The 109,247-nt window shown below is 46.9% G+C and overlaps 2 protein-coding genes across 2 annotated transcripts; both read right to left on the bottom strand.

The window, feature by feature from the left end:
• Positions 1–35,198: 35,198 nt before the first annotated feature.
• On the bottom strand, positions 35,199–45,574 carry LOC149348830 (uncharacterized). Its single transcript, XM_089585919.1, has 2 exons — positions 45,196–45,574; positions 35,199–35,847 (listed from the first exon to the last, which is right to left on the bottom strand). Exons 1-2 carry the CDS (start codon positions 45,526–45,528, stop codon positions 35,620–35,622), a joined length of 561 nt encoding a protein of 186 aa, XP_089442045.1. The 5' UTR covers positions 45,529–45,574; the 3' UTR covers positions 35,199–35,619.
• Positions 45,575–45,660: 86 nt separating this feature from the next.
• Positions 45,661–99,370, bottom strand: LOC149348831 (uncharacterized). The gene is made up of 15 exons (XM_089541856.1): positions 99,337–99,370; positions 99,239–99,262; positions 96,824–96,853; positions 96,639–96,668; positions 91,120–91,152; positions 88,061–88,093; positions 85,485–85,538; positions 83,453–83,506; positions 79,835–79,918; positions 77,280–77,312; positions 54,798–55,036; positions 51,481–51,681; positions 50,382–50,491; positions 46,817–46,952; positions 45,661–45,720 (listed from the first exon to the last, which is right to left on the bottom strand). Exons 1-15 carry the CDS (start codon positions 99,356–99,358, stop codon positions 45,661–45,663), a joined length of 1,143 nt encoding a protein of 380 aa, XP_089397982.1. The 5' UTR covers positions 99,359–99,370.
• Positions 99,371–109,247: the final 9,877 nt, after the last annotated feature.

The following is a 109,247-nucleotide window of genomic DNA, read 5'->3' on the forward strand; positions in this document are numbered from 1 at the left end:
TTGCTCCTACCCTAGCATTTCTTTTCTGTTGTTCAGGACAAAAAATGCTGAATAAAGTTGATTGAAAGTTGATAGTATTTTGCAGAGGTTATCTTCGATACCTCATCTATGCAGTGGGCTTGTTTTTCAAAAATGTCCGGACCCTGGGCAGTGGCCCTTTAAGTGGAACCCTCTTTGTTAGCCTCCACGTTTCTGTCTTATAGGTGAGTACCGGTAAGATACAGCTGTTGTATAGTTTTTCTCTTGAGGGATATTGGTAAACTGCCATTCAGGATCTGAGAGAACCTGCCATATGCGCTCCAACCCATTCTTATTCTTCTAGTTATTTCCTTATCTCGATCCGGATCAGCGGTCACTACCTGCCCTAAGTAGACATATTCTTTTACTACTTCCAGGTTATCCATGTTATTCGTGTGAGTGCAATTGGATGGACAAGTTGGACACGAGATCGAAGTAACTGACTCAAAAGGAACCCCATCAGCACATGTAATCGGCCCAATATCATCATCATCATAATTTATTTGACCCTTATAGGCCCCTGGGGGGGGGGGTATTAGATAAGGAGGGGGGCCTAGTACATTCAACATGACTCACATTGGTGGGGGAAAAAAGAATTAAAAAAAGAACAAACAAAAAACACATAGACATCAAAAGCATAAAGAGAAATAAAGTCACGAAAGGGAAATGAAACAATTTATACAGCAAGATAACACATAAGACGTTCTTTAAACCTTACTGAATCGCATTCAATGACAACAGTTTCTGGAAGCCGAATCCAGTCTTAAATAGCGGCTGGCAAAAAAGATTTGTTAAAGGCGTTAGTTCATCCGCGTAAACGTTGGATGCTCATGGAGTTCAATAAACGGGATGACCTGCGCACAGGAGGGACTAGAAGATACTCGCGTAGGTTAGGAAAATTGGCAAATAGGAAAATTGGAAATATATTGGCAAAGGCTGGTCCTACATAGCACCAGTGTGAAGCCAGCCATTTCCAATACTGGGCCAGTTACCTGCGCTGTTTTGGAAGAGCTTCGGCACACTCGCACCATACATGTCCACGAATGTTGAGGTTATCCAGGTTATTCGGGTAGGTGCAGCTGGATGGGCAAGTTGGACGCGAGATTGAAGTAATTGACGCAAAAGGAACCCCATCAGCACATGTAATCGCCCCAATATTGGAAGTATATTGGCAAAGGCTGGTCCTACATAGGACCAGTGTGAAGTCAGCCATTTCCAATACTGGGCCAATTACCTGTCCTGCTTTGGAAGTGCTTCGGCACACTCGCACCATACATGTCCACGAATGTTGAGGTTATCCAGGTTATTCGGGTAGGTGCAGCTGGATGGGCAAGTTGGACGCGAGATTGAAGTAATTGACGCAAAAGGAACCCCATCAGCACATGTGATCGCCCCAATATTGGAAATATATTGGCAAAGGCTGGTCCTACATAGGACCAGTGTGAAGTCAGCCATTTCCAATACTGGGCCAATTACCTGTCCTGCTTTGGAAGTGCTTCGGCACACTCGCACCATACATGTCCACGAATGTTGAGGTTATCCAGGTTATTCGGGTAGGTGCAGTTGGATGGACAAGTTGGACGCGAGATTGAAGTAATTGACTCAGATGAGACCCCATCAGCACATGTAATCGGCCCAATATTGGAAATATATTGGCAAAGGCTGGTCCTACATAGGACCAGTGTGAAGCCAGCCGTTTCCAATACTGGGCCAATTACCTGCGCTGCTTTGGAAGAGCTTCGGCACACTCGCACCATACATGTCCACGAATTTTATTTATTTTATTTATTATACCTCAAATGCCCCAGTTGGGGTATTACATGAGGGGTGGGCTTATTACAGGCATTATGTTATTCTTTCGATTAATGACTTGAAGCGGTCTGGATGAATGTGGCGAACAGCTTCGGCAGGAAGGTGATTCCAGTCCTTTGCTGTCTGAACGAAAAAAGCGTTCAAATGCGCAGTGGTATGTGCTGATGGCGGGTAGACTGCTTTGCCGGGGTTAAAGCGGTGAGAGGCTCGATGTGCAGGGGCGATGACACAGCTTCCAAGTGATGAGTGGTAAAACTTGTGAAAAAGGCCTAGTCTGGCTATTTTACGTCGCGAATCGAGGGATGGAAGATTAGATTGCAACTTCATATTAGTGACACTTGAATGATAGGAGTAGTTCGAATGAATGAATCTTGCTGCACGATTTTGAATGGATTCGAGGGCGAGAGAAAGATTTGACTGATGAGGGTCCCAAACTACACATGCGTACTCCAATTTGGGACGGACGAGTGTTGTGTAGGTAAGCTGTTTTATAGAAGGAGGTGCTAGACGCAGGTTACGACGTAAAAAACCGAGCACGCGGTTGGCGTCTTTAGTAATGTTAGAATGTGGGACGCCCAGTTCAGGGAATTAGAAATGGTGACACCAAGGTATTTACAAGATTCAACAGCGGAAATTACGGAGCCAGAGATATAGTAATTTGGTGAAACAAAGGACTGCCTGCGATGAAATGTAATTAACGATGTTTTATTAGTGTTTAAAGACATGAGCCATTTGCTGCACCAAGATTCGATGTAGTCCAGGTCTGCTTGCAATATTTTGGGATCGCTGCTGTTAGTGATAGGCCGGTAGATTACGCAGTCATCGGCAAACAATCGCATGTTAGAAGTGATACCAGTAGGCAAGTCATTAATGTAGATTAAGAAAAGCAAAGGGCCGAGTACTGTGCCTTGTGGCACACCAGAAACAACGGGGTGCATGGGGGAGGAGTGTCCATTAGCATGTACGAACTGTTGACGGTTAGTGAGGAAGCTTCGTATCCAATCAAGAATGAGAGGGTTAAGGTTCAGTCGTGAAAGTTTAAGAAAAAGCCGTCTGTGGGGAACTTTGTCGAAAGCTTTCTCAAAATCCAAACATAATGCATCCACTGGTATGTTAAGGTCTAGGTTAGTACTAACGTCATTAATGAAGAGAGCTAGTTGAGTGTCACATGACATACCTTTTCGGAAACCGTGCTGACACGGATGAAAGAAATTTACTGATATAAGGAAATTGACGATGTGAGAGTAAATTACATGTTCCATTAACTTTGAACAAATGCTTGTGAGGGATATGGGACGATAGCTCTTGCATGAAGATGGCAAACCTTTTTTTGGTACTGGAATCACCTTGCCTACCTTCCAGTCCTGTGGCACCACTCCAGATGATAATGATTGCTGAAATATGTACGAGAGTATTAGGCTTGTAATATTTTTTGTGTTCTTGAGTAGTTTGGAGTTGATCCCGTCGACACCGGCTGAGGATGAGACCTTAAGGTTGTCTATTAATTTCTCGATGCCAATAGCGTCAAAGGTAACGGCAGGCAAGACTGGGTGATTGTATTGCGGGAAATCTGAGAGGTTATCATCAGGCTCATTAGTAAATACGGATGAAAATACGGAATTTAGAGCTTGAGGCACTGCCAGATCAGGAATAAGATTGTTGTGTTCGTCGAGAAGAGATAAGGGATTGGATTGGGTTGGGTTAATAATTTTCCAGAATTGTCTAGGATTTGTGAGTAGCATATTAGGCAATGTATTTGAATAGAAGGCGCGCTTAGTTCTAGTGATCAGTGACTGAAGTGTTTTGTCAGTGGTGTAGTATTATTCCCAAGAGGAAGGGGTGTTTAAGCGTTTAGCTGTTCGATATTGTCTTTTCTTTTTGTTGCTTAGGCGCTTTAATGTAGTGTTGAACCAGGGGGACATTGATCTTTCGGTTAGGGTTATAGTGGGAACATGTGCATCGATGAGTTCGTGCATTTTGTGCTTGAAAAGCGACCAGTTGGTTTCAATGGAACGAGTGGTGAAATCTGCTAGATACGACGTGCTAAACTCAGATAACTTATCATTTAATTTTGCGTAATCCCCTTTATGATAAAGTGTTAGTTTCTTCTTAGCTTTTTTGGTATGAGGTAGCTGGCAGTAGATCGAGGCTTGTATTATTTTGTGATCACTAATGCCACGTAGATACGTAAGGGAAGATATGTTGTAGGGGTGGGAAGTGAGCACTAAGTCTAGTATGTTCGCGGAATGGTTATCTTCTCTAGTAGGGATGGAAACAAGCTGGGATAACCCGAATGTAAGGCATGCATTGACGAAATCGCTTTCGGCGTTATTTTTAGCTGTTGTTAATGTGACGTCAGACCATGTGATGGCAGGAAAGTTAAAATCACCAAACAGGAAAATGGAGGCTTGGCGGTATGACGATGTTAAAAAGTGAACGGCGTTGTAAAAGTGTTCAGAAAACGAGAGATCTGCATCTGGGGCTCGATAGAAGGTTCCGATAATAATGGTTAAGGTTATCCAGGTTATTAATGTTAAGGTTATTCAGGTTATTCGGGTGGGTGCAGTTGGATGGACAAGTTGGACGCGAGATTGAAGTAACTGACTCAGAAGGAACCCCATCAGCACATGTAATCGGGCCAATATTGGAAATATATTGGCAACGGCTGGTCCTACGTAGGACCAGTGTGAAGCCAGCTGTTTCCAATACTGGGCCAATTACCTGCGCTGCTTTGGAAGAGCTTCGGCACACTCGCATCATACATGTCTACGAATGTTAAGGTTATCCAGGTTATTCGGGTGTGTGCAGTTGGATGGACAAGTTGGACGCGAGATTGAAGTAATTGACTCAGAAGGAACCCCATCAGCACATGTAATCGGCCCAATAATGGAAATATATTGGCAACGGCTGGTCCTACCTAGGACCAGTGTGAAGCCAGCCGTTTCCAATACTGGGCCAATTACCTGCGCTGCTTTGGAAGAGCTTCGGCACACTCGCACCATACATGTCCACGAATGTTAAGGTTATCCAGGTTATTCGGGTGGGTGTAGTTGGATGGAAAAGTTGGACGCGAGATTGAAGTAATTGACTCAGAAGGAACCCCATCAGCACATGTAATCGGCCCAATATTGGAAATATATTGGCAAAGGCTGGTCCTACGTAGGACCAGTGTGAAGCCAGCCGTTTCCAATACTGGGCCAATTACCTGCGCTGCTTTGGAAGAGCTTCGGCACACTCGCACCATATATGTCCACGAATGTTAAGGTTATCCAGGTTATTCGGGTGGGTGTAGTTGGATGGACAAGTTGGACGCGAGATTGAAGTAATTGACTCAGAAGGAACCCCATCAGCACATGTAATCGGCCCAATATTGGAAATATATTGGCAAAGGCTGGTCCTACATAGGACCAGTGTGAAGCCAGCCGTTTCCAATACTGGGCCAATTACCTGCGCTGCTTTGGAAGAGCTTCGGCACACTCGCACCATACACGTCCACGAATGTTAAGGTTATCCAGGTTATTCGGGTGGGTGTAGTTGGATGGACAAGTTGGACGCGAGATTGAAGTAATTGACTCAGAAGGAACGCCATCAGCACATGTAATCGGCCCAATATTGGAAATATATTGGCAAAGGCTGGTCCTACGTAGGACCAGTGTGAAGCCAGCCGTTTCCAATACTGGGCCAATTACCTGCGCTGCTTTGGAAGAGCTTCGGCACACTCGCACCATACATGTCCACGAATGTTAAGGTTATCCAGGTTATTCGGGTGGGTGCAGTTGGATGGACAAGTTGGACGCGAGATTGAAGTAATTGACTCAGAAGGAACCCCATCAGCACATGTAATCGGCCCAATATTGGAAATATATTGGCAACGGCTGGTCCTACATAGGACCAGTGTGAAGCCAGCCGTTTCCAATACTGGGCCAATTACCTGCGCTGCTTTGGAAGAGCTTCGGCACACTCGCACCATACATGTCCACGAATGTTAAGGTTATCCAGGTTATTCGGGTGGGTGCAGTTGGATGGTCAAGTTGAACACGAGATAGAAGTAATTGACGCAGAAGACACGTCCTCGGTTCGACTCAAAGACCATCTCGCACAATCGCGGAGAATTGAATTATATATTTATTTTCCAGAATGTGCCTGGAGGGTCTTCATGGCTAAAAGCCGCTTATGCAGCTTGACTAAGGCCAAGAAGACCGCTACATAGCAGTATCAGTAACGTCATAATATTTTAAAACAGACATGTTACCTCTAATTTGCAGCAATAATTAAAGATTTTATACAAGATCATTAGCACTGAAATCATAACAGGTAAACAACATAAGTTAAACAACGTGTCAGAAAACACATTTCAAGAACGTGGCAACAGCATTGTACAATGAATTAATAGAAATAAAGTACAAGAACAGAAAAAGAAAAAGGAAACATAATAACGTGTAACAAAACAAAAGTATTACCGCAACATGGCAATTACAAAAAACAGATCTCAAACCTCTTCTACTCAATCCCTACCGCGGTGGCTCAGTGGTTACAGCACACGGCTGCTGATCGGAAAGACGCGGGTTCGATCCCGGCCGCGGCTGCTGAATTTCGATGAAGGCAAAATTCTAGAGGCCCGTGTGATGTGCGATGTCAGTGCGCGTTAAAGAACCCCAGGTGGTCGAAATTTCCGGAGCCCTTCACTACGGCGTCCCTCATGGCCTGAGTTGCTTTGGGAAAACAAATATCTTCTACTCAATCCTAGAGTGTGTGTATTTTTGTTTAGTATAAATGGGAGATTATGTGACAGGGCTTGATATTTATAAAATGCTCGGAACCTTGGCATTGCCCACAAATCTCTTTGTTGTGGGTACGTTAGTGTCACAGCTCTGCAGATATGCTAATGACATTAGTCTCAATGACATAATGACATTTTATGTCTCAATTTCTCCAGTTCAATCGTTAGAGACCCAGCCTGCCAGTGCCGAACCCGTAGTAGAAGTGACAGAAAAACCGCCGCCGAAGCCAATCCTCCTGTGCACCGTGAGCCAGACCCTGGATGACGCCGAGTACCTGGGGGACCTGGCGCAGGACCTGCCCTGTGCATACCTAATCTACACGGAGGTGCTGGTGATCGCGGATAAATTCACGCCACTCTACGGCAACGTCAGCTACGCTGCGTTCTTCCAGGTGAACAGAACCGCCTTCTTTGACTCGGGGGGGGGGGGGGGGTTCGCAATTGGACGCTCAGGTTGAGCCGGCCGGTTTCGGCACTGCGATGAATGAAGCTTTGTCCACATGTGATACAAAGAGTTACTACGCCTATTTACTCACTGGTGGCCATCGACCAAAGAACCATTGGCCACTGGCCATTTCTTCAGCCCCATCTGGCCGGTGACCACTGCGGACCTTGATGCGCACTCATAACGATTCATGCAAAGCCGTCTTTACGTGACTGTCACATGAAGTCGTATACTAAATATTCTGGATCTTGAAGACTGTAAGCTTAACCGTTTGTTCATCATTTTTATAATGAAAAAATGAAGGTAGTAGCTAATCGGTGATAATCAATACCATCATTGTCAGATATCGCTGTTCTTCGCCGCACACTCAAAGGACGGAGGAAACGGGGCAGCCGTGCGCAGGCTTGTATAGTGTGCTGGACTGCTGTTATGCGAAACTCATAGTGCAAAATTTTATTGCTAGCGCTCTACTGGTAGGACGATGCCCATCGTCTTAGCGGAGCAGATTTGTGAGCTTTAATGAAAAGAAAATTTTAAAAAAATGATTATTCTTTGTTCATAGCAAGGCGCAATCAACACCTTAGGCAAGGCCATCATGACCTACATTGCGGGAAGATAATAGAACACATCAACAGCAGAGTGAAAAAATACCATCTGAAGCAGATGCTAAGGTACAAAGTCGCAACACACCAAGTATTTCTCAAAAACAACGAAAGCAGATGCAAGCCTAACGGCAAAAGAGCAGACTTCTAACTGTAACACAGCGAGTAGACACCGTTGCCCCCTCTAATGTCTTAGTACTCCTGTTATGTGTAACGTTTACTCTTTCCACTCTTGCTAACCCTAACAGCAATACGGGAGAATCTAATCATTAGCTTCCAACAAACACAGCCATCGGGATAGAAAAGGAAGATAAACAGCTTTCACAGACACTTCATTTTTGAAAATTTGTTCGGTACCGGGATTCGAACTCTGGACCACCACCCATCCACTGCAGCCACTCTACCACGTGAGCTAACCACCAAGGCTAGCAGATATCAGGGCGCTAGGCAAAAGATCGACCCATAGTCGAATATTGTTGGTCCTTACTTGAGGGGAATACCCCAAGACAGTGTGCCCACAAGCATTAGGCTTAGCCCTAACCGCTGCCTTCGTAAAAGCGGGGCTCCAAGAACAAGCTTTGAACTGCTAAGAAATTTCCGCCCTTTACCATAATGTACGGCTGCTCCTTCAGAATACATAACTGATGATGCCGTTAACGACCTCTATTGTTTTCGCGACTAAGCAGGATTCTGTATTTTTCTTGTCATTTCTTCTGTTCTCTATTTTAGATCTCCTTGTTATCCAGAGATGGCCTAACAACCCACACCGCTTCAGTACAATGGTCGGCTAGATCTTAGTTGCTCTCTATGCTGTTCTTTATAATAGCGACCAATCGATTTGGTCCGCCGCGCTGGGGCAGTGGTCATGGCAGTGGGCTGCTGAAATGACAACGAAGACCCTGAGTGCAATCTCGGCTACGGCGCCTGAATTTAGATTTAGGTGAAATGCGTGAATGCCCCTCAGCTGTGCGATGTCAGTCCACGTTACGGAACTTCAGAGGGTGCAAGTCAATTCGGAGTCCTCCACTGGGGCTCCTTTGTCCCTCAGCTTCCCCTCTCTACTTACTTTCCATCACGCAGTGGTTCAGTTGTTCGCCGAGAGTGCGCTTGTTGTTCTGCCCTTGCTCTGCTCATAAATGGTTGCTATTCTAATTTTATAAATTTTTCTTATGTTCTTAGGTGCCAAGAAGGAGGACATGTTTTAAAGAAAATGAAACTTATTGAAATGTTGCAGTAAGATTGCACGGTCGAAATTTGAAGCCCTGTGTCGTGAGAGTGACTACTACAGCTGCTGATGAGCTAACTGAAACACATGGAACAGAGCACATCACAACACCCTTTAAGCTGTAAATATACTCCTTTCGAGGCTAGTGCTCAGCCTTGCGAACGATGATAGGTATACAAGAAAAAAACCGGTACGGTCAAGAAAAAAACCGGTACGGTCATCATCATCATCATCAGCCTGACAGCGTCCACTGCAGGGCAAAGGCCTCTCCCATGTATCTCCAATTCACCCTGTCCTGTGCCAGTTTCAGCCACCGTATTCCCCTCAAACTTCTTAATCGCATCTGCCCACCTAACTTTCTGCCGTCCCCTGCTACGTTTGCCTTCTCTTCGAATCCACTCCATTACCCTTAAGCACCAGCGGTTTTCTTGCCTTCGCATTACATGCCCTGCCCAATCTCATTTCTCCCTCTTGATTTTGACTAGTATATAATTAATCCGCGTTTGTTCCCTCACCCACTCAGCCCGCTTCCGATCTCTTAACTTTACACCTCTCCTTTTTAATTCATAGCTCGCTGCGTTGTCCTTAACTTAAGGAGAACCCTCTTCGTTAGCGTCCAAGTTTCTAACCTATCTAGGGGCGTTTTGTCCCCAAGCTGAACATGCGTTATGAGAGAATCCATAGCCGACGACTCCAGATTAATTCCTACCATCTGTTGGTCTTTAGCGTGCATTTGCATCGAACAGGCGTATTTTCATTCTAATACCCCTGTCACACGGGCACTGTAAAGGTACTCTGAACTAAAGCGTCATTACTCCAAGGGAGAACGCCGAACGCGCGCTGCCACACGGACGCGCCTAAGGACACCTAGTGCAAAGGAACTTCGAATCAAGGCAGCTCGAGTTTGTCCCTTGAGACTGCAAGGAAGTGCTCTCTCTCCCAGCAAGTTAACAGCAAAAATAAATGGGGATAAGAAACGATCGATATTCTTTTCTTAAATTTGCTTCGTAAAATAATTGGTCTTTTAAAATATAAGATTATTTGTTTTGTGGTGGTTTCACCACGCCATACTCTCGTCCCGGATTTACAAGCGCCACGGTAACTACGACGCCATGTCGGCCATGTTGTTTGTTGTTTTCAGCAAGTACGGACAGTGGCGGACAGCAGCTAGTGACACATCTTGACGGAGATCACCGAACACAAAGCACAGAGAAAAACGTGAACAGAATCGCAACGATCGCAATGCCAAAGAAAACAGAGGAAAAGAAGCAAAGGGAAGAGCTTAAGAACCAAGCCGAGCCAGTTGAGCTCAGTGTGGCGAACGCTGTGATGTTATGCTCTGTGCTTGGCAGATCATGTCATTATTGCAGTTGAAATTGCGTTGATTGAGCATAATATTGATATAAAACAAGTTATTTTATGAAAATATATTACACTGCTATATTCTTATGTGCACTGAAGACTGCAATTTTAATCCAGTTTTTTACTGATGACTGCGCTAAAATCGTTTTCCAAAGGTCGTTCCGCGACCGTGTAGCACGGGCGAACTCCCTTGAAGTAATGCTCCTTTGGTAGCGTAATGGAGCTTTAGTTCAAAGTACCTTTACAGTGCCCGTGTGACAGGGGTATAACAAGGCCGGCGTAGATTGAATTCGATCAAGCGTCATTGCATCCAGCAGCCGAACAGTATCGCCACTGAGCCGCCGCAGCTGACATCGAAGAACCGAATGCGTGGACTACGCAATGCAGACTCTGAGGCTGGCATGCGTTTTTTGCAGCTGTTGAAGAAGTCCCCGAAGCTTCTCGGTGGACTGAGCTTCTCCCTGGTCCAAGGAACCAATCTAGGCGGACTACTGGACCGACTGCCGTCCCTGCAGGAGAGTGTCACGGAGCTCATCGCCTCGAGTGTGGTGGCTTTCGGCACTACCGATTACGAGTTCCGCCATCTCGTTGGCGCAGATTTTCTCAAGTTTTACGAGGTTGGACACTGCGAGCGTTCTGCTCGGCTTCGCTTCAGAGCTGTTTAATTACAGCAGTTGGCAAACTTGTTTACACAGCGTAATTAGTCTCAGTGGACACGTTGCAGTGGCGTACAGATGAGGCTCCATCTGGAAGGGGCCAATAAATGCGTTCTTCTATAGTCTTCTTTACCTTGAGAATGGCTGATATAGCTAGACATTTTAGCCCATTTACCACGGGGGTCGCGATAATTCGGTTGCTTCTAAGCTTTTCCCCCCTCAGAACATCGCAATAAAAGATGCACCCTGCTGAAAGTTTCCAATTTTGTTAGCAGATCTATAAGAGTGGTGCTTCAGGCTGGTGCAGTTCTGTGCTGCCACCATTTAGTGGTGCTCTCATTATGGTGCAACTGTGCAGGCCTGGGGAGGTGCTCTTGACCGGTCTCACTAGTGTGGTGCTGCACTGCCGCATTCCCGGCGCCACTACTGCTTGTCAAAATGAACTAAAGCAGTTCAGCACTGCAGTCTTAGGATAGTCTTTCTACCTCAACACTGCTGTCATGCACTATTTTCGAACTCTACTGGTGAGCCCTGCCAATACCGGCGGTAAACCGTGCGTTAAGGCCATCAGCCGAACAGACTGTTAAAATTACATGCATTTTACCTGTCTTGGTCATGGCGCATCTTAATCTGCACGCAACGTCTTGAGTCTCCCAATGTCGAGACGTAACTGTTCCCCTACAGCGTCGGAGTGGATCCCGAGTGGAATATAGTGTAGCTGGGGACGGCAGAGGTTCAGGTGAGCTGGAGAGATTAGAAAGCCTGCGGGCATGAGGCGGCCGCACCAGGCGCCGGCAAGAGCTGATAAGAGGTCAGTAGGGGAGGAATTTGTCCTGTACTTGACGCAGTCTGGGTAATAATTGTGGTGATAGTGCATTGGAAGACTGAACTAGTTTCTTGTCTGGTTCATATATTTGACCGCTTCTGCGCCTCTCTGACCTCGCAGATTCTGAACGGGATGACTGAAAAAGTGGAAGACTCGATGCTTTTCCTGGGCGTGGTCATTACCTCCGAAGTCATGGCCGACGCATTCCTCAACATTACCGAGAATATTAAGTAAGAATTGCGTTGCTAAGTTGTGATTGTTCCGCAAAGCTTGCCCAGAGCTCTGCGGGCACTCATAGTTGCTACGGTCTCAAAACTAAACATAATATGGTCGCGAGTTTGTAAGGCGAATGACCCAGCGTTACCTAGCTTGCGATCTCGAAGTGAGAGCGACTGGATGTCCTCGCCGCAACGCCGCTGAAGCGCTGGTCTCGCGCTCAGAGCATATGCCTCGTGTGAGTAAGGCGTTGGAAGGTGCGAGAGGTTCTGGGTTCGTAGGTGGGAAGTTTATTTCTACCGGTCGGTGCACAGCAGTGGGCTTGCATCTGCCGACAACGGTGGATGATTGAGAAAATGGCCAAGAACAGAAAAAATCGTGAAAAGAAAACGAAAGACAGAGTTTGAGAAAATCGCACTTTTCGGTCTCTGATGAAGGCATCCCCTTCCATGCGGAACTCCTCCCTATCTGGAGAGCTTCACAAAGAGGGGGGGGGGGGGGGGGGGGGCAATGAAGGTCAAATTGACCGAAACATTAACCACGGGACCGCACTACATCACGCACCAAAGCTGGGCGCATAGCGCCTCAATTAATACCTCTACTTTCGATCAGCTATATATATTCCCCGTATAGCTCGTAAAGCGGCCATCGGAACACCATTTGCATAAAATTTGCGGGCCACCCGCTTGACGCAGAATTTTCGAAGTAGTGTCAAATGACGAATATATGACGATAATACGAATAAGCGGCTTTGGAGTGGTGGGGGAATTAAGAAACCATAAAAGATGTGCCATAGATAAACCAAGTTTAATCATGCATATGCTGCTTTCGTAAGTATAAAACCAGCGAAAAGGACGCGTTCAGAAGGAGGAGAAGTACGCAGGACAACGCTGGAAACACAACTGAAAATTCTTTACTTGATGAATCGCTAACATCAGGACCGGGCACACATGCGCGAGAGTAATCACAAACGTTAACAAAAGCAACAAACACGAAATTGATTATGTGATCGAAGAAAGCGCATGGCAACCTGTGTCCCATTTATGAAACTATACTCTTTTGCCGTGAACCTAACAGAGCTGTCGCTGACGCATTCAGTTTCTGACTGCTTGATTTTGAAGGCTTCTAGGATTTCTCGTTCTATCTGCGTTTTGCCGCGGCCAATGATTCTGACATTATGGAACAAAGGTGTGCAGTCTTTGCCGTGGTGTCAATGACGTGGCAGATTTGCCGTGTTGCCTGGCTGCAGCGAAGTACGGTGCTGCCTCATACGCTCGTTGACGCATTGACACAGCAGATCTGCCACGACATTGCAACCACTGCAAAGACTGCACCCCTTTGTTCCATAATGTCAATCATTCGCCGCGGCAAAACGCAGATAGAACGAGAAATCTTAAAAGCCTTCAAAATCAAGCAGTTAGGAACTGAATGCGTCAGCGACAGCTCTGTTAGGTTCACGGCAAAAGAGTACAGTTTCATGAATGGGACATAGGTTGTCATACGCTTTCTTCGATCGCTTAATCTATTTCGTGTTTGTTGTTTTTGTTAACGTTTGTGGTTGCTCTCGCGCATGTGCGCCCTGTTCTGATGTTGGCGATTCATCAAGTAAAGAATTTTAGGTTGTGTTTCCCGCGTTGTCCTGCGTACTTCTCCTCCTTGTGAACGCGTCCTTTTCGCTGGTTTCCCACCTACCATGCACCAACTGGCCCAAGAAGCTACGCTTCTTCAATGCTGCTTTCGCTACGCGAAGCTCGGTTCGGCAGAGCTGAACCGTTACCTGACTTTCTTCATTTCGCCCCCATTGAAATGCGGCCGCCGTGGTTGGGATTCGACCTCGTGACCTGGGGCCGCGTAGCCCAGGACCAAATCCACCGAGCCACAGCGGCGCGTGAAAGGCAACGGAATCGCTCACGTGGCACCTAAACGACGCCACACAACGCCCCGAACGATGAACTAAAGCGTGCCCTTCTGTGACGTAATGCTTCCATGCGTTGGTCTTTGTTGAGCGCGAAGAGTTGGGGGGGCTTGTGTTTCTGTTTTTTGCAGGGGTCTAAAGATCATCATCTACCAGACGCACATTATTCAAATTGACGAACCTTATAGCAGAGGCCCACTGTGCTACGCGTACCCCATCAGTGCGGGGGGTGCCAAGAACCTCGCCAACTCCTCCCGCCCCCTACTGGTGAGAGCGCAGCAGTGGTGGTCTGGATTAGCCGCGACTATGCAATGCATTTTGGCTGACAGCTAGGATTTTTGGGCAGTTTGAACTGGTCTTTATAAATATAAGTTAAGTCTGGCGTTTAAACGGGAGGTGAAAGAAAATCTCAAGTTTATTCATGAATTATCACATCTCGATAAAAACACACAATCCTACACCGCCCGTTACACAGAACCGTGGAAGGTGCTCACTGCGCGGGCAAATTATTCTAGGCAAAAACTGTCATACACACTGCCAACCCTTTTAAATTCAATCCACAAATGAGGTATAGATTTACATACAATTTCTGTACGAACCCTACGCAAACATTTCATCAACAATCCTTGCTTACGATAACATTTAAGAGTGTTATCTTGCCTTTTGTTATGTTCACCTCTTGTGACCACCAAGTGTGTGTGCATTAATTTTGAATATTGTCCTTGCTTACGATAACATTTAAGAGTGTTATCTTGCCTTTTGTTATGTTCACCTCTTGTGACCACCAAGTGTGTGTGCATTAATTTTGAATATTGTCCTTGCTTACGATAACATTTAAGAGTGTTATCTTGCCTTTTGTTATGTTCACCTCTTGTGACCACCAAGTGTGTGTGCATTAATTTTGAATAATGTCCTTGCTTACGATAACATTTAAGAGTGTTATCTTGCCTTTTGTTATGTTCACCTCTTGTGACCACCAAGTGTGTGTGCATTAATTTTGAATATTGTGCTTTCTGCAAGTTTTTTTGTTATTGTTGTTGTTCTATGGCTGCCTGCTTTGTCGGGAGGCTTCGGGCTTCAATCAAGTCGCTTGTTGTCAAGCGGCTTTTATCCGCAGTCTCCCCCATCACTGATGGCAATAAACACGTTATTATTATTATTATTATTATTATTATTATTATTATTATTATTATTATTATTATTATTATTATTATTATTATTATTATTATTATTATTATCAACGTGCTCTGAAACTGGTCGGGGCCTAACAGGTGACGTCATTAACGGGCTAGGATATGACGTCCCAAACAATATGCGTAAAACTATCGCGCATGCTTAATCAAACAACTGGCGACCAGTTAGGTAAAATGTGCTTCTTCAGACGTCATAAATGACTAAAAATGAGATGCGCGTTCAGCCAGTGCGGAGAGAGTATTGATGGGCTGGTGGCTCCTGACGGCGCTACGGGCAGCGCTAAGCGCTGAGGTCTCTAAGACAGCGCGGAAAGCGTAGATCGAGTTCCAGCGGTAAAAACACGATTTCGCATTTCTCTTCAGTGCACCTTTAAGCTGAGCCTTCGCAACGCCCTCGGCCACTCGACCACGGGGGGAAGCTATAGAGTGAAGAGCGAGGTCCCGCTTGAGGTTGAAGTTTACGATAGCTTGTCGTCCTGGACGACGGCGCGAAGACTAACGCAACGAATCTAGCCGTGCATTCCTGCAGTGGAGCAATCCAGGCGTAGCACCGATTAGATCGCAAATTTCCTCACACTTGGCGGTCCGGCGTATCGCGCGTTCCCGCAGCCGGTGGCCGAGTACGCCGCGAACAAGACGCGAGCTTTGGGGGCGGACAAGTACACGGTCCTGTTCTCCTCCACTCTGGGCGTCATGTTGTACGCCGCCAACAAGAGCAAGCCGATCACGAAATTCCGGGATCGCTGCGACGGCGCGCACATGGGCGACATGGACCTCACCTGCGACGAGAAGCTCGTCAAGAACTACGAGGTGAGCGACATGTGCAACTACATCATCACGGAGGACGGCGTGCACATGCTGGTCTACGATGGCATGCAATCCCTCAAGGCAAAGGTGAGCTGCGCTATCCTTCATGACACCAACACTTGTCACTAACACAGCTGTGTGCAATGCCTCTCTAAACTCCCAATTAACCTTGCCCTGCGCGCCAACTCCAGAGCCTTATACACGCAACTTTTCAAATGTGATCCATTCTCATGACTCATGCCTTTCACTACGGCGTCCGTCATAGCCTGGGTTGCTTCGAGACGTTAAAACCCCAATAAACCAAACCATTCTCCTGACTCTCTATGCGGTTCCCGTATGCGTTTACCTTCGCTTACATATCACTCTATTACCCTTCAAGGGGCACTGGTGGACACCTTGTTCAGTTTTCGTTCTTGTAATAAATCTATTCTAACGCTCTTCCTGCGTTTATCATCGAAAGACGGATTTATTAATGAAAAAATCCCAGTGAAAAATCTTCCCGCGTCCTGACTCAAACTAGTGACATGCAGAGCGTGAAGGGATCTGTGATCGACATTTTGACGTTAATGGCGATGGAGGGAATCGGCCGGCGGCATAGGCACTTGGGTTTCGTTTGCCAGCATTTTGTCACTTTATAAAACCTCAGTTTTCGATGGAAGCGGTCTCTTTGTGCACAATTAAAACGCGGTAGTCATTTGACGAAGCAGTTCAGTATTTCTTCAGCGCTTCTTAAGGACCCAAGCACCACAATTAATCGGCCCAATACTGGAAATGTATTGGCAAAGGCCGCTCCTAATATTGACCAGAGTGAAACCATCCACTTCCAATGCTGAGCTCATTACGTGTGCTGTTTGGGGAATCACAGGCTTTCCGTCTGCCAACAGTGCGTACTGTTCCCACGTTCGTACCCACCCAGAATAAAATCCCCCGAGCCATTTCATATCTAAATATCCGGTATTTGCACATATACGCCTTCCCCCTACCCTTTTTTCTACCGCTCCTCCCTTTATGTCTCTCTCCCTGTCCTCTCCCTGTCGTTTTATTGCCGCTAGGCGCAGCTCAGGTGCTTCAAGTTTCGGTGGCAGACGGCGCGGCTAGCAACATCTTTTCCTTCCATTTTTTTTTATTAATAATAAATAGCCACTAATAACAGCGACATCACTTCACACTCTTGCAGTCACTTAGCCGTCATCTCTGGCACTTTAATTTTTGTAGCTTACTACTTTAATCACAGTAACTTCAAACTCCTTAAGGAGAAACAACTTAGTTTGAGACCAGTTAGAGCACCCTTGCTTACGGCAGGTAGTGACCGCTGACCCGGATCATGAGACGGAAATAACTAGACGAATAAGAATGGGGTGCAGTGCATATGGCAGCTTCTCTCAGATCATCAATGACAGTTTACCGATATCCCTCATGAGGAAAGTATACAACATCAATAAAACGGAGAGTTGAGCAAGTTGGTACATACTGCTGGGAAATAAAACAGCGCTGAGACGAGGACAACAGGACCGGCGCTGGCTATCAACTGAAAGTTTATTAGAAACAACACGCAATATATACTCCATCGACAACCAAAAGCGCATGTCAACACCAAAAGCTATACTGATACATCAATCACCTGGATCAAGATTCTTCAATTCACAGTCATGTACTGTTACAGAGGGGGTGCTCACGGACGAGTCACTGTTTTTGTGGATATGAAACGCTTCACTGATTTCCCTTGTTAGCTTATCTTCATACTTGTACAGGATCCTAGTTCCATTAAAAAGGGGGGTACATGATTTTTCAGAAGAATCAGGTTGGTTATTTCGGGGACAGTTCCTGTAATGCAAGGCCAAGTTTGACGATGGAGCCTTTTTCAAAGGAGTGTTGTGGTCTCTTAGGCGGGTGTTCAAGCACCTTCCTGTTTGACCTATATAAGTCTTCCCACACGTTAAGGGCACTTCATACCCAACCCCTTCAGCACAAGGGACAAACCCCAGGTCATACTTGATCTGGCAACCTTCTTTTGTTTTTCTTCCTTTCTTTTCCTCTTCCCTGGCCCTTCTATCTACAATGCGCACAATTTGCCGAGCTAATTTGGTGCAGAAAAAAAAACCTCAATGCCATATCTGGTGCCTACTTGCTTCAAACGGTGTGACATACAACATATGTGTCTTACCGGTACTCACCTAAGGATCAGAAAAATGGAGGCTAACGATGAAGGTTCAGCTTAAGTTAAGGACAACTCAGCGAGCTATAAAAATAAAACATAATAAATGCAATGTTAAGAGATCGGAAGCGGGCGGAGTAGGTAAGGGAACAAACGCGTGTTAATGACATACTAGTCGAAATCAGCAGAAAGAAATGAGCTTGGGGAGGTCATGTAAGGCGAAGGCAAGATAACCGCTGGTCCTTAAGGGTAATGGAGTGGATTCCAAGAGAAGGCAAACGTAGCGTAGAGCGGCAGAAAGTTAGATGGGCGGATGAGATTAAGAAGTTTGCGGGTGTACGGAGGCCGCAACTGGCAAAGAACAGGATTAACTGGAGAGATATGGGAGAGGCCTTCCACCTGCAGTGGGCGTCGTCAGGCTGATGATGATGATGATGAAGCACCCTCTGTTGTGCAGTAAACTGGCGATCCAGGATGATAATAAATTAGGCGGCGACTGAGCGCTTACGCGGCTGTATTCACTTTGTGCTTGCAAGGTGGCGCCAGTTTTTCAGTTTTGCACTCACTGTTTTGTTTTGTTTTTAATTTTTGCCGCGTCGTTTGTGAGTGGTCTTGTTCGCCGAAATCATGCGTTGCGCCGCTACGGGTAATTTTTATTTTGTTCTGAAAACAGTAAGAAATAAAGCTGGCGCCTGTTGCACGGACGCCGTAGACGATTTTAACAAGTATTACCCGGTGACTGGAATCAAAATTTTGTACAGAAAAAAAAATGATTACAAGCAGATCCGCGAAATAATGGGAGAGCTTCACGTGTTTCTAAATCGTTGCATTCTACAAACCTAGAAAGAGTAAAATACCTACCTCACAAGATGATTACGGTACCCGGCAATACGTTTGAGTGCGTAGGATTTACTTGTCGCGGTTAGTGAGTTCAGGGAAGTGTGTGCGGTACTTCTGCGTCGCACAAACAAAGAAAAAATGCCAGGAAAAGAAACACCGTGGGTCGGATTTGAGACGTCGTCGCGGGAAGCGAGTACGGGACCTCATTGCCACGACGGGCGCCGTGTCCTTTGGCGGACAGAAGTGAACACGGTCTGCGCGGCAAGGCAGCAGCAGGGCTGGCAGCGAACAGAAGGTGGATGACGTATACAAACTCCGCCTCCGCTGACGTCATGGAAAGCTAGCGCGCGCTCACCTGTAAAGATTCCGTGCGTCGCCCAGTCGCATCGGCCTCGCGCTAAACATGGACCCGGCAGACTGGACAATGCTTTGGCCTGTCTTAACATCCCCACACCCAAATTTGCACCCAATGATGGGAGCCGTCGCCGTGGCTTAGTGGTTATGGCACTCGGCTACTGGCCCAAAAGACGCGGGTTCGATCCCCGCTTCGGTGGTCGCATTTCGATGGAGGCGAAATGCTAGAGCTTCCTGTACTGTGCGATGTCAGCGTGTGGTAAAGAACCCCGGGCGGTCGAAACTTCCGGAACCCTTAACCACGGCGTGCCTCATAGCCTGAGTCGCTTTGGGATGTTAAACACGCATGAACCATAAAACACCCAGTGATATGCTGGAAACATTACGATGGGGCTAATGGTGGCAGTGGTTCAGCAGTATTTAAGAGCGGTTAACTGAAAGTCCTTCAATAGGCAACAAAAGTTGTTTCGGTGGTTTGAAAAATAGCCAAGCAGTCGTTCGTGCGGTTCTCGGCAGCATAAGAGACTGCATAGGAGGGTTCTCGCACAACTTCCGCCCTCACCGTTCGATCACGTTCCCACGTGACACTCGCAGCAATACAGGACGTACTACTGTGTCCGCCGCTATGCACAAGAGTGGCGCTGGTGAACATTCTCAAGGTTCCATTATGCTACACTTAAATGCCCCCTAAAGCATAAGAGTGGACAGCCGTAGCCGTTGCTCGGTTGGTAGAGCATCGGAGGCGAAATCCGGAAATCGTCGGTTCGGCTCTCACCGGCGGCATGTGGTAGTTTTTTCTCCTGCTTTCTAATCAATTATCTTTAAGTTCGCCACAAATATAAAAATTATAAAACATCCCCTAGGCTCCTTGGTTTCGGTGACTCTCGACTTTCGTCATTTACTCAGACATGTATTCTATTTCATTCACACTTTTCATTAATCGCTCTTTTGTTGCAAAATGACCTTTAATCCTTATATTGCGTGGTTCCCTTCCTCTCCCTTCCGACGAATAAAGTTGTTTTGCTACTAGCAGACGTTAGGCTTAACCGCCATTCACTGCGAAACGGTGACTACCGAGTCGTTTTAGATCTCGACGTCACGAGAATGAATCGGGCTGCGTGAAGAAAAGTGAATTTTTAAATGCAGTATCTCAGTGACAAATAGTCTTTCGGCGCCGAGCAAACATGCACATAGTGGGAAGGAGTCTTAGAATTCATTTTCTCTAACGAGTTAGAATACGATCGAGTCGTCATCAAAGGTCCTTTTAGAAGTGTCAGAAGTGTGCGTAACCCTTGTGAGACAAAAATTGGGCTGTGGCTCAATGCGCCTGAGCATGGTTAGTTGGAGAGAAAGGTCGCTGGAACATCTGTAATTCTCACGCTCATGATTATATTATTCATGAACGCCTCAGTACATAACTAGAAGATACATTTCCGAGATATCTGTGCGTTCACTAGACGCGCGCCATCTGCTGGACCGTCGCCGTACACAGCGTGTTGGGGTTTCAGTTGGTGCCGCATGATGGCGCTACGACTGCTCGCCATGCACGAAGGAAAAACACCGCAGCCGTGCTTCGCTATTCGCTTAATTGGGATATCTGTAATTTACGTGCTCATAATTAAATTATTCATTCACGCCTCTGTACGCATCTGGAAGAAATGTTTCTTAGACATTTGTGCACTCACTAGACGCGCCTTCGTTCATTTCCAAGAGTCTAACAGTCACTGTGGAGATCAAATGGTACCCCATCGTCATTCATCATCAGCCTGACTACGCCCACTGCAGGGCAAAGGCCCCTCCCATGTCTCTCCAACTGACCCTGTCCTTTGCCAGTTGCAGCCACCGTATTCCCGCAAACTTCTTAATCTCATTGGCCCACCTAACATTCTGCCGCCCCCTGCAACGTTTGCCTTCTCTTGGAATCCACTCCGTCACCCTTAAGGACCAGCGGTTATCTTGCCTTCGCGTTACATGCCCCGCCCAAGCCCATTTCTTCCTTGTGATTTCGACTCGAATATGATTAACCCGCGTTTGTTCCGTCACCCACTCCGCCCGCTTCTGATCTCTTAATGTTAAATCTATCGTTTTTCTTTGCATAGCTCGCTGCATTCTCCTTAACTTAAGCTGAACCTTCTTCGTTAGCCTCCATGTGTCTGATCCATAGGTGAGTACAGGTAAAATACAGATGTTGTATACTTTTCTCTTGGGGGATATTGGTCATGATCTTGGGGGATATTGGTCATGAATTCATGATCTGAGAGAACCTGGCATATGCGCTCGACCACATTCTTATTCTTCTTGTCTTGTTATTTCCCTCTCACGATCCGGGTCAGCGGTCACTACCTGCCCTAAGTAGATATTCTCTTATTGTTACCAGCACCTCGCTACCTACTGCGGCCTGCTGTTCTCTTGCAAGGCCGTTGAACATTACTTTGGTTTTCTTCATGTTAATTTTTAGCCCCACCGTTTTGCTCTGCCGGTCTAACTCATTTATCATGCTTTTCAGTTCATGTCCTGAGTGGCTTAGCAAGGCAATGTTATCAGTGAATTGCAAATTATTCAGGTATTCTCTATTAACTCTTATTTCCAACTTTTCCCATTTCAAGCCGCGGAATACCTCCTGTAAGCAGGCGGTGAATAGCATTGGCGAGATCGTGTCTCCCTGCCGAACACCCTTCCTTATTAGAATTTTATTGCTGACTTTATGGAGGACTACAGTAGCTGTGCAATTGTTATAAATATCTTGCAATATTTTCACATAACACTCTTCTAAACATTAATTCCGCAATGCCTGCACGACAGCTGATGTTTCCACTGAGTAAAATGCTTTCTCGTAATCAATGAAGGCTATATATAGGGTTTGGTTATATTCTGGCTTGATGAGATTCACTGGTCACTGACCATGGTCAAACAAAAACAAAAATGACGCTTCGGGAGCGCTACGGCTCCCTTGTTCACAATGAGCAACCGGCTCGTCGTCCCGGGCTTTTTGTAGCGGTTAGTATCGTTTTCAGACATTTAGCGTAGATAGGGTGCAATGTGCCATCATTCTTATTTATTGTGTTAGGCGTAGTCTGGATTATTAGGTTATATTCTGCGCATTTCTCTATCACCTGATTGATAGTGTGAATATGGTCTATTGTCGAGTATCCTTTACGAAAGCCTGCCTGATCATACGGTTGATTGAAGACTAAGGTTGTCGCGACTCTATTAGCGATTACTTAAAAACCTTGTAGGCACCGGACAGTAAGCTGATCGGTCGGTGATTCTTCCAGTCCTTGACGTCTCCTTTCTTATGAATTAAGATAATGTTAGCGTTTTTTCAAGCTTCTGGTACTCTCGAGGTCACAAGGCATTGCGTATACAGGGTGTCTAGTTTATCTTGCACAATCTCTCCTCCGTCCTTCAACAAATCTGCTGTTACCTGATCCTCACCAGCTGCTTTCCCCTTTGCACTGCTCCTAAGGCTTTCTTTAGTTCCTCCTTCGTTACTGGCGGGATTTCCCATTGCTGTGCTCGACTGCCTCTCTCCGTAACTTGATGATTACATTCGGTACTGTACAGATTTGTGTAGAACTCTTCGGCTACTTTAACTATGTTATCCATTTTGTAATGAAATTGCCCTCTTTGTCTCTTAGCGCATACATCTGGTTTTTACCTATGTCCAGTTTTCTCTTCACTGCTTTTAGGCTACCTCCGTTCTTTAGAGCATGCTCGTTTTTCTCCATGTTAAAGTTTCTTTTGTCGGCTACCTTTTACCCTCGATAACTCTGCTAGTTCTATCCTGTCTGTGGAGTTAGGCGTCCTCATCCTTTGGCGTTTCTTAATCACGTCTTTAGTCTCCTGAGATAGCTTGCTGGTATCCTGCCTAACCATCCTACCACCTACTTCTGCTGCGCGCTCTGTAACGATAGCTTGTGAGATTATCATTCATCGTTTCAACACTACGGTCGTCTCCTTCAGTTAAAGCGGAAAATGTGTTCTGCAGCGACATCATTAATTCCTCTACCTTCCCTCTTAACGCTAACTCTAACAGCATTCCGCTTCACTACCTTCCTCCGTTCCCTCTTGAAATCTAACCTAATACGGGGCCTTATCATTCTGTCGTCGCTACAACGGACCTTTCCGAGTACCTTCACATCCTCTACGATGCCTAGGCGAGCGCACAGTACGAAGTCTGTTTCATTTTTAGTCTCACCATTGGGGCTGTGCACTGACATCGCACAGTGCACGTTAAACAACCCCAGGTGGTCGAAATTATTCCGGAGCCCTTCACTACGGCGTCTCTCATAGCCTAAGTCGCTTTGGGACGTTAAACCCCATAAAATCAAACCCATCGCGGAATTCTCGGAAAGTGGTGCAATTGCCCCTTAATGCGAAGAGCTCTGTTTATAGGTGTCCACAACTGCTTCTCTGTCGGTGGACATGAATTTTTGGAGCAAAAGTACCCCTTCTCGCGCACAAAACGTCATGGTCATGTTACGGCAGAGTTTTGACCTTGAATCGGCCTAAAATTACAAAAAAAAAGAAAAAAGTATTCTAAAAGCCGACCTATTGAGGCTGTAGGTAAAGCATGCCAAGTGTTTTTGCGCTAGCTTTTAAAATAGTGACGTAATCCAAAATATAAATTTAGGCTTCTTCTCAAAGCACCGAAAAGGTGCGGGGAAGCTCGGTGTGACGTCATGGAAGGCAAGCTTTCAAATTACCACTGCTAACAACCACACCTTGCACCATGCCTCGTTGGATCTTGCCGAACAACGCTCGGCTGGCTTTGCCTTCGGTGGCTTTTTCCTTCAGTGCAAGTTTTGATGCGTTGGAAATGTGCCGGTACCTTCGATGACGTCATCATATGCGCCCCTCACTTGGCGTTGTGCGCAGCGGAGTAGCTTGGAGATCACCGCGATATTAATCGGCCATTACTTCGCCATTTCAAATGCTAGCCCAAAACCGGCTTCACACGGTTTACCTGCGAGTTCCACCCGTTCGGCCTCTGTAAGCTCGTCGGTCTCTACAACTTAACGCAGTTGCCCTTTAGAGCCCCCTGCAGTGGCCCTGTTCTTCGTACGCCCAGGTGGAGAGGTACGTGCCGACGATATCCCAAGGCTGGTGCTTGTTCGACATCCAAAGGGACGTGTACTGGGCCTGCCAACAAGACGCCCCTCCTCCCTTGTCTCGGGTCGGAGCTGTAGCCCAGCTGATCAAGGAGATCAATGGGCCCGACGAAGACGAAGAAGAGACCGAAGAAGAAGGCAAGAAAAAAGGAGGCAAGAACAAAAAAGGAGGCAAGAACAAAAAAGGAGACAACAAGCCCACATAAGCGCCGGGCGCGCGTGTTTAAATCGACAGTGCTTCTTGTGTGCGTGTGTGAATGTGTGTGTGATTGTTAAGGACACTTTAAAGACAACGTTCAGCGCATCAGGTATGACGTCATTGCACCATCTAAGACGTCGATTCCGGTGGCCGGAGTGTGGAGGATCGGCGAAATTCTAGCGAACAGGAACATCGAAGAGAAAATGAAATAATGTATTTTGTTGAATTCTATTCTATCGTAGTGTATTGTTTATAATTTTCAATGCTTGATGTTGCTGAAAAAGTTGCGCGTTATTCTACCGAGAAGACTTACGGCTGGACTGCGCTTCAAATGCGTGCTATACAAAGCACGGTGTTCCAAGATTCGCTGTTACTTCGCATTTGGGAACCACCGTGTAATAGAACAGAGCATTTGCGATTCGCTACTATAGACGACGGATCCGGAAGTGGTGGCTGAATCAGGGTGCAACTTGCCTTGCTTTGAAACGCTGATTGCCTGCAGTGCGCTTCACTGCATCCTTCCAACGGGGCCCAGTGTTCAGCGTACATTCACATCTTGTTAGCGAATTGGAAGCTGGCTGTAGCTTCTCGTCGGCCATCCGCTGACAACAAACCAGCGTCCTGGACATGACGTCACGGCGTCGGAGTGGCCGCTTTTCATCTGAAGAACGTTGAATGTGTGTGCACGCTCGTGTGTGTTTTGTGTTGTGACGCTTTGAACTTGATTTACTGTGAACCGATATGCCGCCTTCTGATTTAGTGTGTAAATGGCACGACCGTGATCGCCACATGGTCACAGAGCTGGAGCTGGATGTGCACTGAAGCTTCTGAAAGGTCGTCCTCTTTGACAGCCTCCATTATTGCTTTAAGAGACGAAACTTTTTGTGTATTTGAGGGGTGAAAACCTCTTGGCTACGTCAACGCGGGTAGGTTTGGCGCTTGCTTCGATTTGCGTCACGTATGAGTGAAGAACAGATGAGTTCCACTGCATGCATACAGTGATCGATCAGAGAGTTACCATTCAATTCTTTTTTTGTGTGTCTGTGTGTGAGGACTGCAAAGCTTTTGATTACATCGGCTTGAATGATGTCTTTAACGCGATATGTGCTTTAACGCGATATGTGCGCCTTCGCCCAGCCTATTCTTGGTGCTGTAGTGTACGTGTGTTTTATTAAGGGCTTCCCTCGACGATTAAATAGTCCCTTATGACCGCCTCCTATTTTTCTTCGACGCCAATGGGCAGTCGTGGCCGAACAAGTTCTTGGGAGAAATCGTGTGCAGCATTCTTCGACAAACAAGTTTGTATATTGGAGTGTTGTAATGTAGGGTAATGAAAATATTGAAGTTATATATTAATGTCAGTTGCTCGCATCGAGCAATTAAGACCATTAATAGCAAAAACATGCCAGCTTGCCGAGAGGTACCTGCGGTTATATTGATTGTTATATGAATGGCAGTTTGCCAATAGCCCTCAAGAGAAAAGTATACAACTGTATCTTGCCGGTACGCGTATTCGCCAACTGCAGCCTGTACAGCCACAAGGCTTGAAACCACGGTGAATTGATCACGGAGACTGAAGATTGTCACAACGGCTTACCTAAAAGGGATAATAAATCCTCTTAAACGGCGTTATATGCCACTAAGCATCACGATTTGCGACCTAAAAGAGAAAAAATAGAAAAAAAATGAAATTAAAAAACAATAAAATTACAGTATCGAGAGCGGAGTCGAACGGCCGACCTTCCATACGCAACACGTGCCTCTAATCCACTGCGCCATAGCAGCGATGTCAAGCCGTCGTTCTGAATGAATATTTATAACCAGCCTTAATGTGGCTGCTACCTGCCGGTGGGCGGCGCTGTCATCGCTGGCTGTACCGGCTGCATTTGGCGAACACGCTGCCGGTACTCACATACGGTGGCAAACGTGAAGGATAACGAAGACAATGACAACGCAGCGAACTATGGAGAGAAAAATGATTGGTGCAACGTTAACAGACCGGAAGCGGGTAGAGTGGGTGAGGGAACAAACGCGGTTTAATGACATCCTAGTCGAAATCAAGGGGAAGTGGGCTTGGGCAGGGCATGGAATGTGAAGGTGAGATAACCGCTGGTCCTTAAGGGTAACGCAGTGGATTCCAAGGGAAGGCAAGCGCAGCAGGGGGCGGCAGAAAGTTCGGTGGGCGGATGACATTGAGAAGTTTGCTGGGATACGGTGGTCGCAACTGGCAAAGGGCGTGGTTAATTAGAGACATGGGAGAGGCCTTTGCCCTGCAGCGGGAGTAGTTAGGCTGATGATTCCTCAAGGCCTCTTTGAGAAGTTTCATAAGACAACACAGCCTTTGTGAGACAGAAGACGACATCGCCCGAAGGAGCTATGCTTGTCTCCACCCATTAACCGAGTTCTTCGCATTAAGGCACCCTTCAGAGGGGGTGTTCTTCGTACCCCGGGTGCAGAGGTACAGCCTTTGTCAAAAGTTTGGAGCCCAGAGGGTTTTCTTTTGAGCCACACTGTGTCGCTCTTAATGAATCTCTAGCGCTCCAAATTTCCTGAACGTGAGAAGATTTCTGGTACTGCCTCCTGCAATAGGTAGGACTTCCACGAATGCTCCTGGAGTCCCAATATAAAGCTTAGAAGTGAACTCCCTGGGCTCTAAACTTTTGACAAAGACTGTACATTCCCTCATCTCTAACGGCTGGTGCCTGTTCGACAGCCAGCGGGATGTGTATTGCGCCTGCCCCAATGCAACCCCTCCCTTGTGTCGGGTCGGTGCTGTGTCCAAGCTTTTCAAGGACATCAAGCCTGACTGGGCGCTTGCCTCCATGGCGGACGTGTGAACAGGCGCTACTTCCCCTGCGGGGGCATTGATTAGTGGATGTTTGTGTGTGAATCGCTAAGCAGAGTTTGAAGGTGACGTTCAGTGCATCAGGTATGACGTCACTGCACCGCCTATGGTATCCATGCCGGTAGCTAGGAGGTTCAGGGTTTGAGAGGGAGGGGGGGGGGGGGCGGCGGCTCTGGTATGAACAGCAAGATGAAAACTGAAATTTCGTATTGTGTATTGTATCGTATTGTTTTCTACTTTCAAATGCTCGTTGTTGGCTCAAAAGTGCTGGTTCGTCTACGGAGATGATTTGACGCTGGACTGCATCAGTCTTCAACTGCACCGTGGCCAATCGCCGGTCATGGGTATGTGCCATTAAGCCTGAGGACTTCATCATCATCTTCTTCTTCAACTGCGTGCTGCCTCCACCTGGTTCCAGCTCCACCTGGTGTGCCAGGGTCGCCTTCGCCGCGCACTTGGGCGCTGCTGTGTAATGAAGCAGCGTAATGGCGATTCGTTGCTATGTACGGCGAGGAACCGCGCCCAAGCAGCACAGGTAAGCGGCCCAATATTGGAAATGGGTGGTTTCAGTCTGGTCCTTTGTAGGACAGGCATTTGCCAATAAAATTAGGCAGTGGCTTAGCTCTGGTTAAGCCTGGATATACAAGCTAAAAGCTTCAGTTATGCTTGCTTATGCGAAGTTATGCGGAGGAGGAGACGGAAATCGGCGTGGTTAAAACTGCCCGCAGGAATGCGGAGAGGAAGGTTGCTGGATGCGACGCGGGCAACACGCGGCTGCAACGAAAGGTCAAACGGTGGGCGAAAGGTCAAACGGAGTCGGCGTTGGCGACGGCTGCGGCAGCGGCGAGAAGCGACCACCTGCGCGGCGCGTGACGTCACTCTGTTTCGCGCATGCGCATAACTCACCAGCTAGGCTCACGCGAAGCTCGGCTCTGACCCGCGTAGTGAAGCTTTTTGCTTCAAAATTTCCAATATTGGGCCGATTACCTGTGCTGGTGAGGCGGGCGTGGTCACTGTAGTAGGCTGCGGTGACTCTTGCTTTACAACGCACGCGGAAAATTCTCACTCAGTGTCTACAGTAAGCATCACTCCATTTTTCGAGCTACAGTGAGCGTTCCCTGAACTTTCAAATTTTTCTCGCGAATTACAGAGCGGCGAGCCGCAGGCCCATGTCTCCCAACCGATGGCTTCAAACCGGCCTCGTGGACATCGCGTCAGGAAATGTAATTTGGCCCTTTTCATGTGAAGGACGATGAATGTGGGCGCGCGCCAGTGTTGATTTTGTGTCGTTACGCCTTTTCAACTTGATTTTTCGGCGAATAAATGGGCCTTATATCTGCGTCTTCACTATTTGATCACAACGCGAGAGCTTGATGTTCACTGAAACTCCTTAAAAAGGCCATCTTGTTTGGCAGCTTCGTTTTATTCCTTTAAGTGATGAAACTTTTTTATTTGAAGAGTGAGAACCTCTTGACTACGTGATGGCGAGCAGTTTGGATACTCTGCGATTTCCGCCACTTGTGAATATGAATTTCACTGCATGCATCTTCGAGTGGTCGATCGCAAATTTACCATTCGTTTGTTTTTTGTGTGCGTACTGCAACACCTTTGGTAACATTGGCTTGAATGGTGTATTTAACGTGTGTGTGTGTGTGTGTGTGTTGTGCGTTGTTTTGTGTTTTGTATGTTGTGATGCCTAGCTAAACACGTACCTTCCCCGGCACCCACCGCTGTGCTTCCATCTGAAACGGCTCCCCTGCACTAGGGAACAGAGCGGAATGAACTAATACATGATCTCGCTCGCCACACGTCTCCGAGCAACCCTTGTTCGAATGATTGCATCGATGAGGATGAGAGGGCTATGGTGCAGTCTTGCTGCACGTTAACGAATTCATCATCCTAATGCGTGCGGACTAATCCGGTGGGTACCGACATCGAGCAAAATCGACCGGGCCGCCCATGTCATGAAACTGCGTGAAATAATGAACGTATAGTGCAGTGCGGTCGACCTACATACTTACGTGTTCCGAATCCCTCGGTCACTTGTATTTCAGACTCTGTTCGTAGTCTGTTTAGTTGTTTGTTCGCAGTTGGCCCAGCGCGAACACTCCGTCCCGTGGCATTGTCCGCTAATCGTCGCTTTCTACGCAGTTTGGTCAAAAACTTGACATCAGTACGCTCGCAAAGCATCTTACAATATCCTACAGTTGCTGCACAAAAGTGATGTCCAACAGAACGCCAGAGAACATCAGGCACACACACAAGATTTAGTCGCTGCTTAAGTTGCCGGAGACCGGCCTTTCATACACGCCTTAAACGAAAAATACAGCACGTCTCTCAGGAACCACTGATTGTGGCTTAGAAACCATCAGTGTTCAGTCCATTGACTGCAAAGTCCAATGGCCGAAGCTAAATTTGGTTTTGCAAATTGTTTCGTCACTACATGAAGCAGCCGTGGTTAACTATCAGCGTGAACTATTCGGTTGATCACTACGAGTCTGAACAGCAGTAAGAAGGTTATAAGGGTAGCTGTTTGGGAGGTTTGGTGCATTATGATGAAAAGTAACGCTCGATCCGACAGCACCGGATCGCGCATGTGGTATCCTCTTCAATCGTTTTGTCCGGTCTGATCGATCACTGCTCTTCGTCAGCAATAAGAAAAACAATACGCGAAGGCACATGTAGCAAACGTCTACCGAGAGAGTCCCTTGATTGGACTATAGTAGGGGGGGGGGGGGGGTACGACCCCATCTAGTGTCCATTAGCCCTTCACGCTCGGCTACCTCGACGGCTTCTCATTGCCCGAAGTTGTCTCTCCGGGACGGAGCTCAGCAACGTGGCATCCCGTTGTCCCCCCCCCCCCCTTTTTCTCCCTCCATTTTTCTTTTGGTTTTATTTTTTATTTCTGTTTTGAGATCACTGCGGCGACCCGCACAGGAGCAATGTGAAAGCAAAACGTCCAGATACTATATCGACGCCATCGTTGTTCTGACGTCCAAATCAACGTCCACGGCTACTGCGACGTCTAAGTGTGTTTTTGCCGTTTAATTAACAAATTACTCCACATCAATCAAATTTGGAATTTAGCGGCATTTTTTCGCCCACTACCTAATGCAATCAAGCTTTTTCATGTGTCTTTATAGAACATGAACATGCGGACAAAATCTGCGGACACTTTTTGATGGTGCGTACGTAACCATATAATGCTCTCGCATTACTATACGCTATCGCGTCATAAATCCTTAAGACGCACCTTAACAGCCTCCCCCCCCCCCCCCTCTAGTTTCAGTGGGCTAACACGACGGCCCCCACAAGAATTCTCCGACCTTTGTCTGACGCCTGCTTGTCTGTGAAAACAGAGCCTCGACCAGAAAGAGATGTGAAAATCAAAGTGATGGCCGAACCACTCTAAATCGTCAGTCTGTTTCTAGAGCGTAACTCTTGGTTGGTAGGTTGGCCTCATAAAATGGCACATACCCACTACGTGGTAGTGGCCAGGACACAGGCCGTGAACAGCTGGAAAGAGGAACGTTTATAGAGAAGGAAACTCTCGGGACTTTTAGTGCGTAACTCTTCGTTTTCGTTTCATTACCTTCAAGACCCCTTTCGGGTCGTTCGTGGATTCCGCGTCGTAGTCGGCGTTCTCGTTGTAACATTCCACCTGGCAACCATGGCAGAGCGAAAGCAGAGGAATGGACAACCAGAGGGCGGCTAGCAGCATAACACTCCACCTAGCAGCGGTGTCTTGTGTTGGTGTGCAAAAAGTTAGCTCAAATTTGAACATTTTCTAATACTACACTTGTCTATCGTAGTTCTCTTCGTCGTTTTTGGGGCACAGCCCACTCTTCCTTAGGGCAAATCATCCGGCCAAGGGTTGCTCGGAGAGAGAGAGAGAGAAAAAACTTTATTGTACAAGGAATTCGGGGCACGCCCCAGGGTCCCCGCACGACCCCACTGCACTCAAGTGTTTATGTTCCTAAGGTCCATAACACTGGCAGCCCGGCCGGTTGCGATGGTCTGCACGGCCGGGTCCTCCGAGCGCAGCAGGGTCTCCCAGTCCTCCCAGGTCTTGAGATTCTCTAGGTCCCGCGGGGGAGGGTCCGCCGGGCAGAGGGAAAGGATGTGGAGGGAAGAGGCGAAGGGTTCTGGGCATAGGGCGCAAGCAGGAGTGGGGAAGGAGGGATGATAGTGGGCTAGGGTAAGGGGTGAGGGAAGAGAGTGTGTCTGTAGTCGACGCCAGAGCGTTGCGTGTTTGTTATCTAGGGAGGGGTGGGGCGGGGGGTAGAGCTGGCATGAGGCTCTGTGCGCCTGGGTCAGCTCGCTGAATGAGTGCATGCGCTCCTTCGTGAATCCCCGATCAGAGGCCACCTGAGCCCGGTTTAAAGAACCTCGGGCTAAAAGGTTGGCGGCCTCGTTTCCGGAGACTTCACGCGATTGGATAGGCGGCAGCTCGCACGCTATTGCCTGCTGTCAGAGAACCCAGTCCAGACGGACGTGCTGGTGTGTTCTACGGCGGATGCAGTTGGATAACACTGGATATGTCCTAAGTATTAAGGCGAAGGCCTTTAAAGCCTCATTGTTGTCGACAGAAGACTGTAAGCAGAAGTTTGTCAGCAGAGGTGTCACGCTTTTGACGGGTGTCCACCGCTATATGTGAGACAGTTAGTGCATAATTGCCTTTCCTCAAATACAATTTTCATTTTCTTCATTACAGCCCCTCTTCTTCCTTCCTGTACGGTGCGGGTGTCCACCGAGATGACAGAGAATTACTGCACCATTTCCTTTCCTCAAAAAGCGTTGCGTTCAAAGGGCAAGACATCGCGCCGAACGGGTGACGACGTTCTGTGGACTCCCTGGCAGCGCTTCAACACGCTGTCGCGTTCGACTGCTAAAGGCGAAGCTTAAGAGTCATTAATTCGCAGTTAATTAGTATGTAGTCATTTATCAGCAATTAAACATTAATTAGTAATTTGTCATTGCTTGGTAATTATTCAATAATTATGTGTGACATCATCCAGTCGTGACGTCACAAGTGCCACAGAGGCAGTCAAAGTGCTGCGGAAAACACTTTCGCCTCTACGCACTGAATTTTTATAGCACGCAGTTCAAGCGACCAATTGTCTAGACTGTGCCTAGTGATCACTTCGTAATTTTCAGTAAAGGCTGCGCTATAATTGACAACACAATTCTCATTTTTGAACAAATTTTCGTCCTAGCTGGCTTCGAGTGGATGACGCCTTTTTGGAAACGAAAAGAAAAAGCCTTGGTCAATGTTCTCGTGATTTAGGATTATAACCATCCAAGTTTCCAGTCAAACTTTCCAGTCAGCTGGAACTAGTACTCACTTTAGGTAAATGTTTATTCGTATAGGCCTAAGGAACAATCAAGTACTGTTGGGAATGGGCATCCCACCACTGCCACCACTGCACTGTTGGGACTGGGCCTCCGAGCCTGGTCACCACGGTGGGGACTGTAGCATCTCAGCCTGCTGCCTCTGTTGCGCAGAGCTGAGCCAAGAAACGGTCGAGGCGACGGTGAGTCAAAGGACGTACAGTATGTACAAGGGCTTTTACATAATAGGTACAATGGCCGAGAGCACAACGGGCTAGCACAAAGGAGTAGGGCGGCCCCGGGAGAGCGTAGCTCCGGCCTGATGGCTCGTCTGCTGCCCGTCTGCTGCTGCGGCTTGTTGTTATTGTTGTGACTGAGAGAAGGATGAAAAGGAAATTGCACGGGCCTGCTACTGGCTCGAGCCAAGCCACCACCGCTGCCACGTGCAGATAGAGGAGAAGTAAGAGATCAGAGGAAAGAGAGAAGGAAAGAAAAGACGCGCGTCGCAGCAATAACTGCGTCCGCCGGAGCGGACGCTGCTGGAAATATCAGATAAGCGGCCGAAGCCGCGCTCGCCGAAGCGAGGACGCTGCTGCGGCTCAGCGCGGCTCTGTTTTTATAGCCGCCGTTGACTTGCGCCAGCCAGCCGTTCAAACCCTCCAGTCAAGTCACGGCACTGGCCCCCGTTCTAATTGGATGAATGCTCGAGAGGGCTCGGCCGTTGAAGGTTTGCAGACTGGAAAGGGCTGCCGGCGAAGCGTCGTAGAAATCTCGAGCCGACGCTAGTGAGGAGGAGGAGGAAGGGTCTGCGCCGGCGAGCCAGGATGACTAATGGTGCAAGCCGCGACATGCTCGATGAGAGTCCGGGCTTGCTTTGCGCAATGGCGGGAGCACGGCGCTGGTTTCCAGAGAAGCCAGCGGAATGTGGGCTCGAGCACAACAGTACCCACAGTACATCACCGGCCAGCCGGGAGAAAGTTTATAAACGAAATTTTTTTCAGCCTGACTACGCCCACTGCAGCGCAAAGGCGTCTCCCATGTCTCCCCAATTAACCCTGTCCTTTGCCAGTTGCGGCCACCGTATCCCCGCAAACCCATTAATCTCATACGTCCACTTAACTTTTGGCCGCCCCCTGCTACGCCTGCCTTCTCTTGGAACACACTCCGTTACCCTTACAGACCAGCGGTTATCTTCCATTCACGTTACACGCCCTGCCAAAGACTTTCTTCGTGATTTTGACTAGGATGTCATTAACTCGCGTTTGTTCACTCACCCACTCTGCCCGCTTCCGGTCTCCTAACGTTACACCTATCATTTTTCTTCCCATAGCTCGCTGCGTTGTTCTTAACGAACCAACCAATTTTGTTATCCCCCATGTTTCTCCCCATACGCGAGTCCCGGCAAGATGCAGCTTTTGTATACTTTTCCCTTGCGGGATATTGGCAAACTGCCATTGATGATCACTATATATTTCATTATAACAATCAATATAACCGCAGATACCTCGCGGCAAGCTGGCATGGTTTTGCTATTAACGGTCTTAATTGCTCGATGCGAGCAACTGACATTAATATATAACTTCAATAATTTCATTACCGTACCTTACAACACTTGAATATACAAATTTTTTTGTCCAAGAATGCTACATATGATTTTTTCCGAGAACTTGTTCGGCCACGATTGCCCATTGGCGTCAAAGGAAAATAGGAGGCGGTCATAAGGGACTATTTAATCGTCGAGGGAAGCCCTTAATAAAACACACGTACACTACGGCACCAAGAAGAATAGGCTGGGCGAAGGCGCACATATCGCGTTAAAGCACATATCGCGTTAAAGACATCATTCAAGCCGATCTTATCAAAAGCTTTGCAGTCCTTACACACAGACACACAAAAAAGAACTGAATGGTAACTCTGATCGATCACTGTATGCATGCAGTGGAACTTATCTGTTCTTTACTCATACGTAACGCAAATCGAAGCAAGCGCCAAACCTACCCGCGTTGACGTAGCCAAGAGGTTTTCACCCCTGAAATGCACAGAAAGTTTCGTCCCTTAAAGCAATAAATGGAGGCCGTCAAACAGGACGACCTTTAAGAAGCTTCAGTGCACATCCAGCTCCAACTCTGTGACCATGTGGTGACCACGGTCGTGACATTTACACACTACGCGCTCAGAAATCAGAAGGGGGCAAATCAGATCACAGTAAATCAAGTTCAAAGCGTCACAACACAAAACACACACGAGCGTGCACACACATTCAACGTTCTTCAGATGAAAAGCGGCCAGTCCGACGCCGTGACGTCATGTCCAGGACGCTGGTTTGTTGTCAGCGGATGGCCGACGAGAAGCTACAGCCAGCGGCCAATTCGCTAACAAAATGTGAATGTACGCTGAATACTGGGTCCCGTTGGGAGGATGCAGTGAAGCGCACTGCAGGCAATCAGCGTTTCAAAGCAAGGCGAGCCGCATCCTGATTCAGCCACCACTTCCGGGTCCGTCGTCTATAGCAGCGAATCGCAACTCCGCTGTTCCATTACACGGCGGTTCCCAAATGCGGCGTAACGGCGATTCTTGGAACACCGTGCTTTCTATAGCACGCATTTGAAGCGCAGTCCAGCCGTAAGTCTTGTCGGTAGAGTAACGCGCAACTTTTTCATCAACATCAAGCATTGATAATTATAAACAATACACTACGATAGAATACAATTCAACAAAACACATTATTTCATTTTTTCCTTAGATGTTCCTGTTCACTAGATATTCGCCGATCCTCCACACTCCAGCCACCAGAATCGACGTCTTAGATGGTGCAATGACGTCATACCTGATGCGCTGAACGTTGTCTTTAAAGTGTCCTTAACAATCACACAAACATTCACACACCCACACAAAAAGCACTCGATTTAAACACGCACGCCCGGCGCTTATGTGGGCTTGTTGTCTCCTTTTTTGTTCTTGCCTCCTTTTTTCTTGCCTTCTTCGGTCTCTTCTTCGGTCTCTTCATCGACCCCGAAGATCTCCTTTAACAGCTGGGCTACAGCTCCGACCCGAGACAAGGGAGGAGGGGCGTCTTGTTGGCAGGCCCAGTACACGTCCCTTTGGATGTCGAACAAGCACCAGCCTTGGGATATCGTCGGCACGTACCTCTCCACCTGGGCGTACGAAGAACAGGGCCACTGCAGGGGGCTCTAAAGGGCAACTGCGTTAAGTTGTAGAGATCGACGAGCTTAAAGAAACTCGCAGGTAAACTGCGCGAAGCCGGTTTTGGGCTAGCATTTGAAATGGCGAATTAATGGCCGATTAATACCGCGGTGGTCTTCAAGCTACTCCGCTGCGCACAACGCCAAGTGAGGGGCGCATATGATGACGTCATCGAAGGTACCAGCACATTTTCAACGCATCAACCCTTGCTTTGAGGGAAAAAGCCACCGAAGGCAAAGCCAGCCGAGCGTTGTACGGAAGGTGTGGTTGAAGGCAGAGGTAATTTTAAATCTTACCTTCCGTGACGTCCCACTAAGCTTCCCCGCACTTTTTCGGTGCTTTGAGAAGAAGCCTAAAATTCAGTCGTGGATTAGGTCACTATTTTAAACGCTAGCTCAAGAACACTTGGCAAGCTTTACCCACGGCCTCAATAGGTCGGCTCCTAGAATACCGCGGAATTCTCGGAAAGTGGTGCAATTGCCCTTTAATGCGAAGAGCTCCGTTTACAGGTGGTCACATCTGTTTCTCCGTCGGTCGACATCAATTTTTGGAGCAAAAGCTCCACTTCTCACGCACAAAACATCATGGTCATGTTACGGCCCAGATTTGACCTTGAAGCGGCCTCAAATTACAAGTACTGGAGCAGGGCAGAATGGTGGGCCTGTTGGTAAGGCATGTCAAGGGAGAAAACCAGCCAAAAAAGACGGAAACACAAGAAGAGAACGACGTGTCGTTCTCTTCTATTTGCGCCTAGGTTAAATTATTTGCCCCTAGGTGGCTTATTCCAAGTTTCCAGATGCAAAACCAACTAGCCCGTCATCATGCCTTACTGAAAAAGTTCTGGTGTAGGTGGGAATCGAAACTGGGCCTCCGGCATAGCAGACAAGGGCACTTCCACTCCGCCACTAGTGTTTTTATTGCGGAAGCAATATTACGACAGGTTTCAGCCCTGCGCGTCGGGGCGGCCGCGAGGCACGTTTGACCTTGAAGTGCGGCGCGAGGCGCGCCGCACTACAGCTGTAGCCGCTTCCGCTGCCGAGTGGAGGCGCTGCCCTCGCCGCGCTCTCGCCAACTGCGGAGCGTGGAGAGGAGGCTGGAGAACGGCAAGGGGGGTATGAAATGCGTTCGCTCGCTTGCCGACTACGTTGTTATGCCGCCTGATAAACAGAAAGGGAGGCTACGTCGGCTTGACGAAGCCAGGAAACGGCAACGGGCTTCGGAGACAGATGAACGCGAACAGCGCCTTGCTAAGCGGCGCGCTCAAGACACTTGTAGACGGGCGCACCGCGCCTCTATCGAAACCGAATCGTCTACAACCGGTGATGACCCCAATGGAACGCTATAGATGCTTACGCAACCTACCAGGTTTAACCAAAGGTAAACCCCAGCATTTTTTCTTTCTTTTTTTGAAGGGGGTGCGAGGGGGGAATGAATTAAGGCGCGTCTAGTGAATGCACAAATGTCTAAGAAACGTATCTTCGAGATATGTACTGAGGCGTGCATGAATAATTTAATTTTGAGCATGTGAATTAGATATCCCAATTAAGCGAGTAGCGAAGTATGTTTCCGATTAATTTCCGTCGTGCAAGGTGCGAAGTCGTAGCGCCATCATGCGGCACCAACTGAAAACCCAACGCGCAATGTACGGCGATGGTCCAGCAGATGGCGTGTGTCCAGTGAATGCACAGATGTCTTGGAAACGTTTCTTCTAGTTATGTACTGAGGCGTTCATGAATAATTTAATCATGAGCGTGTAAATTACGGATGTTCCGGCGACCTTTCGCTCCAACTAAACAGGTTCAGCCGAGCTGAACCACAGCCGATTTTTTTGTCTCGCAAGGGCTGCGCACCCCTCCGGTATGGACATGAAACTTCTAAAAGGAGCTTTGATGACAACTCGATCGAATTCTACTCGTTAGAGACGATGAATTCTAAGTCTCTTTCCCACTATGTGCATGTTTGCTGGCCGCCGAAAGACTATTTGTTACTGAGACAATTGCATTTAAAAATTCACTTTTCTTCACGCAGCCCGATTCAAACTCGTGATGTCGAGATCTAAAACGACTCGGTGGTCACCGTTTAGCAGTGAATGGCGGTTTAGGTTTGGTTTAGTTTATGTGGGTTTAACGTCCCAAAGCGACTCGGGCTATGAGAGACGCCGTAGAGAAGGGCTCCGGAAATTTCGACCACCTGGGGTTTAGCCTAACGTCTACTAGTAGCACAACAACTTCATTCCTCGGAAGGGAGAGGAAGGGAACCGCGCTATATAAGGATTAAAGGTCATTTTGCAACAAAAGAGCGAATAATTAAAAAGTAAACCAAATAGTATATATTGTCAGTGGACCGCCGCAACCTTCGCCCTGACGGCCCTCCGCTCCTGCTCGTCGTTCCTCAGCGTCTCCGCTCGTCTGTCCTCGCGGAACTACACGGCCTGCCCACCGCGGGACACCTCGGTGTCTCCCGCACGTACGATCGGGTCCGACGCCGCTTCTTTTGGCCCGGCCTTTACCGTAGTGTTCGCCTTTACGTTGCCAGCTGCGACCTCTGTCAACGCAGGAAGCGGCCCTCCACTTTGCCTGCCGGCCTTCTGCAACCTATCGACGTACCTCTGCAACCCTTTCATCGTGTCGGACTAGACCTCCTCGGACCTTTTCCTACGTCCAGTTCCGGCAACCGTTGGATAGCTGTCACGACTGACTACGCCACTCGGTACGCTATCACAAGTGCATTACTAACCAGTTGCGCCACTGATGTCACCGATTTCCTGTTGCAAAATGTCATCCTTCATCACGGTGCCCCACGCCATTTGCTGACGGACCGCGGCCGCTACTTTTTGTCCCGGGTAGTTGACGACATACTCCCGTCCTGTTCCACGCAGCATAAACTCACTACAGCGTACCATCCTCAAACGAACGGGCTTACCGAGCGCCTGAATAGGACCCTCACTGACATGCTATCTATGTTCGTCGCACCCGACCATCGTGATTGGGACATTGCCTTGCCCTATGTAACATTTGCTTACAATTCATCGCGGCATGACACCACGGGCTATTCGCCTTTCTATCTTTTGTATGGCCGGCATCCTGCGTTGCCATTGGATACACTCCTGCCGCCTTCTTCGGCCTCGACCACGGAGTACGCACGTGATGCCATCGCCAGAGCAACCATGGCCCGCGAAATCGCCCGCGACTGTCTCACCGCCTCCCAGGCCTACCAGAAGTCAGTTTACGACCGCCGACATCGCCCAGTACACTACACGCCAGGATCACTCGTCCTCGTTTAGTATCCCTCTCACCGTGTCGGCCTTTCAGAGAAACTACTTCATCAGTATAAGGGCCCTTATCGCGTGCTCTGTCAGGTGACCGACCTGACTTATGAGGTTGCCCCCCTCGATCCTCCGTCGTCATCCCCCCCCCCCCCCCCCCCCTGCCACTGACGTTGTTCACGTGGTTCGCCTTAAGCCATACCGTGCACCTGCACCGTCTTCCACTTAGCATCGGGACGATGCTTTCGCCGCCGGGAGTTGTGTCAGTGGACAACGAAGAAGACAGTGCTGGGCTTGTGCACGCAGCGCGAAGAGAACGAAGTGTGATCTGTGCGCCGTTCGCCGGCAGTGGTTCGACTGAGCTGCTGTCGGCATCCCTCAGTGACTACTCCTTGTGTGCGTACATTTACGTAACAATATGTTTGAGTATATGACGAAACCCGACAGCCACCGACATCAAGGAGCCTAGGGGATGTTTTTTATTATTTTCAATTTGTGGTGAATTTAAAGATAATTGATCAGAAAGCAGGAGAAAAAAACTACCACATGCCCCTGGTGAGATCCGAACCGACGATATCCGAATTTGGCCTCCGGTGCTCTACCAACCGAGCAACGGCTACGGCTGTCCACTCTTCTGCTTTAGGGGGTATTTAAGTGTAGTGTTACCGAACCTTGAGAGTGTTCACCAGCGCCACTCTTGTGCATAGCGGCAGACAGGGTGTTGCGTCCTGTATGGCCGCTAGTGTCACGTAGGTACGTGATCGAACGGTGAGGGCGGAAGTTGTGCGAGAACCCCCCTATGCAGTCTCTTATCCTGCCGAGAACCGAACGAACGACGGCGTGGCTATTTTTCAAACCACTCAAACAGCTTTTCTTAACCATTGAAGCACTTTGTGTTAATCGCTCTTAAATACTGCTGAACCACTGCCACCATTGGCCCCATCGTATTGTTTCCAGCGCATCACTGGGTGTTTTGATGATGATTGTTTAACGTCCCAAAGCGACTAAGGCTATGAGGGACACCATAATGAAGGGTTCGGAATAATTTCGACCACCCGGGGTTCTTTACCACGCGCTGACATAGCAGAGTACAGGGAGCTCTAGTATTTCGGCACCATCTAATTGCGACCACCGAGGCCGGGATCGAACCCGCGTCTTTTGGGCCAGCAGCCGAGTGCCATAATCACTGAGCCACCGCGGCGGCTCCCATCATTGGGTGCGAATTTGGGTGTGGGGATGTTAGGACGGGTCAAAGCTTTGTCCAGTTTGGCGGGTCCATGTTTGGCACGAGGCCGATGCGACTGGGCGACGCACGGAATCTTTATAGGTGAGCTTGCGCTAGCTTTCCGTGACGTCAGCGGAGACGGAGTCACACTAACTAAACTGGCTCCTTCGGGCAAAGAAAATTGAATTAAAATTGTACCGACAAGGGCATACTGGGGCGTAGTTCTCGAAGTGAGCATCCACCTTCAAATGGGCTTCTGCCTGAGACCTCCAAGTCCGCCACTGTGTGACAGTGTCCCCCAAACACGGTCAACACTTATCAGCGCATTTATGAACACGTGAAGATCTCCCATTATTTTCCGGATCGGTGGTAATCGTTTTTTTTTTTTGTACGAAATTTTATTCCAGTGACTGGGTAATACCTGTTGCAATAGTCCACGTCGGCCGGGCAACAGGCGCTAGCTTGATTTCTGTCTAATTTCAGAAGCGAAATAAAAACTACCCGTAGCGGCGCGACGAGTCATGCCGGCGCTCGGGACCACTCACAGAGGACGAGGAAAGAATTAAAAAAAAGTGGCCTGGCTTAGCTTATGGTTAAGCCTAGGATGCGAAGCATAGGCCGCCGGCGGAGGCTGCGCGTCCGCAAGCGAGCGCACGAGTTGAGCCCCAGCTCTCACAGCTGTTGTGACGTCATATCACGTGGTGCGCCAATGTAGGTCAAGTGGTAGCTACGCGGCCGTGCGCGGCGCAGCAAGGAAGAGCTCGGTTGTGCGGCTAGTATGCTTCGCATAAAAAACAGTGAGTGCAAAACTGAGCGGTAAAGGAAACATTAAAAACTTGCGCCACCTTGCAAGCACAAAGTGAATACAGCCGCGTAAGCGCTGAGTCGCCGCCTAATTTCATTATCATCCTGGATCGCCAGTTTACAGCATAACAGAGGGTGCTTCATCATCATCATCAGCCTGACTACGCCTACTCCAGGGCAAAGGCCTCTCCCATATCTCTCCAGTTGATCCTCCCTATCTCCGCAAATTTCTTAATCTCATCCGCCCATATAACTTTCTGCCGCCCGCTGCTACACATGCCTTCTCTTGGAATCCACTCCGTTACCCTTAAGGACCAGCGGTTATCGTGCCTTCGCATTACATGCCCTGCCCTAGGCCACTTCTTCCTTTTGATTTCAACTAGGATGTCATTAACCCGGGTTTATTCCCTCACCTACTCCGCCCGCTTCCGACCTCTTAACGTTACATCTATTTTTTTTCTTTCCATAGCTCGCTGCGTTGTCCTTAACTTAAGCTGAACCTTCTTAGTTAGCCTCCACGTTTCTGATCCTTCGGTGAATACCGGTATAATACAGATGTATGTCACACCGTTTGAAGTAAGTAGGCAGCAGATATGGCATTGAGGTTTTTTTTTCTGCACCAAATAAGCTCGGCAAATTGTGCGCATTGTAGATAGAAGGGCCAGGAAGAAACGAAAAAAAAAAAAACAAAAGAAGGTTGCCAGATCAAGCATGACCTGGGGTTTGTCCCTTGTGCTGAAGGGGTTGCGTATGAAGTGCCTTTCACGTGCGGGAAGACCTACATAGGTCAAACAGGAAGGTGCTTGAACACCTGCCTAAGAGGCCACAACACTTCTTTGAAAAAGGCTCCATCGTCAAACTTGACCTTGCATTACAGGAAATGTCCCCGGAATAACCAACTTGATTCTTCAGAAAAATCATGTACCCCCATTTTTAATGCAACTAGGATCCTGTACAAGCACAAAGATAAACTAACAAGGGAAATCAGTGAAGCGTTTCATATCCAGAAAAACAGTGACTCTTGCGTGAGCACCCCCTCTGTAACAGTTCATGACTGTGAATTGAATTATCTTGATCCAGGTGATTGATGTCCAGGGGCAGAAACGTGGAGGCTAACAAAGAGGGTTCAGCTTAAGTTAAGAACAACGCAGCGAGCTATGGAAAGGAAAATGATAGGTGCAACGTTAAGAGATCGAAAGCGGGCGGAGTGGGTGAGGGAACAAACGCGGGTTAATGACATCTTAGTTGAAATCAAGAGGAAGAAAAGGGCTTGGGCAGGGCATGTAATGCGAAGGCAAGATAACCGCTGGTCCTTCAGGGTCACGGAGTGGATTCCAAGAGAAAGCAAACGTAGCAGGGGACGGCAGAAAGTTAGGTGGGCGGATGAGATTAAGAAGTTTGCGGGGATACAGTGGCGGCAACTGACAAAGGACAGGGTTAATTGGAGAGACATGGGAGAGGCCTTTGCCCTGCAGTGGGTGTAGTCAGGCTGATGATGATTGATGTATCAGTATAGCATTTGGTGTTGCCATGCGCTTTTGGTTGTCGATTGAGTATATATTGCGTGTTGTTTCTAAGAAACTTTCAGTTGATAGTCAGTGGCGGTCCTGTTGTCCTCCTCTTTCTTTGTCCCTCGTCTCAGCGCTGTTTTATTTCCCAGCAGTATGTACCAACTTGCTCAACTCTCCGTTTTATTGATGTTGTATATTTTCCTCATGAGGGATATCGGTAAACTGTCATTGATTATCTGAGAGAAGCTGCCATATGCGCGGCACCCTATTCTTATTAGTCTAGTTATTTCCCTCTCATGATCCGGATCACCGGTCACTACCTGCCGTAAGCAAGGGTGCTCTAACTGGTCTCAAACTAAGTTGTTTCTCCTTAAGGAGTTTCAAATTACTGTGATTAACTTAGTCAGCTATGGAATTTAAAATGCCAGAGATGACGGCTAAGCGAGAGCAATAGTGTGAAGTGATGTCGTTATTATAAGTGGCTATTTATTCTTAATAAAAAAAAATGGAAGGAAAAGATGTTGCTAGCCACGTCATCTGCCATATAAACTTGAAGCACCTGAGCTGCGTCTAGCGGCAATAAAATGACAGGGAGAGGACAGGGAGAGAGACATAAAGGTAGGAGCGGTAGAAAAAATGGTAGGGGGAGGGCGTATATGTATAAATACAGGATAATGAAATATTAAACGGCTCGGGGAATTTCATTTTGGGTGGGTACGAACGTGGGAACAGTACGCACTGTGGGTGGACGGAAAGCCTGTAGTTCCGCAGGCAGCGAACGTAATGTGGCCAACATTGGAAGTGGATGGTTTCACTCTGGTCCATTGTAGGACCGGCCTGTGCCAATACGCGTCCAATATTGGGCCGATTAATTGTGATGCTTGGGTCTTTAAGAAGCGCTGAAGAAATACTGAACTGCTCCGTCAAATGACTACCGCGTTTTAATTGTGCACAAAGAGACCGCTCCCATCGAAATCTGAGCTTTTATAAAATGAGAAAATGCTGAAAAACGAAACGCAAGTGCCTATGCCACCCGCCGATTCCCTCCATCGCCATTCACGTCAAAATGTCGATCACAGATCCGTTTACGCTCTGCATGTCACTAGTTTGAGTCAGGAGGCGGGAAGATTTTTCACTGGGATTTTTTCATTAATAAATCCGTCTTTCGCTGACAGACGTAGGAAGAGCGTTAGAATAGATTTATTACAAGAACGAAAACTGAACAAGGTGTCCATAAGTGCCCCTTGAAGGGTAATAGAGTGATATGTAAGCGAAGGTAAACGCAGACGGGAACCGCATAGATAGTCATGAGAATGAGGGTGAAGAGGGTCGCCGGAAAATTCGGCGTTGACGTTATTTTTTCTGCACCTTGCAAGTTGTCGCGTTTGTGCAATTTGGCTAGAAAAGATAAGCAAAAGAAGGTTCTGTGTGAACCACAGGAATAAGTTCGTACAGTGTACATGCAATTTAATATATCAGATTCCCCTGAGTTGTGGTAGGGTGTATACATTGGGCAAACTGGCCGCTGCATCAACATTAGATTATTAGAGCATGCCAATTCCTTAAATGATTCAAGGGGGCCGCATCTGCCTAAGCACTGTAACACTTGCAAGCACGATGACAAAGATTGTAATCCGCTTTTCGACAGGACTAAGGTAATCGGACGCTGGAGGGATAAGAAAGAACGGGAAACTATCGAAGCCTCGGAAATCGCGAGATTAGGGCCTGACAAATGTGTTAGCGATGCTTCAGTACACCTGTACAGCAAGGATTAAAAGCGTACGTTGTTGGGCTAGTCGGTCAATCATGGTGAATACAAGGGGGGTACTGCGCACAAAAAGACAAGGAAGGATAAAGATCAAACAGAAGGATAAAGATTGCGTAAGTGACCCTTCTATCAAACTGTATCACAATGAAGACAGGTTTTTGGTTTCATCATGTGTGTGATGTGACAGTTTTGAAACTATAAAAGGAGTGTCGTGTTTTCAAATAAAGTTAGTCGCGAGTCTGCGCTTGTTGTGTTATCTTCTTGTCCTTGTCTTTTTGTGCGCAGTACCCCCCTTGTATTCTCCAGTACAGCAAGGAGTTGGAGTTCCTTGATTTCACGAGAAGAGTGTGGCTTTTGTTTTTGTGGTTGGCGTGCATGCGCTTTTCTGTTGAAGGAAAAAGGAGTTGGTGGAATAAATGAGTTGTTAGTCTGCGTTTGTCCTGTGTGGTTCTCTTTCTCTTGTCCCGTCCTTTTTACGCAGTTTTATATGTTCTCATCATGAGAATGGTTTGGTTTATGGGGGTTTTAACGTCCCGTAGCAACTCAGCCTATGACGAAGGCCGTAGTGAAAGGCATGAGTCATGAGAATGAATCACATTTGAAAAGTTGCGTGTATAAGGCTCTGGAGTTGGCGCGCAGGGCAAGGTTAATTGGGAGTTTAGAGAGGCATTGCGCACAGCTGGGTTAGTGGCAAGTGTCGGTGTCATGAAGGATAGCGCAGCTCACCTTTGCCTTGAGGGACTGCATGCCGTCGTAGACCAGCATGTGCACGCCGTCCTCCGTGATGATGTAGTTGCTCATGTCGCTCACCTCGTAGTTCTTGACGAGCTTCTCGTCGCAGGTGAGGTCCATGTCGCCCATGTGCGCGCCGTCGCAGCGATCCCGGAATTTCGTGATCGGCTTGCTCTTGTTGGCGGCGTACAACATGACGCCCAGAGTGGAGGAGAACAGGACCGTGTACTTGTCCCCCAAAGCTCGCGTCTTGTTCGCGGCGTACTCGGCCACCGGCTGCGGGAACGCGCGATACGCCAGACCGCCAAGTGTGAAGAAATTTGTCATCTAATCGGTGCTACGCCTGGATTGCTCCACTGCAGGAATGCATGGCTAGATTCGTTGCGTTTGTCTTTGCGCCGTCGCCCAGGACGACAAGCTATCGTAAACTTGAACCTCAAGCGGGACCTCGCTCGTCACTCAAGCTTCCCCCGTGGTCGAGTGGCCGAGGGCGTTGCGAAGGCTCAGCTTAAAGGTGCACTGAAGAGGAATGCGAAATCGTGTTTTCACCGCTGGAACTCGCTTTCCGAGTTCTCTTAGAAACCGCAGCGCTTAGCGCTGCCCGTAGCGCCGTCAGGAGCCACCAGACCATCAATACTCAAGCAATGCAGAAAGTTGGGCGAGTTGGTATTAGATGTTGAACTTAGCAAAGCGCAATTAAAAGACAGGGACAAGAAGAAGCACACAAAACAAACGCTTGTCCTGCGTTCTTCTTCTTGTTGTCCCTGTCTTTTTTATTGCGCTTTGCTAAGTTCAACCATCAATACTCATTCCGCACTGGCTGAACGCGCATCTCATTTTTACTCATTTATGACGTCTGAAGAAGCACATTTTACCTAACGGGTCGCCAGTTGTTTGATTAAGCATGCGCGATAGTCTTCCGCATATTGTTTGTGACGTCATATCCTAGCCCGTTTATGACGTCACCTGTAAGGCCCCGACCAGTTTCAGAGCACGTAAATAATAATAACACTAATAAGGTGTTTATTTCCATCAATGATGGGGAGACTGCGGGTAAAAGCCGCTTGACAACAATTGACTTGACTGAAGCCCGCAGCCTCCCTGCAAAGCAGGCAGCGATATAACAACAACAACAATAACAACAAAAAAAAACTCGCAGAACGATCAATATTAAAAATTAATGCACACACACTTGGGGGTCACAAGAGGTGAACATAACAAAAGGCAAGATAACACTCTTAGTTGTTATCGTAAGCAAGGATTGTTGATGAAATGTTTGCGTAGGGTTCGTACAGAAATTGTATGTAAATCTATACCTCATTTGTGGATTGAATTTAAAAGGGTTGGCAGTGTGTATGACAGTTTTTGCCTAGAATAATTTGCCCGCGCAGTGAGCACCTTCCACGGTTCTGTGTAACGGGCGGTGTAGGATTGTGTGTTTTTATCGAGATGTGATAATTCATGAAGAAACTTGAGATTTTCTTTCACCTCCCGTTTAACCGCCAGACTTAACTTATATTTATAAAGACCAGTTGAAACTGCCCAAAAATCCTAGCTGTCAGCCAAAATGCATTGCATAGTCGCGGCTAATCCAGACCACCACTGCTGCACTCACCAGTAGGGGGCGGGAGGAGTTGGCGAGGTTCTTGGCACCCCCCGCACTGATGGGGTACGCGTAGCACAGTGGGCCTCTGCTATAAGGTTCGTCAATTTGAATAATGTGCGTCTGGTAGATGATGATCTTTAGACCCCTGCAAAAAACAGAAACACAAGCCCCCCCAACTCTTCGCGCTCAACAAAGACCAACGCATGGAAGCATTACGTCACAGAAGGGCACGCTTTAGTTCATCGTTCGGGGCATTGTGTGGCGTCGTTTAGGTGCCACGTGAGCGATTCCGTTGCCTTTCACGCGCCGCTGTGGCTCGGTGGATTTGGTCCTGGGCTACGCGGCCCCAGGTCACGAGGTCGAATCCCAACCACGGCGGCCGCATTTCGATGGGGGCGAAATGAAAAAAGTCAGGTAACGGTTCAGCTCGGCCGAACCGAGCTTCGCGTAGCGAAGGCAGCATTGAAGAAGCGTAGCTTCTTGGGCCAGTTGGTGCATGGTAGGTGGAAAACAAGCGAAAAGGACGCGTTCACAAGGAGGAGAAGTACGCAGGACAACGCGGGAAACACAACCTAAAATTCTTTACTTGATGAATCGCCAACATCAGAACAGGGCGCACATGCGCGAGAGCAACCACAAACGTTAACAAAAACAACAAACACGAAATTAATTAAGCGAACAAAGAAAGCGTATGGCAACCTATGTCCCATTCATGAAACTATACTCTTTTGCCGTGCACCTAACAGAGCTGTCGCTGACGCATTCAGTTCCTAACTGCTTGATTTTGAAGGCTTTTAAGATTTCTCGTTCTGTCTGCGTTTTGCCGCGCCGAATGATTCTGACATTATGCAACAAAGGGGTGCAGTCTCTGCAGTGGTTGCAATGTCGTGGCAGATTTCCTGTGTCAATGCGTCAACGACCGTGTGAGGCAGCACCGTACTTCGCTGCAGCCAGGCAACACAGCAAATCTGCCACGACATTGCAACCACTGCAAAGACTGCACACCTTTGTTCCATAATGTCAGAATCATTGGCCGCGGCAAAACGCAGATAGAACGAGAAATCATAGAAGCCTTAAAAATCAAGCAGTTAGGAACTGAATGCGTCAGCGACCTTGAACCTTCTTGCGCATGCACGAATTTTTTCTTGCCTGCCGATGGCGTCAGTCGCTGGGACGCAGCATTTGAGTGAGGCAGTGCGCAGTGCTCTCGTCGGTTTTTTATTGCAAGGAAAATGGCGGAGTGACAGGAGCAGCGCTACTGCCTCAAATTTTGGGTGACAGCCAACTGGGTGACAGCCAAGTGGAAACCATTCGGAATATTCAGACGGCTTTCGGTGGCGATGCTATGAGCAGCACACAGATTAAGCAGTGGTAAATTGATTTAAAGATGGCCGCACATCGGTGGAGAGCGAGCCACGCTCCTATCGGCCATCAACATGCCGAAATGACCAGGTCATTGCCGAACTAAACGCTGTGGTGATGCGGGACCGTCGCGTGACTATCCGAAAAACTGAGGAAGAGGTGGGCATGAACAATTTTTCCGCACATTCCATTATCACCGAAGATTTGGCCATGGGGAGAGTTGCGGCGAAATTCGTGCCGAAGCTGCTCACGGTGGGGCAAAAGCAGCTTCGTGTTGAAGTCTCACAGGACATGTCCGTCAACATCATAATCAATGCTGACGAGTCTTTGGTGTACGGGTGCGACCCGTAAGCCAGATCCCAGTCGTCACAGTGGAAGCACTTCACGACACCAAGACCAAAGAAGGCCATCCAGGTGCGCAGCAATGTGAAAGTGATGCTGACTGCTTTCTTTGACTCCCTCTGTGTGGCAGACCACGAGTACGCACTCCGCAGGGTCAAACAATGACCAAAGAGTACTACAGGGATGTCCTCTGCTGCCTACGTGATGCTGTGCGGCGCAAGAAACCGGAGTTGAGGTCAACAGGAAAGTGGCGCATCCATCACGGCAATGCTCCTGCACATTCCTCGCACTTGATTCAGACTTCTTTGGCGAAAAACCAGACTTCTGTAGTTCAACAGACTTCTTGCTCTCCTGATATGGCCCCCTGCGGCTTCTGGCTGTTTCCCAAAATCAAGAGGCCATTGAAAGGAGCACGATTTCAGACAAGAGAGGACATTATGGCTGCAGCGACAGCTGAGCTAAACTCCATTCCGAAAAGGGCTTGTTCGGAATACTTCCCACAATGGCAGCACCACTGGGAGAAGTGTGTGGAGTCCCAAGTAGACTACTTTGAAGGTGACTAGGTTTGCAACGCTTCGGTTATGCAAGTTTTTTTTCTACGGCCAAAGGTCGGATACATTTCTAACAGACCTCGTAGTTTCATGAATTGGACTCTTGATTCATATTGCAGCGAAGAAGCACAAACACACGTAGAAGGAACACACAAAAAACACGGACGAACGCAGCGTTCGTCCGTGTTCTTTGTTTTTTGTTTTTCGTGTGTTCCTTCTACGTGTGTTTGTGCTTCTTCGCTGCAATATGAATCAAGAATGTTACCAACTTGCCCAAAAACGTGTTTTACTCATGAATTGGACATAGGTTGCCATGCGCTTTCTTCGATCACTTAATCAATTTCGTGTTTGTTGCCTTTGTTAACGTTTGTGGTTGCTCTCGCGCATGTGCGCCCTGTCCTGATGTTGGCGATTCATCAAGTAAAGAATTTTCAGTTGTGTTTCCAGCGTTGTCCTGCGTACTTCTCCTCCTTGAGAACGCGTCCTTTTCGCTGGTTTTATACTTACGAAAGCAGCATATGCATGATTAAACTTGGTTTATCTTTGGCACATCTTTTATGGTTTCTTAATTCCCCCCACCACTCCACAGCCGCTTATTCGTATTATCGTCATTTTTTCGTCATTTGACCCTACTTCGAAAATTCTGCGTCAAGCAGGTGGCCCCCAAATTTTATGCAAATGGTGTTCCGATGGCCGCTTTACGAGCTACACGGGCAATATATATAGCTGATCGAAAGTAGAGGTATTAATTGAGGCGCTATGCGCCCACCGTTGGTGCGTGATGTAGGGCGGTCACGTGGTTAATGTTTCGGTCAATTTGACCTTCATTGCCCCCCCCCCCCCCCCTTTTTCTAAAGCTCTCCAGATAGCGAGGAGCTCCGCATGGAAGGGGATGCCTTCATCGGAGAACGAAAAGTGCGATTTTCTCAAACTGTGTCTTTCGTTTTCTTTTCACGATTTTTTCTGTTCTTGGCCATTTTCTCAAACATCCACCGTTGTCGGCAGATGCAAGCCCACTGCTGTGCACCGACCGGTAGAAATAAACTTCCCACCTACGAACCCAGAACCTCTCGCACCTTCCAACGCCTTATTCACACGAGGCATATGCTCTGAGCGCGAGACCAGCGCTTCAGCGGCGTTGCGGCGAGGACATCCAGTCGCTCTCACTTCGGGATCGCAAGCTAGCTCACGCTGGGTCATTCGCCTTACAAACTCGCGACCATATTATGTTTAGTTTTGAGACCGTAGCAACTATGAGTGCCCGCAGAGCTCTGGGCAAGCTTTGCGGAACAATCACAACTTAGCAACGCAATTCTTACTTGATTGTCTCGGTAATGTTGAGGAATGCGTCGGCCATGGCTTCGGAGGTAATGACCACGCCCAGGAAAAGCATCGAGTCTTCCGCTTTTTCAGTCATCCCGTTCAGAATCTGAGAGGTCAGAGAGGCGCAGAGGCCTTCAAATATATGAACCAGACAAGAAACTAGTTCAGTCTTCCAATGCACTATCACCACAATTATTACCCAGACTGCGTCAAGTACAGGACAAATTCCTCCCCTACTGACCTCTTATCAGCTCTTGCCGGCGCCTGGGGCGGCCGCCTCATGCCCGCAGGCTTTCTAATCTCCTTAGCTCACCTGAACCTCTGCCGTCCCCAGCTACGCTATATTCCACTCGGGATTCACTCCGACGCTGTACGGGAACAGTTCAGTTACGTCTCGGCATTGGGAGACTGAACACGTTGCGTGCAGATTAAGATGCGCCATGGCCAAGACAGGTAAAATGCATAGAATTTTAACAGTCTGTTCGGCTGATCGCCTTTAACGCACGGTTTACCGCCGGTATTCGCAGCGTTCAACAGTAGAGTACGAAAATAGTGCATGACAGCAGTGTTGAGGTAAGAATACTAGTCTAAGACTGCACTGCTGAACTGCTTTAATTAATTTTAACAAGCACTAGTGACGCCGGGAATGCGGCAGTGCAGCACCACACTAGTGCGACCGGTCAAGAGCATCTCCCCAGGCCTGCACAGTTGCACTATACTGAGAGCACCATTAAATGGTGGCAGCACAGAACTGCACCAGCCTGAAGCACCACTCTTAGGTCTACTAACAAAGTTCGAAACTTTCAGTAGAGGGCATCTTTTAATGCGATGTTCTGAGGGGGGCAAAACTTAGAAGCAACCGAATTATCGCGACCCCCGTGGTAAATTTGCTAAAATGTCTAGTTATATCAGCCCTTCTCAAGATAAAGAAGACAATAGAAGAATGCATTTATTGGCCCCTTCCAGATGGAGCCTCATCTGTACACCACTGCAACGTGTCCACTGAGACTAATTACGCTTTGTAAACAAGTTTCCCAACTGCTGTAATTAAGCAGCTCTGAAGCGAAGCCGAGCAGAACGCTCGCAGTGTCCAACCTCGTAAAACTTGAGGAAATCTGCGCCAACGAGATGGCGGAACTCGTAATCGGTAGTGCCGAAAGCCACCACACTCGAAGCGATGAGCTCCGTGACACTCTCCTGCAGGGACGGCAGTCGGTCCAGTAGTCCGCCGACATTGGTTCCTTGGACCAGGGAGAAGCTGAGTCCACCGAAGAGTTTCGGGGACTTCTTCAACAGCTGCAAAAAACGCATGCCAGCCTCAGAGCCTGCATTGTGTAGTCCACGCGTTCATTCTTCGTTGTCAGCTGCGGCGGCTCAGTGGCGATACTGTTCGGCTGCTGGATGCAATGACGCTTGATCGTATTCAATCTACGCCGGCCGTGTTAGAATGAAAATACGCCTGTTCGATGTAAATGCACGCTAAAGACCAACAGATGATAGGAATTAATGTGGAGTCGTCGGCTACGGATTCTCTCATAACGCATGTTCAGCTTGGGGACGAAACGCCCCTAGATCGGTCAGAAACGTGGATGCTAACGAAGAGGGTTCGCCTTAAGTTAAGAACAACGCAGCTAGCTATGAATGAATAAGGATAGGTGTAAAGTTAAGAGATCGGAAGCGGGCTGAGTTGGTGAGGGAACAAACGCGGATTAATTATATACTAGTCAAAATCAAGAGGAAGAAATGGGATTGGGCAGGGCATGTAATGCGAAGGCAAGAAAACCGCTGGTGCTTAAGGGTAACGGAGTGGATTCGAAGAGAAGGCAAACGTAGCAGGGGACGGCAGAAAGTTAGGTGGGCGGATGAGATTAAGAAGTTTTCGGGGATTGGTTAGCCGCAACTGGCAAAGGACAGGGTTAATTGGAGAGACATGGGAGAGGCCTTCGCCCTGCAGTGGGCGCAGTCAGGCTCATGATGATGATCATCATTCCGGTTTTTCTTGTACACCTATCATCGTTCGCATGGCTGAGCACTAACCTCGAAAGATGTATATTTGCAGCTTAACGGGTGTTGAGGTGTACTCTATTCCCATGTGTTTCAGTTAGCTCATCAGAGGCTGTAGTGAGCCACTCGCATCACACAGAGCTTCAATGCCGGCCGAGTAATCTTACTGAAACATTTCAATAAGTTTCATTTCCTTTAAAACCATTTCCTCCTTCTTGGCAACTAACAGCATAACAATGGTTTATAAATTCTGAATCCCAACCATTTATGAGTGGAGCAAAGGCAGAATGACAGGCGCACTCTTGGTGAACAACTGAACCACTGCGTGGTGGAAAGTATGTAGAGAGGGGAAGCTGAGGGATAAAGGAGCCCCAGCGGAGGACTCCGAATTGACTTGCACCTCCTGAAGTTCTGTAACGTGGACTGACATCGCACAGCTCAGGGGCATTCACGCATTTCGCCTAAATCTAAATTCAGGCGCCGTAGCCGAGATTGCACTCAGCGACTTCGTTGTCATCTCAGCAGCCCACTGCCATGACCACTGCCCCAGCGCGGCGGACCAAATAGATTGGTCACTATTATAAAGAACAGCATAGAGAGTTACTATGAACCAGCCGACCTTTGTACTGAAGCGGTGTGGGTTGTTAGGCCATCTCTGGATAGCACGGAAATCTAATATAGAGAGCACAAGAAATGACGGGAAAACTACAGAACCCTGTTAAGTCGCGAAAACAGTAGAGCTTTGTTAAGGGCATCACCAGTTATTTATGCTGAAGGAGCAGCCGTACATTATGCTAAAGGCCGTAAATTTCTTTGCAGTTCAAAGCTTGTTCTTGGAGCCCCGCTTTAACGAAGGCAGCTGTTAGGGCTAGGCCTAATGCTTGTGGGCACACTGTCTTGAGGTATTCCCCTCAAGTAAGGGCCAACAATATTCGACTATGGGTCGATCTATTCCCTAGCGCCCTGATATCTGCTAGCCTTGGTGGTTAGCTCACGTAGTAGAGTGGCTGCAGTGGATGGGTGGTGGTCCAGAGTTCGAATCCTGGTACCGAACAAATTTTCAAAAATGAAGTGCCTGTGAAAGCTGTTTATCTTCCTTTCCTATCCCGATGGCTGTGTTTGGTTGGAAGCTAATGATTAGATTCTCCAGTATTGCTGTTAGGGTTAGCAAGAGTTGAAAGAGTAAAGGTTATACATAGCAGGAGTACTAAGACATTAGAGGGGGCAACGGTGTCTACTCGCTGTGTTACAGTTAGAAGTCTGCTCTTTTGCCGTTAAGCTTGCATCTGCTTTCGTTGCTTTTGAGGAATACTTGGTGTGTTGCGACTTTCTACCTTTGCATCTGCCTCAGATGGTATTTTTTCACTCTGCTGTTGATGTGTTCTATTATCTTCCCGCAATGTAGGTCATGATGGCCTTGCCTAAGGTGTTGACTGCGCCTTGCTATGAACAAAGAATAATCTTTTTTTTTTAATTGCCTTTTGATTAAAGCTCACATATCTGCTCCGCTAAGACGACGGGCATCGTCCTTCCAGTAGAGCGCCAGCAATAAAATTTTGCACTATGAGTTTCGCATAACAGCAGTCGAGCACTCTATACAAGCCTGCTCACGGCTGTCCCGTTTCCTCCGTCCTTCGAGTGTGCGGCGAAAAAACAGCGATATCTGACAATGATGGTATGAATTATCGCCGACTAGCTACTACCTTCATTTGTTCATTATAAAAATGAAGAACAAATGGTTAAGCTTACAGTCTTCAAGATCCAGAATATTTAGTACACGACTTCATATGACTGTCACGTAAGGACGGCTTGCCGTGAATCGTTATGTGGGCGTATCAAGGTCAATCAATCAATTAATCAATCAATCATTTTATTTCCTTAGAAAAGGAGGAGTACGGGACTAAAAGCTCGAACAGCTTGACGAGGTCCCGACCCCTTGTTAGTTGGCATGACAGCAGGATGACGGCCAGTCTTAAACAAAAAAATGAAAACAATATCACAAAACAACGGGTAATACACAATGAAACAAGACGGCAATCAATCGGAGAAGCAACAAAAGGTAATACAGATAAATCAACACACATAAGCAACAGTGGTGAACAAAATTAGGCGAATAGGAAGGCATGGTTTAGTCTTGCAAATGAAGAAGTTGACAAAAATGTTTAATGCGATAGTTTCGGTTTCTGGAGGTCGGCAGTGGTCACCGGCCAGATGGGGCTGAAGAAATGGCCAGTGGCCAATGGTTCTTTGGTCGTGAGCAAATAGCCGTAATAACTCTTTGTATCACATGTAGACCTAGCTTCATTCATGGCAGTGCCGAAACCAGCCGGCTCAACCTGAGCGTCCAATTGCGAACCCCCCCCCCCCCCCCCCCCCCCCCCCGAGTCAAAGAAGGCGGTTCTGTTCACCTGGAAGAACGCAGCGTAGCTGACGTTGCCGTAGAGTGGCGTGATTTTATCCGCGATCACCAGCACATCCGTGTAGATTAGGTACGCGCAGGGCAGGTCCTGCGCCAGGTCCCCCAGGTACTCGGCGTCATCCAGGGTCTGGCCCACGGTGCAGAGCAGGACTGGCTTCGGCTTTTTTGTTGTCACTGCTGCTTCGGTTTCGGTAGGCTTGGTCTCCTCCTTCCGCTGCAAAACGCCACCTGCACAAATGGAAAGGGAAAACGCTGGGAGTGACTTCTTCAAAAATGAATTCTCATTGACAGCGAGTAAAGATCACAGGTTCTTCTTCTTCTTCCTTGCACCAGGGGTGCCCCGCCAGAGACGGTTGGTAACTCGAAGACTGAAGCTTATTTCTTCGCACCAGGGGTGCCCCCGTCAGAGACGGTCTTGTGATCAGTTGAGATGCAGGGATAAAAAAGGGAATAACTGAAGATTTATATACAAATATTTATAGAATATACAAGTTAGATACAACGGCAAAAGGACAAACAACCAAAAGGCGGAACTGGCTAACACTAGGGGAGGCCCCTACTCGGCGTAGCCGAAGATGCGTAGCATCTCACCTTAGCGCAGAACCCCGCTTCCGGCTCCGGGGCCCGGTTTTAAAGCCCTAAAGGGCCGGCCCACATTTGGTGGCTTCCAATCATGTAACAATGTTCACATGATTGGTTTATCGAGAGCCTGGCCAGCCCTCCAACTACTGTAGGGTAAATCACCTTCTCCACCACAAAATAAAAATAAAAACAAACACAAATATACATTCGTGCCAGCACGTGCGTGAATTGGTACCGCGGGGCGGGGGACACCCGCTCTTCCAGCGCGTTCGCGAGCGGGCGCGTTCCAAGAAAGGAGACGCTTCGCTTTGAGCGCCCCCAGCCGCGTTCCGATGACCCCGCATACACTACCGATCCCTTACACTGCGAATGGAGGTTTTTTACCCAACCGAGGACGTTCCCTTCATCGTCAAGTACTTCATTCATTCATTTCATTTCTTTTATTTGTTATTCACAACACGACGTACACATTGTGAAAGGGGCCAAAAAGAAAAGCCGTTCCTTTACGGCTTGAAAAAAATCTTGGCCCCCCTGGCATTGACGGCAACGAAGCAACACAATCCAGAAACAAATGTACAGAACAAAATATACAGAAATATACAGAAACAAACAAACTTATAACTTGACATTTTTATGAATGATATGGCGACAAGCTCATGTCACGGTCGGGGAATAATGACAGTTATAATGGTTGGTTGGTTTGTGGGGTTTAACGTCCCAAAGCGACTAAGGCTATGAGAGACGCCGTAGTGAAGGGCTCCGGAAATTTCGACCACCTGGGGTTCAGTTATATGAAACAGTGGCGAAATATCTCTACAAGGTGTTTTATGAAATGCGTGGTGTGTATAAGGGACATGCAAATTAATAAAACAACGCCTTGAGGTTCCCGAAATTTAGTTCTAAAATATCTGTTTCTGCTTTAATATGTTAATTTAGTAATCGAGGCAGGTTATTCCTAAGACTCTGAAACCCATAGTTCGTACGGCATTTTGGCACTTTCCAACGGTTGGGTGTTGGTTTAAGGGGTTTAACGTCCCAAAGCGACTAAGGCTATGAGGGACGCCTGTAGTGGAGGGCTCCGGAAATTTCGACCACCTGGGGTTCTTTAACGTGCACTGACATCGCACAGGAACTCCACGCGTTAGTTAGCTCCTCCTACCGTCAGCGGTGAGCACAAAAAAGGCGAGAGCCGGGACGTTTAATCCTGTTTAAATTAGGGAAACCGGCCGCACAGGATAATCCGAAGTCTCTAAGAATGCTCAGAACGTGTAGGTTGAGTTCCCGCGGTAAAAAAGGCGTGTTAAGATTCCTCTTCAGTGCACCTTTTATAGTCACAGCGTGCATGTCGTATCCAGCAGCTGCTACACAGGTGTTACTGATTTGGTGGCGACGTTTGTGTTTTGTTTTTTCGCTGGCGGAGGTACACATGCGTGTGTGTATTGGTTTGTCGATGCAGTAAGGCATCCCTAGGCTTTCATTCGACATTTTCGACAACTTTTCCGTGTGGACATCGCTGAAACACTTCGACGCTTAAAGACGATGTAAAAATGGTGAGGGTATTTAAGTCGGCTTACGGGAGAAAACACGCACACACACAAGCATACACACGCACACGCACACACATGCTCGCACACGCACGCGCACGCACGCACGCACACACGCAGACACGCTACTGACATCGCATAGTGCATGGGCCTCTGCGGTTTTTCCTCCAAATAAATTCAACCCGGTTGAATTTCTTTGGAGGAGAAATTATGGAGGCCCGTGTAGTGTGCGATGTTAGTGCACGTTAAAGAACCCCGGGTAGTCTAAATTTCCGGAGCCCTCCACTACGGCGTCTCTCATAGCCTTAGTTGCTTTGGGACGTTAAACTCCCTAAACCAGTAACTTTCCAACGGTCTGTTGTCCTCGTATCATAGGACGCTTTGCCAATTAATTCTAAGTTCGATATGTCCAAAAACAGCCTGCGATTTTCCTTGATGCTGAGTTTATATTCGTGTAGGAGTTTATAATGACACATTTTAGTTACCGAAATGACCTTAAGATTTCTGAAGATAAGTTTACTTGAGTGAAACTTAGGCAAATTATTAATGATCCGTAAACCTTTTTTGCATCCTTAAAAGACTACTGAGGTTTTTGTCGGTCGTTGTGCCCCAAACTAAATGAGAAAAATAAGGCATAATAAATGGCTAGTTTTGTCTAGTGTTCAACTTGCTGTCCATCCAATTGCACCCGAATAACCTGCGTCTGAGAATTCGTGGACACATGGCGTGCGTGCATGTGTGTGTGTGTGTGTGCGTGTGCGTGTGCGTGTGTATGTGTGTGTGTTTGTGCGTGTGCGTGTGCGTGTGCGTGTGTGTGTGTGTGTGTGTGCGTGCGTGCGTGCGTGCGTGTTCGTGGTTTGGTTGGTTTAGGGAGTTTAACGTCCCAAAGCAACTAAGGCTATGAGAGACGCCGTAGTGGAGGGCTCCGGAAATTTCGACCACCTGGGGTTCTTTAACGTGCACTAACATCGCACAGTACATGGGCCTCCAGAATTTCTCCTCCAAAGAAATTCAATCACCGCGGTTGAATTTCTTTGGAGGGGAAATTCTAGAGGCCCGTGTACTGTGCGATGTCAGTAGCGTGTTTGTGCGTGTGCGGGTGCGCGCGTGCGTGTGTCGCGCGTGCGCGTGTGTCGCACGCGTGACACACGCGCAGTGTGTGTGTGTGTGTGTGTGTGTGTGTGTGTGTGGTGTGTGTGTGTGTGTGTGTGCGTGTGCGTGCGTGTGTGTGTGCGCGCGTGCGTGTGCATGCGTGTGCGTGTGCGTGTGCGTGCGTGTGCGTGCGCGCGCGCGCGTGTGTGTGTGTGTGTGTGCGTGCGTGCGTGCGTGTGTGTGTGTGTGTGTTTTGTCCCAATCGTCTTTAGGTGTCGAAGTGTTTCAGCGATGTCCACACGCAAAAGTTGTCTAAAATGTCGAATGAAAGCCTAAGGATGCCTTACTGCATCGACAAACCAATACACGCACGCATGTGTACCTCCGCCAGCGAAAAAACAAAGCACAAACGTCGCCACCAAATCAGCAACACCTATGTAGTAGCTGCTGGATACGACATGTACGCTGTGACTATAAAAGGTGTACTGAAGATGAATCTTGACACGTCTTTTTTACCGCGGGAACTCAACCTACACGTTCCGAGCACTCTTAGAAACTTCGGATTATTGTCCTGTGCGGCCGGTTTCCCTAATTTAAATTGGATTAAACGCCCCGGCTCCCGCCTTTTTTTGTACTCACCGAGCTAACGCGTGGAGTTTGTTTCAGCCATTCGCATGGCGGCTTCGCTTCCGCTTATATTTTGTTTTTTAGGTTGCCATGAATAAATAGATCCAGTCAGAGACAACATGGCTGTAAATTGGGCCACGGAAATAAAAATACGAGTGCGCTCTATGCTTTCGCCGATCGCTACGTATCACTCCGTCGATGGCAGAGCAGCAAGCCGCCACGGGACTGGCTCCGTATGCTGTTATTTACTGCCATTGAAATTCTCATTTCTCATGCCAAACGAAATGGCAAAATATGAAGCGTGTGCAGCAAGGGAGCGCTGGACTGATACCAGTTCGAGTAGGTTATTATACGCAGTGCTCTATTCTGCAAATAAATAATTGGATCAATGCATGATCTCCACGTACTGGCCCACAACATCAAGTGACAATGAAGGAGAGAAAAATAAATTATTTTCAGCACAGATATGTCAGCACGCATGTACTGCCCCACAACTCACAGCAGTACATTAAGAGACAATGAAGAAGAGAAAAATAAATAATTTTCAGCACAGATATGTCAACGCTGTTTTCGCAGCCTTTTGTGAGCACGACGAGAGAAACTGATTTTTAATTAGGGCTACACTGCAGCTTATGCGTCTCTCAAGAACCATGGATCTGCAAGCACCTTTATCTCATCACGCTCTTCTGTTCAATGGCTTAATGTTCTGACGCTGGTAGGCGTGAACGTTAGTTTTAAAACACTGCGACAGTTTTCGGGGCCTTTTTCAGATTCAGCCACTTTTTCTTCAGAGGTAACAAGGCCAAACTGATATACTTGCACATACAGCATAAGAGCGTAACTATGAGTTCTGCCTCCCGTATGTCCCCGCCAGAGCATTACGTCCACGCGACTGCTTTACCTTGCCCAGAGTACGGACAAGATATGGTAAACGTATCCGTGCCTTTTATGTACCAGATGTGTTGAACGACCTGCCAGATATTGTTTTATCTTTCAGCACTCGGAAATAAGTGAAATGTGCTATCTTTGATTTGTATGTATAATTTTGTTTCTTTTCTTTTTTCCCCGTCCTTTGTTACTGTCTTTCCTTAGCTTTATTCTGATTCTTGTGCAGTATTAATTGACTGTACCGTTCTCTGGCTTGCTCCATTCTGCCGAGCACTGTCCCACAAGCCCAATGGTGGCTTGGGCAGGCTCGTATTTGTACCATGTCAATTTTCAAATAAATATTTTTATTTATTATTATTTATTTTCCCCGCAATACAAGAATTATACCAACACAGAGCCTTCGACGAGCCCTGCCACCATCAGAATTATGTGCGATACTTCTGGAAGAGGTGAATAGCCCCAAACAGCATAAGTAACCGGCTCAATATTGAAAATGGATGGTTTCACTGTGGTCTTTTGTTGGACCGGCCTTTTCGAATGCATTTCCAATATTGGGCTGATTACCTGCACTGCTCGGAGCTGGGCTTGACATAAACAGCACGTGACACCGGCCGTTATTCTTCTCATACCCCACGGTGACTTGTAGCGCGTCTAATGATTGAATCAATCCCCGCCTGTGAATTAGGTTATAATACTACCCCGTATCCCCTCGTTTGTACGTATCAAACGTACGTATCAAACCCAAGAAGCACAGGTAATCGGCCCAGTATTGAAAACGTACTGGTACAGGTCGATCCTACAAAGGACCAGAGTGAAACCGTCCATTTGTAATATCCCAGGAAGCAGAGGTAATCGGCCCAATATTAGAAATGGTTGGTGTCACTCTGGTCCTTTGTTGGACCAGCCTTGACCAATACATTAAAAATCGGTCCAGTATTGGAAATGGCTGGTGCCACTCTGGTCCTTTGTAAGACGAGCCAATACACTAAAAATCGGCCCAATATTGGAAGTGGCTGGTGTCACTCTGGTCCTTTGTTGGACCAGCCTTGACCAATACATTAAAAATCGGCCCAATATTGGAAGTGGCTGGTGTCACTCTGGTCCTTTGTTGGACCAGCCTTGACCAATACATTAAAAATCGGCCCAATATTGGAAGTGGCTAGTGTCACTCTGGTCCTTTGTTGGACCAGCCTTGACCAATACATTAAAAATCGGTCCAATATTGGAAATGGCTGGTGCCACTCTGGTCCTTTGTTGGACCAGCCTTGACCAATACATTAAAAATCGGTCCAATATTGGAAATGACTGGTGCCACTCTGGTCCTTTGTAAGACGAGCCTTCACCAATACATTAAAAATCGGTCCAATATTGGAAATGGCTGGTGTCACTCTGGTCCTTTGTTGGACCAGCCTTCACCAATACACTAAAAATCGGCCCAATATTGGAAGTAGCTAGTGTCACTCTGGTCCTTTGTTGGACCACCCTTGACCAATACATTAAAAATCGGTCCAATATTGGAAATGGCTGGTGCCACTCTGGTCCTTTGTTGGACCAGCCTTGACCAATACATTAAAAATCGGTCCAATATTGGAAATGGCTGGTGCCACTCTGGTCCTTTGTAAGACGAGCCTTCACCAATACACTAAAAATCGGCCCAATACTGGAAGTGGCTGGTGTCACTCCGGTCCTTTGTTGGACCAGCCTTCTTTACCAATACATTTCCAATATTGGGTCGATTAGCTGTGCTGCTGGGGAAGGTATCAAACGCGTCCATGACACTGGCCCCATCCTTGCTATGTTTCGGATTAGGGCGCACATTTCCGCAATGCAACCGAAACTTTCCTCAAATGCATTTCAAAAATCCCTATTTTGGTCTGTTTCCTCGGCAGTTTCGAAAAGAGAAAATTTATGTTGAAAGTTCCCTTGTCGTCAAATTTCGCTCCTAAAGCTCTCCAAAAAAGGGCTAATTCCCCGAATGGGCCATCAGGTAAGACCGAATAACATTAAATAATTTGCAGCCTACCATGAAAGCATGAAATGCACGACATTGAAAGACGTCATTACATAATATTAAGTATTTAAGAAGTTATTAAATAGCAGCTCTCAGGTTCACATTTCTTTTTCAAATGCATGAACCCGAAACATGCTGTAAAGAGATTATAAAATAGGATATAGTACATTTGTACACAAACACGCACAAAAAACCATTCACAAAGATGGCTGTTGGTAAGAAGTACTGCAGGAACAAAGAAGAACTAAAACAATTGCGGGAAAGTTACAAAATACGGGGATAATTCGAAGTCAGAGTTGCCATTTTTTCTTTGTAACTATCAAGAGCACGTTCTAATAGTGACAGCAAAAATGTGAACTGCAGAATTTAACGTCCCGAATCGAGACTTCGTGCTATGCCGGATTCCGTATGGTAGGCCTCCGAATTAAGACCCCCTGGGGTTCTTCAACGTTCGCCAACATAGCGATATACGACTAAGTGTCGAAATTCCTGCTTGCACACGAATTATTCCATATTTCACTCCGACAAACTTTTCCAGCATAAATGTACTTATAATTAAAATTCACTGCTACGAGGTACTATAGTCAAACCGGCCCCTACAACGCAAGAAGGCTGTTGCGACCTGCTCTCAGGCAGCGCCGATAGTTTTTTTCGCGGTTTGAACTTCGCGCGTTTTCTGCACCACGTATTATGCGCCGTCTCTTCCCCGCGGGGCTCAAATATGGTTGGAATACTTGGGCATGTAAAGAAGTACTTTGGTTTGGGGCTAGTTGGTTCGTGGCCATGTTTGAAACAGAAAAAGCGCGAATGGGACAAGAAGAAGGAACGTATATGCATATTATGAAATATTTTGCTTTCATTAACCGTTTTCTATTGGGATAATGTTGCCCGTTGTTTTTTTTCTTTTGTCCATTTGGCACCACATCTACAATGACCTTCAATGCCTCACAAGGTCAAACCGAACTTACTGCGTGGTGTTATGGCCCAAGCTATGGTAGTATGACTACGTGATCGTATGACTATAACCATTTGGTACCAGACCTTGACCTTTGATTTGGGACAGTGGGCGCCACATCGACAATGACCTTCAATGCCTCACAAGATCAAAGCAAACTTTACTGCGTGGTGGTATGGCCCAAGCTATGGTAGTATGACGACTATGACCACTGGGTACCTGACCCTGACCTTTGTCTTGATCCCCTCCTTTAGCCTCACCTCGAGGGCATATTGTACCTAATATGGCCAAATAAATATACTACGCTCTACTATACTCTACTATAATATACTGTACAACACTATACTATACTATAATATACTATACTATACAGCGCCTGTTCTGTTGTTTTACGTTCCTTGTCCTCCTCCCATTCACGCCTTTTCTGTTTCAGGCATGTCTTGTCAAGAAAGACCAAAAATAAATATTTCATGAGTGGTTCCTGCACATTTTTTTTTTCTTTCGAGCTGCCCGAAACTTGCGAAACAGTTTAGGTCCAGAACGGCCACAAAAGTTGGCAAAAGTTGCGGACCGTAAAGGGTTAAATAGAAGGAGTAGCGAAACTTACTGTACACCACGACGCCGAGGACGATGAAGACTGCCACGACCAGGACGAAAACGGTGCACAGGATTAACGTGCAGCTGCACCACCCACTGCGTGGAGATTCGTTCGCGTAAACTTTAAACACAAACAAGAAAGCGACCATATGTGCAAGATCTGTGGCGGTGATGGTGTCTCCTGAAGGGACACTGACGGCAACTTCGTCGTTTTTAGAGCGAAATCTTCGGGGTACACCTTCCGATTTCGATTTCGATGTGGATGAGAGAATGACCTTTAATGCATCACAAGGTCAAATCAAACTTAACTGCATGGTGGTATGGCCCAAGCTATGGTAGTTGACCATGTGTTCATATGACTGACCATTTGGTACCTGACCTTGATCCTTGACCTTGACATTTGATTTGAAGTAGCGGGCATCACATCTACAATGACCTTCAGTGCCTCACAAGGTCAAGCTGAACTTCACTGCATGATGGTATGGCCCAAGCTATGGTAGTATGACTACGTGATCATATGACTGACCATTTAGTACCTGACCTTGACATTTGATTTGAAGCAGTGGGCACCACATCTACAATGACATTCAGTGCATCACAAAGCCAAACCAAACTTAACTGCGTGGTGGATGGCCCAAGCTATGGTAGTATGACCACATGATCATATGACTGACCATTTGGTACCGGACCTTGACCCTTGACCTTGACATCTGATTTTCAACAGCGGGCACCACATCTACAATGACCTGCAATGCCTCACAAACTTAACTGCGTTGTGGTATGGGCCAAGTTTGTTAGTATGACTACGTGATCTACGACTGACCATTTGGTGCCTGACCTTGACCCTTGATCTTGACATTTGATTTGAAGCAGTGGGCACCACATCTACAATGACATTCAATGGCTCACAGTATACTCTTCGGGGTACAACTTCCGATTTCGATGTGGGTGAGACAATGACCTTCAATGCATCACAAGGTCAAACCGAACTTAACTCTGGTGGTATGGTCCAAGCTATGGTAGTATGACTACGTGATCGTATGACTATGTCCATTTGATACCTGACTTTGACCTTTGACCTCTGATTTGAGACAGTGGGCGCCACATCGGCAATGACCTTTAATGCCTCACAAGGTAAAAGCGAATTTGGCTGCGTGGTGGTATGGCCCAAGCTATGGTAGGATGACGACTATGACCACTGGGTACCTGACCCTGACCTTTGTCTTGACCCTCACATTTAATTCGAGACAGTGGAGGCCATGCATAACCGAGCTTTCACTCGTGTAACTAGGTTCAGGACACATTTAACCCCAGCCATTTTTATTCCAAATAAAATCCGAATAGCGGAGCCTTTCGCCACTCTGTTTACTTCTGCGTGGCCGGAAAAGACATTTTCATTGCTCATTAACTTAAGAGTAGTTTCAATCCTCTGCGCTACAAATTAAAGAAGTTGGTTATGACGTCAAGCGTCGTGGATTTGCGTTTTCCAATATTTTGCGTTATGTTATGGTATCGCCTTTATTGTGCGACAAAAGCTCGCTTTAGAGAGTTAGCTATACAAAAGTCAAAAGTGACCTCAATAATCTGACGGTTAAATACTCTGCTTTCTGGTCTATTCAACGAAAAATGTAATCTGAGATCATCGCCCAGTACTTGGTGAAAAATTGGCTGCATCTGTCTATCATTTCTCGCTTAGTTTTTTCGTTAATAAGAGCTTCGCTTAGAATGAAAGGAGCCGCTTTGACAATAAAAGGAAACTTCATAGGTTTTAGAAATCAACGAGCTTAAGAGGGTCGAATGTGTGAAACTTGCAGGTAAAGCATGCGAAGTCTTTTTGAGCTAGCAGTTGAAATAGCGAAGTAATCGCCGATTGTAATCCTGACGCGCTTTAAGCTTCTCCGCAGCGCACAGCGCCAAGTGGTGGGAGCGCATGTTGACGTCATGTAAGGTATCGATACATTTCCAACGCCCAAACGCCTGATTTGAGGGCAAAAAACCAACTCTACCGAAGACAAACCCTGCCAAGAGTTTTTTGGCAGCGTCTAACGAGTCAGGGCAGGGTGTGGCTGACGACAGCGGTAATTTGAAATCATACCTTCCGTGACGTCACGCTAAATTTTTCTGCACTCCTCCGGTGCATTGAGCAGAAGCGCGAAATTCAATCGTCGATTACGTCGCTATTTAAAATGCTAGTGCAAAAACACTTGACATGCTTTACCTAAAGCCTATATAGATTTGAATCTTGAATATCGTGAAATTCTCAAAAAAGTGCTCCAGTTGCCCTTCAAATAAGTATCTCGTTATAACGAAGCTGAATGGGCCCGGTGACTGCTTCGTTATGGCCGTAGCATCGTTGTAGCCGGTTTTGACCGAGCTTTCAAGGGGAATCGCCATTCCTTCGTTATATCTATTATTTCGTTATGAACCGTTTCGTTATAACGAGGTTCGACTGTATTAACGCACCTAGGCTAACCTCTATTCATCTCAGTATTTCCGCATACATACCGAGGGCCACAACCGTATGAATTTGTTATCGCAGTGTGCAGATTACCTGTGGACAGTGGTTATGGAAGTTTACTGCAATCATACTTGGGTGGGACAAAAATCTTCACTATAGCCTTCCTGCCTCTTACAAGGCGCTTTGGGATGCGGCTTTCGATATCACTAGCGCCAAGCGTCGAAGTGTATATACATAGTGTGGCACGTTACTCGAGCCCTAGTCGCCCTAGAAGCACAGGTAATCGGAGCAATATTGCAAATGTATGGTCTCACTCTGGCCCTCTTTAGGAACGGCCTTTGCCAATACATTTCCAATATTGGGCCAATTAGATGTGCTTCTGCGGAGATTAAAAAAAAAATCGGTGTGCCGCAGACTTGTAACTTCGAACACAGATTGTTTGCCACGATGTGGCGCAACTTTTGAGGGGAATCTGCAGCTTGGGTCTTGATTAGTACCCTACTATACAGGGCGTTTCACATAACTAGAGCCAAGGCTTGAAAAGTATGTTCCGCAGTATTGTTTGCCGTCGTGTGGCGCAACTAAGGGTAGTAAGTCCGCCTTGTTAGTTACTTAGTTCGTATTAATATTGACTTTTTCAATTTCCATTTAGGGACAAGCGCGTTTCGTGAAGTTTTGCAGGCGGTACGAAAAGAGGCGATGCAGTTTTGCTGGGAAGGTGCTTTCTTGGTAGTCTTTTTGTAATAAACTGGTAAATTGGTTTTTGAAAAAAGGAAACGGCCCAGTATCTGTCTCCCATATCTCGGCGGACACCTGAACCACGCCATAAGGAAATGGAGGAAGGTGGGAGTGAAAGAAGAAAAAGAAAGGTGCCGCAGCGGAGGTCTAAATAAAAATTGGTAAATTGGTTTTCGAGGAAAGGAAATGGCGCATTATCTGTCTCACATATATCGGCGGACACCTGAACCGCGCCTTAAGAGAAGGGAGGAAGAGGGGAGTGAAAGAAGAAAGAGAGAAAGAGGTGCCGCAGTGGAGGTCCAAATAAAAAAATGGTAAATTGGTTTTTGAGGAAAGGAAATGGCGCAGTATCTGTCTCACATATATCGGCGGACACCTGAACCACGCCATAAGGAAAGGGAGGAAAGTGGGAATGAAAGAAGAAAGAGGTGCCGCAATGGAGGTCTAAATAAAAATTGGTAAATTGTTTTTTTAGGAAAGGAAATGGCGCAGTATCTGTCTCTCATATATCGGCGGACACCTGAACCGCGCCGTAAGAGAAGGGAGGAAGAGGAGAGTGAAAGAAGAAAGAGAGAAAGAGGTGCCGCAGTGGAGGTCTAAATAAAAAATGGTAAATTGGTTTTTGAGGAAAGGAAATGGCGCAGTATCTGTCTCACATATATCGGCGGACACCTGAACCACGCCATAAGGAAAGGGAGGAAAGTGGGAATGAAAGAAGAAAGAGGTGCCGCAATGGAGGTCTAAATAAAAATTGGTAAATTGTTTTTTTAGGAAAGGAAATGGCGCAGTATCTGTCTCACATATATCGGCGGACACCTGAACCGCATCGTAAGAGAAGGGAGGAAGAGGAGAGTGAAAGAAGAAAGAGAGAAAGAGGTGCCGCAGTGGAGGTCTAAATAAAAAATGGTAAATTGGTTTTTGAGGAAAGGAAATGGCGCAGTATCTGTCTCACATATATCGGCGGACACCTGAACCACGCCATAAGGAAAGGGAGGAAAGTGGGAATGAAAGAAGAAAGAGGTGCCGCAATGGAGGTCTAAATAAAAATTGGTAAATTGTTTTTTTAGGAAAGGAAATGGCGCAGTATCTGTCTCACATATATCGGCGGACACCTGAACCGCGCCGTAAGAGAAGGGAGGAAGAGGGGAGTGAAAGAAGAAAGAGAAAGAGATGCCGCAGTGGAGGTCTAAATAAAAATTAGTAAATTGGTTTTTGAGGAAAGGAAATGACGCAGTATCTGTCACATATATCGGCGGACACCTGAATCGCGCCGTAAGAGAAGGGAGGAAGAGGGGAGTGAAAGAAGAAAGAGAGAAAGAGGTGCCGCAGTGGAGGTCTAAATAAAAAATGGTAACTTGGCTTTTGAGGGAAGGAAATGGCGCAGTATCTGTCTCACATATCTCGGCGGACACCTGAACCACGCCATAAGGAAAGGGAGGAAAGTGGGAATGAAAGAAGAAAAAGAGGTGCCGCAGTGGAGGTCTAAATAAAAATTGGTAAATTGTTTTTTAAGAAAGAAAATGGCGCAGTATCTGTCTCACATACCTGAACCGCGTCGTAAGGGAAGGGACGCAGGTAGGAGTGAAAGAAGAAAGAGAGAAAGAGGTGCCATAGTGGAGGTCTCCGGAATAATTTCGACCACCTGGGGATCTTTAACGTGCACTGACATCGCACAACACACGGGCGCCTCCTGCATTAATTTTTTTTCGGCAAATGTACGAAATAACAGGAAGAAATCGCTGTCTGGCGAATAAAAGCAGATGGTGTGAGGTGAAGGCGGAGTGGTCGACAGTGGACGTGCGCTGTGGAAATAATTTAAAATCAATAGCATTGAGGATGAAGACTACAGCTTGTACAAAGTGTAAGTAACAACCAGAAGACCAGGTGAACAAGACCCAGGGATCGTCAACTTGGCATGCTGCGCCTTTTTTCGTTTTCCCCTACTCAAATGTACTAATTAATATATTAAAGGTGTAGTGAAAAGGAATCCGAACTCGTCGTTCTGCCGCGGGAACTCCATCTACACCTTCCCAGCATTCTTAGAAGCTTCGATATATTGCCCTGTGCGGCCGATTTCTCTGATTAAATCGGATTAACGTCCGGCTCCCGCCTTTTTTTCTTTCATTCCCCATAGACGGTGGGAGGAGTCGACCAACGCATGGAGTGCCTTTCAGGCAGTCGCGTGGCGACTTTGCTTTCGCGTTTTATTTTGTTTCTTTTAGGTTTCCGTGAATAAATAGGTCTAGTTAGAGACTGCATGCTGCAAATTAGCCCCACGGAAATAAAAATACGCGTGGACTGTTTTCGCCGATCGCTACGTACCACTCCGCCGATGGCAGAGCGGCAAGCCGTCACGGGTCTGGGTGAAAGGTTGGTCGACTCCTCCCACCGTTTGCGGGGAAATAAAAAATAAAGTGGGAGCTCGACGTTAACCTAATTTAAATTAAGACAAATTTGCCGCAGAGGGTAATAATTCGAGAACGCTCGGAACGTGTAGATCGGGTTCCAGCGGTAAAAAATGCGAGTTATGGTTCCTCTTCCGTGCACCTTTAAAAAGATTTCTAGTTCATATATATTGAATAGCGAAAGCACTGAGACCGCCTTTTTCCCCCATAACAGCGCCCTATGCTCTGTTTGTAGAAAAAGCAGTGGATGGAGGGAATGTAGTGAATTTAAGGCGGCTGTAAAACAATTCTTTTCAGCCGATTCCAATTCATATTCTATTCATATGGCCGTCTGTGTGACTGATTCAAGTGACCGAGATTGCATGAGATCAAGATTTAGAATGAAACAGAATTCGAATGAAATCATTCCATCAACCACACCTTCCCCTTCCGTGGTCAAGAAAACATCACCGCACACGCTTGCCGAAAAAAGGACTGCCTATTACAAACATAGTCGTTCAGCAAACTCTTCGAGCAAACTCTTGTGGAGGACTAAGGTAGCCGGGCTGTCGTTAAAGAAAAAAAAAAGTCAAACACGTTATAGGAGGTATGCAGCTACAAAATACAGCAACGGCTGACTCTGAAAATCTTCTTAACGATACTTAACGAACCGCGCTTGGGTCTAGAATGCAAATTTTGCATAAATTATCTAGCGCCTGAACGAATGTAAACAATATGTCGTTGGTCTCATGCGTCTGCGGTGCAGCTTTTTTTTAAGTGTTGGCTCAAGTTATGTGAAACGCCTTGCACATTCCTATCCTTAGTATTCTAATTCTTCTGTTCTGACGGGAAAAGATATAGAGCATGCTCTGATCCGGGTCGTGGACTGAAACGCTTTGCTGTGATGCGGGACAGCCTTTAACAGCGGCAACTTCAGACAAATAGTTCAACGTCCACTGTTATCTCTGAGTGATGTTTCAACAAGACGTCAGAATAGCAACAATGGCATTCTATTGTCCCGCTCATTGAGTACCGAGACCCTTAGTCTGCGACTGGAACTCAGTTATTGATAACAGATAGACACCTTTAGCACACAGTGTTACCGGTACCTTTATCGGAGCACCGGCAGGCCGCCGACAGCCGGTGAGCATGCGCTGATTGGTCCCAATGCAGTAGGTGCGCGCAGCTGCCGGGTACCTGGCGCCATCTGGCGGCGATTTTCGCATGCGCACTGACTGTGCGCCGGCTCCCTCTACTCCAGTACCTCTACCTGTAACACGGTACGCGGTATGCTAAAGGTATCAGATACCCTTAGCATACCGTGCACCATTTTACCGGTACCGGAGTACCGGGAGTCCGCGCGCAACTGAAGCGCACGCGCAAATTGCCTTGACGGCGCCAGATGGCGCCAGGTACTCGGCAGCTGCGCACCCGCGCCTGCAGCACGGGGACCAATCAGCGCGTGCTCACCGGCGGTGGGCGGGCTCCCGGAATTCCTGTAACGGTAACACTTTTCACGGTATGCTAAAGGTATCTACTTTTAGCAGAGGGCGTACCGCTTACCGCGCCCCGCACTACGCACGGGCTGACTGGTCCCTACGGGGCAGGCTTGCGCGCTGTTGACGGGAATGTTGCGCCATCTGGCGCCCTCGGGGCAAACTGCGCATGCGCAGTGGCGGGGCGCGGTACGCGGTAGCGTTAGTGGTAGGCGCTAAGCTAAAAGCATCCGATACACCAGATTTTGTTCAGAAAATACGCATTGAGGCGCGAATGGAAAGACGCTCTGGCACGGTGTAACGTCGAAAGGAATAGTAAGCGCGGCTGCACTCTGGCGTCTTGGGAAAGAATGCGTCACAGGAAAATTCAGAAAGAAGGATAACTTGCCCTGATGATGGAACCACTGAAATAGAGTGGAAATAGAGTTGCCACGTTAGAAGCAGCTAGGGGCGTGGCCAGTTTGGAATTCGCGCAACAAAACCGGCTTCGACCGTAGAGCCAGGTGGCGCTTCAGCGTGTCGTGCAATAAAAGCGCCATCTGGATTCAAAGGTTTGACATTCTAAGTCGGAATAGCGTAAAGGCTGCTGAAATTTGTAGTTAAGAACGATAAATTGAAAAAAAAAGACCTTTAAGGCAGATTATCTACTTTAACAAAAAAGTATGAAAAGAAAAAATTACCGGCCTGGTGGCACTTGCCTCCAGCCCGCCTCAAGGGGGTCCCCTAGCTCTTATCCATCCATCCATGAGTCCTCCGTGGGACATCGCGCAAGCATAACAAAGAACTAAAACAGAATCTAGAGCAACGGGAAATACTCAGGCCTCGACACCAGTCGAACATGGGGCTAATGTGCATTTCGGTCTTTGGACTAGGGCACTTTTTATTCGTATTCGCCATTTTGTTCCAATTTTGTCGCGTAGAAACATGGCTGCTCAGGACGCATTCCCGGCTCTCATATCGTCACGGCATCGTACAGTACAGCTGCCACGCAAATAAATATTGGTTTCAGGCGGCAATTCATAAGCTTTTTGTCAATTGCTTGATGTCAAGTCAAATAAAATGGAGTCTCTAATTGAACAACGCTTTTCATCACCTTCAAACGGAGCCGCTGGCAGCGCTGTTACTGAGTCGCCCCATTTTGGCCGCCGTTAATGCGGGCCTTTTACTTCAGCTGGGAAACACTAAGTCTTTGTGCCATTAGTTCCTACCTCTTATTCTTCCACTTCTATGTTAAAACGACGAAGAAACCGAGCGCGGCTGAAAAATGTGTTCCGCAGTATATTCATTTATAATTATACGTACATGAAGAGCAAGATACCGAATAACACGCTACATAACTGCTGTCAGTGCTTCTCTTAGGAGTTTTCTAGAAATTACCGGCATACGCAACCTCACAAAGAGGACAGAACTACTCGAGGATACCAGAAAAAGTCGAACACAAAAACTCAACTACGGCGAGGCACTCTAGTAAAATGTTTCTTGTTACCTAAACCAGAAGCTAACCGTGCAAGAAATCATAAGGTAAAGAATTTTTATGCCACTGGCCTGTTGCCAATTTTTATGCCTCTGGCCAAAGCCCATTGTTGCCAGCTGCTTTTTATTTTTTTAGGTTGTATCCTGCTGTAGGCATGAGTAAAAAGGAGAGAGCGACTACAACTCAAGTTTTCTCAAGCTTTAGTGCGTATACTGTCGTTACACACCAGATTGTTCCTTCTTGATCACTGAAAAAGAACTGGTGCCTCGCACACAGCTGGTACGGCGACTTGATACATTTTTAAGCGCGCTTGAACGTGGCTTCATGCTCAGCCACCAGAACGAAGAAATAAATGCATTACTTACCTTCTATTGCCGGTTCCCTAGATGGAGCTGCTGTATAAATAATAATGGGACAAAATGCGAGGATTTGAGCGACTTTTAATTTTTCGCTTCACTATTTCACACATAGCGCTAACGAGCTCAATCACACGCCAGTCACCGGTTGCTGCGGGAATGGCGATGAGCATATATATATATATATATATATATATATATATATATATATATATATATATATATATATATATATATATATATATATATATATGTAAGAGAAGACAGCCACAGAAACCACAGAACAGAGGGGATTTTTAATTTATTTATTTTGTGCTGTTGTTTGGTTTAGAATATTACTGAATATGTTATCGCTTAAAGCTAATTGATTAGAAAAGCAGATCCCCTCATTCCCCTTCCCTTCGGTGCTTTTATATATATATATATATATATATATATATATATATATAAGAAGGGGGTGAAGATCGGATGGATCAGGTAGAACATAAACGTAATTCGGTTGACACACGGTAGATTGTTGTTTTTCTACCGTGTGTCAACCGAATTACGTTTATATATATATATATATTTATATATAGGGTGTCCCAGCTAACTTGGACGAAGATTTAAAAAACCTAAGCGTTCTTCAGATCTTTAGAAAGGAAATCGCGTAGATGTTAGGGTTTATCTAAAGCTACAGTAACATTATTTTCGCTCGTCCTATTTGAACAATTAGACGAGATAAACAAATTAACGTTTTAAATATAGCTTGAAACATTCAGGCGTCAATAGGAAAGTTGTAGGGCTACACAAACATTGTCCAACCCAGGCACTTCCAACGAAGTAGACTTAGCGTGGCTGTTTTTATTCGGGATAAACGAAAGCCCGAGGTGTTTAAAAAATGCCACGTGACAGCGCCCTCCGTGCGCCCGAATGCGCCGCAATTACAGCGCTCTCATCCGTGCTTTGTAAAAAGCACCATTCGCTTCGCGCCTTTCATGCTGCCGAATTGTAAAGAAAAAATGGCTGAGGCTTAGCTAAGGTTAAGCCTAGTCAGATGTGAAGCATATTGATGGCTAGGTTTGGTAATACATGGCTTTCCTTGGTTGAATACTTGGTCATTTTAATACAACCACTAGAAGTGTAGCAAGGATTGCCGTGGCAGCTATATACGGGATCATCGGTGAATTCAATGCAGAGTGTACAACCGCTGCCCCAGCACCGGCTACAACAGCATTCTTGGCACCCATGGAAAGTACATTGGAAACACCCTTAGTTATTCCACCACCGCCACCATTCCCTATAGACTGTTTTGATGTACCCCCAGCAGCAGCAGGCAGCGCCTCTGATGTGGAGCCTCCACCGCCGCGGCCGACCGCGCGAGCCGGCAGCCCATCTCTCCTCTGCTGTGACGTCATGTTGTCACGTGGTGTCACGTGGTCACGGCGGTAGCTCCACCGCCGCGCTCGACGGGCTGTAGTGTAGCTCTAGTAATATGCTTTGCATAATAAATCCTGAAAGACAGAGCTCCGCTTTGTGCTTGGTTCCAAGATAAGCGCCAGTGGGCACGGGTGGCAGTTCAAGGAAAGCGCGGTCCCGTTTCTGCGGCGATAATTGCGCTGTCACGTTAGCAGAATGCATGCGGAGGAACGATGGCAATCTCGTGAGTTCGAATTTGTGAGCAAGATCCCAACAAGCAAATACGCATATGGCATGCTTGATAACGTCGTGGGCAAGTGCAGTCACGTTTTTTCGGACTCAACTCAAGAACGGGGCGGCAAATACCCCTCAAAGGAGGCCCATCAGCCAATGGCGTCGATCGACTGTCATGACGTCATGCTTAATAAGTCTGCACATCCTTTCCTGAGGCCGTGTGAGTTTGTAGGTGCAAGGGAAGCGACCACGGTTCAAGAATTGAACCGTGACGTCACGAAACCAGTCGACGCCAACGGCTGGAGAGCCTTCGTTGATGGACATTCACTCCTTCGTTATGGAGTGCTTTCTCTGTATTGCACTGATTGAGATGTATAGCTACCATACGTAATAAAGAGGAAAGTGCGTGAGAGGTTTCTTACTTGGGTGGACACCTGAATAGGGCGAAAGAGAACTTATATAGAGAGCAGATACAGGTAAATAGTCTTTGTATTGGCGTACCCTGATATTAGAATACTAGAACGTTTGCTGCTATACCGACTGTTGCGGAAATATACGCGCCCCGTAAAATGATTCTTTCAGCTAAACGGGCGCATTGTTCGAGCTCAAATTTCGCACAGAAATGGCATTTGGTCGGCAGAATTGTTTAATACCACGTTTGCTTGGGGTACTTACCTGATTTGAAAAGAATAAGTCGGATATTCACTTCGTCTGCGGCGACGACGAAGGAAATTAAGCCGCTCTGTCAGCGATCGCACTGGTGGCGCCATCTCGTTTGTTCGCCGCGAAGTTTAAGCAAATGTGGGGGATGTTTGCGGGAAGTTTGAAGGCTCTCTTTCAAATGTTTTTTAATTGGTCACAAAAAATGCAGTTTGGCAAAAACTGCGCGAAATTCGCAACGTTTCGAATGCCTTTAGCAATAAATTTTTTCGAGCTTCGAGTGTCGTCTGCTTTCGTCTGTTCGCTACCGACTGCAGCTTCTGAGTCTGTGCTTTCAGTCTTGCCTTCTTTCGTAAAGTACGGAAGCTTACTACCGACAAATGAGACCGTACACTGACGAATAGAAGGCCATGGCCGTGTCATGGATGTGCGCATCCAATTCCATGCGCTTCGTGCGTAAGAAGTTTCGTGCGGAGTTCCATCGTCGACCGCCGCATCGAGAATCTCTGAAAAGGTGCGTCGACAAGTTTCTGTCAACTGGAACTGTCGGAAGAACGAAAAGATGCGATGTTGGAAGCTCCAGGAGTTTTATTGCTGATGCAATTGAGGGCGCTTTCGACTCAAACCCACGGCTTTCCTGCCGACGCGCAGGTTTGCTATTCGGCACCACAGCGTCAACAGTGAGCCGACACCTTAGGAAGAAAGGGCTGCGTCCTTTCAAAGTTCGCGTGCTCCAAGAGCTTACCGCCCAAGACCTGGCACAACGATTGGAGTTCTGTCGCGCAGAACAGAGAAGAATTGCTGCAGACCCTCGACATCTGCAGTTCATACTGTTCACTGATGAATCTATTTTCCATCTTGACGGCGCAGTGAACAGGCAAAATACGCGCCAGTGGTCCCGGGAAAACCCCAGGTTTTCAACAACACGTCCTGTTCACTCTCCAGGTGTGGCAGTTTCGTGCGGGATTTGGAGAGAAGGGGTCGTAGGACCATTTTTTTTCAGTGATACTGTCACTGCCGACTCTTACCTGTCGCTGCTGCAGAACGATGTTCTGCCTGAACTGAACGAAAGACACATGCAGCAAGAGGTGTGCATTTTCCAGCACGACGGTGCCCCAGCGCACTACGCCTCAAAGGTTCGGCGTTTTTTGGATGAAAATACCACGCGCAAGTGGATGGGCCGCGGGTCCGAAAACATGCCCTGGCCTCCGAGGTCACCTGATTTCACCCCGTGCGATTTTTTTTGTTTGGGGCTTCATAAAATCGCTTGTATACAGCGCCGACACACTGACGAGCATCGCTGCGCTCAAGGCCCGCATTGGGGACGCGTTTGACCAGATCACTGATGAAATGCGGGCAAACGTGTTCAGAAACTATGAAGAGCGCCTGGAGTGGTGCATCCAAGCCAACGGCGGCCACTTTGACGTCTGAGCTGCACATGATCTCAAGAACAAGTCGCGAAACGGCCCTTATCAGGGCCACCAAAATCCTGCCTGGTGGGAGCTAACGCACCGCCGCTACTCCTTACCCGATCCTCTGCAAATAAAGGAGAACGAAATGGTATCTACACAGATAGCATAATGCAAAAATGCTTTCAGGAGGTTGTCAGAGCGCTCATAGCGTTTATTCTGTGGCAGTGTACGGCATCAAACTGCACCGGTAGCGAACAGACGAAAGCAGACGACACTCGAAGCTCGAAAAGATTTATTGCTAAAGGCATTCGAAACGTTGCGAATTTCGCGCAGTTTTTGCCAAACTGCGTTTTTTGTGACCAATTAAAGAACATTTGAAAGAGAGCCTTCAAACTTCCCGCAAACATCCCCCACATTTGCTTAAACTTCGCGGCGAACAAACGAGATGGCGCCACCAGTGCGATCGCTGACAGAGCGGCATAATTTCCTTCGTCGTCGCCGCAGACGATGTGAATATCCGACTTATTCTGTTCGAATCAGGTAAGTACCCCAAGCAAACGTGGTATTAAACAATTCTGCCGACCAAATTCCATTTCCGTGCGAAATTTGAGCTCGAACAACGCGCCCGTTTAGCTGAAAGAATCATTTTACGGGGCGCGTATATTTCCGCAACACGCGATATAGTACGGAAGATATCAGAATTTAAGCGCACTTTTTGTTCTACAGTCCGGTGCTGTTTCTCCACTCATATCGTTAAAGGGCAACTGCATAGGTTTTAGAAAGCGATGAGCTTGAAAGGGTTGTGAAACTTCCAGATAAACCAGGTGAAGTCTTTTTGGGCTAGCATTTGAAATGGTAACGTAATCCCCGATTAAGATCACGACGGCCTTCAAGCTTCTCCGCAGCGCACAACGCCGAGTGGGGAGACGCATGATACGTAATCGAAGGTATCGGTACATTTCCAACGCATAAACGCCTGCTTTGAAGTTAAAAAACCAACACCATCGAAGGCAAAGCCCGCCAAACGTTGTTTGGCAGCATCCAACAAGGAAATGCAGGGTGTGGCTGACGGCAGCGGTAATTTCAAATCATACCTTCCATGACGTCACACTAAACTTCCCCGCATTCCTCCAGGGTTTGAGGAGAAGCGCAAAATTCAATCGTCGATTACGTGACTATATTAAATGCTAGTGCAAAAAAAACTTGGTATGCTTTACCTGCAGCCTATTCAGATTTGAATCCTTGAATATCGCAAAAATCTCAAGAAGTGGTGCAGCTGCCCTTTAAGGAAACTTCCCCCGAGTATTTGGCGCATGACAAATAGCCTGCGGCAGCAATCAGTGAAGGTCATTTCCTTCCGATTGTGCTCTATGGGACTCATATTATGGAGTTTTATTCCTGCCTCTAATACGAGGACCGTTTGAGTGCTCAAAGGGTATCAAAACCTGGTCTAGCACTCATGGGCCTAAGAGAAGATAACAGCTGTGTAATACAGCAGCTATATCGGATAGTCAAAATTCCTACTGCAATGAAAGAAAAAAGTACAAAAAAGAGAAAAGCCTTACCCGCAGTGGAAACATCTGTTAACGTGTGGTACTCTGAAAGAAATGTAATACGCAAACTGCGTGAGAGATTGTCCAGGTGATAAGAGAGGTTTAGATAACTGCAGTGCCGCTGCAGATGTAACAATGCATATTGAGGATGGGAAGTATTTTTGCGGCTTATCTGTTTGTTTGTTTTTAATCTAATGAGAGTCACATAATTGGGGTTCCAGTAAACGGAGACATGTAACTGGCAAAAAAAAAACAATCAGTGTGCATGTCGAAATACATAAAGCAGGCATGGAAAACCGATGCTGCTGCAATATTCGGCGGCTAAGCGTGACAGGCATGTGGGATGTCAGTACAAGCAATCCCCCCCTCGCGAGTCTATACTCCGTTTCATACATAGCAGTCAACGCTGCCAAAGGTACGAAAGTAGTCCGCTGCAAAAAACAAGCGAAATGTATCCATCCGCCTCGCGTCGTGGCTGAGTGGTACGAAGCGCGCGCCTGTATATTTTATAAGGAGCCAAGGGTCGACTCCCGGCTTGGCTGGTTTTTTATTTTTTTATTTTTCTTAAAAGATTCATTAGGTAGAAACTCGAAACTGTCAAACAATAATACCTACTTTGAAAAACACAGCGCTGTTTACTTGTTTCGAAGGGAAAAGGCAGGCATACATACGATGTAACTTGAGTCGGATGGCGTTGAGTGCAAAGCTGTCATATTTAACACTGAGAGCTAGATATTGTCACCTTGCTAGGTCGTTTTTGCGGTGATCTTATTCTAGTAGAGAGACCTTTCTTGAACCTCGCAACTGTCCGAGGGCTCACCCCGGTCATCTCGCCCACAGTTTCGAGTACTTCACGCACAGTCTTCTCCGGGAAGCGCTTCCTTACGCTAGAGTAAACGTTGACAATCACCTGCTTGCAGTCTTTCGAAATTTTCGGAGACTTCAGCTTGGAGAATAGGCGAGCAGATGATGTTTTTGAAGCCGCAGTGGGCGAAGAAAACAAGCGAGTAGGATATAGCGGTGCCATTTTCGCAGACTCAAACCGAAAGCCGAAAGCAGACGACATCACCGGCCGGCCTAGCTGCGAAAACCTGATACAGGAGCAGCCGGAAAGGCACTCTGTTTTGAAGAACATAAAAAGAGCAATCTTTTTGCAAAATAAAATTTTCATTATTATGCTACAATATCGACCGACATTTACTTTAATTTTAAGTTCATTACTCTTTTCACTTTCGACGCACTACATTACGATGCGGACGAGGAGCGCGAACAGGCGCCGCAGCCTTCGCTGTGTTTACTGCTATGTATGAAACGGAGGATAATTCCACTCTCCGCATACCATGAACATGAGCCAGCTCGAGGAAACACCACACGTAACAAACTTCCACTTAGGTTAGTTAGTGGTTCATATCAAATAAACTGAAAAGCTGCCCAGTGGGACGAGAAGCCAAAGGCGAACCCCGTTGAGTCGCGCCTTTAGTTTAGCTTATGCCGCCACCTCCAAAGTCGGATACAACTTAAGTCTGCTGTGAAGCAACTCCCACATTCAGCCTACGCGCACAGAATTACTCCACGACGAAAAAGTAGTCCGCTGGATAAACGTTTCTTGTCGCGTAAATAAGAAGGTTACCACAAGAAAGAGATTATGAGCTCTATAATTTTGACACCTGGATTGATTGATATAGTAAAACATTAAAAAGCTGATTTCGCTTACGGTCGCAATTGGCCAGCGGAGTAATAGAGAACGCCAGGGATCACGGCCCAGTGTTAGCAGCTGCTGTTTTTTTAAGTTGTATCCCACTACAGCGCTTAACACAACCGCCAGCCGCTAGCGCGCATGCGCGCACGGCCCATAGGGGCCAGGTACCCCAGCGCATGACCACCTACACATGCTCACTTGCGTTCATGAAAGAATTTCCAAAACAGTCGCTGACTATAGTCGACTGGTCAGAGTGCCTGAAAAGCATGAACAGCCTGATGAATAAGCATTAAAGTCACCGCTGAAATACGTCGCATCAGCAATGACCTCCTCTCTTATTCCCGTGCCACCGCGGTGGCTCAGTGGTTATGGTGCTCGGCTGCTGGCCCGAAAGACGCGGGTTCGATCCCGGCCGCGGCGGCTGAATTTATTTGGAGGAGAAATTCTAGAGGTCGAAATTTCCGGAGCCCTTCACTACGGCGTCCCTCATAGCCTGAGTCGCTTTGGGACGTTAAGCCTAATAAACCAATCAAACCACCACCTGCACGTTCCGCTCATGCGCGATCACAAGTGAGGAATCAGTTTGTCCTCAGCGGCAACGCATTTCTTTCAGAGGTGATGTTAATAGAAGCTGTGTAGGTATGAAATACATTTGTAGCCGACTGGAAAGCCTGAGAGAACGAAAGTGAGGGGTGGGGGGGGGGGGGGGGGTGTAAGGTTAGAATATTGCTCCCCAGTCCATGTTTAAATTTCCCGCTATTCGCCATTGGCTGAGACAATGACGTGCCGTGGATTGCAGCCAATAAGGAGAAGTAAACGCGGGGATTGGCGTAGCTTCAGCCAATGGAGTAGCTTCAGCCAACCTCACCTGAAGGCGTCGCTCCTGCTCCGGAACCAACGTAGCTGTAGTAGCTCTGTGAGCAGGCTGATGCGTCTGTGCTATAGCCTGGAACTGAAAATAAGAGAAGGAGAGAACCAATTCAGATAACCTCGCTTTGCAGAAACATTTCGCGCGCTAGGAATGTGAATTAATAATTACCGCTTCCAAATATCATTTCCGGAGCACACAAGGCATACAATGGCTCGAAACTTCAGCTATTTAGGATTGCATAGTAAGAAGCTGCGATGTCATATTCTTTCGCTGAGCACGCCAAAGTACTATTTATACACCCGATTCCAAACTTTTGTGAATCCCGTGGTATAAGCGTGAAGGAATGAATGGAAAGAATCGTTTTCGTCGCTTATTTGGTACAGGATATGGTACTATGTGACAACACAGAACGAAATGTACATCGGTAGAGGGTTAGGTTAGGTTAGGTTAGGTTAGGTTAGGTTAGGTTAGGTTAGGTTAGGTTAGGTTAGGTTAGGTTAGGTTAGGTTAGGTTGGGTTGGGATGGGTTGGGTTGGGTTAGGTTGGGTTAGTTAGGTTAGGTTAGGTTAGGTTAGGTTAGTCCGCTTCCTGGACAAATGAGTTTTCATGTTCGCGCTCACCATTACTACCCTCGTCACTTTACGCCCTCTCCGCCCCTTCCTCCTAGCAGAAAAGGCATGCAACACCTACACTCTAAACTCAAATGCGCCTGTAAGGGTGTAAAAAGAGAGTAAACCTGTCCTCTAGCGCCCTCCCTTTTCTCAAAGGGAGGGCTTCCTCTCGAAGCAAAAGGAGGACAGCTTACTCTCCTTTTATTGCGTAAGCAATACTACGTCAGGTTTCGAGCCGTCGCGGTTGAACTTCAGCCGCAGCGAGGTAATACAGATGGAGCGCCGCTGCCAAAGCAACCGTTTCAGCGCTTCGGCGTCGCTACATAAAAAAAACTGCGTCGAAGCTGGGAATCGAACCAGGGCCTTCGGCATTTGAAGCGGACATGTTACCACTCCGCCACGAAGGCTCAGGGAATGAGCACGAATAAAGGCGCATCTAGTGAACGCATGGGTTTCATAAACTAAATAAAAGAAATAAAAACAAAAAGTTGGGACAGAAACAAAGAATTTAGCTGAGGTTTAGCTCTGGTGAAACTGGGCAAGTTGCGTAAGCAGCGTCGAGAGCTCGCGACTAGGCGCGCGGCAGCGGGGGCAGCGCAGCGACGGTCCTACCATCGTAACCGGCATTGAGAGCCGTTGCCATAGTAAGTGTTTCCGCTGCGCCCCACCAGGCGGTAAGACCGTCGCTGCGCCTCCGCCGCTGCCGCGCGCCTAATCGCGCGCTCTCGACGCTGCTTACGCAGCTTACCCGGTTTAGCCAGATCTAAACCGCAGCTATTTTTTTTTGTTTCGAGTGTAAAGAGGGGCGCAGCGTTCCCAACGGCATTGGCGAGGCGTCCACTACACTGTATTTTTAGTTACGTCAGCACAAATCGAGGCGAAAAAACTAGGTGGAAGTAAGCGTGGTTTCGATATGTCAGAATAAAGTGCAATATTGAACTGCTGTGTGCGAAAACTGAAGCTGTTCTTACGTAGCCGACAAGTGCGGATCTGCTAAAGTTTTAGCTAACATGCACACTCTCGCAACCCAGGTTTGCAAGAATGTTTGGTCAAACGTTTAAGAGAACCCCCCCCCCCCCCCAAGGTGGAGCAGATTTGTAATAAGGGAGTAATTACACATGGACATCCACCCGAGCGCTGCCAAGAATATTTTTACGAAGAGCTAATGAAGTCGGTATACAAGTCCTAGAGCTCGACGAAAGCCGTATGTATTATTTTCTTCAAGGTTAGCCACTTGGACTCAGTGCGACGTGTGCGGGCACAAAAGGCGCTGTGTTACGAGCGAAAGCTCTGCTAAGCATAGTATCCACTGCCTGAAATAAAATGAAGGTCAGGTCCAGAGTAAGGGTCAAGCGTCAAGGTCAAGGTACCCAGTGTCATATGATCACGTTGTCATAGTACCCAAGCTTGCACCATGCCACAACGCAGTTAAGCATGGTTTGACCTTCTGAGGCATTGAAGGTCATTGTCGATGTGGTGCCCCCTGTCTCAAATCAAATGTCAAGGTCAAACGTCAAGGTCAGGTACCCAGTGTTATATGATCACGTTGCCATAGTAGCAAAGCTTGGACCATGCCACAAAGCAGTTAAGCTCGGTTTGACCTTGTGAGGCATTGAAGGTCATTTTCGATGTGGTGCCCACTGTTTAAAATCAAATGTCAAGGTCAAAGGTCGAGGTCAGGTACCCAGTGTTATATATCACGTGGTCATACTGTCATAGCTTGAGCCATACCACAACGCAGATAAGCTCTGTTTGACCCTGTGAGGCAGTGAAGGTGATTAACGTCTCGAATCAAATGTCAAGGTCAACAGTAAAGGTCAGGTACCCAATGGTCATAGTAATATGATCAAGTGGTCATACTACCATAGCTCGAGCCATACCACCACGCAGTTAATTAAATTCAGTTTGACCCTGTTAGGCACTGAAGGCCACTGTCTATGTGGTGCCCACTGTCTCAAATCAAAGGTCAAAATTAGGTACCCAGTAGTCAGTGATACGATCACGTGGTCATACTACCATAGCTTGGGCCATACCACCATGCAGTTAAGTTTGGTTTGACCTTGTGATGCATGGTAGGTCATTATCCCCATCGAAATCGGAAGTTGTACCGCAAGGAGTAGATCTCTCGCTCTTTTAAAAACAAGACACGCTTTATCTACCAGATATATATGACTGTCTAACAACCAGCAAATAAATTGCATATTTAACTCCATCTTTAGCGATTGTAATATCTTTACCATTGTATACTCTGACCGTGAGATCCTGTGACCAGAGGTAAATCGCCGCATTACAGCGCACGGTAGTTCTAAGACTCGGGCCTCGACTGTAATATTGTACACAGTTCATCGACGGCTTTCAGTGACCAACTTGATTTGCGCTAGCGCTTAATTGAAGGTACTTCAATAGGTATGACATGAACTACGCATTTAACTTAACCAGCTTTTGAGCCGGCAGGAACTCTTCAGCACATCCGATGGAACTGCAGCAACGCCGTCTCGATACTGGTCAGCTTGCAGGAAATTCTGCGTTCAACCGACACCTTGGAGCAAACTTCCGTCTATTCTTCTTGCAGCACGCGCTCAATCTGCCCTCGTCTAATGCCTGTTTTTAATTGTTTCGTTTGTCATTTTTGTTAAGTTTGCCTGTGTCTATAGATTACTGCGTCCTAACGACAAAGACACCAGGCCTGCAGGTGTCGCCACCACCGGTCTATTTCGCAAGTATACTCGATACGTCGAGCGAATTTTTTCCGCGCGGATCTCAGAGCCAATGCTATGCCGCCATTCACTTCGATGCGGCGATCACGATGTTCTTTTCGGTGTAGACGCCGCAAGTTTGAATTGGATGGCGGGAAAGTGTGCATACAATTTTCTCAGCAGTAACTGTCTCGCTGACAACAAATATTGGGATAGATTCTCCTCGGTTTAATTTAAAGAAAAAATGATAAAAAAAGGACGATTGTGAGGTTTGGAAAGCAGGCTACGTAGTCCAACATTGCACCAACCTTGGTGATCGAAGGAGACTCCGTACGGCATCTGGGCCTGCATCTGCGGCGCGTCTGAAATTGCATGGGGAAAAAAAGTTACAGGCGTTACAGACTAGAAGAATAAGAATAGGGTGGAGCGCATATGGCAGGTTCTCTCAGATCATGAATGGCAGTTTGTCAATATCCCTCAAAAGAAAAGTATACAACAGCTGTATCTTACCGGTACTCAGCTATGGGGCAGAAACGTGGAGGCTAACAAAGAGGGTTCAGCTCAAGTTAAGGACAACGCAGCGAGCTATGGAAAGAAAAATAATAGGTGTAACGTTAAGAGATCATAAGAGGGCGGAATGGGTGAGGGAACAAACGCGGGTTAATGATATTTTAGTTGAAATCAAGGGGGAGAAATCGGCTTGGGCAGGGCATGTAATGCGAAGGCAAGATAACCGCTGGTCCTTAAGGGTAACGGAGTGGATTCCAAGAGAAGGCAAACGTAGCAGGGGACGGCAGAAAGTTAGGTCAGGCCTTTGCCCTGCAGTGTGTGTAGTCAGGTTGATGATGATACGAAAGAATTCCTTTGCCTCGTGAGTGGCGTGTACAGGACTTGCCGGCACAGTGTGTCCGCACGAACTGTCAGTCATCCACTATAGAGGTAATTAATAGAGTAGTTGTTAAATAATTATTACATCGGCTACATTGATTAACTTAAGGAATTAATTTTTGTTGAATTAGTCAATTCGCAAATTAATCGGTAATTTAATCGAATTGATTTATTAGTTAATTGCCGAATTTATTAAATAAATATTTAGATACAATTACATTTAACTAAGACGTTAGCATGATAAATTGCTTGTTTGGATAATTGGTCAAATAAATTTGTGAATTAAATTAGCGCACTACTTCACACAACCATCTGCAATATGATCGAATCGATGAATTGCTTAATTACTGAATTGGTCAAATGCTAAATTAAATTGACTATTTAATTAATTTCTACTTTGGTGTGCTTACTAGACGCTCTGGCAACGGGACCCACGTCTTCGGATGGGGTGAAGAACCGAAGTTAGGAGCGAAAACACGACTTATGAACGGCAAGGGCATAAAGAAACGAACACGCAGCGACATAAACGGTAGCGGTAAGAGAAATACCTTCGCATCACTGCACCTAAGCAGACTTAAAGGGCAACTGCACCACTTTTTGAGAATTCCGATGTATTGAACGATTCAAAAACAATAGAGGCGGTAGGTAAAGCATGCCAAGTGTTTTTGCGCCAGCATTTTATATAGTGACGTAATCGACGATTTAATTTTACGCTACTCTTCAAAGCCGCCGCGGTGGCTCAGTGGTTATGGTGCTCGGCTGCTGATCCGAAAGACGCGGGTTCGATCCCGGCCGCGGCGGTCGAATTTCTTTGGAGGAGAAATTCTAGAGGCCCGTGTACTGAGCGATGTCAGTGCACGTTAAAGAACCCCAGGTGGTCGAAATTTCCGGAGCCCTCCACTACGGCGTCTCTCATAGACTTAGTCGCTTTGGGACGTTAAACCCCAGAAACTAAACTAAACTAAGCTACTCTTCAAAGCACCGGAGGAGTGCGGGGAAGCTTGACGTGACGTCACGGAAGGTAAGATTTCAAACTTCCGCTACAGCCAACTACACCCTTCCGTCCCTCGTTAAATGCTGTCAAACAACACTCGGCGGCCTTTGCCTTCAGTGGCGTCGCTTTTTTTTTCGTTCATAGCAAGCGTTTATACGTTGGAAATCTACAGATACCTTCGATGACGTCATCATGGGCCCGCCGCTCGACGCTGTGCACTGCGGAGAAGCTTGAACGCCGTAGAGATTTTAATCGGCGATTACGTCACCATTTCAAATGCTAGCAAGTTTCACACTGACCCCTTTAAGCGCATCGAGTTTTAAAACCTTAGCAGTTGCCCTTTAAGTGCACCCCTGGAGTTATTAGGTCCCCAGACAGAATGAGTCTTTGGGACATTTAAGCCTTTTAGGGGAAAAGAAGGCCGGGCTTATGCGATTCGGGCAATGTTGCCTACTTACACTGCTGTGGCGGTGGTGCCATGTGCATCATACCGGGAGGGGCGTAGAAAGAAGCTGCAACAAACGAGTCGCACGCATTTGACAGCACTGTCGTACTTTGAAATGTCAATGCCAGTGATGTTAAAGTACGCCGCTTTCCTAATATCCTGCAGCAAGTTTTTTTCACTAATGCTAAAGCATTACTAGGATATGTCGGCGGCATTCTGTCATCAAAACCGTGTCCGCAGCGATTGTGGGAAACTATAAAAAGATATCGGCTCAGAAGTGGTTAAAATCGAAGGAGGATGATGCGAGGATGCGGAGCGAATCTTTTAGTGCCGTTCGGATCATTAGTTAATTAATTAGAGCCAAAAAAGTGACCAAAAGTGGGCGTGACGCGAAATTTGAATCCCCGGAAGTGCGGTGCCACGTGACACACCATGTGATGTACCACGTGATTGGCCCACGTGACCGAAAGGTAGGCGGAGCCAACGCGTGGCGCGAAATTTTAATGTCCGAAATGAATACCGAGGTGAAACGATGGAGGCTTTCGATCGAAATCTATTCAATAACAAATCATAGAAACGGCAGTAAATAAAGATGAATTAAGGTGCATCAAAGTGAATTAGGGTGAACTAATTTTAAGTTAAGGTGGATTAAGTGGGTATAATGTGACATTATGATGCATTGGACTGAATTAAAGGTGAATGAGAGTAAATCAGTTGTGAATTAATTGGGAACTAAAAGTGAATAGTGGATATCAAAATTCCGCAAGTGCGCTTTCCCGCATAACAATGTCGCCCCAAACAAGATGGCTGACCATCCGTTTCCAGCTCAAACAAAGCAAGAAAGACTGGTTTTTCGTTTGATTCTTCCAAAATACGTTTCTTACATTCTATCCACACCTTTAGCGCCTGTCCTGTAGCCCACGTAGTTCCTTTATAGCGATGTCGGCCATCTTGTTTGGGGCAACATTGTTATGCGGGAAAGCGCACTTGCGGAATTTTGAATATCCCCTATTAAATGAATCATTTACGAATTAAATGAGGACCATTTAAAGGCGGCAAGGAGGCGTTAGTGCTTTCGCATTACTCCAATGCGGTTTCCGCAGCGCCCTCTAACGTTTTTTGGTGCGCTTTGTCGAATCTGGATTATCAGTTGCCAAAATTTGAATTTCAGCGTCTCCGGGGCCTTTCCCTCTCCTCTCGTCACTTTTTTCACGCAGAAAGGTCGGCGCTCCTACACCGGCCCCTCCTCCGGGGGCGGAGCTTCCTGACCCGCCGAAGCTACGCTCCTTATTGGCCGCGGCCGTGGTAGCTGCATGACGTCTGAAAGAATCTAACCAATGGCCACCTCTCAACTTGTGATCGCTGGCGCGAGCGACGGAGGAGGCTGAAAAGGTCGCCGTGAAAGGCCCGCCAACCCAATTTTCGCGCGGCATTGTGGGTTCTCAGCTGCGTGTAGAAGTGTATTCTTAATACGAAAGCATTACTTGGTCATGTCGGCTATTTCGTGTCCGCAAAGCGTGTCGCCAACGATTTCTCCGTTCGTGGGAGAATTAAGGCCGGTTCACATGCAAGCGATTGAGCGGCGCGTCGCAGCGAAAATTTCCAACTTGTTGGAACCTCGCCGCTCATCGCAGCGACTAGGTTTGGTTTGGTTAATTGGGGTTTAACGTCCCAAAGCAACTCAGGCTATGAGAGACGCCGTAGCTCAAAACAAGTTTTTCCGCCGCGGCGGCAGGATTAGCCAGCATTTTCGCTTGCATGTGAAGCAGGCTTTAAGCGAAAAAGAATGATTGTGTGCGATAGAGGATGATGTGAGCATGATGCACGTCAGAATTTGGTCGATTTGGAGTAATTAATTCGAGCCAAAAATGTCACTTAGGTGTCAAAATAGTATCGGACGTCGATATAGTGCGAGGACGCGAAAACAGTACTCGAGGTCAGAATTGCAGGGAAAAAACGCAACCATGTGACAGAAGATGAAACAATCTGATCGATCTTCAGTATTGGTTAATTAGAGGCCAAAAAGGTCGTTTAGGGCAATCGCTTTTTCTAAATTCTAAAAACTGATACAAATATTACTTACTGTGTGCTACACGCCTCTCAATAATTGAAAAGTCTAAATACAACTGTTAAAAAGCTAGCTATTCAATATTAGCTAACCAGCCTGCTAAGTTAGCACGTATCCTGTACGCTGTATCCTGATGTACTACACCGCTGACAATGCAATGCCGAAAAAAGCACTCTTCTAACAATTCAGTATTAGTTAACCACCCTGCTAGTTAACAAGTCTTAGCTGTATCCTGATGTACTACACCACTGAGAATGCAATGCCGAATAAAACGCTCTTCTAAATCAGGAACCCGATTTTTAAAAATTATGTAAAATGCTACACGAAACACCCTGCATATCTAGTCACTAAGCCGAAAGATAAGTGAACAGTTGCGCACCATGCTGCGAGCTCTCTCTCTCTCTCTCAAAATACATGGAAATTCAGAAATAGGTGTTCAGAATTTCTGTGAGCGCCTTTCTAAGAACTTTTCTCATGTTTCAATAGCAACTTCTTGGAAGAGGAGAATATGAAGTACTTACAGGACTGGTCGTACTCTCCTCCAGACTGCATCGCTGGAAGCAGGAAATACTGTTCGTGTTATGCTTTTCCACATTCACGAGACATCGAGTAACACTACATCCAGGTAATGTTCGCAGTAAATATTCATTCTGTGGTCGTTTTAAGGCTACGTTGACGTTCGTCCGGCATCGAAAGGCGCAGTTAACGCAGAGGAAAACGGATTTAAAAACCTTCCCTTCAATCCAAACTCGTGACTTCTTTACCGAAAAGGACGAGTTGCCACCGTTTTTAAGGGACTATAGACAACAAATTTTTGCTCGCGTGTTTTCTTTCAAACGATGCGTTAGACAATTGTACACATCCCGATGAGCACTGAACCTCCCATGGACATCCTGATGACATCCTGAACATCAGCAGGACGTCAAATGGAGTTTCAATGGTCATTGGGTATTCGTATTACGATCGCGGTATTCGTGTACGACCGTGGTATTCGTGTATTCGTGTACGTTGTTTGGGTTCCGATTTTATCCATCGAGCGATAACTGAGACGTGTAGTTGGTGTTAAGGTCACATGAGGCATAAAAAAATCGGCTATATAATTTTTGACGGGCCATTTTTGTCATTGCAGGAATTGGAAGAGGCTGCATTAAATGCCGTACTGAATTAAAACTACATATCGGTGATTATACTACAGTTTCTTTAGTGAATCACGTGACCAAAATATCAACTTGACGTCACTGTCGTCGTTCGGTCGATGAAACCGAAACAGTATGAGAGAAGAAATTGAATTATAAATTATTTAGTGATTGTAGGCAAATACTACCTGGTAATACATTTATTCTAATGCCTAACGTAGCCTTTGAGAGTAGAAAAAGGGCAATAAAATTAGGTTTCTATAGACCTTTAAGTGAATGGTGGTGTAGCATCACCTCCAGGATCAGCGAAAAAAATCGGTATCGATGCATGCATTTTACATACAAAATCGGCCGCTGATGGCGACACCTCTATTGAGCTTTTTGCACTTATAAAGCTTATAAAGGCTCCGGTTTTGGTGAGAATGGTCTCTTTTTTATTCGAACGCGATACCTGATCGATAAAGACCAACTTTTATTTGCCCTCAGAGACCCTTTAAAAGGCATAGATAACACAACAAATTTTTGATAATGCACAGAGCGACTGCCCACATTGTGTATTCACAGTGACCAACGTGTTTCGATTGCTTTGTCCCATCTTTGTAGCGTACAGAGGGGACCGCACTTAGCGAGAACGACTGATTCGATGATTCTGCGCCGCGACTCAAAACCACTTGTTGAAGTGTTCTCGATACGTGTGGGGAACCCTGTACATACTGTCAACAACGGGGATGTTGTAGGCAATATATATAGCCCAAATATGGTGTTTCATGTCAATATTTCATTGCTCAACATTTGCTCATATTGCTCTCAGAGTAGTTTCGCTAGCAGTCCGGATATTGTTGCAAATATTGCTGAAGAAATAATGCAATAAAGCTCACACCAAGTTGCAGGAAAACCTGCAATGACTACAATCACTTCACTACGTCGACTGCAGCTATTGAAGAAGGCCATAAATTTTATGCCGCCTTAGCTGACATTTTATACTGTAAATATTAACACGCCTGTGCTTTTTCTGCGTTTTCCTTTTATTTCGAAGTTCATTTTGTTAGGCCCTGCCCTATATTGTATCAGGTAGTGAGCTTAAATTAAGCTTATCTTCAGCCAATGGTAGCTCGCCGATTAAAGGGCTGATTGATTACTTATCCACTTCTTTTTTGATTGATCTATTGATCTATTCCATCTATTTGATTGGTGGATTGATTTTGACTGATTGATTGGTTTTTATTTATTTATTTATTGACTGATTGATTGATTGATTGATTGATTGATTGATTGATTGATTGATTGATTGATTGATTGATTGATTGATTGATTGATTGATTGATTGATTGATTGATTGATTGATTGATTGATTGATTGATTGATTGATTGATTGATTGATTGTATGGCGCGATTTATTGAGTTATGTTTGAGCAGATTTCATCATCGCTACGAACTTTTACGAAAGCTATCTACTCGAGAAAGCTTTAACCAGTAGTTTTCTTGAGAACGTGTTGCAGGCACGAAAGTACTTACGTTGGTGTCCACTGCTGTAACCTAGGTGGACAAATAACGGCGCCGCACACTATAAGGTATGCAACGGTAGGGAAATTTTTCTGTGTAATTCGCTAACGGTCGGAGACTTTAAATACTGAGATGAAAGCAAAGCAAATAACGCTGAAACTTTTCTGTCCTCACTGTGTCTGCCTTTATAACCTCAAATTCAAAATCAAATGGGTGCTGTGAATTTCTGGAGTCGAAATTTAAAAAAAAAAATAAATGATATGGCCTAAGAAACGCTTTTCGTCGTTGCTGCCATTTGTGCAGCATAAGAAGCCTCATAGGGAAAAAATGTGCAGGCGCGTAAAATTCGATCCATGGAGGAAGTAACCGACAGCAGGCTGGATAATTCCCATTGCCTAGAGTGAAGTAGCTCGCCGATTGAATAGCTGATTGATTACTTCAGCCACTTCTCCTTTGATCGATTGATTGATTGATTGGTCGATTGATTGATTGATTGATTGATTTATTGATTGATTGATTGATTGATTGATTGATTGATTGATTGATTGATTGATTGATTGATTGATTGATTGATTGATTGATTGATTGATTGATTGATTGATTGATTGATTGATTGATTGATTGATCTGGGTAGGTTGCATCGCTATCTCCTTTTACGAAAGCTGTCTGCTCGAGAAAGACAATAAAGGCAAATAGGCGCGTAAAATTCGATGCATGGAGGGAAGCGAACGTTGCAAGGCTGGATGATTCCCGTTGCCTAGAGCGAAGTGACGCCATCAGACATCTGCTCCGGCACTGCTTAACAAAGGCCGCAAGTTTTGTGAGTGTAATGTTCAGTTGGCTTCACAAGTTTACGTTACGATTATAATCGATATTATATTACGCGTACTTTTCACACAGTGTGCCGCCGACAGAGAGCTCAAGCTGAAACCTGTGCTTACCCGATTCGTTGTAATCCGGTGGAATGTATAGCTCTGCAAAAGAAGGGGCAGTGGTCCCTGTGTCATTTGTTTCACTGAGAAAGACAAGAGCAAATGTCGAGGACATGCGCGCTGACGCAACGCTGGCGGTTCGTTCGAAAGCAAAAGAAAAAAATGGCCTGGCTTAGATTATGGTTAAGCCTAGGATGCGAAGCATAGTTTTGCGGTCTGGCGAGCCGCCCTGTCCCTGGCCGACATCTCGCTGCTCAACTGACTCAACGAGTGCGTCGCCTTTTGCGTGACCTCAGTATCTCCTAGCGGTAGGAGCGGGAGTTAGGCCGCCGGCGGATGCTGCGCGTCCGCAAGCGAGCGCACGAGGCCCCAGCTTTCACAGCTGTTGTGACGTCATATCACGTGGTGCGCTGATGAAGGTCAAGTGGTAGCTACGCGGCCGTGCGCGGCGCAGCAAGGAAGAGCTCGGTTGTGCGAGTAATATGCTTCGCATAAAAAGTTAGGCAGCGGTTGAACTCTGCCCAAAATAGTCACGTAGCGAAAGCTACATAAACAAGCGATGTCGGCCGGCCGGATTGTCAGAAGCGGCTTGCCGCCATGTTCGAAGATGCAGTTCACTATATGTGCGCTCCTCAGCGTGCTCTCCTTCCTGCATAGCGTCCAAGTCAAGCGCACAGCTCTGGCTGTATAGTATACCCCATACCTGACCTCACAACTGTGAATTGAATCACGTGATTACCACGCGGCTTTCTCACTGCCTCTGCCGGCAACTTGCAAGGTCAAAATTCAATGTCAAAGTTCAAGATCAAAGGTGAAGGTTATTTTTAATTTCGCTGGTTCCTTTTCTTTGCTTCTTTACCTGCCTTTTTTGTCATTTATCTTGATTCACTTTTCTACTTCCCCCTTTTTGATGTAGCCCTTCTGCTTTCCTAAGCCCATAATCTCGTGTTTTTTTTTCCCTTTCCTCCTCGCTTTCGTTTCTTGTCTCTTCTTCCTTCCTACAGATCCCCGCACCTTCCCTCCTCCCGGCTGCCTGCGAGCCTGTCTGAAGAATCTGGGCACGCTGGACCCATCCCTGTTTCATGTTCATTTCGTTCTTCTTAACTGTTAATCCTTCAGGGGCGTCTTGCCCTAAAGATAATTTTTGCCCGGCCATCATTTGTGCCTTCTTTTTTTCTCTTGTAATTGGTTTTTCTTAATTTTTTTCTTGGGCGTTGGCCCCTTTTGTTTTATTTTCAATTGGTTCGCCTGCGATAACCTCTGGTTGGGTGCGGGCTTCCTCTAACACTTTATTTTATTTGATTTCGCGAGAGTTCTTCACTAAAGGATCAAAGGTGGTCCTCTAAGCGGTCCACACATGGCTAGGTATATGTGCATAGTAACAACAGCTATGACTTATCTCAAGGTCGTTTCAAGGTCATTCGGAGGCTCACGGAAAATGCGTTCCAGCTATAGTAGCGTAGCTTTCGCTACAAAACCGACGGAGACAAAAATTGACCAATGATTACGTCACTCCTTAATGCGAAACTAGAGCGCAGCTCTGAGCCAGCGGCGGCATAGTTTACCGATGACGTCATCGATGAACAAGCGACGGTACTCGCAACTCTGGCGCCATCTCTTAGAGGGTCGCCGCAGCTGAGCCAGTCTTCAGGCTGCCACCGCACTCACTTCCTCCGCTTTCCTCCTCGCCTCCGCTGCGCTCCCCGTTCGCTCTATTTCATCATCGGCTGTCTGCCGGTTACGCCCTAAGGCCGACGGCGCCGCGCGTTTAAGTGCTGTGTTCTAAAATACTCCGTAATCTGACCTTACCTCGCGCAAAATTGAACGCAGTCGACCACCGATAATTCCAACACTGAGGTGACCGAGAATCTGAATTGTGCAGATTTCTAATTTAAGAGCAAAATTTTTATAAACCTGGTGTTGACGGGCCAAAGCCTCCGGGGTAGTAAACCGGAAGTTCGATTTAAGCGAGTTTCAATCACCGACACGACATTGTATTGCAGTAAAGCACCAGCCTGCAAACGCAAATGCCAAGAAGAGATTTTGTGGCTCCCATTCCTTCGGCGATGAAAAATGTCATGCCCGGGATTACACGTGTGCCATCAGCATTGAAGAGCGCTATATGTGCAAGTTGTTCTCGGATAAGTCACGCTAGTAATGATAGCACCAATAAGTGCGAAAATGTCACCAGTGAGACATTCTAACACCCGCTGCCCTTTAAAAAAATTTTAGACAGTCTATGGACTTCTGTCTATAAAGTCTATATAGAAAGCTATAGACTGTCTATAGACAATCTATAGATTTATGGCCATACACTTCTAGTAACTTCTGTCTATAGACTATGAATAGACAAAGAAAAATATCTTAAGACTCTCTATGGACCATTTTTATAAGGGTGTACAAATATGAGAAACTTTTAGTTGCTGGAAACTGGTAGGCCGCCACAAGAACGCAGGAGAGCTTGTTAAACGATTCTTTGCGGGACGTAATCTAAATACGACTTTCTTTTCTTTGGAACGCATAAAACATGTGTGCGGCCGTTTTCCTCCTCTCATGCGCCCATCGTATCTTATGACGACAGCTCATGCGGTCTCACGAGATGCCATCATTTTAAGGTTCCTAGTCTGGCTAAACAGGCGTTAACGAGTCGTAGTCAATGATTCTGATGGTTGGTGTAGTGTAGGTGGCGCTGTGTGACATGCCGCGCCCTACATGCTCTCTAATCATTCCTCCTGGAGCGGGAGCTATATAACAAGCGTCAATAAAGGGCTCGGGGGCTGCTGCAATTGGGACAAAGAATGCACTCTTCTCCGGGAGAGATCCATCGATCTCTTTAACGAAGGCATGGTGTGTCAGTCAATTATTAGATTGCAGAGTAAGAGCGGGTAACTGTTCCCACAACGGCTCGAATTCATCAGCAACGCGGAAGTGGTCTGAGAAACATTCTATGCATCAAATTTTAACATTTGTCGCTCTGAAAGAATGGTGCCAAGTTTGTGACTGTTCGGCGAAAATCTTCCGCCGTAAAATATTTGCCAGAGCCTTCTGAATCTCTAAATTTTGGAATTTCATTTTGACTACCTGGTATCATTCTTAGAAAATAGCGAAACTATTGCTCTCTCTACGTCCCTTGCACCGCCGCTTAATAGATGAGATACTGTCAAAACATATAGCCCATATTTGAGACGCCACATCTGCCTGCAATAATTACTTAAAAAGGCGTACTTTGTGTAATCACAGTGTCTTGCTTCTGTAAATGGCCTACGCTTGACGAAGACGAAATGCGTTTAGTCTCGTTCTTCGTTCCTTTGTGAAGTTCAAACAACAGGAGCACATTTCACGTCTATATATTACTAACGTCCAACTCCTAATCATAGCTATCTTCTACCACATTTTCAAACACAATATGCGCGAGGCAACTTTGAAAGTTTACGCAACGCGCAGTTTGAGAGCTTGTAGATACCCCTACAAAAATTTTACAGTCTATAGTCTGTTCCTAGACCTGTGTCGAAAAAGTCAATGGACTCTCTATAGATAATCTATAGATTTATGGTCATACACTTTTAGTAGAATTTTGTCGATAGACTGCGAATAGACCCAAAGAAATCTCTGTAGGAAGGCAATAGAGTCTATAAGAAGTCTGTAGACTCTCTGTAGACCATTTTTATAAGGGATAACCCCCTGTTTACTTACGAGGCACACCCATCATGCTTTCTAGGCACCGGAAAGAAACAAGCAGAGAAAGAAAGATGTTAGCTCGTGTGGTAACTGGGATAAAGTGCACAGTTCTAAATCTAGCTCTGATTTCATAACTTTCTTTCATTACTTTCACGATCCCGTGAGGGTTATTACTAAGGTGTGATTTGGTAACCATGAGCTAACACAATGAAAGATGACCAGTAATACATTTGTTATACCCCCCACATGGTCATATACAGTGTTTCGTACTTATCTGTCTTGGTTGTAAAAAATTGTCCTGCGCAAATTACTTGGTGTTTGGGCTCAAGCACATACCATAGGGCAGCTTATGATAGTCTGCGTTTTTCAATAAATACTTTAAACATCGGAGCTTGCCTGAATTTTCCGGAATCGGCGAAAAACTGCAGTCATCCACGCGGAAAATTTTCGTCTCTCTGAACGGAGCAGCAGATTTGACAGGCTGCGCCATCTGGAGTACTGCGAGACCTTTCCCGGCTCCGAGCAGGGATATCAGTTGCCTGGCAGTTCGCCAGATGGCGGAGCCTCTCAAATTTATTATAACGCTCGCGTGGATGAAAATTCTGCGCGCAGACGACTCGTTTTTCACCGATTCCGGGCAGTCCAGGCAAAATCCGATGTCAAATTATTTATCGAAAAACGCAGACTATCATAAGCTACCCTGCGGTATGGGTTTGAGCAGAATTAGACCAGCGGTTTGCGCAGGAGAATTTTATAAAACCCGGACAAGTAAATACAGAACACCCTGTACATATTTTTAAGTATTCCAAGAAGACCTCGGAGGTGCATTAATGGGAACAGTGCCGGACACACTGACACAGAAGCGGAAGACATGAGCAGGGGTGGCAACAAAGAACGTCATCACGGCAGTACAACGTAGTGCAAAACCGAGGCGTAGAAATAACAAGAACATTAAGGAGAAGAAAGAGAAGGCTTAGGAAGGAAGAAAATCCCACAGGCTATCAGAAGCCATCAAACTGATTCCAGATGTACGGGCAGGCTGCGTCCGGGATGCTTCTCTAGTTCCTCGTATCAACGGCTGTACTATAGCACCTGTGTTTTGCACTGTACGATTCAGAGGATCGAAACCAATTAGCCTGTGTGCGCTAGCCCTCTGCACTAACAGAGCCTCTTTAGTACTAATTCACTGACATGCCTTGAACTGCTCGAGAGCCTTTACAATAAAACCCTGGAAAAGAAACAAAGAAGGGAAACCACAATCGTTTGGCGAATGTTTCGAAAAGTCGACTTACCTCCCCGAGTTGAAAATCATAACTGGTTAAACTAGTCTATGGAACAATTTACCAGTTCATTCCAGTCGAAACCAGTTTGGCCAGTTACGATTCAGGAACTTGTAGGAACGTAACTGCTCAGAAAACAGGGATTTCATTCTGCTAGTATTTCTTACATGTCAGACAGCGGTCTCTTTCCCCCCCCCCCCCCCTCCCATTATTTGCTGCGCATCGTTCTACAAGACTGTTCTGTCATAAGAGCGTTACCATTTCGTGTGGCAGCACTGCTAGCATCCGCAGATGAAAAGCATTTTCCGAGCAGGAAAAAAGAAGTTGATGAAACAAAGCTGTTGTTTACCACTAGTTCGTGCTTCTTAACGAATTTTATGAAAAAATTCACGCAACGAAGGAGAACAGTGAAACGAACTCTTGCGTTCATTTGTGCTCTGTGTTCCCCCTATAGCTGTCTCGCCGCGCTATTTGCCACTATTTTTGTTGGTTTTTCTAAGAAGACCAAACTGAATGCATAGTGAGCACCTCTGCCTAAAGACCTTTAAGATTAGTCTCTGTATCACTTACCGTCTGGATGTTGACCATGCATGTCGTAGCCTATGCACCGACAAAAAGAGAATTTAACAACCGTAAATATAGTACTGAGCATTTTTTTTTTCTGCGCGCGTGTTTACCTTGAACCTAAGCATTGCCAAGAATAATAAAGGTGGCATGAATAAAAACAATGTACATTTTTATTTCTGCATGCTTACCTTGCTGAGGCGGACCGTGCATGCCGTAGCCTAAACAGCACCAAGAAAGAAAACATGAAAAAAATTGCATTGGCTGAGCTCAGCTAAGCCAGGATATAACGTAGCGAAAGCAGTTTTGCCTATTGACATTTCGGTAGCTACACGGCGTCGCTGTCGTTCAGCAGCTTGGCGGCGTCTCTTCGCGAGACATTTCTCTCGGCATCACCATCATTTATATACCGCGACCCACCTTCTCCCCTTGTCGCGCATGCGCAGTCTCTCGGTCGGAGCACACAGCTTATGCTGGTGACGAGGGCCAAGGCAGCGGCGGAGGCCAACGGGATCCTGGACTAGGGAATACCGACCACTGAAGCTCCACATCTATCTATCCCCATCCCCCTACTCCCTAACTCTTCCTTTAAAAAAAAAGAAAATAAATGTTTTCACTACTACTACTACTACTCGGTCGGAGGCGAGCGGCATCGGCTCGCGGCGCCGGCAGCTGTGACGTCACCCAGAGGTTCCTCTCAGTCAGAGGCGAGCGGCGCACCAGCTGCGCGGATGTGACGTCACTCGGCTCCTCGCGCCCGCGCACAAGTGGCGCCGAAGGCCCACAGCGAAACTGCGAGACTGCGGATAATGTAGCTCTCGCTACAAAACTCATCTAACACAAGGTGGGCTATCAAGAGGAGGCCCCTGTGGGTCCAAAGTGGGCAGCCTAACTGAGCCACTAAGGGACAAATAAGGGTTCTGCAAGAGGAGCCAACGATGGGCCCCAGTGGGCTACCTACGAACATCCCGATCGGTATCGGCCTCCGGGGCTGCCTTCATCTGTCGAAAGTAGGATCGATGGAGGAGTTAGTTGGGCTGTGTGGGTTTCCTACATTGGTCCCATGTGGGACCCATGTCGGACCAATGAAGGAGGCGGAACCAATAGGAAGCCCACATTAGTCCAATGTGGGACCCATGTGGGACCAATGTAGGAGGCGGAACCAATTGGAAGCCCGCGCAGTCCACCTATTGGTTCCTATTGGTTCCGCCTTCTACTTTGGTCCCACATGGGTCTCACATGGGACAAATATAGGAAGCCCACAGAGCCCACCTAATTTTCCCATCGATCCTACTTTTGACAGATGAGGGCAGCCGCGGAGGACGATTTTGACGTTTGTCTTTCATTTGTATTAGCCCCTTCAGTACTGACTTGGGACCGATGCCGGTTGTAAAAGTGCAAGCCCAATCTGGGCTTTCACACATGTTCCCGACAGGGGTCAGACGTGGGTAATTTAGCGGCAGCCCCAGCCCCAGTGCCCACTTTGGTCCATCAGCGCTCAACCTAAAGCACTAATTTTTCACACGTCAGCCCGAATCTAAGCAGCTGACCTGATATTTCTTTTCTAGTACTGCGTCAATATGAGCAATGTGAGGCTGCCCACTCTTCGCCCATCTGGGCCTAGTGGAGATAGCCCATGTGTGTGTTCCGAACTAAGTCCATCTGGGCCTAGTGGAGATAGCTCATGTGTGTGTTCCGAACTAAGTCTGGAGAGCCGCAGGTAGTCCAGGGCATAAAGGTAAGGTGGTGCAGCCATTCGCATTCATGGTATGGTCATGTCGCACAATTTACGCGACTGCGAGAGCAAAAAAAAAGTAACTTTTTAAAATCGCTTTAAGTTGCTTGAAATTAAAACAAAAATTATATATAAGAGGAAGTTATAGGAACGTATATCACAAATTACCGAACTGAAATAATGTATCCAGGATAGGATACAGGGTTTGCTGGGCCCCATTAGAGCCGATGTAGGACCGACTGCGGCATTTCATTGGCAACCCCAGTTAGGCTTGCTGCGTTTTTTTTTTTCAGCATAGAGTCTGCATTTATGTTGCACCTCAAGTCCCTGACAAGATGCCGATGTGGACAGCACTTGAGCACATGCGTTTAGCAGGTCCTCCATCACAAACGTGACACTTAGATTTTGTGTGGGAAGCCCAAATTGGGCTTGTCTGGTTTTTTTTCTTTCAATCAGAGCCTGCAATAAGTTGCAGCTGCACCCAAGTACTCTACAATGGGCCAATGTTGGCATAATGCGGGAACGCCAGTTTTTCAGCCTCGCCATAGCTTATATGGGACCCACAGTGTTTTTGTTCAGGATTCTCCAATTGGGCTTGGCGAGATTCTTCCAAGATAGAGCCCACATGTGTGTTGCATCAGCCCGCAAGTACTTGACGAGGGGTCAATATGCGCTGGATGTAGGTCTGCGGTTGTTAGCCTTTGCAATACCGATATGGGACCCGTGTAGCATCAAGCATCATTTATTCCCTACAGAAGACCGTAGTAAGTCCTAGAGGAGCTGCCCCATCTCCGTTTGCCCTTGTGGGACCCACGAGGGCTCGATATTGTGTGCTACTTGGGAATTCACGTCTTCTCTACTGCATACCTACCTTGCGGACCCTGCATGCCGTAGCCTAATCATCGTAAAGAAAGAGAATAAAGGCGAAATAAATAAAAGCAATGCACATCTTTCTTACTGTATGCTTACCTTGCGGAGGTGGACCCTGCATGCCGTAGCCTAATCGCCGCCAAGAAAGAGAAATAAGGCGACATAAATAAAAAAATGCAGATCTTTCTTACTGTATGCTTACCTTGCGGACCGTGCATGCCGTGACCTAAACATCGAAGAATAGAATGAAGATGTAACAACATCATCGTCAGCGATACAAAGTAATGCGACCAGTGATGGGCAAACATCCTCATTTTTAAGGCGGTAGCCTTTAATGCCTCATCGTTGTAAGCAGAAGTTGTCGACAGAAATGTCACGCTTTTCAATTGGTCGAAACGGTCGTGACGTGACAGTGCGTGAATTTCAAACGGGGCCAATTGTACTTTGGTTACTAACCATGCAACCAATTAAAGGGATCGTATAGTGATGCTCCAAGTTAGTGGGACTTACTTAACCAATTAGCCTAATTAACCTTTCTAGTCAGACCAGATAAATAAAACCGAATAGGAAATTTGCCGAGCTCGGGAATCGAACCCCGGTCTCCGGTGTGCGAGACGAGCACGCTACCACTCCGCCATGCCAGCTCGATGGTTTGGAATGAACAAAGGCGCGTCTAGTGAGTACGGTGTCTTCGTTCACTCCCATCTTCCTCCCTTCCGTTACGGCGAGGTTTAGGTGTCCACCGAGATATGAGAGACACATACATTTCCTTTCCTCAAAAACCAATTTGCCGATGAGCAAGGTGTAGAACCTTTCCTCAAAAAGCGTTGCGTTCAAAAGGCAACGCATCGCGCCGAACGGCTGGTGGCGTTCCGTTCCGTGGACCGCCTGGCAGCGCTACAACACGCTGTCGCGTTCCACTCCTAAAGGCGAAGCTTAAGCGTCACTGATTGGCAGTTAATGCACCAACAGAATGTGAAGTTAACAATCGCGTAGCAGAATGCTGCACTCAGGCTTTCGCCTTTTTGTCTTTCCTCCCTCACCTTCACCGAGAAGTCCTTAGCTATCCCTCATCGATTTGTAAACTTTTTCCGCGGCCTTCCTCACCCTCGTCCTCATAATCAGCACTCTCAACATTCGGGTTATTTTTCTTTATTACATATGTGCCGATGATACTGAGTCTCCTGGGTGCGAACCATTGTTTACTGCGTCCCCTTTCCACTCTGTCTAGACGAGCTCTCAGCAGCGAAGAATGGCTGCAATAAATAACACAGGGACTGTGCTGATGTCGTAGTGGATCAATGGTAAGACCTGGGTCAGTCTGATACTTCTGGCAGTGGCTAAAATGAACTGTGTCGGGAGAATATGGGCCGTGAAGAGCGCAGAAAAATTCTCACAACAAACACCCCTAGAAGTGAAAATTTCTCTGCGCTTTTAACGGTCCAGATTCTCACCACACAGTTCATTCTAGCCGCTGCCAGAAGTACCAGACTGACCAATTCTCACTGTACTCCATGTAGGGCGCTCGGCTACTGAGCCGGAGATCCCGGGTCCGAACCCGACCGCGGTGGCCGCGTTTCGGTGGAGGACGCTTTTGGTTCTCAGTAGCCGCTTCAACGAACTGCGAGAATCGATTAAGTGAGGCTATGGAATAAGAAGAGAACCAGAATCAGAATGTAATTGGCAACCAAAACAAAGGAAGGCTACAGCCCGGACATCCGCTTTAAGTCAGCGCGAGTGATACAGAAACTACTCGACGCATCTTTCTCCACAATTCAGCGCATTTTTTTTTTTTTTTTGTGAATAGAAGTCCCTCGACTTTGGATTCGAGGTACGTTCCCAATGAACATTAAAACTCCTATGGACGTCTTGCGAACGTTCAGGACGTCCGCAGGACATCCAGGGGAGTTCCAGCGCTCATTGGCTTCGGTTCAAGCACTAGTCTCTGGCTTACGTGGCGGTCCCGGCGGCATCCGAGGCCCTGGAAAAGAGAAGACTTCGGTGAGATCCGCCAGTGCTGAACCAATGCTCAGAATCCTCTGTAGTGACGTCAAGACACGATGCCTCCAGTGAAGCTAAATTTACAACACAGAAGCGAAACTGCATATTGCCAGTATTGGTTTACTTTAGGAGGAAAGGCTTAAATTTACATGTGAAGAGCGGCCGGAAATCAGTTGGATTTTTTTAGTAGATGTGGGGAAATCGGAGATAAGGGATAAAGAAAGCAAAATATTGATAATTTTCCGCAAAATTACCAAGCACTAAATCGATCACACATCCCCGTCGCATTATATTCAGTCGGGCGAGTCGGATACTGCGTCACAGGCTGGTGAATTGCAACTGCGTTACTTTTTCAGAGGAAAATGCAAGCAGGTATTTGTGCGCGAGTGTTAATCCAGCCGCAGTGACTTAGTTCTTTCCTCAGCGTTATTGTTAAATTTCTGACGACACTATTTTTATAAAATAAATAAATTATATAATTTGCACATACATGCCACTGTTCTAAAACACACATGAATCCCCCCCCACCCCTCAATGGGCATTGAAAGTCCCTTGAACGTCCCACAGATGTCCTAAATGTCCACGGGACGTCCAAGGAAGTTTCAGTGCCCCTTTGGAGACCTGCTAAAATCATCGTCTGGTCATAGCAGTATCTACAAACAAATAATAAGCTCCTTCCACAATACTCGTACCCAGGTAGGGTGTAATCTCACTATTCTTAGTGGAATTACATATAAGATTTTACTTCAGCCTTCTAGAAGCAGTTTTGTTTATTCTTGTTCGGGAAGAGCGTGAGCCAAAGCGATCTACAGCGTCCGTCAAACATACATGGCGCCACTTATTTTGCTGCTGAGCCTTGCAAGGTGCGGATCATTGCTTGGCTCAAGATGTGCAGTCTTTGTCAAAAGTAAACAGCCCATGAGGTCTGCTTCTGAGCCCTGCAGTGCGGCTCCTGTTGCATGCTCAGGGACTCTAATATTACGAAGGCAGGTGGAATTGAAGTCCTCAACCCTCCCAAGCTTAGGACTGTCAAATGTGCTAGAGAGCCCCGCTAGACGACTTGGAATCAAACCCGTTGGGCTGTATATTTTTTACAAAGACTGCACATGTATGTCACTCCGGTATGAGAATTATTATGGTGCGCTCTGAGCACGAACTCGCCTATATGGGAGTAATGAGGGAGTAAGATGTCCTCTAGCGCACTCCCTTTTATTTATTTATTTATTTATTTATTTATTTATTTATTTATTTATTTATTTATTTATTTATTTATTTATTTATTTATTTATTTATACAGAATACCCCTAAAGGCCCTCGAGAGGGTATTCCATGGGGGGGGGCACAGGCAATTGAACAGAATAAAAGAAAAACCACAAATATAAAACAAACAACAAAAGCACAAATAAGACACACTGGATGAAATAAGTAAGCAAAAGAATCAATCAAAAGCACAAATAAGACACTTTGCATGACATATAAGTAAGCAAAAGAATCAAAAGAATGGCAGCGCGGCAAAGAACGAAGATTACTGCATTATTAAAATTATACAAACAGAACACTAATACAATACACTAATACAATACTAATACAATACGTTAATACTAATACACTAATACAATACACTAATAAAGAGTGTGCGCTAAAGGACAGCTCACTTCATTTTTACTCCTTCCTGTTCAGAATGTATTCACCCCTCCACTGCGTTCCTGAGACGCTGCAAGAGCTCCATCGTGATTGGATGAGCAGCAATTGCAGCAGCCAATATTATTAAGGCGAACTTCTTTAATGGCTCATACTGTCGTCCGTTAGCAAAGCGTGCCACACGCGTTTAACTCGGGAAATAAAGATAGAAGAAACCCAATGGTTGCTTCAGATAGAGGAGGAATAAATGAGCCTTGAGGCCAAGTTTCATGACTGTAGAATAATTAGTTAATTAATCATAGGCAAAAATGCCGAGATTGCGTCGAAATACCGCGGACGTCGATATAGCCACGGGAACGGTATGACGTCACAACCACCGCAACTCGTCACGGCACAGTGAAAATTGTCACAGAATGGTAGGAAAAACGTCGGATTTGTGCCAAATTAGATGAAGAAATGTGTAATTAAGCGTAATTAACACTTATGATCCCCGAAAGATGTACAGTTTGGGTATCGATATAGCCACGGAAATGGTGTGACGTCAGATCCACCGAAAGTCCTCACGGCATACTGTCCTCGGTTTTCGCATCTCAACACTTTAGTTGCCAAAGTGTCCACGCAATTTTAAACAGCTTTGCGAACCTATATTTTTTTGACAATACACACCTACCGTTTTTAAGTGTTTATACTATCTTCCCGTGTGACGCCTTCTGTGCAGGAGCGGATCACAAAATGATGGTAGTCCAACGAAATCGAAAGCACAAGGAGACAGCGAGACGCACATCAGTGCTTTTCTATAACGTGCTTCGAGCTGCCCAAACCTCCACACTTGCTCCACCAGTTGACCCAGAGCACAGATACCCTAAACATTGCTAGTATGTCCGGAAATACATCCTTCCATCCGATACTACCGCCAAACTGAATCACTAAAGGTGCGACGAATGTTAAGAAAGGCATAAAAAAACTTAGAGAAGAATCGCAATCTCCAAGAGCACTAGTTGCAGGGCCTACACTGCCTTACGTTGATAGCCACCTAGGACAGGAAGGAGACGATTGAACCCCCATTACTAGAGAACGGATACAAACTGTAATAAAATGTGATGTTTCAACTTCCGCGCTCTGATCATAAACGACCAGTGCATTCGCCAAATTTATCCTCTTGTGCAGCAGGCATTGCGCGTGAATAAGCTCAGAACCAATCAACAATGACGCTCTTCATTTCGTTGTTTCCTCTCTGTCTGTCTGTCTGTCTGTCTGTCTGTCTGTCTGTCTGTCTGTCTGTCTGTCTGTCTGTCTGTCTGTCTGTCTGTCTGTCTGTCTGTCTGTCTGTCTGTCTGTCTGTGTCTGTCTGTGTCTGTCTGTCTGTCTGTCTGTCTGTCTCTCTATCTATCTATCTATCTATCTATCTATCTATCTATCTATCTATCTATCTATCTATCTATCTATCTATCTATCTATCTATCTATCTATCTATCTATCTATCTATCTATCTATCTATCTATCTATCTCTATCTATCTACCTATCTATCTATCTATCTATCTATCTGCCTATCTATCTACCTACCTATATATCTACCTACCTACCTATATATCTACCTACCTACCTACCTACCTACCTACCTACCTACCTACCTACCTACCTACCTACCTACCTATCTATCTATCTATCTATCTATCTATCTATCTATCTATCTATCTATCTATCTATCTATCTATCTATCTATCTATCTATCTGTCTATCTATCTATCTATCTATCCATCTATCCATCTATCCATCTATCCATCTATCCATCTATCTATCTGGCAAGCGTATTTCGAAATTAAATGCGAAGCAATATTAAAACGCTGGACTCTCCTATTCCTTGATGGCACAATACGGTGCGATTTGTCTCCATGGCCAAGAAGCACGAGTTGAAGGCTTACTTTGGTCGTAGCCGTACATGTTCGCTGAAACAAAAGAAAATAAAACAAAATGTTAGTGTGTAAGTGCGCACTCCTTACAGTAAGGGCAGAACACATAAGATCCACTGAGAACCCCAGGACTTAACGACATTCAGGTTTTTTCTTGCACCACCTGCCACATCGCTAACCTCTCTTCAAGACGTAGCGCAATGAAGGCAATGAATTAGGAGAGAACACATAGTCCCGGAGACCAGCAAACCAGCACTTGGAAAAGCTTGTACTCAAAGCCCTTTTGAAATCGCCATTGATGCCTTTCGTGCTCACGAAAGAAGATTGCAATAATGAAGAGAATGTCTCACGCGCATCAAAGGCATCTGTTTTCTCAGCGCCTTGAAAAGCTGGAACCGCAGTTTATTTCATCCGTCTACACTTTCCAGACACCATTGGAACAAAATTCTAAATTGTGGGGTTCAACGCACCGAAGCGCACGTGGGATATGAAGTGAGTGAGTGAGTGAAAACTTCATTAGCTCTAGATTCGGTTGTATTCGGCGGTTTTGAGATGGCTTCGTCCATCTTGCTCAAAGGTCGGTTGCCCTTAGTTCAGGGCTCCGCTGGATGCTGCTGCCAGTTTTGCTCGCCGAATCAGACCTTCTTGGTCGACCCGGCGATCGCTGGAGAGCACTCCCTCCCATTGCTCCGCACTCGGGTTTGTTATCACTGGTACCACGCTTATTCTCTGGCATGCCCACGTCATGTGGTACAGCGTAGGGGGTTCTTGGCACCAAGGGCATTTGTCATTGTATTGTGTTGGATACATTTTGTTGAGTACGTGTAGGTTCGGGTAGGAGCCCGTTTGTAGCTGCCTCAACGCGACAGAGTCCTCTCTGCTAAGGGAGTTGTCCGGTGGTGGATACCGCTTTCTGCAGCCCTTGTAATAATTTAGAATCGCCGAATAATCTTGGGGTACAGGTTCGTTCCCCTCGAGGTCGCCTACGTTGGATGCTCGGTAATAAGTGTACCCTCGAGCTATCCTGTCGGCCTCTTGGTTCCCTGTTACTCCCGCGTGTCCCGGCGTCCATACTATCGTATGCCTGATTGGTTCTTCGTTTGTTTGTCGTTGTGTTATGTGGCCCCCAGAGCGGAGTATGCGGAGCGCTCTGTGCCCTATTCTGCCGCGTAGGTAGTTGCGGCATGCTGTTTGTGAGTCTGTAAGGATTTTTAGAGACCGTTTAGATCGATAGCCCTCCGCTGAAGCTAGAGCGAAGAACACCGCAGTGGAGAGCTCTAGATTAATTTAGGCCTCGTAGGGTTCTTCATGTACGCTCACATCGCACAGCACGCGGATGTGTGGATTGGGATATCAGCAGCCGAACGCCACATTGAGCCACCGTAGCCGGGTTAAACACCTCTGGAACAGCGTAATGTTATCGCTGATAAAAACAAACCTTTAACCGGTTCTGTGTTTCTACTAGAGGGCATATCCCACCAGAAATATGCAGTCATGAGGTCTACGAACGTGAACACGTGTCGCGTTGCACGGAATAGCGTGCATTGTGAGTGACGTCACATGCGATATTCAGGCGGCTACGGCTATTAGACGAACCCCCAACCACTGCCCCCGAGCCTCCAACCCCCAACACCCGAGCCCCCAACCCCCAACCAACACCCGAGCCCCCAACCAGTGCCCGCATGTCGCCTCCATGTCGCCTCCATGTATGTGTGCCGAGGGAAACGCTGACTGACATTGTTAACGCAGACATCGAAGGGTTTGCCCGGTGACGTTGGCATGCATGCTCAGAGGAGGAGGAGGAGAAAACATTTATTGTAGCACTGTATTGAATTGTGAAGGGAAGCTGCGGATGGACGTTGGCCTGGGTGGCAGTCCCTATTCCGGGATGCCATTGGCTGCCGCCGCTGCCCGTGCTCTCTGGACCAGGGCCCGCTGGGCCTCCAGGTCCGAGCTGGACAGGGCCGCCTCCCAGCCCTCCCTACTTGGCTGACTTATAACTGCTATGTTTGTATTTAACTGGCAGGCCCACACCATGTGGTATGGGTCAGCATACTGCCCGCAGAATTTGCACCTGCCCGTGAAAGTCGGGTCCACTTGTTTTAGTAAGGCGGGATTTAAGAAAGACCCGGTTTGGAGCCGTCTGAGGTGGCACTCCTCGGTTCTGTCGAGACCCTTGGCGGGTCTCGGGAGTACCCTCCTGCAGAGGCGCAAATGGTTTGTGATATCCGCGTAAGAGATTAGCGGAATCGGTATGATTGCCGAGGCAGAACCGGGGAATTGAGTGGAATTCGGGGGAAGGAACGCTCGGGCAGCCGCGTGAGCGGCCTCGTTTCGCTCAACCCTTTGGTGACCGGGCACCCATACTTTGTTTTTTACTCATAGTCGAATTCGAATTGCTCTCAAATGCCAATAGTATTCTGCGGGCGAGTGGCGCTATCATACCCAGCACGTAATTTCGGCAGGCCTGCTGCGAGTCCGACATTATGTACGCTGCGTCGGAGTTGGTAGCGGCCAGTGCAATCGCCACTTCCTCCAACATTAGCGCGTCGCTACTTTTTACCGAGAGCCCGTTCACCTGCTTTCCCTCGTGCACCACCGCAATGGTGCAGATGCCCTCCTCAGTTGAACCCGCTGCATCCACGTAGTATATGCCCGCCTTATTTCCGCAATAATTTTGAATAAATTTTGCCCTGGCTTCACGCCTCCGCTGATTATACTCCCAATTCATATTTTTGGGGAGCGGCTTAACCGACAAAGTATTGCAGAGATAATCTGGCGGATCTTCCAAGCCAGAAAGAGAGCACGTTTTCCTTCCCTTGCGACAAGAACACCAGGATCTCGGCCCCGCATATTTGTAAACGACAGCAGCGAGAACTTATTAATTGTACATGACCTTTCTCAGCTTCTTCTGCATCTTTAACGGAAAAAAAAATGGACTGTGACAGTTTGGCACCATTCCATAACAACGGCGCGACGGACGAAACACAGAAGAAAGGACACAGCGTAGCGCTTGTTCTTGTCCGGCACGCTGTAGTTAAGGCGATAGCTGCTGACCCGTAAGACGCGGGTTCGATCCCGGCCGCGGCGGCTGAATTTCGATGGAGGCGAAATTCTAGAGGCCCGTGTACTGTGCGATGTCAGTGCACGTTAAGGAACCCCAGGTGGTCGAAATTTCCGGAGCCCTTCACTACGGCGTCTCTCATAGCCTGAGTTGCTTTGGACGTTAAACCCCAATAAACCAAACCAAACCAAACGGTTGACGGGTGTCCACCAAGATATGTGGGACAGTTACTGTATAATTCCCTTTCCTCAAATACAATTTTCATTACCTTCATTACGGCCCCTCTTCTTTCACTCCCACTTCATCCCTTCCTGTACGGTACGGCTCGGGTGTCCACCGAGATGACAGAGAATTACTGCGATTTCCTTTCCTCAAAAAGTGTTGCTAGTTTAGTTAGTTTAGTTTGTGGGGTTTAACGTCCCAAAGCGACTAAGGCTATGAGAGACGCCGTAGTGGAGTGCTCCGGAAATTTCGACCACCTGGGGTTCTTTAACGTGCACTGAGGGCAAGGCATCGCGCCGAACGGGTGGCGGCGTTCCGTGGGCTCCCTGGTGGTGGTGGTGAAAAACGTTTATCGTCTATTAAATTTACAGAGAGGTGATTGGGGTAGGACCCTATTTACCCTTTCCCCTCACAATACTAGGTAAGCAACGCCGTCCGCGTCCGTTGAACCAAGGCCTTTTGGGTCTTTAGGTCCTGACAGCCGAGCAGGGCCGCCTCCCAGTCCTCTCTGGTGGGGTTGGGGGGGGATAGATGGGTTTGATTGACACGCCCAAACCCTGTGGGAGGTGTCAGCCACCTCCCCACAGAACTGGCACGCGCCATCAAAGGATGTATTGAAATGTTGTAGCACCGCCGGGCACAGTACAGTGTTAGTAAGAATTTTGATGAGGAGGCGCTCGTGTGCGCGATCCAGACCCTTACAAGGGGCCGGGTAGCGCCGGTGCTCCTCCTTGTAGTAATCGGTGATTTGTTTGAATGTAAGAGCCAGATTAGCGCTACAACATGCTGTCGCGTTCCACTCCTAAAGGCGAAGCTTGAGTCATTAATTAGCAGTTAAATAGTATTTGGTCATTAATCAGTAATTATCAGTTGAAGCAAATTTGTCATTACTTAGTTATTAATTATATGTGGCATCATCCAGTGGTGGCGTCACCAGTGCCACACAGGCAGTCAAAGTTATGCGGAAAACGCTTTCGCCTCTACGCACTTTAGAAAGTCAAAGTGTCCCCTGAGTTCTTGAATATACCATTACCAAAACGCCCCACAACTTCGTCTAGTTGGGCACCGCCATAAAATTATATTTGCTCTGGGCGTGTGCGGTGCGCAGCACTAGTAGTGCTATTAGTGCTTCTCCACGATAAAGAGGGCCGTTTGGTTTTTTTATGGATGG

The sequence above is a fragment of the Amblyomma mixtum genome, chromosome 4, assembly GCF_055824585.1.
Source record: "Amblyomma mixtum isolate Tamu chromosome 4, ASM5582458v1, whole genome shotgun sequence".
NCBI classification, from domain to species: domain Eukaryota; kingdom Metazoa; phylum Arthropoda; class Arachnida; order Ixodida; family Ixodidae; genus Amblyomma; species Amblyomma mixtum.

What these genes read in the sequence shown, in the direction of transcription:
- LOC149348831 (XM_089541856.1), bottom strand. Translation starts at nt 99,358, where the DNA reads ATGCAGGGTCCACCTCCGCAAG. An exon ending in GCAGGGTCCACCTCCGCAAG is followed by an intron (nt 99,263 to 99,336) that starts GTAAGCATACAG and finishes TACGATGATTAG; the next exon opens with GCTACGGCATGCAGGGTCCG. An exon ending in GCACGGTCCGCCTCAGCAAG is followed by an intron (nt 96,669 to 96,823) that starts GTAAGCATGCAG and finishes GTCGGTGCATAG; the next exon opens with GCTACGACATGCATGGTCAA.
- LOC149348830 (XM_089585919.1), bottom strand. Translation starts at nt 45,528, where the DNA reads ATGACAAATTTCTTCACACTTGGCGGTCTGGCGTATCGCGCGTTCCCG. An exon ending in TGCAGTCCCTCAAGGCAAAG is followed by an intron (nt 35,848 to 45,195) that starts GTGAGCTGCGCT and finishes TCGTACGCCCAG; the next exon opens with GTGGAGAGGTACGTGCCGAC.